Source organism: Pelodiscus sinensis, chromosome 19, assembly GCF_049634645.1.
Source record: "Pelodiscus sinensis isolate JC-2024 chromosome 19, ASM4963464v1, whole genome shotgun sequence".
Taxonomy (NCBI): domain Eukaryota; kingdom Metazoa; phylum Chordata; order Testudines; family Trionychidae; genus Pelodiscus; species Pelodiscus sinensis.
The window spans coordinates 20,973,175-21,075,958 of record NC_134729.1 but is presented as its reverse complement, the minus strand read 5'-3'; the positions used below and the strand labels follow the sequence as shown (position 1 = coordinate 21,075,958).

Here is a 102,784-nt window from a genome sequence, read left to right as displayed (position 1 = left end):
GAGGGTGGGGGTGAAGGACTGAGGGGGCGGGAAGGGGGCTGTGGAGGAGGGTGGCGGTGAAGGGCTGAGGCGGCGGGAAGGGGGCTGTGGAGGAGGGTGGGGGTGAAGGACTGAGGGGGCGGGAAGGGGGCTGTGGAGGAGGGTGGGGGTGAAGGACTGAGGGGGCGGGAAGGGGGCTGTGGAGGAGGGTGGCGGTGAAGGGCTGAGGCGGCGGGAAGGGGGCTGTGGAGGAGGGTGGGGGTGAAGGACTGAGGGGGCGGGAAGGGGGCTGTGAAGGAGGGTGGGGGTGAAGGACTGAGGGGGCGGGAAGGGGGCTGTGGAGGAGGGTGTCGGTGATGGACTGAGGCGACGGGAAGGGGGCTGTGGAGCAGGGTGTCGGTGATGGACTGAGGCGGCGGGAAGGGGGCAGTTGAGGGGGGTGGCGGTGAAGGACTGAGGGGGCTGGAAGGGGGTAGTTGAGGAGGGTGGCGGTGATGGACTGAGGGGGTGGGAAGGGGGCTGTGGAGGAGGGTGGCGGTGATGGACTGAGGGGGTGGGAAGGGGGCTGTGGAGGAGGGTGGCGGTGAAGGACTGAGGGGGCTGGAAGGGGGCAGTTGAGGGGGGTGGCGGTGATGGACTGAGGCGGCGGGAAGGGGGCAGTTGAGGGGGGTGGCGGTGATGGACTGAGGTGGCGGGAAGGGGGCAGTTGAGGGGGGTGGCGGTGAAGGGCTGAGGCGGCGGGAAGGGGGCAGTTGAGGGGGGTGGCGGTGAAGGGCTGAGGCGGCGGGAAGGGGGCTGTGGAGGAGGGTGGCGGTGAAGGACTGAGGGGGGTGGGGGGTGGGAACGAGGCAGTAAGGGCTGACAGGTCTGGAGCCGGGTGCTCACACCCCTGAGCCACCGCCCCCAACCTCCCGACGCGGGGGGAAGGGACAATGCTTTGTTGTCACAGGTGGGTTTTATGAAATGTGGCGCGTGCAGTTGTGCGCATGCCCCGTGAGGCTCCTGCAGCGCTGACTCCGCTCCCCTCACCCAAGAGGCTCTGCTAGTCCTGCAACGGGCGGAGCGGGTGGGTTTGGCGCAGGCGCACTGTTTGTCTAACCGCGAGCGGCGGAACGAAGCCTTTGCTTTTAGCGCATGCGTACTAAACCCTGTGAGGCGGAAGGGAGTTAAAAAAAAAAAAAGAAACGTTCTTCGGAGCATGCGCAGTCTCTCCCGCTTGACGGCGGGAGAGCCCCTCCCTTGCGGGACACTGCGCGCATGCGCCGCCGCGCTGTGTCTGTTGTAAATCGGAGGCCGGCCGGCCGCGCGATGCACTGTGGGAGTGATTGAGGAAGTAAAATGGCGGATTTAGCGAACGAAGGTAGGGGGGGATGTGGCCGTTATCGCGGTTGTGCGGAGGCGGGGTTTGGGCCGCGGGCCGAAGCAGGCCTGGCATTCGCCTCAGGAAGAGCTCCACGGGCCCCGTAGGGGAGTTGCTCCTCCCTGCCGCCTGCCTCAGTGCCGGCCACCGCAGGGGAACGGACTGGACAAAGGGAGAGGCTGGGCCTAAGTGGGGCCGTCTTGTTTCCCCGCCCCCCAGTCCGGGGGGAGCCGACCGACACCCGCCCTGCAGCGAGCACCTTGGGGGGCATCGGCGTGAGCATGGGGGTGACGGAAGTGGGGCTGGGCGTGGGCCCGGGCCTGTCGGTGCAGGCTGTGCGGGCCAGGCGCTAAGAGAGAGGCGTGTGTTATTTATTACTGCCCAGCGTCAGGAGCAAAGCTACTCCTTTCCTGCTGCAGCCTTCAGCGTGGGACAGAACCGCATCCCTTTGTAAAAACAGGGAGGAGTCCTGTGACACCTTAAAGACTAACAGATTTATTTGGGTATAAGCACTTGTGGTCAAGGGCCCCCTTCCTCAAGCTGCATGTCTTTGCCCAGAAAAGCTTATGCCTGAGCAAACCGGTTCATCTTTAAATTATCACAGGGCTCCTTGTTTTTTGTGGATACAGACTAACACAGCTACTCCTCTGATTCCTGTCAAATCCTTTTCTAGTGAGCCTATCTAGCTTGGCAGGTACATACCCTGTGTGTGTTCCGAATGTGAACAGAGCATCCCTCTATGTTCCCATTAGTCACCTTATTTTGTTCATGGTGAAAAACTGTGAGGCAATGGTGGCAAAGGAAGAGACCTGTGGGAGCTGCCTCTTGTTTAATTATCACTTGAACCCCAAAATGTGAAAAGCAAGCTCAGTATTTCTCTTTCCTGTTTGGGGCTAGGTGCCTCCTTATATGTCACCCCTTTTTATGCAGTGTTCAGGTAGCATGTCCCTTCTTGGCATGCCTATTTAAGGGAGCTGTAAAATTCCCATTGTTAATGCTGTGTATTTATGTCTAGCAGTTGGCTAAGAATATGCCTTGCAAGATTAGAGAAAATTTAGGTATCTTTTGTATAGCCATAATTTTGTGAGGGCAGGGAAATTGGTTTTATTAATTCTTCCTTGGGAGCTTTAAGAGAGAATGGCATACCATGTAGAGGTCCTAGGCTTTATCTACACTGGCACTTACCCAAATGACACAAGTTTTCCAATAAATGTGGAAAACCTTGCCCCCTAACACCCAAACAAAAATGTGGAAAACCTTGCCTTCCACCACCCAAACAAAAAACAATTAATTGATGAAAAGTGTCTGCTTGCATAGTGCTTTGTTCAGTGGGACCTTTGCTTGTTGGAGGTGGTTTTACTTTGTCACTGGAAAACATCTCTCCCAGCAGTAAAGAGTGGCCACTCAGTGCACCTTATAACTATGCAGATTCAGCACTGCTATAAGGTGTGTTGTGTAGACATAGTTTTAATGTGTATCTCCCAAGTGGAAGATAGACAGAAAACTTTCATAACATGAAAGAGTTGGGGCTCTTGTACATTTGAAAAGCAGAATCGCAGCAGAAGCAGCGCTAGTAGAGAATGCTTCAGTCCCTGCTTGCACCATTGCCAGTGTGCTTTTATCTCCCCTGTCCCCCTCAGAGATGGTGCTGGGGGAAACTGGCTTTCACGCTGGCTTCCCCCCAACATCATCTCCTGCTTCCCCCCCTTGCTGCCTGCCTCTGATAGAGGCTGCAACAAAGTCATTCTCTTATCCTGTCACATTCTCCTTGCATCCTTTCATTGGCTTCCTCTTCTCTGTTGCCTCAAACAAAATTTACTTATGTTTACCTTCAAGGCCCTTCATGGTGTGTTCCCACCACACCAGTCATCTCACATTGACTGACATGTAGATTTACACTTTTGATTAGCCATGATGCCAGCCTCCATCACACACTCATTAAAAGATTAAAATAAGACCTTTGTGCCTTCTTCCATACTTTTCCTCATGCTCAGAGGAACTCCTTGTAAATATGCGCTAAGTTATCCCATTAATCTCATTCAGAATTCTCTTTGAGATTCTCCTTTCAGTGTACAAAACTTTTGACATCTTTTAGGCCGCTGAGAGGCCTGAGGCAACTGCCTATCGTGTCCAATTTTGCCTTGCAGTTTCCTTGCACCCCTCTGTCTATATCTATTTTGGCTTATCTTATACTTAGGTTGTAAGTTCTTTAGGGGTAGGGTCTGTTGTTTTGTTTTGTATTTATTCAGTGCCTAATATAATGGGGTTTTCTTCCATGACTATTGCTTCTAGGTACTACCATAATGTCTCTTTTTTGAGATAACTGGATTAGTCCTCATCAACACTTATTTTCATGAATTCTCCTCTAACAAACTTTCCAGATTGATTTGTATGAAGATGCTTGTGATAGGAAGCAGTATAGCTTTCCATGGTACTTTATAACTACGTCCCTTTATTTTAAATTTAAATTGAGTTTTACTAAACTCTCCTGCATTTTATAAAAACTATTAATTTTTTCCAATTTTCACCCTGCTTTTGTATTCTTGGAAATAAATTGCATGAATATATCTATTATGATAATATGCAGGGCTTGACAAATCTGTGTATCTACTCGCCCATGGCGAGTAGATTACAGTGGTCGCCCCGTTCACTGGTGGTGCGCGCATGTGCAGTGCAGGTCTGGCGCATGTGCGGGGCTGGTGAGTGGATTTTGCTGTGGTTTGTCGAGCCCTGATAATACGTTAGTTATAACTACTCGAGAGAGATCTTGGAGTCATTGTGCATAGTTCTCTGAAAACTTCCACTCAATGTGCAGTGGCAGTCAAAAAAGCAAACACAATGTTAAGAATAATTAAAAAAGGAATAAAGAATGAGCCAGATAATATCTTATTGCCTCTGTATAAAACCATGGTACGCCCACATCTTGAATACTGTGTACAGATGTGGTTGCCTCATCTCAAAAAGGATATATTGGCATTGGAAAATGTTCAGAAAAAGGCAACAGAAATGATTAGGGGTTTGGAACGGGTCACATGAAGAGAGAGAGGATGGCAAATAGGATGTTAGGAATTATTAAGGAAGGGATAGAAAATAAGACACAGAATATCTTACTGCCCCTGTATAAAACTATGGTACGCCCACATCTTGAATACTGTGTACAGATGTAGTCATCTCATCTCAAAAAAGATATTTTGGCCTTAGAAAGGGTTCAAAAAATGGCAACTAAAATGATTAGGGGTTGGAACGGGTCCCATATGAAGAAAGGTTAAAGAGACTGGGACTTTTCAGTTTAGAAAAGAGGCGACTAAGGGGGGATATGATAGAGGTATATCAAATCATGAGTGGTGTGGAGAGGGTGAATAAAGAAAAGTTATAAGTTCCCATAATAGAAGAACTAGAGGACACCAAATGAAATTAATGGGTAGCAGGTTTAAAACTAATAAAAGAAAGTTCTTCTTCACACAGCGTGTAGTCAATCTGTGGAACTCCTTGCCAGAGGAGGCTATGAAGGCTAGGACTATAATAGAGTTTAAAGAGAAGCTAGATAATTTCATGGAGGTTAGATCCATAAAAGGCTATTAGCCAGGGGATAGAAATGGTGTTCCTGGCCTCTGTTTGTCAGAGGCTGGAGAAGGATGGCAGGAGACAAATCGCTTGATCATTGTCTTTGGTCCGCCCCCTCTGGGGCACCTGGTGCTGGCCACTGTCAGCAGACAGGCTACTGGGCTAGATGGACCTTTGGTCTGACCCAGTACGGCCATTCTTATGAGATTAAAGAGACTGGGACTTCTCAGCTTAGAAAAGAGGAGACTAAGCGGGTGGGGGAGATATGATAGAGGTCTATAAAATCATGACTGTTGTGCACAAAAGTGAATAAGGAAAAATTATTTGTTCCCATAATAGAAGAACTAGAGGTTACCAAATGAAATTAATAGGTAGCAGGTTTAAAACAAACAAAAGAAAGTTTTTCTTCATGCAGCATGTGATGAACCTGTGGAACTCCTTGCCAGAGGATGTTGTGAAGACCAGGAATTTAACAGGGTTCTAAAAAGACCTAGATGAATTAATGGAAGTTAGGTCTTTAAATGGCTATTGGCTAGGATGGGTAGCAATGGTGTCCCTAGCCTCTGTTTGTCAAAGACTGGAAATGGATGACAGGAGAGGGACCACATGATGATTCTCTGTTCACTCCCTCTGGGGCATCTGGCATTGGCCACTGATGGCAGACAGGGTACGGGGCTAGATGGATCTTTGGTCTGACCTTGTATGGCCATTCTTATGTATGTCTGTATGTAAATGCAAAGCTATTTGAAGTAACAGTATGTATTAACCTAGAACAGGAGTAGACAAAATATGGCCTCTGGGTCAGATCTGGCCTGCCAAACCACCAGATACAGCCTGTGGCCCAGCAGGAGTACCAAGCAGGCTTCTTGCCTTTCCTGCTCTGCACATGGCTCAGAGCTGCTGGCTGTAGGAGCCATATGTTTTCTGCATGCGGGGAATTGGGAAAGGCGGTCTCCCCAACACAATATTGCAGCTCCATTGGTTGGAAATCAGCCAGTGAAAGCTCCCTGGACTGTGCGTGAGGCATTCTTTGTGCACAGAGAACATGTAATACCCACAGCTGGCTGCTTTAAGCAATGTGTGGAGTGTGTACGGCAAGGAGCCGGCCTGAGAGTCCTGCTGGGCTGCTGGCCAGGAGCTGCCTAGGTAAGCACCTCCTGGCCAGAACCTGTTTCTGGCACCCCAGCCCCTCCCTGTCCTCAACCCTCTGCTCCACCTCATGTACTTCTGCCCCAGATCAGTCCAAAGCTTTTTCACCCCTATTCCTGCATCCATCACCTCTCCCAGACTCTGCACTCCAATCCTTTGCCCCAGGTCAGGATCCTCTCCTGCACCCATTCCCCCTCATGGATCCTGTCCACCACTCCCCTGCTCCATGTCACAATCCCATCATAGACCCTGCAACCCTCCTACTCTCCCCTTCTAGGTCAGAATCCTTTCCTGCACTCATACCCCCATTGGACTCTGTACTCCAATTGCCTGCCCAAGTTACAACCCCCTCCCTCACCCAGATTCCTTCCCAGTTCTCTCACCCTCTCCTGCACCCCTAATCCTCTATCCTAAGCTCCTTTCTATCGCAGATCCTGCAACTCCTCCATGAATATCATGGAAGAGTGCACCCACTGAGCACTTACCACATTCTTGTAGTGCCCCCTTTATCAAAAATTATTGCCCACCTCCAGCCTAGCGGATGCTTATAATAAACAAGCGCACACACAGGCCCTGAAGTGTGTGCACCTCTGACTGTATCAATGAATCTTATGTTTATATTGGGGGGAGGAGCAGATGGCTCCTCAGGAGTCGGCGCATGCAGGAAGGTAGCTCCACAGGAGCCAGCTGCCTGCACATACCAGCTTCTGCGGAGCCTCCTGTAACCCATGCTGCTGCCTCTGTGTCAGTATGGGGTGAGGCAGGATCAGGTGAGAGCCTGTGCTCAACTAGCAGCTTCTGTGTCCCCCCCCCCCCCCAAGCTGCTGCCTCTGATACAGGGCCAAGGACTCCCCATGAGGCTGCTGCCTCTGATGCATATGTATTTGCATGTGTGCATGTAACTGTAAAGGTTAACAGATGAGCCCAAGCCTATTGGTTAACCGTTGGCTCATTTACATTCTGACATCCTTTAGAGCAGGGGTGGGCAATAATTTTTGATGGAAGGCCACTCCAAGATTTTGGAAAGTAGTCAAGGGCCTCACTCTTCCATTATATTAATGGAGGGGGTGCAGGTTCTGGGATGGAGGTTAGGTGCAGAAGGGAATTTGGGTGCAGGAGGCAGTTTTGACCTGAGGCACTGGACTGGGGTATAAGGTAATGGATTGTGACCTAGGGCAGGGAATTGGGGTACAGGAGGGCGTTCAAGGGTTTGGGTTGTGAGGGGATTATGATCTGGGGCAGAGGATTGGGATGCTGGATCTGGGAGGAGGTATGGGAGCAGAGGATTTGAGTAGGTGGAATAGGGAGGTAGGAATGGGAGGGGGCAGAGGGTTGGGAGGGGAGGGGATGCTAGAGTGCCAGAGGCAGGGTGTGGCCAGGAGACTTACCAGCCAGCAGCCAGTTCTTGAATCAGCCTCCCTGCCTACTTCACCCCCACACAGGCTGCAGTCATGTACTCTGTAAATAACTGAGCCCCTTGTGCTTCCTGTCTGCCTGTTGTTGAAAGAGGCAGCTCCCGTTGGCCAGTTTCTGGCCAGAAGCCAGCCAATGGGATAGTGTTGGGGGCAGGAGCAGCTCCTAAAGCTTTCCCCGCTCCTCTCCAGGCACAGTTTTTAAAGTGAAACCGCCTCGCAGCTGTGTTTCTTCCTTCAGTGTCCGCATGCCAGATCCCGTGGCTTGCCAGGCCAAATTTGGCCCGCAGGCAATATTTTGTCCAGGCCTTCTTTACAGGAGCAGAATGTTAAGGAATTGAAATATGCATCTGTTAAAACAACCCACCCTCCAAATACTCAATTGTTCTATTATTGAGACACTTAAGACTAGTTTTGCAGGCCCTGTAAACAACATTTAGTTCTTCCAATGTTGGTTTTGCACCAGTTAGCTATCAAATAATGAAGTGAGATACTGAATTCTAGAGTCTTATAAAGATACAAAATCTGTATCCACATCTGCATCTACATCCACAAAAATGAATCTTTGATATTTGTGGGTTTGCAGGGATCTACTGAATTCTTCTGTTTTTGGAGATACTTTAGCCCTCATATAAACCACCTGTTCAGAGGTCACTGGGCTTACAAGATGGAGATTTTTGAAGACTGTTAACATTGTAATTTTTGAGGTGCTTATTTCCCAGCTACTGTCAGCTAAAAATAGGACTTTTGTTTTCAGTCATACTTGTTAACAACTTCTTCATTTGATGCATCTCTGGCTTGGGCTGAAAGTGTTTTCTGCTTGTTTGTTTTTTTAAGTATAGCAAAAACTAGTTGTGTTTTAAAATAAGCTTTGTATCTGTCAGTGATAAAAGGGCACAGAAGTTGACATCAAAAAGCCAGTTTATACTGTAAGCTTTTACATCTTGGATCCTTGGGTATGATTTGAAATATTATTTTATTTGGAGAAAAAAAGGGGGTTGTGGGAGATCTACACTGTTTCCCTATATTCTCATTGAACATTTTGATCTGAAGTGACTGGCTAATTCATTTGCAGAGAACAAGTAATTTTTTTTCAATCTATGTCTCTACAGTTTTTTAAACAGAATCATCTATGTTAACTCTGGTTCAATTCAAGACACAGGAAATAAATTTTGTAAAGAAGAAACAACTAAATTATTTCCAAGCTTTTGTGAAAGCAATTCACATGGTGAATTTGGAATAACTGTTGATTTACCAAAGTGTTCAGGTAGTCGGGTAGTGTTTGTTGCCTTCTGTATAGCGGCTTTATAAATTGTGTACACAAGTTTATTTAAAAATAAGATGTTCTGATTATTTTAAGTGTAGTATGGTTGGTTCGGGTATGTTCTCCTGAATCAACTGAATTGACTAGCTGAAACCTTTTTTCTTAATTCTTCTCAGCCAGCTATCCAGTAACCTGTTTAGCTGCCAGAGATACCATTTATACCAGGGATGTTAAAATGCATGTATTTGTATCAACATATACTCACTGAAAGTTTCAGCTGATACATGTTTACATGGGGGAGAGGAAGCCAGAAGCCAGTTTTCATGGTGAGCTGGATTTTAAGATGGCTCTCCACACACACTGGCTCCCACTCCTCCCACCCTCCCACTGGCTGCCTCTGATACAGAGGCTGCAGTGGAGGAGGGGGACTGAAGCTGCATGTAACGAAGAGGGTTAATCGATGAACCCAGACTGATTGGTTAACCGTGTATGCAGCTGCATGTTCACATTCCTGATTTGTACTTGTATAAACTAATAATTTTCGTCTATGTATGTTGTAATCAAAGAAGAGTAGAGAATATACATATGGTGCCTTCTGCATCCCTGGGAGCAATTAACCATGTAACCAATAGAATTTGTGTTGGTTACACGGATAGTCTTGTTAAAATGTACATCTCTGATCAGAATTGTAAAGTTGACTACACAGTTTCTGTTTACACTAGGAAATTTAACCTATTGTGATACAGATGAACTGTTGCTAAAAAGGATTTAACTGCAAGTCTAGAGTGGGCCAAATCATGCTAATCACAGGTGCAGAAAATTTAATTCTGTTTTGCTCAGAGCAATGTTCAGACAATAGTGATTGTGTGTCTGAATTAGGGTTGTAAAATGCTATTTACTTGGTTCACCTGTTAACCAATTAAGCAGGGCACACAGCAGGGAGGGAGTCACTGCTCTAGCTCTACTGGTTAACCATAACCAGTAAGCCTCACCCTTATTGGTTGGCTTTGAAGGCTTTTTAGGCCTTCAAGTAGGAATGATGGTGTAGATTTTTTGAGAGCAGACATATTGGGAGCTATGCCAATCAGTACTAAATCTGTCTCATCAATGATGTGCAGCCTAGACCAGTGAGTGGGCCACTCTTTATCTCATTTGGCTGCAAAATTGTCCTGACCAAGACAGTCTCCTAGGATAGGGTAGTTTTACGAACTACACTTGCATAACCAGAATTTGTAGGGTGTGTGAATTGGATGCAGTGGAGCATAGTCAATGTTGTGTGCAGTCAGCATGCACTTAACTTCATGTGACTTTGCTTTACTTTTTTGTCATTTTAGTTAATACTAGAAGGAAAAAAGCTAGTCAAATATGGCAGTCCCACACATGAGCAGTGATAAACATAAAATCTTGACGAGTGACATGCGGACCTGTGGCTGCAGGTTGCTTGCCACTGTCTCTCATTCTTCCAAAGTGTTGCAAAGGAGTTTTAGTCTGGATCCCAGTGCTACCCAAAACCGTAAAGAGGTTCTTGATTTCAAGACTTTGAAGAATTCAAACCTCGAGAAGGAATTGAAGTGTTTCAGTAGGCTTGACCCTTCTTTAGAGTAATTTATTCCACGGTCAGACAAGACCATTGTGATCATCCAGTCTGATCTCTACCTGTAATAACACAGACCATAGAAATTTCCCAAAATAACGCCTACAACATATTTTTAGAAAAACATGCAGTCTTGAATTTAAAAATTCAGTGATGGAGAATCCACCAAACCTTTAGAACATCATTCCATTGGTTAATTACCATCACTGTTAAAAAGGTATAATTTATTTCCTGGTTGAATTTGTCTAGCTGCAACTTCCAGCCATTGTATCATGTTAGACTATTCTACAGTGAAGAACCCACTGTTAACTGTTTGTTCATCAGGTAGGGTATTTTACAGACTGTAATCAAGTCATCCCTTAGTCTTCATGGGATAATAGGGAAGGTCAAGAATAAATAATCCTTTTTTATGATGGAAAGAGGTAAAAAGTAGGATCCCCCAAGGTTCTATACTGGGATCTGTGCTGTTCAATGTATCAATACATCTGAAAAAGGGTAAACAGTGAAATGGAAAAGTTTTCAGATGATACAAAATCATTTAAGGTAGTTAAGTCTGAAGCTGACTGAAGAATTCCATGAGGATCTTTCAAAACTGGGTGACTGGGCAACAAAATAGCAAATAAAAATGATCGTTGAGAAATACAAAGTATGCTAATTTGAATAGCAGGTTTAAAGTGGACAAGAAGAAATACTTTGAAAACAATACATAGGTAAAAATCTCTCTATTTCTGAGATTCCCTTGTTTATGCATTCAAGGGTTGAATTAGCCCTTGGACCTTAGCATCACTCTGGAAACTCAAGCTGAGCCTTGGACTATCAGATCGCAACCAACACTTGGGTGTAATTTAATTAGCCATTAGAATGGCCTGAGCTACAAAATGGTAACTGTAAGAACATTTGAGAGAGAGAGAGAGAGAGAGATAGATCTAAAATCCCATTTAATGAGTTAATCGGTTAAATGTTAAGTTTCACTGATTAAATGAGGTGGGCGGAGGGGGACTGGACTGTTCAGCCTGGGGGTGGGTGTGTGTGAGTGAGAGAGAGAGAGAGAGAGAAAATGCGTATGTTGTATTTTCAGCAAATGTGGTGTATTGCCCACTCCCCTGAAAAAGATCTTACATGCTTCTTATAAGGATAACACTACAGACTGGTCAGCCTCACCTCAGTACCTGGAAAAATCATGTAGCAAGTCCTCATGGAATTTATTTTGAAATGATTGGAGGAGAGAAAGGTAATCAGGAACAGTCAATATGGATTCACCAAGAGCAAGTCATGCCTGTCCAGTCTGATTTATGATGAGATAACTGGCTCTGTGGATATGGGGAAAGTGGTGGACGTAATGTACCTTGACTTGAACAAAGCTTTTTATATGTTTTTGCCAGAAAATTAAGGAAATATAGATTAGATGATTGGACTATAAAGCTGCAGCCCCTGGAAAGGACGGGGCTGGGGACTAGCCTCCCCCCAGAGTCTTCTTGGGCTGGAGCGCTCATGGCTTCTAGACCCGCTGCTACCACATAGCCTGGCAGCCACCCAGGGTCGCTGTGGCTATTTAAAAGGCACATGGCTCTGGCCTCTGCCAGGGTAGCGCCACAACTGTGAGTTATGAGCTATTTAGGATCCTGCAGTCTGAGCCATTGCCTGGAAATTTGGCGGCAGGATATAAATAGAAAATGGCCAGATGCAGTCCGTAGGCCAGATCTAAGTGTTAGGCGGGCCGGATCTAGCCCCCGGGCTGCATTTTGCCCAGCTCTGACTTAGTAGGAGAGGCTGAGGGAACTGAGCTCATTTAATCTGCAGAAGAGAAGAATGAGGGGAGACTTGATAGCAACCTTCAGCTCCCTGAAGGGAGATGTCATGGGTTCAGTCACAGAGATCCCCTTGAGAATATTGCCTGATTGGGCTGAAGAGCCCCCTGAGTACATTTAGCTGCCCTCTGAAGTGCCCTACCACCCTGCCCTGCTGAGCCAGAGCCTTTGATCTGCTCCAGCAATGGCACAGAGTTGGAGTCACAGCCCAGAAACATAGACACTGAGATGCACTCAGCTCTGGGAAAGCTCAGTCAAAGGACTTAAAATAGCCCCCAGGTGCACAGCCCCATGGGATCAAACCATAAATCTGTTTCTATATGCATAAAGTTTAAGCAGAGCAAGCTCAGTAGTTCGCCCTCTTTATCAGTGAAAGAGTCACAGCTGTTTCCTTGGTGGCAATAGCTATGCATAAGTTATTTACACTGGGTTTATTAATAAATAAAAGTGGTTTTTATTAAGTATAAAAAGTAAGATTTAACTGTTGGCAAGTGATGATAGATCCAAGTAAGTTACTAAGCAAAACAAAGCACATCAGCTAAGTCTAATACACTTGAGAAACTTGTTACATTCAATTTCTTACCCTAACATTAGTTCTAATTTTGTTTTCTCACAAGCTAGGTAGCCTCCCAGCTTAGGCCTGATCCTTCCTCCTGTTCAGTCTTTGATGTTTCTTGGAAAGGGCAGAGCCAGGACATTTCCATGCTCCCCTGCCCACAGACCCTGATTGGGATGGGGAAGTCTGTGAAGTTGTTGTTCCAGCCTTTCCTAGAGAGAGCTGCCAGCTGTTCCCTCTAGGCACCCACCTTCTGGCAGAGGATACTTCTCACACTCCCCTTGCCTTCAGGTCAATCAGGGCCTGGCAGTGGGGGAGTGCATGAAGTCTTTCACTCCCTACCCCCTGCCCTGCAAGGGGTGCATGGTTCTTAGTGAACCACCAGCTGTTTAGCTGGTGCTTCACTCTAAGCCCTGTGCGCCCCTGGTAGGAGAGGAGGCCCTGATTGACCTGGGGACAAGGGAGCACGAGGGTGTCCACAAGCTGGATCAACTCACTTGGTGGGTCAGATCCAGACTGTGGAGGCTCTCTTGCCCACCCTTGAGCTAGGTTATTGCCAGTGGCTGAAGATGGAAGAACAAGGAGCAATGATCCCTACTTGAAGTGGATGGTGGTCGAGCTTGGATATTAGGAAAAACTATTTCACTTGAAGGGTAGTGAAGCACTATAATTGGTTATCTAGGGAAGGGGTGGAATCTCCATCCTTAGAGGTTTTTAAGGCCCGGTCTGGCAAAGCCCTGGCTGGGATAATTTAGTTGGGACTGGTCCTGCTTGGAGCAGGGGGTTGGACTAGATGACCTCCTGAGGTCTCTTCCAACCATAATATTCTATGATTCTTTGAAAAGGCGGAGCTTTTAAATAACTAGATGAGGTTCATTTGTACTGGGGACAGGGGCAGTGTGCAAAGCCTCTCCTCCCCCTCCTCCTGGGCTCACAGCATTTAGAGAGCTGGTCTGAGCCACATGCGTGGGTGGGGACAGGCAAAGAACCTGCCTGAGGCTCCTGCGGGCCAGATCTGGTGGCTGCATCCTACACATAGGCCATATTTTGTCCCCCTGTTCAATACACTGGATCAACCTTGTCCATGTGCTTGTTGACCCTCTCAAAGAATTCTAGTAGATTAGTGAAGCATTACTTTCCCTTTACAAATTATGTGGTTTTTTTCCTCAACATATCATGTTCATTTATGTCTGATCATTCTGTTCTTGAGTACATTTTCAACCAGTTTGCTGGAACTGAAGTTAGGTTTACATAAGACTGGCCAGAGTGGGTCAGACCAAAGGTTCATCTAGCCCAGTATCCTGTCTGCTGACAGTGGCCAATACCAGATGCCCCAGAGGGAGGGAATACAACAGGTAACCATCACATGATGCCTCTCCTGTCATCCATTTCCAGACAAACAGAGGCTAGGGACACCATTCCTACCCATCCTGGCTGATAGCCAGGGCTCAACAAATAATGCAATCTACTCGCCTGTGGTGAGTAGATTGCAACCCGGAAGAGCCGGGTTCCAGCGATCTGCGCATGCGCAGATCGCTGGACAGTGCGGCTGGCGAGCGAGGCTCGCCGCAGTTCAGCGAGCCCTGCTGATAGCCATTGATGGACTTAAACTCCGTGAATCTGTCTAGCTTTTTCCGGCCAGTAATTGCCAGGAGTACTTCCAGAGCTGTTTTAAAACACCAGCATAGCATTAGTTATCCTCCAGTCACCTAGTACAGAGGCTAATGTAAAAGCAATAGGCTGCCTACCATTGTAGATGTGCAATTTCATATTTGAATTCTTTTCAGAATTCTTGGGTGAATGCCATCTGGTCTTAGTCACTTATTACTGTTTAATTTATCAGTTTGTTCCAAAACCATCTCTATTGATACTTAAATTTACCACTTAAAAAGAATGGCTGAGGTGTGAGGCAGTCCCACATCCTCTGAAGTAAAGACCTATGAAAGAAATTCATTTAGCATCTCTATAGCTACTTTCAGTGCTCCTTTAGCATCTCCGTCATCAAGAGGCTCCACTGATTGTCAGGCTTCCTACTTCTGATATATTTAAATGCTTTTTTGCTATTATTTTTTGTATCTCTTGCCAGTTCTGGTTCTCCAAATTATTTTTTGGTCTGCCTAATGCTTTTATTCTTGTCTTGCCATGGTAAGATTTTCTATTTTCCTCAGTGGAATCTGATTTTCAGTTTTTAAAGGATGTAATCCCACCTTAGTTATAACAAGTGTAACTAATACTTGAAATAGGAAAGATATGGCAATTTCCTGCAATATCCTTGGAAAAAAATCTTACAGAATTAATACATATTTGGAGTCCATTTTGTTAAATGGGAGGTGTGAACTTCAAAAGACTACATGAACAGTGGACCATGGAGTTTATGGATGGTTTAGACAAATAGCATAAAATGGTTTGCCACCCTAGGGAATATCTGTAGATAGGTGAGAGCAAATTTTCCAACTCTGGTTATGTGAAAGCCCATCTTTTTGTAGTTGCATCCTGAGGAGGGAAGTATTTTCTCTTGATAATCTGTTTCTGGAATCTTAAGATCAAAGGCCCAAGCTGTAAAAGGAAACATAAACCTATGCATAGGTGAGCTTATTCTGAACTAAGGCTGTTTTGTTTACTAACTTGTAACCACAGAAAACTGTTTGTTGAAGTCTGGAGGTGATCTCTGATAAACTTATTAGCATGTGTTTAGGTTCTGTTCTTGTCTTTAACATGTTTTCACAATAATGCTTCCCACCTTAATAATAAATGTGTTTGCTTATAAAGAGCTATGTGGTAACTCATAACTGCTGGCAATTATATTATTCCTAGCCTTCAGAAAGAAATCAAAGCACAGTTGTTGGCTGTTTTGGCAGTTGACTTGCTGGGAATATCAGTGTAGAAAGGGAACTGTGTAACCTGGAAAAAGCTCAGTCATGAACAGTCATGAACAAAAGGAATGCAGGCTTCTATCCAAGATAGGTTACAACTGAGGAGTCTGGAGCTTGTTGCTGTGCTCATGAGGGACCATATACAGGTGCAGTTGCTCTGACTTGTCATATGAACTCTTTCAGAATTCATTCTTTTTCTGTGAAAAGCATCACAGAACAAAAGTGTGTGATATTTAATGCTGTTAGAAAAAACAATTTCTTTTTTTGCAGAAAAGCCTGCCATTGCTCCACCTGTCTTTGTGTTTCAGAAGGATAAAGCACAGAAGGTAAGGAGCTATCATTGTGTATGTACTCATTGTACGGCATACTGTCATCCTGATTCATATTTTAGTGGCAGCAATAATTGGTATAAGGTGTAACTCTTCTTAAAGTTTAGGATAGATAGGTTGTTGTCATTAGGATTTCAAGGAAAAAATTCATTCAAGGAAAAAATGTGGGAAGACAGATTGTAGATTAGTGGGAGGGAAACAGAAAAGACAGACGGTGTGGGAAATTTAGAGCAATCTCAAAGCTGTATTCTAAGCAGAGATGGATGGAGAAAAAGGGACAGACCTTATTACAAATAGAAATTTGAGCAAGAAAAGAGAATAACAAAATGAAAAGGAAAGCTAAAAGGAAAAAAATGGTTCACATTAGTGCCTTTTAATTTTACGTTACATACAGCTACTGATTGATTCCTTGATTAATTGCTTATCCTTAAATTTAAGTTTGGTGAAATTGAAAAATAATGCTCTTGGCTGGGTAACTCAGTAACTTCAGAGCATTTTGTATTTTAAATGCACTTTAAAGTCCTTTTATTTGGCGATACCCAGTTTTTTGTATAAATTCCAATAGGTAGTATCTATGATGCATTAAGCAGGGTTAAAACAGAAAAGCTTTCGTTGTTCTAGTTAGTTGTTACTCAAATATTTTATCAAAACGTGGAGCCAACTATCACATTACTGTTTTGAATCAAGGAAAACTTACCAAATTATATGGGAAATGTTAAGTTTCAGTCCTTTTCCAACCATAAATGACGCTCCTGATGGAAATGTAAGCAGATACACCATTGAAAATTACTCCTAAAAGTGCTTCATTCAGTCAGGGTTGAAGCATGTTGACACAGGGTTTGGTGGGAGAAGTTTGCATTTCTCTGTTGCCAGTACTGTATTTGTTCTGTAATTAGAGAGAGACCTTTTGTCACCGGGATTGACAGCTTGGTTCTGTTTAAAGTAGTTCCATTTTATCCAGAGTTCTGGGATTGTATTTTAAAGTCTTCAACTCTACTGTTATATTTCAATATTCATGTTTTCCAATCAAATTAATGTTAATTATTTCCCAATTTAGTTATAGCTATCTAACTTCTCATTTTATGTATAATCTGTAAAAGCTCCTAGATTATTAAGACATGAATAGTGATCCATGTCTTAATATGTAACTTTCCTTAAATTGTGGTAAAATCACAGATTTGACCTTTGCCACAGTTCTTTCCTGCTCAAGGAACATGAGTTAAGGATTAACTCTATTACTTAGGGACAACTAAATTAGTTATGTGTAGCCAAAGTATAGGTGATTCAAGTTGCATGCCAGTAATTTCTTCAAATTATAGGTAGATCAATTTTATCTACCTTCTATTCATTATTATTTTTAGAAGTGTCTGTCAGTTTTCTGATACCTCCAGAAGTTTGAATGGTTTTGGGAGGGAGGATTGGTGATGGTGACTTCTCCCATTTTATTTTCCATCTGTAAAATAATTACAGCTACTTAATGGCATAGTAAATGCTAGTGAATAGATTAACATATGCAAAAACTTGGACTTACTGATTTATACAAGTTATTAAATATTAGTGTAGGCTTTATATATCTCAAATGTTAAATGGCCAAAATATATGTAAGTTAAATTTAAAACAGCCATGAAAGTCTCCAGACTTTGTTGGAATCTAAGAGCCAAATCCCAAAACTCATAAAGGCAGCATTTTAGCTGACATGATTGCGATTTTAGTTAGAACACCATTGTCATTGAGTGTCAGACGACAGCATTTGCCATGAACTTAGTTTGCTTCCCTATGAATTGCCGTGGTTAAATGGATTTCCTGATTTCATGCCAAACCCTGCAATTCGTAATTGATTACTCGGATAAGTTTGATGGGAATTTTTCCTGTGTGCATGTCTTTGGGGAGAGGCCTGAACAATGTGGCCTTATTTTTAAGTGTACTGGAAAAATGTATAAAAGCAGTTGGCAGAACACGTGGTTTTAGAATATAAATTATTATTTTCCTTGAGCAAAATGTGTAGTTTAAACATCTGTTAGCCTTGCAGTCCTGGTCAAGTTGACCTTCGTCAAGCACTATACAAAGTGCTTCATTTCTTCAGTTACTTGAGCAGGCTGTCCAGCAAATATCAGTGGGAGAAGAGGAAAAAGGTAGCCAATGAAGGTATGCCCCTCATGTGACAGTCTAACGCGTCTGGGCCATCACTGTTCATTAATAGATACTTAGAATTGTGGAGAAGTCAGGTACTACAGTTTACTGCAGAAAATAAAACTTGACTTTTCAAGGTCTCTTGTTGTAGCTGGACTCTGTACCTTCAGCTGTCTTTTCTCTCCATCAATGTTCCCTCTAATCTTTTTCATCCATGTAGAGAATAAATGTTTTATGTGCACCGAGGCATGTACAAATGTACGCCACTAGTAGAAACCAAAAAACCTAGTTGTGGACATTCTGCTAATCAGCTGGGCAGCACTGGAATCTCTCCTGAGTGGCTGGCTGCAAAAGTGCAAAGTTTGCAGGGAACGCTGCTCTCCATTGCTAACACATAGGTGGACTTGGCAGGGTTTCCTTTAAATAGTAAATGTTGGTAATGTGGATTTCAGCTTACAGGCTGAAATTGACGAAAAAATATTGCTCAGTAATAGTGGGAGTGCTGCCTTCCCTTCCAGACTCCCTTTGCATCTATAGAGATGGGATGTTGCTGACCCTGCAGCAGTGCAGAGAACCCTCATGGACCTGCCCCCCCTCAGCTGTGACAGTAGGCTGCACTCATCAATCAGAGCAAGGGAGCCTAGCACCCCAGAGCTAGGGGCTCATCTTTGTCCTTACATTCCTGGTCGGGGAATTGCATTCTGTCTTGTCTCCATAAGTCATGTTTCCTCATGCATCCTTGCACCCACAGAGCTTGGGTGGCACAGGCACACAGCTGTATTGGGGAATACTTCCTGCTTCACCCTTGTGGCCCTGCTCGCTCACTTAGTAGCCAGGAGTATGGGAGCCATCTCTGGGCAGGAACTGTTCAGCAGCATCCCACAAATGGGGGCTTGCCCTCCCAGCTGGTGGGGACACTCCGCTCTCTTAATTTTCAGCAACTGTAAAAACTTAGAAATAAAAACAATTCCTAAGTGAAGATCAGTATTAATCATTCCTGATTGTAGGAACCACTATTTCCAGTAATGCTCACTTGGGGCTTGTTCTTTTGAGGTGCCCTAAAACCCATGGTTCCCAGTGAAGATAATAGGTACTGAATGCGGAAAACCAGTTATTATTGTAACTGAGTAGCCGCTACATTTTTTAGCAGTTATACACTGGCTTCCTGGGAGTGGAGGCCATCAGACAGTGTGCTCCCAGCTGCTGGCCCCACTACTGGGGAGCCAGCTGCCACTCTGAATTGCAAACTCTCATACAGTCAGCAGTGCAGAGCAGCAGCTGGCTCCCCAGGAGCTGATGTATGCTGGGAGTCAGCTCTGTGGGTGTACTGGCTCCAGCCTACTGCCCCATATTGTAATGTAAAAAATGTATTTAAAAATCTACTAGCTAGAGGAGTTGCTGTATTAAAGGCAGACAAGCAATTTAGAAAAGAATGGTGCATTAGAGAAGCGACAACGGGGTGGGGGATCAAAGTACAGCCGCATTGTCAGAAGGTAGTTCCCTTTTCCTGGAAGTGTAAGAGTACTGGGATTTCTAGCAGCCCATTTTCCTGGGACTCTACTTGTGGGATCCATTTGTTCATGATGATTTCTGTCCACATGGCAACTATAAGGAGAATGCATCTGTGCTCTTTTGTGCATATGCTTTTTCTCCCTCACCTATCTGTAGAACCTCTTGATTTTTGGGGCAAGGCTGTGAGATCTACAGCTCTACTGCTTTCCAACTGCCTGGCAGTTACAAGGAAATAAGTTTTTGCGTCTTCCTGTCTGCTAGCTGGTGTGCGTGGTTTTTGGATGAGGTGAGAATAATGGAGGCCCTCCTTCTCTCCATCTATCAGTGAGCCTTTGCTTTTGGGGGTCTTCTTTCCAGTGACTTTCTTCAGCTGCTCCATGTTTTCCCAAGAAGAAGCAGTATGAAATGAAATATTAAACTGATCACAAATGTCATTTCAATTTCACTCTTTTAATGTTTGGAAAAGTTATTAATAGTCTTGGCAGAATTTGTATATTTTTAAATAATTTTTACTGAATATTTTAAAGCATTTTTTATCAATTTGAAATTTCAGTTAACTGAAATTATGGAGGCATCAGGCAATGGAAAGGTCAGGCAATTGAATGACAATACATGTTAAGAGTCAAAATTAAAGCTCTATAACCATTAGAACACAAATTGTATATTTTTTGACATGTAACATTGATGAGAGTCAATATCCTTAAGCTCAAATAGCAGTTTTCATTCTTTGTCTATCTGTAAACTTCAATTATTATCAATGGAGATATTTTCTTTTCCATGTATATGGCAAAATCATCTGCTGACACTCATTGATAAAAATCTCATCTTTCCCAGCCTAGTTAGGAATCTCAGGAGCTACTTGCATACTCAGAAGCACAACATTGCAAAAGTTTCTATAAATTCATAAATGTTATGGTCAGAAAGAACCATTGCGATTATCTGTATAACATATGGCATATTGGACTGTCACTAGTAATGCTTGCATCAAGTCCCATAACTTTTGACTCAACTAGAGCATATTTTTAGGAAGACAATCACTCTTCATTTAGGGATTTTAAGTGATAGAAAATCCACCACATACTTAAGCAAGTTGTTCCAATGGCTGATTGCTTTCATTTGTTAAAATTTTCCTCATTTGTAGTTTGAATTGGTCTAGCTTCAGATTCCAGCCACTGAATCTTGTTATGCCTCTTTGAGCTAGATTAAAGAGGCCCTGTGATAATTGAAGTCTTTTCACCATGTAGTACTTACTGCCACGATCGAGTCACTCTTAACCTTTTCTAGAATGAACTAAATAGAACTTCTTTTGTCTTGAACAGTAAGGCAAGTTTTTCAGACATCAAATCATTCTTATAACTCTCTTCCTAACCCTTATCGCTTTTCTTCATTATTTTTTAAATAGTGGACACCAGAACTGGATACAGTAATCCAATAATGGCTTCATTATAGTGATAACATCACCTCCTTGCTCAATATTTTCTAGCCTAAACATCCCAAGATCACGTTGACTCTTAGCTATCACATTGTGCTGGAAAATTATGTTCAGTTGGTATCCATCATGATCCCAAAATTATTTTTGACTGATTTCTAGGAGAGCCCCTTATTCTGTAAATGTTCTCTATGTTCTGTTTCTGTTATATGCTACTAAATAATAGAGTAAAACTCAAAAGACCCAGTTGGAGTGGGGATCCTTTATGATGGATGCTACACAAACACAGAAAGAGGCAATTCCTGCCCTGATGGCTTGCAGATGAAAGACACAAACAAAAAAGAACAGTGGCTGTAAACGCATCCAGGGAAATAAATATATCCTAGCAATATTACATGGAGTGTAATTTTTTAAAGAAAATAAAGTTATTGGGTTTAGGGGTAGGGAATAGGAAAAGGGAAAAAAAGGGAAAAAGGAGAATCACGTGTCACTTGCCAAACCATGATTAACAAGATACCTATTGTAGGTATCATTGCAGTGGTGAACCCTAAGGAGGGATTTGAAAGAGGATAAATAATGGCTGTTAGAATTTTAGTAGAGAGTTTTCCCCATGCATGAGAAAAAAGAGGTGTTTAACGGAGAAGCTTACTGATAGGTAGTAAAGGCTGGGAATGCTAGCCCAAAAAAGGGCCTGGGCATGTTGCAGGAAGAGGCTACTCTGGCTGCCTGGAGCAGCTCTTGCTTGTGAGCAGAAATGGAAGGCTGGAGCAGCCCCTGCCTATAGTGAGGCTGCCGCTCCAGTCCACCCCCATTTAATTGGTTAATCATCACATTTAACCAGTTAACAAATGGGGTTTCATATCCCTAATTAATACTAGTTACAATATTAGCTTTTTTACAGTTCTCTACAATTTTTCCAGTATTACAAGGTCTATTAAATATCTGGAGTTGCGGATTTAAAAATATATATTACTGTTGTAGAAGCTATGCAACTTGGTCATTTGAAGTGTTATAACAGTGTTGGTTCTGTGATATTAGCGAGAGAAAGTGGGCGAGGTAATATCTTTTCTTGGATCAACTTCTTTTCATGAGAGAGACAAGCTCTCTAGCTACACAGAGCTTCTCTTCAGGTTTTTGTCACTTTTCCATTGTTTATTTGATGGAATACAAAATACTTAATATGACATGTATGTGTAACCCTTCATGTAATACAATATTTATCACTCTTGCCTTTTCTTCATTGTTGACAATTCTGAAATTTCTGTCTAGTAATGGACTTATATAGATGTTAGGACTCCTGTTTGTTTCTGATATTTTAAAAAACAAAATCACACCTGCTCCTTCATGATACTACTGGCCAGGGATTTTTCACTGATACCTTTAATCTTCCCTTTTATTAATTACATTTTTGTTACTATTAATCTGCTGATGTTAACCTTTATATTGCAAAGGCCACAATTAGGTTAAGCCAAGTTATACTAGGAGTGGAACAGAAGTAATAAATGGGTGTCTGTGCCTCAAAGAGCTTATGTTTTGTTTTTTAGACTGTAAGTTTGATAGGACAAGTGGTCTGCATTGGGGGATGCAGGAGAGACACTGTAATAATTAAGATGTCTGCAATTCTTAGCCAGTTAGTAGCCGTGATCACAACTTGTCACCTGCCTGTCCTTTACCAGGTTGTAGTTTTATGTGTGCATTCCTGTAGAGATGAGTTTTGAGGATGAATCTGAAAGAGGAAAGGTGATAGCTTTACAGATTTTGATTGGGAACTTCTCTGGAAGGTGGCCTGATTAGAAAGCATTAAAGTGCTTGTTGAAGAAATAGGTTATGGTGATTGGCATCATCATTAGAACAGAAAAACTGGAATTCAGCCTGATGAGAGGAAAATTGTGGAGAACTTTGAAAGTAAGGATGAGGAATTTTGTGTGTGATGCTGTTGAAGTGGTGGAGCCTTTGGAGAGACGTCAAGAGTGGACATTGATATAGGTGGAGACCAAGAGTTGGGAAGATGATTGTAGTGGCAGCACTTGAAATAGATTTTCAGATTGCAGTACTGGAGGTAGCAGAGGAAAAAGTTCAGATCTTGGAGATTTTCAGGAAGAAATGGTAAGATTTAAACATGAAATTGATGTGGGGATGTCAACAACTGGTCAGTAAGAATAACCCCGCTGTGGCTCTGCAGTTCCCCACCTTATCAACTAGTCGATGGAAATTCCATCAATTAGTCAATTAGCTGATTAAACACCATTTAACATTCCTACCTGCTTGTATGCGTCACTGGAGAGGTGCAAATCAAAGATGAAACCAAAATTATGGCCTAAATTGACAAGTAAAATGATGCTTCTGATAGGCTGGATCAGAGAAGTCACCTGGTGTGCTGATCATGCCACTGAGCCTGCCTATCTGCCCTCTGGGGTACCCTGTCACCCTGTCCTGCTGGGCCAGAAACTCTGGTCTCTCCCAGCCAAGACACAGAGTTAGGGTAACAGTCCTTAAAGAGAGCAACACAGACACTGAACTAGCTGAGCTCTGGAAAGGCTTAGCTGTAGGGCCTTGATAGCATCCAGGAACACAACCGTCAAAAGTGACCAAACCCCCAAATCCATCTTACTCTGTATAAAAGTCTTACACAGAGAAAGCTTGTAAGTCTCACTCTCTTTATTGATACAAAAAACAGGACTATGTAGCACTTTAAAGACTAACAAGATGGTTTATTAGGTGATGAGCTTTTGTGGGCCAGACCCACTTCCTCAGATCAAATAGTGGAAGAAAATTGTCACAACCATATATACCAAAGGATACAATTAAAAAAATGAACACATATGAAAAGGACAAATCAAATTTCAGAACAGAAGGAGGATGGGGGGGAGGAGGTAAATGTCTGTGAGCTAATGATATTAGAGGTGATAATTGGGGAAGCTATCTTTGTAACGGGTAAGATAATTAATGTCTTTGTTTAAACTTAGGCGTAAAGTATCGAATTTAGGCATGAATGGCAGTTCAGAGGATTCTCTTTCAAGTGTGGTCTGAAAAGGTCTTTGAAATAGGATTCAAATGGTTGTGACAATTTTCCACTATTTGATCTGAGGAAGTGGGTCTGGCCCACGAAAGCTCATTGCCTAATAAAACATCTTGTTAGTCTTTAAAGTGCTACATAGTCCTGTTTTTAGTCTGGTGTAGCTGAAACAAAAACAGCTATATTTCTATCTCTTTATTGATGAGAGATATGCACAGCTATGGTTCCCCCCTCAGGTAACAATTATTTACACTTGGCTTGATGATAAAAAGTCTTTTTCTTAAGTATAAAAGGTAGGATTTCAGTGATTGCAAGTTAAAACAGAAGAGATCAAAGCAACTTACTAAGCCAAAATAAACAAAACATGCCAATTAAGCCTAATACACTTAAGGCCAGGTCTACACTAGACTGGAAGGTCAGCTTAAGGTATGCAACTCCAGCTCCGTAGAATACGTAGCTAGAGTTGGTTTACCTTAAGCCGAGCTTGACACTGTCTCCACTGCGAGAGGGCAACAGGAGCAAATGCTTCTGTCAGCTTTCCTTACTCCTCGAAACAGTGAGGAGTACAGATGCCTGTTGGAGCTGCTCTCAGCATTCAATTTACAGGTCTATATTAGACCTGCTAAATTCAACACCAAAATGTCTGTCTCTAGCTCAGCAAGTGAAGACATGCACTAAGAAATTTGTGACATGCAAATTCTTACCCTAACGGTGGTTCTAATAATCTTTTTCACAAGCCAGGCAGGCTTCTGGCTTGGGCCCGCTCCTCTCCCCATTCAGTCTTAGATGCTTCCAGGAAGTATCTTGGGTGGTACGTGGGGATCTACTGATGTCCTGCCACCCCCTATTGTTTGTTTTTCTCACCTTTACATCCCCTTTGCTCAACCCTGGAATTCTTTGTGTTCAGTTCAAAATTTTCTCATCTTGTGTGGAAAAATAAAAGATCCAAAGTGGGATCCAGCAGCAGGTGGCTGGACCATGTGTTTTATAGCACCAACCACCGTTTGGGCTTACAGGAAAAACAAAGCCATTTACAGATGGTTGGCTTGAGTACCGAGCCATGATGTTTCCAGAGTATCACTAATGGCCCTCATTAGAACGTCTAGATTTATAAACAGATTCACACTTCGTATTTCTAACTTCTCATACAAGAATGATACATGCACAGAAATAGAATATGCACATTCAACAGATGGTAACTTTTAAAATGTTACATGGTGTATTTTGCTCAAAGTATCTTCAAGTTATGCTTATTCATATTCATAAGCCAATTTTCTTAAAATATTTGGGGCATGACTGATGAAGTCCACCATGACTGATAAAGGTAGTCGTGGAGGGCTTTGAGGGAAAAGTCAGGGGCTCAGTGCTGGCGGTTTCATGTAAGTGCTAGACACCACGAGAAGACTTAGTTTAGATGGAGGGAAATTCGTGCAAAAGTGTTTGCCAATTTTATTTGGCCATGGAACCCCTAGGGTTGCCTTAAAAAAAGAAAAAGCCTTCGTCGAACAACAACAAAAAAAGACACCCCCCCCCGGCACCTCAATTCCCGATGCTTTATGGAACAGGGAGATGAGGAAGTGCCAGCTCTTTGCGGAACCCTGAGCACTAATTAGGAAACACTGGTGTAAAGGTATCAGTCAATGCCATGTATGTGGATGAGGTCACCCAGAGATAGGGTATATAGAGCAAGACTGGGCTGTAGCCTGCAGGCTGGATCCGGCTTGCCTAACACTTTGATCTGGCCAGCATACTGCATCTGGCACTTTCTATTTATATTTTGCTGCCCGTGCCGCTAAATTTCCAGATGGTGGCTCAGGCAGCAGGAACCTGTTTAAATGGTTCACAGCTCTGAGTTGTGACACTACCTTGGCAGGGGCTGGATCTGCCAGTCTTTTACATAGCCACAGCAACCCCAGGTGGCTGCCAGGCAATGTGGTAGTAGTGGGGCATGGAGCCCATAAACCCTTTGCTGTGGCTTTAATTCAAAGCCTCTGGCCCCAGGCGACAATTGGGGGAGGCTAGTCCCTGGGCTCTGCCCTTCTGCCCCACCCCTTCTGGAGCCGACCCGTGACCACATACCAAAAATCATTATGGCCCCCCTACAAAAATAATTGCCCACCCCTGGAATAGAGATACAATAGGAGAGGGAAGCTGAGACATTGCTATCAGCTTCCCTGTTCTCCACTTGTTGTTTGCATTTTTAATGTTAATTTTTGAAGTCTAAGGGCTAAACAAGCCCTACAGAGGGAGAGGGGTAGGGCAGCAAAATGCTGAAATTTTGGTGAGTAAATAAAATGCTCCTTCATTTAGTTTTTCCTAGTTTCTTTATTTTAAATTGGTGTTTGGGTTTGGTAGTTTTTGTGTATTTAAAATAAAGCTATAGGGTTTTGGGTTTTTTTAGATTCCAAAACATTTTACCTTTTAGATGAGAGTATGATCATTAACAATCCATTTCACTTTTCACAAAAATAGAGATGTAATTCAGATATTTACATTGTGGATGCCTAAAATAAACGAGTACAGTGGCATTGTGGAGACTACAAAAATATATAGTATAATGACCTTTCAGATATAACATTCTTGATGTAATATAATGTTCCTCTGTGCTGTTAAACAGTTTTTGTGTTTCATATGGAAGGATGCTGCATTATGGTGGTGGATGAAATAATCATGTATTTATGTAACATCTGATGTTTGTGAAGAGAGTTAAGGAGCTATTTAAATATAACATGGTAGTGGAAGTAGTTTCTTCTTAGATACACTTGGACAAGAATAAGGGTTCATCAACTTCTTCTCTTTTACTGACTACTTTGTAAGAGAGATCCACCCATGGATACATCCACTCTAAAAATCTCAAATCTTTGCGTTGCTTGGGAAATTCTGTTCTACAGATGGGGAGCTGACACACAGGAAAATCAAGTGATTTGACCAAGATCATTCAGGGAATCTTTGGCAGGGGTAGGAACTGAAGCCAGATTTTCTAACTATAAGATCATTTCTCTTGTATTAACATGTATTTCTCTTGTATTAGCATAATGTAATACAGTGGTCTCCAACCTTTTTACACTCAAGATCACTTTTTAAGTCTCAGAACAGGCGAAGATCTACTGCCCCGCCCCTTCCTTGAAGCCCCACCTACATTACATGAGGAAATCTAATGTAAATGTACTGCGCAGGTGCGCAGTTCAGAGAGGGCTCAAGAGCTACTCTTAGAGCCCCTGAGATCTACCGGTAGATCGCGATCTACTGGTTGGTGACCACGGATGTAATATATGTAGAAGAAGAGACTGTCACTGCTTTTCAGAGAGAATGCATTGACACACAAACACAAGTATTTGGTTTGCAAGTACTGATAAATGACATTTAAAAACCAACAAATGCTACTCTTAATTTGCATGGCCTGCAACAGTGGAATAATCCATTATTTCCAGCAATTGTCTGTTTGCTAATTATTTGTCTGGGATGTTCCTACTAGGTAGGTAGAAGCTGTCAATCAAGGCTCAAGAGAAGGAGAAACTAAACCTAATAATCCTGTGGCTAGGGATGTGGCTTGCAGAAAAGATTTTGGTGGGGGCACTTGAAGTTTTGGCTGCCTTTTGTAAGTGTATGTGGTCTATCTGATGCTTATTTGAAGGGGGACGAATTTAGTACAGGTTCTTACCTGCTTTATGCCGTCTTTCATTGGAGCAACTTCTTCTGAAGATCATGAAAATGGTGAAGTTAAGAGAGGATTAGTACATCCTGTCACTTGGACAACTGCTCCATCATGTTGCAGCCTTGCATTGAAGGGACATTGTCTTTTTTGCTCCCAGTCCCCTGCAGAGCAAAAAGGTTTGTCGGATTCAGGCGAGGACTCACAGGGAGAGGCTGAGTCCCCCCACGGTGGTATGGGTCACACAGAATCAGCTGGTGAGCGCGACTTTGAGCTTCCTGCTCCCGCTGTTGCCTCAGTCAGTACTACTCTGATTCCTGCTTCTGAAGTCCAGCTTGCTCCTATTCAACAAGAACTGGCAGGGGTAAGTGCGAACCTACCAAGTACTTCTGCTGCTGATGGGATTTAATTTTTTTTTAATTCTGTCCATTCCCCTAAAGTGGTTAAGTGATGCTGTAAACTCTCATTGTTAATAATTTTCCCGGATCCTGTATTACTCCTCCTAAGCCAATAGTTCAGTTGGTAGGAAAAGAAGATTTTTGGTAATGAGGAGAGTTTTGAAAGACTTGTCCTTTATGTAAACTCTCTTCAAAGGGTAAAAAGAGATGCAGTGCTTCCAGGAACAAGAATTCTCCCAAGCCAGAGGAGAAGTGGGGGAGGAGGGGAAGGGAGTTCACAAGAATCAAAGTAAGATCATCCAAGGAATCTTTCAAAAAAGAAGGGGATTTTTTTGACTCTAGTTTATAATCCTCCAATACAACAAAGCAAGAAGAGCTATAGAGCTCTTGTTCCCCTGGATTCAAACAGGTGCGTGCCATTCTTCTGTTTTACCTTCTAAATTACATTATCTAGAAGAGAATTTCTTAATGCTGGCAGAAGAGTTAACAATGTGTGAAACTGCAGACTAGAAAAAAAAATCTGTGTAAATTCAGTTCTCAAAAGTACATAAAGTTGTGGGTTTGTTGGCTAAAGACCATGATCCTTACAGAGGAGGAGAGAATATTTTCAGAAAGATCAAATGTACAGACTGGTGCTTCCAGGCATTGAGTGAAAGCTATTATAGTGTCATGCTTTGAGACCAAAAAAACAGTACATCAGTCTGGACAAAACTGTAAGGAGCTTAATAAGAGAGATTCAATCTAAAGCCTTTTAATGAGCTTTTTAGAAGGGCTATTTGTTCCACTACAGTTGCTGAAGATTATTGGCTGAGACAATGAAAGCTGATACCCAAATGAAATTGTTAGCATTTTCTAAGTTGGCCAGGAAAAAATTGTTTGGACACTCCTTCAAGAAAGTAAAGCCTAAAAAAAGAAAATGGCATTATCTGTCAAACTTGCTTGAATTTTAAAAATAACTTAAATTCTAACAGTCTTATTGTCAGGCCAGTTAACCCAGAGTTTAAATAGATTCTGTACATGCATAAACTGTAGTGGGAGTCAGCAAGTGGAAGAGATCATAAAGGAGCTGGGTTTCCAAGCAGACTCTGACACCTAATAATCCTTTGTGATTATCCTCATAGCTTTAAAAGAACCCTCAGGAGAATGGGAGCACTTTTATAGGAGGAAAATGAGATTCAGCAATGGCCAATTATTAGAAACTACTACCATGAGTAATCAAATTCTCCCAGGATTCCTCTTGATTCCTAGAACAAGATACAATGCAGAATTCATAGCTTTTTTCCTGTGCATCTTCTGAGTGCTGATATCACTGTGAATTCCTGGTTCCATCATAGGCTTTCAGAACATGATTCATCATTCATGTCCCCAACAAGGCTGGTAAAGTAATGCTAATTCTAGAACTGGAGGAATTGTAAGTGATGTTGATCTGGCAGTGCACCTAGCACTGTTACCACCTGTACAGACAAACATGGGCTAGATTCCCTGTTTGTCAAAATGACCCTTGGTACTATGGAGATGGAGGGCTCTGAGAGCTGCTTACAGTTCTTTGATTGTCAGCTAGTTGTCTGGTCTAGATAAGTATGCAGCAGGGTCTTCTCTAAGTGCACCAGCTTGCCAGAGTCATGCATGCTTGGGTCTCTCCTCCTTCCTACTTGCTGCACTTGAGGCTGGTTACAGTAATGTATGTAAACAAATACTGAATGTAAGTACACAGTGGACAAAGAAGAAATGACTGAGTGTGCCTTGAAGAGAATCAGCTGTCTCTTCAGGCCATGCATTTTTTACAGAAGAAAGACACTTAGATGAATTGACTGAGCAGAAGGATGATACAGGACTTAATGGCATCTGCATAGCAGGGATGTGAATGGTTAACTGGTAAGCATCACTGGGCAATGCTACTGGTTATGGTTAACCGGGGGTGGAGGTGTGTTTGTGCGTGTGCACTTCAACCTGGCCGCTTACCGGTTATGGTTAACTGGGGGAGAGAGCTCCAGCCCGGCTGCCCCCTGTTTAAGCTGTTAACTGGTTAAACGACTGATTAAATGGGATTTTTCGTTCCTACTGCATAGGGAAATATTAATGAATACCATTTTGTTTGACATACCACAAATGATCTCTGAAATGAACTAATTGGTGTTCTCCATTGGGGAAGTAATTGAAGTGCTTTGTGTAGATGCTATTTTATGATGGGAGATGGTATCTCCTTTCTTCTAATTTCAAAGATGGGCATGAAGAGACTTTTGAGCCACCATGGTGGTTCTTTGCTGGCTTGAGAAGTCCTCAGTATTGTTTTGATGTTTGTATGTTACTATAAATATTCATTGCAGTTTGCAAAGTGCAGAATAGGATGCAGCCCCCAAAAGCATAGTCTCTAGGGTCTTAAAACAAACCCTTTTGCCCACTTCTCACTGCTGAATGAGAAGAATTTCAGGTTACTGTGTATAATGGGTGGCAGAATTCTTATGCTTATGAAGATAACATTACAGATGTTAAATGTATATTAATTAGTGATGTAAAAAGTCGTTTAAAACAGTAACCGTGTAACCACTGAAAATCTTAGCAGTTATATGGTTACACATGCTGTGGGCTCTTCAGTATAAAACTTATTTAAGCTTTATACTGCAGAGCCTTCAGAGAAGCCTCCCTGGGAGCTGGGAAGGCAGTGGCTGCCGGCTTTGCTCTGGTAGCTGCCTCTCCGGCAGCCAGGTGAGTTTAACCAATAACATTAAGCTTCAGCTTATTGGTTAATCGGTTAAACTCTAACATCCCTAATATTCATGTTGTGATGTCGTCTTGAGTCTGTAAATATGTGACAGCTCAGTGCCCCTGCTGGTACTTTTGTTTACCAATCAGTAGCAAAGCAAAATTAAGATTCTAGGGAGCTTCAGTACTGCTGTTCAGAACAATGTGGAACTGTCAAACTTGTCAGTGTGGTGCTTCTGTTTGGGAGAATATTTGGAAGGTTGTGGGAGAGGCTAAAGTAGTAGCGAGAGTAGGAGGAGAGGAAATTTTCGCTCCTTGCAGAGGGTTTCAAAGATGAAAAGGGCTTTTAGGTGTTCTGTCTGTGTCCTTTGAAGTACCAGGACCTGGAAAACTATATCTTGATCCCCTTGTGGTCTGCAATTCTGTAGGTGTAATATTTGGTGTGGGATTCACCCTTTGCCACAGAATTATTCTTAAGTATTCTAAACTTCAAAAGGCTCATGAAACTGTGTAAACCAGTGAAGTGCTTTTTCTGAGTTTTTAGGTAGCCTAAGACAACAGAGAGCTGTGAATTTTGCTAGTTATATCACTAGAGTGAAAGATCTACAAACTAAAGGTTGCAATTGAAATGTCAGTACTGATAACTGTATCACATAATGGTAGCCAAACATCCAGCTAATTCCACGTGCCCTCACACTGCTTCCCATGCCTCCAAAAGTGGCAGCTGTCTCTATCCCACTTGCTAAACACTACAGCTTCTCCTTACAGTTCTGCAGCATTGCTGTCTTGTCAGTATAGAAATATGAGAGATTGGAAACTTGAATGTGTGGAGAATGTAAAATAGAATTTAACATCAAAATAAACAACATTTGGATACTGTTGCATAGACTATTTTTTCATAATTAATTTTAAAATGCTTATTCTTTAACTAGCTGGAGTTACCTGGCGTTGCTCGGGAAACTGGAGGTACAAAATGTAGAAAAACAGTAGTCCATTATCTTTTTTTGAATGGTAGAAAAGTTGCACTGATTTCTATAGGGATTAAAATATAGGTCCGCATCATCCCCGGGTGGAGGGGAGGCTACACGCAGAAGGGGTGCCCCAGCTCACGCATGGGGCTTCAGGTGCCGTAGGGGTCAGGGCAGGTGCCCGAGCCGTTGTGCACGTGGGGTGTCGGGGCACTGTGTGCCGGGGCAGAGGGAGGTGGGAAACAGGGTTGCTTATGTAACCTTGTGGGCGGGAGGGGATGAGTCCCGGACAGCGCTGGGGGCCACAGGTGGCAGGCACGGGACCTCGTGTGGGCAGGGCAGTCCCTGTAGTGCAGTGAGTTACTTTTTGATTTTTACAGCTTGAGCTCAGGCCCGATCGGGTCCCAAAGTACCTTTAAAACCTACTCCTGGATGAAAGGTTATCCCATGCAAAGATTGGTTGTGGTAGCTCTTATATATAGTGTCCAAATTATTAGCGCACAAATTTACAAACATTCTCCTTTATATATTAGATTTAAATGAAGCTGAGACATAATTGAGTTTCATCTTGCCCTAGAGTACATGGATTATATACAAATACCTGGCTAGTCAAGTGAGGTTCCTGAGTACCTTGACCTCCTCAATTGTATCATGCTGTATTTGACAAAAGTAGGAAATGGCTTCTCAACTGTATTCTGAAAATTGGATTAGCTTTAAGTACGATTTCTGGGGGAGAGAGAATCTGATCTTAGAATGATTCAAAGTCTGGAAAACTCACTTAGTGGTGACTTAAGAAGCTTGACGTTCATTTTAGTCAAGAGCAGTTTAAAAGGTATCTTGATTGATGTGCATGGGGAAAATATTTCTGATGTAAGAGGGCTCTTTAAATCTAGCAGAGAAAAATGCATCATGATATCCAGTTGTTAGAAGCTGAAAGTAGACACATTTACACTAGAAATAAGATGTTAATTACCATCATTATTGAAAATGTATCATGAAAACAACTTACCCAGGGACCTGGTGGCCTCTCCATCATTTAGTCTTTTTAAGACTGGATGTCTTCCATACAAGGGAAGTTTTGGACATTTGATAGTTTATGCTGTGCAGGAGATCAGGTTACAGGATTGTAATCATTCCTTCTGGACTTATTCTGTGGAAGACTCTGATTCCCAAGTTGTAGAAATTCAGTGGGTCTAAGTATTGGCACATGTAGAGCTGAAGTGTTAGTAATTATGATGTTATTACATGGAAACAGTTCCCTTTAAATAAACATTACGTTAATGTTGCAAAGTCAAGCGCACACAAGCTGAGAGATGCCAGAATTAAAGTGGCCTGAACGATCTTAATTTGTCCTTTTTTGCATATTCATTTTGATAGTATATCATCATGAAATTAAAGACTATCTAATTTTCCTCCCTGATCTCTCTGACCTGACTGGTTGCAGAGTCTCCTCCATAGGCTTCTGAACAGTCTTTCCTCCTCTCCTTGATCAAGTCTTGCCCACTTTTCCCCATGACCCCTTGTCAGATGTCTCCCCTTTCCCTCAAACTTGTTTCCTTAGGGGCCTCCCCCTGCCAATTTGCCTCAGCAGGTCCTAGACCTAGTCTCCTTGCAAAGCCAGTCCCAGTTTCTTCCACCTGCTAGCATTCAGTTCCAGTCCCCATCCTTGCAGGCTCTGTGTTCCAGTCTGTTTCCCCAGTCCTCCTCTGTAATGCCTTAGTCCAGTTGTTATCCCTTCTGCAGTCAAATCATATGTCTTCCATTTCCCTACTGACTGGTTCTTTGCTTTTAGTTCTGGTCCCCATTCCATAGCAGTCATTACAGGGAAAGTCCAGCTTCTTCACCCCTGTTGCCCAGGGCTGGAGGATACTCAGGTACTTTGTGGGGATGGAGTATGTATTATCCAGTCAGCATTCAGAGCTGTGGAAGGCTCAGACATTCACAGTGAGGAAAGATACTCTGGTGATTTTAGCTGTTAGGCTCTGGCCAGTCTCCATTGAGCATGTGCAAGCTGGAATTTTTGAAGAAAATTGGGTGAATTTTCATGAGAGTGGCAAAAGCCACATTGCTGACACACAGATCAACAATTTCAAGTTCTTGTTCCAAAGCATGAGGGCCCTAGCTTTTTCCAGAGAAAGGGCGACCAGGAACTTGACAGTGGAAAGTCACTTTTCTCTTGTCTTAGAAATGGCTGTTTTGGTTGAAACTTAGTAGAACAATTCAGCCTGCGGTATCACTGAAAATTTCATCCCAAATAGTTATAGGCAAGTCTTATAATAGGAAGTATCATGCAACTTTGGTAGGCAGTGCCATCAGCCCTGACGGTAATAGTTAAATGATTTCAAACTGCTTAAGAAGGTTCTTTGTGAGGATCATTTCATCCACCACTAAAATGCAATAATTGTTCAACAGTGCACACCAATACTGCTCAACTGTTTGTTAGGGACAAGAAGGGAGTATGCTTCCTGCAGCTAGAACTTTAAAGGGAATTTTCAAGTAGACTGAATTTAATTACCCAATTTTAATTTTTTTAATGCTTACTCTATTTTCTCAACTTTCTTTTATTCTTAATGATATCTTAATTGTTGGAGTTAATGGAAATTGCTGATATTTAACAAATAGTTTTGCTAACATAAAATACAGCTTGAAAGTTTTTTCAGTCTGGAATTATTGGTGATTGGTGCTTTCCTGTCTGAGCCCTGATTGACAGCTTTGAACTATCTTTGGATTCTGGTGCGGGGGAGAAACCCAGACATTCTTTTTAGCGGGCATGCTAAGTAGGAAAAAAAAATAGGGCATGAGATATTTCCTTATTCTGTTGCTTGTAACCACTGTCTTTTTTAAATTACATTGACAGCATCAGCAGCCTCTAGCAAATTTGGCATAAATACTTTTTTTCTTCCCTTAATATGCAAAGCTTTTGGTTTAAGATATGTAGAACTTAATCTGAGCTAGTGGATATATAGCTCTTTCCTTTGTATATGTCTGATGAGTACGGCTCTACCATATTCACTGTCCATTTTGATCAGTTTCATGGCCATGGTCCATTTTGGTCAGTTTCAAGTTTTCAGATGGGTACACCTGAAATTTCAGTGTTGTGACTGTGGGGGTTCCCCCCCAAAAGATACTTGGAGGTGGGTGTGATTCACACTCCCCTCCCCCGAGCACCCATGCAAAGGAAAGCTAAGTCCTTTCCCTCCCCAGTCCATTGGGGGTTTTCAGCTAGGGTCCACCAGTTGTTGTGCTCCCAGAAGCACGGGAGAGATCAGATTTCATGGGGAATGGCTAATTTGTTGGCCCGTAATGTGTTTTCACAGTTGTGAAATTGGTAGGGTCCTACTGATGAAGAGTCCTAGTACTGATGTGCTTCACCCTCAGAATGTAGCAGTTCATTTTTTTGTTAATGCTTGCTTGCAAAAACCTACGTAACTCACAAACAGCAAGGACTGCAATGAGTAATATGGTCATTCAAGGCGACAAAACATTTGGACTGCGCCACATTGTGTTTTTTTGATCTCTCATGTTCAAACAGCTATTCAAACTACAATATATCTATATCATTCTCATTGGAACAATATGTTAGTAAGGAAATTTTCCTGGGACCTTGGAAGTTTGTGGAAGAATTCCCATTAATTAAGAGACATTTTGTCAACCTGCTTATATGTTGGTTTGTGATGGCATGATTATAAAACCTGTGTTAAACATTCTCTTCTTTTGTTGTATTAAAGATTCCCACAAATGGGACATTTTTAAATCATTGGTGATAAAGGAAAAATAGAAAAAGTGTCACATGCACATACACTAAAAGAGCATTTCCTAATTTCTTTCATATAAGATTCGTGTTGGAAGAGACTTTAGGAGGTCATCTAAACCAAACCCTCCTCATCTCCAGCTTGAAGTAGGACCATCCACCTTTATCATCCCAGCCAGGGCTTTGTTATGTTGGAGCCTTAAAATGCCATAAGAACGGAGATTTTGTGACCACACTATAGAACCCATTCCAGTGCTTCACCACCATCCTAGTGAAGCAGTATTTCCTAATATCCAACCTAGACCTTTTCTACAGCAATTTGAGACCACTGCTCCTTTTTCTGTCATCTGCCACCACTGAAAATAGCCTAACTCCATCCTCTCTGGAACCCTTCCTTCAGGTATTTGAAGGCTGCTATCAAATACTCTACTCCCAAACTTCTCTTTCTGCAAACTAAATAAGACAAGTTCCATCAGCCTCTCCTGATAAGTCCCATGCTCCAGCCTCCTAATAATTTTTATTACCCAATAATGACTTCTCTTGATCTACTGGCAGTACTCCTACTAATGCAGCTGAATGTGCTGTTAAGTTCTTGGCAACAAGGATGCACTGTTGACGACTCTCCAGCTTCACTTGACCTTGCTGAGCCTCATTACATTTCTTTTGGCCCAGTCCTCCAATTTGTCTAGATCACTCTGACCCTGGGGGAGTGTGGAGGAGTCTGCATGGCCTTTTCTGGCTTGACATGAGTTCTGGCTAAGAAGCAGGGCCCTGCTAAGTCTGGTGCTAGCAAGCATGCAGGCGGGCCTCAGTCTGAAGCAAGTATGTGGAAATATAACCTTTTGCCCTTGGTCATTGGTTAAAGCAGGGCTACTCAACTTTGGAAGTCCCAGGGCCACAATGATACTCACAGCACATGCTGAGGGCCGCAACTTAAGTGTGGTTGCATATACATGCAAATATATATATAATATGCAAATAGCTTCTTTCACACTGATGGGTATGAATACAAAGATTAAGGCAAGACACAACACACAGGCTCCATTTAAGTCAGTTCTGCTGATGTTAATAAAATGCAACATCAACCTGATTTCCACCCATATGACAAGTACTTTAAATGAGCAATGAGAGTCCAGGAATTTAACTATTAATATGCATATCAACAGAAGACCTTTATATTAACTACATTTTTGTTTTGGCTCCCAACAAAGCAAACAAACTGGCTTCAGGCTGCATGCAACCCACGGGCTGCGTGTTGAGTAGCCCTGGGGTAAAGGCTTGACCTTAAAGTGCTGAAACTGCTAAGTTCGTGCCCTTGGTCATTTGGTGAGGTTACTAATAAGTTCCTTAAAGTGCTGAGATCACTTACGTGTATACCATTAAAAACAAACATGATCAGATTTTCCAGAATTATTATGATGTGACTTATAGGAATAGAGTGCGACACAATGGGCCACCCTGTATTTTACGTAAGTGCTGTACGGGGATTGTTGGGGATCAAGGATGAACTGTAAGTAAATTAGGCTTGAATATTGTAATATAACTAGTTTTGCACTAGCTGCTGCTTTGCATTATAGGTATCTTAGGCTAGCGCTTTAAAAATGTATAGTACATAAAACTATATTGCATAGTAATAAGTTAGCCTATAATGAATCATAGGTGAAGCCTGTACTATGATTTGTGCTGTTCATCTGTCTTGCACTGCTTATGGGAATTGTTTTGACCCTCTTACTTGCAAAGTTATTTGGTTATTGTATTTGCTTGAATTTCAATAAAATAGGAAAGTGGTTAAGTTCAAATCTCTCTTACTGGTCTGTCCTGCGCCTCTGAATCTAAAAACATAGTGAAAGAACCATCACACGACAATCATCCCAGCCAGGGCTTTGTTAGGTTGGAGCTTTAAAATCCTACATGAATGGAGATTCTGTGACCACCCTAAGTAACCTGTTCCAGTGCTTCACCACCCTCCTAGTGAAGCAGTTTTTCCTAATATCCAACCTAGACCTTTTCTACAGCAACTTGAGACCACTGCTCCTTGTTCTGTCATCTGCCACCATTGAAAATAGCCTAGCTCCATCCTCTTTGGAACCCCTCCTTCAGGTATTTGAAGGCTGCTATCAAATACTCTACTCCCAATCTTCTCTTTCTGCAAACTAAATAAGACTAGTTCCATCAGCTTCTCTTCGTAAGTCCCATACTCCAGCTTCCTAATAATTTTCATTACCCAATAATGACTTCTCTTGATCTACTGGCAGTACTCCTACAAATGCAGCTGGATATGCTGTTAAATTCTTGGCAAGGATGCACCGTTGACTCCTATCCAGCTTCTTGTCCACAGTAATCCTCCAGTCCTTTTCTTCAAAACTGCTGCTTAGCCAGCCTGTCCATAGCCTGTTCATGGGATTCTCCTGTCGTAAGTTCAGGGCTCTGCACTTGACCTTGCTGAGCCTCATTACATTTCTTTTGGCCCAATCCTCCAATTTGTCTAGATCACTCTGACCCTGTCCCTACCTTACAATTTATTGTCATCCACAAATGTGCTGAGGCTACAGTCCTACCCATCGTTCAGGTCATTAACGAAAATGTTGCACAAAATTGGCTCCAGGATCGACCCTGGGGCACTCCACTTAATACCAGCTGCCAACTAGACATTGAGCAGTTGACCACTACCTGGTGAGCCATACAATCTAGCCAGCTTTCTGTCCACCTTATAGTTCATTCATCCAATCCGTACTACTTTAACGTGCTGGCAAGAGTATTATTATAGACCATATTAAATGCCTTGCTAAAGTCAAGGTATGTCATACCCATCCACTTTCCCCATATCTGCGCAGAGATCGCTATCTCCTTATAGAAGGTGATCAGGTTGGTCAGGTATGACTTACCCTTGGTGAATTGATGTTGACCTTTCCCAATTACCTTCCTTTCCTCCAGGACAAATCCTTCATCTTGGCAGGGGATTAGGTTAGATGACCTTTGCAGTCCCTTTTAACACTATGATCCTTCAGCTTATCTAATTTTTTTAAACTGTTACACTTTTGACCACCAAAACATCCACTTGCTCTGTGTGTGTGTGTGTGTGTGTGTGTGTGTGTGTGTGTGTGAGACAGTTTGAAGAGGCAATGTGTAATGAAATACTTCCTTATTTTGTTATAAATCTGGTGTCTATTAATTTCATTTATGTGAGTTCTGGTTCTTGTCTGATGTAATTTGTCCCACTCCTTTTAATCTCTCTTCATATGGAAGCTGTTCCTTTCCCTGTCCCATTTTTTTATCCTAATCTGTACTTTTTTTTCCTAATTCTAATTTTTGCTTTCGAGTAGGGATATAAAAACTCCTAAAAAAAAAAAATAGTTACTGTGTAACCAATTAAAATTAAATTGGTTGCACAGTTAAACGAGCCCTGTGGCCTCTGGTCAGCCCCGCAAGCCTTTGACCAGAACCAATAAGCATCAGCTGATCAGTTTTGAGATGGGCCAAACAGAACTGCATAAAGTATTCAAAATGTGCATGACGGGTTGGGTCACCGGGCCCCCTTAGGACTTATTTGATGTGCTGAATTACTACTGAGCCCACTTCTTGCCCTCATGAGTGCTCCTCAACTCTGTCCTGCTGAGGCAGACCCACAGGCCTCCTCCAGCAGTAACACAAAGACAGGGTTACAGCCCTCTACAGTATAATACAGAGACGGTTCAATGAGCTCAGCTCTGGGAAGGCTCAGGTAAAGGGACTTGCCTAATCACCCAAATGCACAGCAACAATGGGACCTGAACAATGTTCCCTCTAATTTTTTCCATACATGCATGGAATAAATTTTATGTGAGCCAATGATGTGCAAATGTGCACCAACAATAGAAATTAGGGATGTAAAATCCCAGTTAATCAGTTAAGTGGTTAAACATTAGGTTGACCTAATGTTTAAATGAATAACCAAATAAAGTAGGATCTGGGCTGGGGACCGCTCCAGCCTGGCTGTAGCAGCCTGCAGCCTGTTGGGCTCCCTCTCCCAGCTCCTGTGGCAGGCAGGGTGCTGTTTCAGCCCCCACTGGTTACTGGTTAACTGGAACCAGTAAGGATCACCTGTTTAGGGTGATGCTTACTGATTAACCTTTCACATTCCTAAAAATACGTTAGGGTGTGGATGCTCTTCTAATCAGCTGGGTAGCATTTGAATCTCTTGTGGGCAGCTGCCCAAGGAGATGCATATCTGCTTGCTGCTCCACCCCCTCAGATAACAGTTACTTACAAATGGTTTGTTAATGAACAAAAATAATTTTATTAAGTATAAAAGGTAGGATTAAGTGGCCATAAGAGATGGCAGACAGAACAAAGTAGGTTACTAAACAAAACAGAACGTTCAAGTTAAACTTAATACCCTAAGAAACCATAATATTTCACTTTCAGTGAAATTTTAATAAGCTGCTTTCACATACTAGAAAGCCTCCCTGACAATCAAGATTACCTCACTTCCCACACTTTAATAGGTTTTGCATAAGGCAGGAATCCTTTGTGTTCAGTTTAAAACTTTTTTTCTCACTTTCAGTGGAAAAGTATCACATCCAAGATGGGTCCCAGCATCAGGTGACATGGCCACATACCTTGGTAGGACCAACCACAGTCCCTCCTCACAGACTTACAGGAAAAAAGTCTATTTACAGATCATTAAGTTTCTTGAGTACTTCTAATCACCCTCATATAGCATAATTACATTAGTAACTTAAGTTTATACTAGGGATGTAATAGTATAGTGGATTAACTGATAAGCAAAATCTTATAGGTTAACACTATAGACTACATGAATTTCCCTTCCCCCACCCTTGCCAGTACCTTTTTTAGCAGGCTTGTCAGCAGCCCAGCTCAGTTCTGACTCTCACCGGGTCCAGAACCTACTTCTGCTGCAGCTCTGTATTTAATGTGTATTAGGAGCCGGGGAGGCAGGCAGGCAGCCCAGCTCAGTTCCAGCTCATGCTAGGTCTGGGAGCTCTGACCTATCTTAAACAGAGGCAGCTGCCACCCCACACTGCTGGCTCCCCTTGTGGACCAGCTCCTGCCTGACACTCTGCACTGCTACTTCTGATACAGTGGCTGCCGGCCCCACCCCCAGGGAATATAAAATAGTCAACTAACCAGTAAGAATTCATGAGGTTTCTCAATTATTCCATTAACTTATATTTAACATCCCTAGTTTATACTGCATGTTCCTAGCTTTGATCTACAAAGATGATACATTTATAAAAATGAGAAAATCATATTCAGTAGATGACTTTTCCAGTGATGTCTTACGTAAGGTATGTTGCATAAAGCATATTCCAGTTATATCATTCCTATTCATGAGCATATTTTCATAAAGCATATGGTATGGCCCTTCACAGTGTGGGTTCACTATGGATTTATACAGTGTCATTGTGATATTTTCAGTCTTTATCCTTTGCTAATAGTTCCTAACCTAGGAGTTTGTTTGCTTTTATGACTGCTGATGCTTATTGGACAGATGTTTTCAGGAAATTATTGGATTTTTTTCCATCCATGTGGGGAATAATTTTATGTTCACTGTGGTATGTATGAATGTGCACCACCAATAGAAATACAAAGTTTAGTTGTGGGTGCTTTGCTAAATAGCTGGACAGCATGTGAATTTTTCCTGAGCAGCTGCACAAGTGCACAGCTTATGTAGAACCCTGTCTATGATGTCGCTACGATATTTTTGGAGTGGGGAAACAATTTAGAGCCTATCATTCTGCATGTATAGTTGGAATCATGTTTTTCCATCATGCGTTACTTTGCATTTATCAAAAGTAAATTTCATCAGCCACTGTGTTGCCTATTCAGCCAGTTACGTGGAACCCTTTGTGTAACTTTACAATCAGATTTGGATGTAATTATCTTGCAAACTTATGGATATGTGGAAGAGCAGTAGTCACAGTACATGTACTCAGAGATTCCACTATTAGCTCTCTCCATCATGAAAAATGAGTTTATTCCTGTGCTGTTTCCCATTGTTTAATTAGTTACTGACCTACAAGAGCGCTTTCCCTCTTATCCCATGACTGCTTAGATTACTTAAGTGCCTTTGGTGAAGGACCTCGTCAAAGATTTTCTGGAAGTACAAGGCACACTGTGTCCACTGGATCACCCTTTTCCATGATCCTGTTGAAGAAAATTGTTGATGCCTATGACCCAACATAATTTGCTGAGGATGAGAGCTTTGGGGTATAGGAGGGGGCTCCAGCTTTGGGGATGTCAGGGCTGTGGCAGGAAGAGCTTACCTTGAGTGGCTGCAGGTCAGCAGTGTAACAGGGGTGCTAAGGCAGCTTCCTGCCTCTCCTGGCATTGCAGACCATGCTGTGCCCCAGAAACAGCCAGCAGCAGGATCCCAGCCAGTGGGAGTGTGGAGCTAGTGCTCAGGGCAGGGGCAGTGCACTGTGTGCTCTCCCACTCACACCTAGGAGCCATGGCTGTTGCCGGCTGCTTCTGGGGCACAGTGCTGTCTGTGGTGCCAGGACAGGCAGGTAGCCTGGTCACCTGATCACCCTGCAGTAATGAGACCCTGTGCCTGACAATCCACGACCCAGTGCTGGGTCGCGACCCATAGTTTGAAAACCATTGCTCTCGGCATCTGGGACAGAGGCTCATTTAAGTAGTAGATTACTTACCACAGTTAGTAGTTTTGCAACTTCATATTTGAGTTCTTTCAGAACTCTTGGTCTTGCTGACTTACTGTTTCAGATTTTTTTCTCTCCAAAATCTTCTCTTTTGACACCTCAAATTGGAATAGTTGTTCAGATTTGTTTTCTAAAAACAAAGTTCCATAATAGAGCCAGTCTTTCTCATTTCTTTGTAGTGAAGACTGATGTAAATAATTCTTTCAGCTTCTCCCCAACAGTCTTGTTGACTTTGAGTGCTCCTTGAGCACCTGGATCTTTGAATGGCCCCACTGATTGTTGGTAGGTTTCCTGCTTCTGGTGTACTTAAGAAGTATGTCCCTCTCTCCCCCACCGCCCCAGCTGAGATTGGTGTTAGGCAAAAAAGAAAACCAATCTAATTACATTTTTTTCAATTGACTTGCTAGAGTTGATTCCTTTTTATTTTTCTCAGTAGGATCTGACCCCCAATTTTTAAAAGAAGTCATCTCGTTTCTATCTCCCTCTAACGCTAATGTTTAGTGATTATCTTCTTACTAGTGGTAGAAATGTAGACGTGTTAGTCTGGTGCAGCTGAAACAAAAAACAGGACTGTGTAGCACTTTAAAGATTAACAAGATGGTTTAATAGGTGACGAGCTTTCGTGGGCCAGTCCCACTTCCTCAGATCAAATAGTGGAAGAGAATCCTGAGCATCCAGAAATATAATTTATGCAGTCATGTGCCGAAAGTGTCCATCCGCTATGTACATTGGACAAATGTCTCAGACACTTTGCCAAAGGATCAATGCCCACAAAACAGATATCAGACAGGATCACAAAGAAAAAACAGTTTCTTGCCATTTCAACCAGAAAGGATATTGTCTCAACGACTTGATTACCTGCATCCTGCTTCAAAGACCTTTTAAGACTTCACTTCAAAGAGAATCCTCTGAACTGTCATTCATGCTTAAATTCAAATTTGAATAAAGACGCTAATTATCTTACCCATTACAAAGATAGCTTCCCCAATTATCACCTCTAATATCATTAGCTCACAGACATTTACCTCCTCCCCTTCCCCTCCCCCATCCTCCTTCTGTTCTGAAATTTGATTTGTCCTTTTCATATGTGTTCATTTTTTTAATTGTATCCTTTGGCATATATGGTTGTGACAATTTTCTTCCACTATTTGATCTGAGGAAGTGGATCTGGCCCACAAAAGCTCATCACCTATTAAAGCATCTTGTTAGTCTTTAAAGTGCTACACAGTTCTGTTTTTTGTTTTATCTTCTTACTATGTTTTTAAAATTGGAGTATATCTATACTTTGAGCTTCTGTTTATGGGATTTAAAAAAAAAATTCCATGCAGTTGTCATGCATTGCACTCTCGTGATTGTTCCTTTTGATTTCCATTAAACTAGTTTCCTCAGCTGTGTGTTATCTCTTGGGCCAGATTGAGTGTGCTACTTGTGGCTAAATCAAGAATTTCATCTTCCTTTATAGGTTCTACACCTACCTACTCCAAAAGCCATTCATGGAATTGCAGAGTCATCTTTTATTCCCTCAATGGGAAAACAGCTTATTTTCAATCATGATTGATAATATCAGCTTGTAATCATTGCTTTGATCATGTATCTTGTGATACCTTGGTTCATAAAATTAAATATCATAAGGCTCATTAAATATGGAACTGTGTATATTCAGAAATAATCAGCTAGCATTCTTTCCTGATATTTAAAAAATAAAGAATTTTCAAAGTATACCTGAAAAAGACAGCTATTAAAAAGATAATATCTAGTATTTGTCAATATCGTAGTTTTCAAAAAAAAGTGGGTTTTTTTTTAATTAAATGTAAAGGACACTTGCCTTTTGGAAGTAATCCTAGGTTCTTATACAATTTTCAGTTTTGATCTGCTGTGATAACAGTGTAATGCTACATCTTCTAAAACACTTAAAACATAAATTACTTTCTATTGAGTGATCTGTTCATTTGTATTTAAGGAACCAGCATATTTAGCTTAATTAATTTTTTTAAATAAAAAGAGAACATACATGATTTATTTAAATGATGGTATTTTTCAAAAACAAGGAGCAAGAGCAAAGTGCACAGCTCGTCTGCTCCCGAGCCAGAGTGAGAATGCAGCAAACTGTGAACTTTCCACTTGCTCCCTGTTAAACAGGAGCAGCCAGCAATGTCCCCATATGAATCTGGGGTTAGGGAGAGCTTCAGCCCCTCCCTCAAAGGGTGCCTAGGGGGTGAGCAGTCCTGGAGCAGTCCCTGGATGGGAGGGAGCAGGGGCATGCTCCTAGCCAGCTCCTTTCACTTTCCTGTTGATTGTGTCTCTGCTGCATGGTAAGAATGTAATAGTATAATCGATTAACCGATAAGCAAAAGCTATAGATTAATGCTATAGACTGCACGCATTTCCCTCTTCCTGGCTTGTGACGGATCTGGTATCTACCCCTACTGTGGCTCTGCATTTAAAGAGTATTAGGAGCTGGGCAGGCAGGCAGGCAGCCCGCCCAGCTCAGTTTTGGCTCATGCTGGGTCCGGGACCCACCCTCATTTCAGCTCTGCATTTCAACTGTATTGAGAGGAGGGCGGGCAGGCAGCCCTACTCAGTTCTGGCTTGTGCTGTGTCCAGGAGCTCAGAGCTGCCCTAGACAGGGACTGTTGGCACCCTGCACTGCTGCCTCTTTCTCAAAAGCAGCAGCACATGGTGAAAGGCAGCCGGTCCGCAAGGGGAGTTGGTTTGTAAACTGGTTCCCCTTGCAGAGCAGTTCCCACCTGGCATCTCGCGTTGCTGCCTCTGATACAGTGGCTGCCAGCCCTATCACCGGGGACTATAGAATAGTTGACTAACTGATAAAATTTCACGACGTTACTCGACTATTCAATTAACTGATATTTAATATCCGTACTGTATGGATTTATTTGAAGCAATCCCATTCCAAGCAAATCCCATTTTACTGGCACAACCAAATCCTTACATTGCTTTAAGTTATGATAAGAGGAAGCTGTATACTGAATTTGAACTCTTTCCATTTAGGAGGAATTTTTTAACAGACAATCAAACAAACTGTCTCAAATATATAGTATATGTATATACTTTCTCAAATATATAGTACAGAGATTTAGAATAAACTCTTAGAAGTTTACACACTTACTGTGAAGTTAGAATTTTGGGGGTTTTAAAAACCAAAAACGTATTTTAACTTCCTGAACTAGTCACGCACATTCATCTGTTGTGGGATTTCAAAATATAGGAATATTAGAATTGCTTTAGTCAAAATTCTCATATTTTATATTAGGTGGGAAACGTGGGAATGTACTTTCAGATACTATTAGTTACAAAAGATGCACACAAAAAATCCATCTCCATCTTAATTACTAAGCATTTGTCCTTTTTTGTTTTCATCATGTTGTGTGAAAATCTGATGTCCAGTATGTTTGAACATAATTTACTCTGTTTTTGCAGTTTAAATACCCACCCTATAATAGCAGAAAGTCTCCAAACCAGCAACTGAAGCATATAGGATTATCTAAAGAGTGAGAGATTTTTCTATCAGTCTGTGATATAAAATCTTAATTTATCTTATGATTGCAGAGGTCAGCAGATGGATCAAGTCCAGAAGATGGAGAAGGTAAGGAAGGAAGTGTTTTAATTATTTTAGATCAGTAGCTGCTGCCTAATCAGAATTTTGTCTGTTTTATCTCTCTTCAACCTTTATCTCTACAGAATCTGACGACCGAGAGGATGGGAATTACTGTCCTCCTGTAAAACGTGAAAGAACTTCATCTTTAACACAGTTCCCTCCTTCGCAGACAGGTAAAATGTATTCTAATTCTTTTATGTCAAGAAAATAAGGGAGATGGTGCCTGGGCTTCTATTTAATTCTTGTGTCCTGCCATCATCTTCCATGCTACAGACAGACTACCTAGGCTGGAAAATGAGCAGACCCTCTTTTGTTTAAATTGTTCTGCATTGTCTCTGCCTTCACTCGTGAGCCTGTTCTCATCCACATCACCTGCCACCACTGAACCAAGACAGTGAGGAACGTGGGTTTTAACCAGTAGACAAATCAGGGATATTAAACAAATGTCTTTACCCATAGATTCATATATTAAGTCTAAGAAAGTAATTGTGATTGTGATGATTTGAAACCGTTGGGATGTCACCTGATGAACTGAGATACCACTTAGCTTGCCTTTTCTGTCAGCCTGGGCACTCTTTACCCTGACTTCCTGACCCAGGCTCTTCAGTCTCCTCCAGCACATAAGTGCATAGGGTTACACACGAATGCAGAGTGATACAGATACTGAGATCAGTTCTGGGAAGGCTCAGCTTAATAGACTTGTCTCAACATCCAGGTTCGCATTTCCATTGGAGTACAGATGCAAAATTATACGTAATCTATCTCCTCCCTCAATGTGGAGGAAGGTATGGATTTTAAGTGGTTGAAGAGGTAGCAAGCCGCAAAGCTGATTATTAAGAAAATAATACAAAGCACCCAACTGAGCTAAATTTTCTAAAGAAGTTGGTTACAAATACTAATTCCTCACTCTAGATGTTGTTTTATGTAGATTCCTTCACAAGCCATGTATCTTTCTAGCCTAGGTCAGTACCCCCTTCCCTTCCAGTCCTGTTTTTTTCCAGGTATTTTCAAATATCTCTTTGGGTTGAGAGATGGAGGGCAAGCAAACTGAAGGCCTTCATTTGTCCCCCTCCCTAATATAGAAATCGGGAATCATTTGTCTGAATTCCTCACTAGTCAGTGGAAAAGTTCAGGCGTCTAAGATGCAAGTTAGTGTCAGGTGTCTAGGTCACCTGGTTCTATAGTATTGCAGCATCCATGAATCCGTGGCAGGTTCCTAGAAAGCCAAGCCTTTTCACAGTCCATTATCCTCGCTGATGGGCCATCAGACCTATCTGGCTTTTCCCATTGTGGTAACTGAACTGTTAGCAGTGGGTGTTACCCGAAGTAGCATAGTTGAAATATAGATACGCAATCAATATTCCTAATTTCAGATACAAAAATAATGCATGTATATAATAGGATAATCAAATTCAGTCTATCATAACCTTTCTAATGATACCGTACATGAATTACTTTGCATAAAGCATACCTTATGCCATATTCATATCATAAACATATTTTCATAAAGAATAAGAAGTGTAATGTCACAGTGATCATCTAGTCTGATCTCTTAGATAACACAGAATTTCACTCAGTAACTTCTGCATCAAACCCACAGCTTCTGGTTCAGTTAGACAGAATCACATGCAATTTTGGCATGTGGTCAAGGGCACTTCTGTAGAAGGGGTGTGCAGTCTAGGATGGAGTTTGGGTGCAGAAGGGAATTTGAGATAAGATCCTGGGGTGCAGGGTAAGAGGTCTGAGAGAGGTAGTTTCGGTGAAGGAGCTGGAGTGCACGGTCCAGTAGGGGGTATGGATGCAGGAGAGGATTTTGGCCTGGGGGAGGGGGCTCTAGGAGGTGGTGCAAGGTCTTTTAGGGAGTTGTGACCTGGGTGAAAGGGATTTAGGTGGGGACCTGAAGCAGGGGAATGGGATGTAGGGGTCAGAGAAGGTGCAGGAGAGAATTCTGACCTGTGGGCGGGGTCGGGGGGGGGGCAGGGTCTGGGATGCATTTGTGACCTGAGAGAAGGGGGAAGTATAGAGGGTTTGGGTGGTGGCCTGGGGCAGGTAGTCAGAGGAAGAGAGAGGGTTGAGTGCTAGAGGCAGGCTCTGGCTGGGAGGCGCTTACCTGCAGAAACCTGAGGCAGACTGTCTACTGCAGGCTGCTTGCTGCTTCGTGTGGCTCTGCTCCAGGCAGCAGGAGGAGGGAGGAAGGGAGGGAGAAGGCTTCCCACACTGCCCCTGCTCCCAGCAAAAATTCTCAGCTCCTATTGGCTGGAAATGGAGAAAATGACCAATGGGAGCCGAGATATTTTTCTGGGCGGCAGGAGCAGCATGAGAAGTTTCCCTCCTCCCTCCCCAACCATTCAGAGTGGAGAGCAGTTGGCTTTTTTAAAGTGTGATCTGTTCTCTGTCTAAGGGTTCTGATGAGGCAGCCGTGGGTCAGATTCAGTGGCTTGGTGGGCCAGATCCAGCCAGCTGGCAGCCTCTTGCCCACCCCGATCTTATTTCTAGTCTCAGTTTGTCTAGCTTAAGCTTCCGACCATTGGATCTTGTTATATCTTTGCCTGTTACACATAGTACAAACTATGTCTATTGAAACCTTCTCCACGTAGGTGTTTATAGACTTATCAAGCCACCCCTTAACTAGTCTTTGACAAAATAAATAGTGACCTTTTTATTTTTCACTGTAAAGTAAGCTTCCGGGCCTTGGATTGTTAGTTCTATCACTGTGGATAACATCACAACTCAGGCCTGTAATTGGGGCATCATTTTTGACTCAACCTTGTCTCTTGAGCCACACTTCCAGATAGTGTCCAAGTTCTGATTCTGCTACCTAGCTAAAGTTTCCAAGATTCAGCCTTTTCTTTCTGTCCAGGGTGAAGGCTCTTGTTCAGGCATTTTCATCTGCCTTGACCTCTAAAACCAGCCACATCATTCTAGTCAAGTCCATTCAAAATATTGCTGCTGGGTGAACCTTCTTGGTACATCACCTCTCTGTGCCCTATATGGCCGTCTCCTCCTCCACCACTTCAAATAGCATCTTTGCTTTTTAGTACTCTTCACCATTTAGTCCCACTCTTTCCTTCAGCTCTTACTGTCTTATCAAGCTATTGACTTTGCCATCACTGGCATGATGAAGGTGATCTTAACTTGGCTGACTACTCTTCCCTCCAGCACTTATCAGTTCTTTCTTACAGTGTTCCTGTACATGGTGTGTAGGGATAGGGAGGAACTTCCCAACACAAATGGTAAAGCTGCCAAATGTTCCCTCTACTTGCTCCTACATTTCTACTTTTGTGATGCTTCCAAATCACTGTCAATAGATAGATTAAAAGGTGAGGTGAGACTTCCAGTTTTTTGCTAATTTGTTGTTGTTCCACCCACTTCATATTGTCCACTGTCATGTTCTATCTGATGTTTAGCCTATACATTGTCTGTTTTCTGTCTGTATAGTACTTGCATGATGGGGCCCTGATCCTTGATTTGGTTGCTAGGTGCTGCCATAATAAACAGTTGTGTTTCAGGTTTCCTGAAAGCCTTGGTGATAACTATTTAGTTTCATAGATAGCATGGCTAAGAGAGACCATTAGACAACCTAGTCTGATCTCTATATTGCAGGCCATTAATTTCCCACAGTTGCACCTATTCTTAACCCTAAAATTTCAGTTAGTATAAAATATTCAGGACTCAGATTAAAAGTGAAGAGAACAAAAGAGACTAAGATTTCCACCAGTGCCTGAGGCCCCTAAAATAGCTAGATGATGATGGGCAGATGATCCCAGAAGGTGAGCTATACCCCATGCTGTAAAGGAAGGCAAAACCCTCCAAAGTCCATATAAATTTGAACTTTGGATACATTTTTCTCTAACCCCAAACCTGACCACCAGTTTCTCAGGGACCAACCTGACCCTGAGAAAAGCATGCTACCTTAAAGCACTGATCCATCCCATTCAGCATCTACTTTCCATCAGTGTTCCCTCAGTGTGAAGAGCCCTCGCCCCTGTAGCACTGAGCCCTCTCAGCCCCGCTATATTGGTGCACAAGGCTCTGGGATGGGGCTGGAAATGAGGGGTTTGGAGTATGGGAGGGGGCTTAGGGCTGGGGTGGAGGGTTGGGGTGCAGGGGTGAAGGCTTTGGCTAGGAATGTGGGATCTGGGATGGGGCTAGAGATGAGGGGTTTTGCATACAGGCTCCCCTGAGAGCAAGGGCTCCTCCCAGTGTTGCCTCGCTGGAGCAGTTAAGAGGCGCCTCTCTGCCAACTGGGTTGGGCTGAGGGAGGCGTGCCTCTCCTCCAGCCACAGCTGCTCCATGCATGGCAGCCATGAGCTCTTGTGCCAGTCTTATTAAGCAGTCATGTGGCCGTGCAGCTTAGAGGGAATTTAGCTCTCCACTTGTGGATAGTCTCCAATGTTTCAAAGAGAAGTAAGTGTGGTGGGAGACAGAAGAATTATTTTGCTGACTCAGATTTGAAGTCCCATGGAGGTAAGATTAGGTTCAATCTTGCTGTTATTTGAGCACCTTTCTGCTGATGCCCTTCATTACAATACCTGATACATGGAAGTGCATTTGAGGATGGGAGATTGACATGCCCCCCATGAGGGCAGAGGAGTGGACTGGATGATCTCTCAAGGTCCCTTCCAGTTCTAGTGTTCTATGATTCTATGATCCACAGTTGTGCCTGGGGACATGAAACATCAATTCACAAAGTCATGCCTGGCCTGCAATTTGCTTATTGGATATTAATGTTGACTAGTCAATATCCCCGCCCCACCCCTCCTCCCTGGTGCCACCTCTGTGGTAATTCAAAGTGGCATTCCTGGAGCCTAGGGTCAGCTGGGATTCTCAGCTGACTCTGGGCTCCCTGCAGCATTTCCCTGGAACCTGGGATCAGCTGGGAAGTCTTATCGACTATCGACTAGTCAGTTAACTGCATTTTAACATCCTTAACTCAGCTACGTGATTCCAGCAGCCGCATGCTAATCCTAATAGGGATTTAGACCCAATCTGTTTTTTACAGAGCCGAGGTCTTGCTTTCAGTCGCATCAAAAAGCCTGCTCCCAGGTGACAGGGTCCAAGACTTGAAATATCGCATGGCTGGTGAGGTAGAGTGGGAAGATTTAGCTGATGATAGCATGCTTTGTGAATCTGCTTTGAGTGTCTAATAAGCTTAGGACTTATATGGGCAGTTATTCTCTGGGAAGTATTGATTTCATAGCTTTCAGGAGGCAAACATGAGGACTTCATGAGGACCAATCTGGTGTCAATTGCTTGTTAAGATAAGGTGGTTCATTTAAATATTCATGAATGCTTCCCTTAAGCATTGTGTACACTGGGAAGTTTACTGTACAACTATATCAGTATAATTCTAGCACTAGTTTTGTTGGTATAACACAACCTCCTGTGTGCACACACTGTTTGTGGATGTGGAGTGCTTTTATTTGTTTTAGCTTAAATTACTTCCAAAGAGACAAAGCTAAGTTTTGACTTTGAGACAGTTGACTCTTTTGGGTGTGTGTGGTTTTTAAGCAATTGTCCTTATGGTGCTCCCTTCCAGCTCTGTGCACGCCTATGTATTTTTGATCAGACATTTTTGGCGTCGATACCTGTGTCATCTGTCCTTGTATTGTGATCAAAATGCAGGCTGTGGACAGACTTCACCTGACAGACTTCCCTCCCCCCCTTCCCAGAAGGGGGGGTGGGGTTGGGGGTTAGCCTCCTTCAGCCATCCCTTCAATACCACTGGGAGTGGCTATATGGGGCTTCGGTGATGCTTTTAAGGGTCCAGGGATTTTTGTGGGAAGTGGGTAGGATTGATATTTTCAAAACCCCAGGCTTCAAACCCTGCCAGACCTGTTGTAAGTCTTTTCCTCTCAGCAACAGACATTCCAGCTGCCTCTGCTATCTCTGAGAGTCTTGTATTCCATATTGACACTGGCTTTTAAGAGCAGATCTAGGAAGCTGAAAGAAGCAGGCTCAAGTTACTCCTTGTGGAATAATCCTTGAGACCTGCTACCACTTCAGGGTCCGAGTACCCTCTTTTTATTGCCCACCCCCTGGAACATTGGCCTCAGGGTTCCCTATTAACTTCTGTGTCTCCAGTTCCAACAAGCAGAGACCTGGAGACAGCTTCAGAGATACCCTGACACCTTAAAAAACATTGAAAACCATTTCTATAGGCTCTGGGCATAAGAAACATATAGATTGCCCAGCCTTACCATCCCTGGTATTTTTGGCTGAATTGCAGCCTGCCACTCAGTGCCCTGCTTTGCCAGGACTAACCAGATTCCTCCTGTAAGAGGACTTTCAAGTGTCTGAAAAACTTGATTCCCCTCTACTAAGAGGCACCAGGAGGGATCATTTGCTGGTAATCTTGTACCCTCTCATGACTGACTTCTGGGAATGGTGCCTCTAGCCCTTGCCTCACACATGTTAGAAACGTGGTGATCCCTCCTGGGACTTGGAGATCTCTGTGTAAATTTCCGCTACCTTTTCCATTTGATACTGCCTATCTCCTGCCCCTGTTGAGATGACTTTGTCTGATTAAGACATCTCTTAGGATAAAGATGATGAAAGCACGGTGATCAGGCTGGGTTCCAGGATGCGGTGGGAATGGCAGCCAAGATGATGAAGTGCCTTCCATCCCTTTCTGACACTCAGTGTCAGGGTAGCCAGCTTTCCTTCTCCGTTCCCTGCAAAGTTTTTCTTTTTGAGGACCCCGAAATGGAACTTGCACTTTTCACATGTGTGCTCAGAGTTGGCCCAATTATCACAACTGCACCCATAGAAACAAAGGAGAATAGGTTACTTACATTTATGGTAATTAGAGTTCTTTGAGGTGTGTATTCTTATGGTTGACCTGCCCTCCTTACCCTCTTCTTCAGAGTCCTTGCTTCTGGCTGGATTTTGTGGTTTGAGAAGAAAAGTGGAGTGGCATCATTTTCATCTTCCCCTATGTGTCCTCAGATCAAAGCATTAGAATGTATAGGGTACAGTAGGTGGAGGCCAAAAACCTGTGATTTAAAGTACATGGGTGCACATACATCTGGAATGGAGCACCCACAGGGATAAACATTTCTAAGAACTCCAGTTATTGTAGAAGTATGTAATCTCTCCTTTCATAGATGTCTAATTGCATCTCTCCATGGCATGAGCCTTTATGTGTGGTACTGGAGGACTCTTCTTAGTCCTAGGGCCCACTTGTTGCTTGAACCGTGGTAGAAAATCTTTTGACCATGATCAAGTCTGTGCTGCCTCAGGCACGAAGATAACTATCAGCATGCTTTTGTGTGTGATCTTCAAGCTACATCAGCTTGGCCTCAATTTCTAGGATGCATTCCCTATCAGACTGTCAGTACAATGATGGTTGCCATTCATTTGAGAGGAATTATTTTCTTCCATCATCTGTTTTTGTTCCTTTCAAAATGTCCTAGATTGGAGAAGCTTGACACTAACAATGCCCTGTGGGGATAATCTTAAGGATTGCTTTTCAATTGGTGTATCTGTATGCATTTTTTACATAGACGTGATTAAGAGATCTCTTGATCCACCTACTTGCCAAGGCTTTGTCTAGATTAGAATAAAAGGTATGATGCTAAAGTGTTTTTGCTACAATGTGCTAACAATTTTGAAAAGCAGTCTAGATAAGGCATGCTGCATTTTACAGTTTGGTAGAGTTAAAGCCTAAAAAAGAGCCTAAACATCAACTTGAACAGTATAACATGTGTTCAAGTATTCACTGCCTTTCAGAAGTGTTGGTTCAAACACACGCCTTCCAATTCTAGTCTAGGTAGGACTCAACAGAGAAAATCCTGTATGTGGCATATCTTCTATTCTTTGGCATTTCCTAATTTTTGAGTGCTTGATTTGTAATATTTTCCAGTTTGAAATTCACATGTTGATGTATTAATAGTTTTTAAGGTTGGAAGTGACTATTATGATCAATCAACTGTGACCTCCCAGAACACAGACCACAAAATGTCTAAGTAATTTTTGTTTGAAATAGGACCATATCTTTAGAAAAAAACTCCCATCTTGACTTAAAAGTTACACCATCAGTAAATTGTTCACGTGGCTAATTATTTCCATTAAGTATAAACCTTCTTTCCAGTTGAAATTTGCATAGCTTTCAATTCCTGCCATTGGCTCTTGTTAGATCTTCTTTTTTAGACCTCTTTTTAGACCTCTTGTTAGATCTCTGCTAGATCGAAGAGCCCATTATTTGTTCCCCATGTAGGTACTTGTAGTTTGAAATCAAGTCTCCTCTTTGCCTTCTCCTTATTAAACCAAATAGATTGAGGTCCCGGAGTCTTATCACTGTAAAATCTTTTCATCATTCTTGTGACTCTTCTCTGAACCTCCTCCAATTTATTAACATCCTTCTTAAATTGTGGACCACAGAACTGGATATGGTATTCCAGCAGAAATCACACTAGAGCAAATAGAGAGGTAAAATAACCTCTCTGCTTCTGCTTGAGATTCCCATTTATACATCCAAGGACTGCATTAGCCATTTTGGCCACAGTGTTGGACTGGGAGCTCCTGTTCAGCTGGTTATCTACCATGACCCCCAAATCTTTTTCAGAGTCACTGCTTCCCAGGATTGAGGCCCTCATCTTGTGAGTATGGTCTACATTCTTTGTTCCTTGGTGTATACATTGAAATATAGCTGTATTAAAACACATATTAATTGCTTGTGCCCAGTAGCCCAAGTGATCCAGATCACACTCAATCAGTTACCTGTCCTCTTCATTGTTTACCATACACCCAATCTTTGTGTCATCTGCAAACTGTATCAGTGATGATTTTGTATTTTCTGCCAGGTCTTTTTTCTTTTTATTTGATAAAAATATTAAACAGTGTAGGCCCAAGAACTGATCAGGACCCCACTAGAAATGCACCCTCTTAAGCCAATTTCTTAATGTTTAATGTGTGCCCTGTTAGTTTTATGTTGTTCTAGTTTTTTTTTAATCAAAATGTCATGCAGTATGAAGTCAAATGCCTTTATAGAAATCTAACTATATACATCATCACTATTGCCTTTATCAACCAAATCTTTTAACAGTATGAAGAATATTGTTAGGCTCTGTTTTCCATTAAATTTCCGTTGATTGGCATGAATTATGTGTTACCTTGTTTATTTTTTTTATTTGAGTTCCATATCAGCTGACCCATTATTATATTGAAGGGAGGGACTTTCAATGAGGGATACTCTCTTGTGCCTGTGTGACTTTTTTCTTAGTAACTTTTTTCTTGACTACAGTAACAAAGAACAATGTCTTTATGCCGTCAAGCTTCTGTGAACCTTCTGCAGGAAATTCTGATTCAGAACCAGGTGAGCTTTCTAATCTCTTTGCCTTTTTCAGCAAGCTGTTATGGTTTGTGCTGGTGATCCAGAGCAAGCTAGTTAACATTTTAAAATTATGCCCTTAGCTGAAAGAACGTAAATTAGCTGCTAAAGCTCATGTCCACTCATGAGTAGATTGTTCTTTTTAGTCATTCGAGGTGGCTTGTCTTTTAGGCCTTGCAATTTGCAGATATAAACTGATTGTTTAGGTACAGTTCCCACTTTGCAATCTATCTGAACTTCAGGTGAAGTGGAATGTAATTTTCCCAGTGCATCATTGTTTTGCACAATGAAAGGTGGTATGATCCAGGTTTTATAACTGTTCCTTACTAGCATAATAGCCTCTTGTCATGTTGGGTGTGTATGGTCACAAATCTAATCCACAAATCACATAAACATTTCATTATTGAAAAGAAAATTTAATGTAGCTGTATCATGTGACTTTTAAAAATGTCTTTAGGAGTTGGTTTTAATTTTACTTCTTTCTTTTCAATTTATCAGACTGTTCCCACAGCCCCATTTCTTTCCTCTCTTTGGAACATGGAACTTTGCCCACTCCTGCAGTAATTTACAGCATATGCTGTCTTTAGCACTTCCCCAGCTGTAGAGTAGAAGCCTGTACACATGCACTAAACAGTCTTTGTGGTCCAGTGCCATTCCATTTAACTCCCAATGAAGACTCTCAGACAAACACTACATTAAGATAGAGTTAAGATTTTGATTACAGATCAGTAATTTTGACTAAAGATTGTATTTGTTCCTAAATTAAGATCTATAAATTCAGGTAATTGACTTACTCTTATACAGTAAAACCTGTGTTATCCGGCATGCTCAGGGATTAGGGTATTCCGGTTATCTAAAAATTCTGGTTATCTGAGGGTTTCCATCAACCTAGGAAAAACCAATGGACAATAGTAAAACTCAATTTTTTAATATTGATAGTTTTGTAAGACCAACTGCCTCACACTACATTTCTATTTTGAGTTAAAGATGATTAGTACTTAAATAAAAAATTGTTAAGCCAGTCATGGTAAACCAAGCCAGGCCTTTGCGCCTGAAGATGTGACAGGACAATGCCAGTTAACAAAGTTTTCTGGTTAAGAAAGTGCCGGATAACAAAGGTTTCACTGTATTTGCAAGAAAACATTTTAATGTAAATTCTTAACTTTGTCCTTTAATAACACCATTCAGTAACCATTCAATTATAAATTAAAATTAACATAAAATTATACATTTTTAAGTATTCAGGGTCCTAGATTAGATATAAATGATGTTAAATTAGATTTTGTCTTTCATCTTCATGGTGTCCCTACAGGACAGTCTTTAGATGTAGTCTCTACAGAAGATTTCAGTGAATTTTAACTATTAAGTAATTTGAAGAGATACAGTAGTATTACATCTGTTACTGAAACCATTTGAGATGAGAAAAAAGACCTTAGGTGCTAATTTTCTTAAAGAACCCATTTTCAAATAATTAATTTTGATTTCACAAATTTACTTACAAATTTCTTAGTAAACTTATTCTGTATTCACAGTAAATTGTAAAGAGAATCGTATTCTTCATTAGTAACAGAGAAGTTGAATCCCTGTTTTAAGTACAAAATTGAATCTTAATTCAGCTCCCAAATCTGCCCATATTAATAATGGGCAGAATGAAATTTCTGAGTGCTGGTACCCAACGCAAAAGCATAGGGTGATTTCTATAGCCTCCATAATACCTGCTACCTCCTTAGCCTTATTGCTATTTTACTGTTTCTGTTGTACACAATTTGTCATACACAATTTGCAGAATGGTGAAGTACAAAATCACAACAAATTGATCATTGGAAAAAATCTATGTTTCCTTTCCCCAGCCATCTTTTTGCACTTCTTCCCCTCAAAACGCATGCATTTTTATACTCCTCCATTTGAGAAGAACAATTTCTCTTTCAGTTAATCTTTTAACAATTCTCTTTGTGGTGACCAGCAAGGGCTGTTGCCATCTCCGTAGTCAGGTACTTGTGGGTCTGGAATCCAGGCCTATGGTGTTATCTAGTTGGAGCTTTATGCACTGTGCCTCACCACAGATGTTTCTCCTGCTGACTAGCAGCAGACTGCTAATTCAACATCAGTGGATATAAAGCTTTCTGTTCCTCCCATCACTTGTTTGAGCAGTGAGTCACAAGATCTGTTGCTTCCTATAGCTCTATGGACAAGTCCCTACCTCTTTGCTTGGCTCCTACTCCTAGTTTCTGGCTCCTGCTACTTTGCCTTGCTCCTTGTTGTTTTTACCATGCCTAGTTCTCCACCCTTGCCACCATGCTTTGATCCTAGTTCTTGTTTCCTTACGCTAGCCCATGCTGTTGACTACTTCTTTGACCCTAGGTGTTACTACTTATTCCATTTCTGATTCAATTCTTGGCATGGCTCTAAATCTGACTGTTGGCGTGGCTTTGAACTCTGGTTCTGACTTTGGCCTGAGTATATCATTGGTTCTGACCAGTGGTTCAGGTTGTTCTTTTACAGACTCTGACAGCTTGCTCAAATCCTTTTGGTCTCCTCACTGCTGGATGCTTGGACTAAGTATGGAATCCTCTTGGGTGCTTGCTCCACTGTGCGCTAGGGGCCTGTGAGTCTGCAGGACCAAACTCTGTTATATCCAGCATGGATTGGGATTGAGCCTGCTTTGAGCAGGGAGTTCAACTAGATGACCTCCTGAGTTCTCTTCCAAACCTAATCTTCTATAGTCAACAGCTGCCGATGGGGATCAATATACATTCTATTGGGAGCCTATCAGCCCCGATAGCATTTCTGAATGTTCCCATTGGAGAAATCTGTAGGACTGTCACCTGGGCCTCACCCCCACACGTTTACACAGCATTACGTGTTACAACAAACACATCTTTTGATACCCTGTTTGGTCATTTGGTATTTTCATCTGTTGCAACTTCAACTCCAAAGCCACCTCCTTCCGTCAGAGGGCAACACCTCTGAAGTCACCTAAATAGGAACATCCGCAGAAACACCACTCAAAAAGGAGAAAGTTACTCTCCTTGTGCAGAAACAGAGGGTCTTTGAGGTGTGTGTCCTTATAGGTGGTCCACTATTCTCCATCCTCCTCTCTGCTTTTTTCTGTCAGATTGCAGTACAGGGATTGAGTGGGCGTTGATTGGCCAGTGCTAGTTAATCCTCTGAAGTGCCACAAGACAGGGACTTTGCATACGGGGCTCGACCAGACATTGCTACTATAAATTTCCGACTATGAGCGCAGGTGTGCATTGACACCTACAGTGGCCCAGTTACAGGGACACACATCTTGAAGACCCCTCGTTAATGCATGTGGTAATTGATTTAAGTAATCCCCCAATATAACTCTTAATCTATTGTGCAGTGTTCTAGGTCAGTGAAGATGAGAACAATTAATTTATGCCCTAAAATATGAAACTTGATTGCCTTTATTTGAATGTAGATACCTCTTGATGCCATAATTTATAAATAGAAAACTATGTGTTTTGTAGAATCTGATTCGACATATATATTTCCTTCCATCCCATAGCAGCAATTGCCTTCATAGTATTGCAAATTTGTTAGTCTTTTCTGCTTGTAATACTCATTGGTTTACTTTGTTGTTCATTTTCTAGTTCAATTTTTCAGCCTTTCAGAAGGATCTTTTTCCTCGTGTAATAGTGTTTTAGCAAATTGTATATCACCAAAGTGGGGCTGCAGAAACCAAAGACTGTTCACAGCAAAATGTCCTATACAGGCTACTTCTACAAGTTTAATTGCTTCTGGGCTGGGAACATGACTAAGAGTAGGTCTTCTGTAACAGGAAAGCATGTCGCATTTGAATATATTATAAGTGGGGATGTATGTTTCTGTTCGCTGTGAAAATGAGTAAACTTTGTGCTATATTGGGAGAAAATGGGCTCTGAGCAGTGCTTTCTTGGACCACACAACAAATGAAGACTGGTCTACACCAGAAAACTAGATTGGTTTAACTATGGGAAAAATCCACAGCTCCTGAGCAACGTAATTAAGGTGACTTAAGTCCTCATATATGCTGCATTAGGTCAATGAAAAATTATTTGATAGTACAATTATTATTTTACTTAATCAGATTTTTCATTGTGTGGTATCTTCCTGAAAACAATAAAATGTTAAATTTATATCTGGCAACAACTCCTAGTTTGTCCCTTTTCATTTAATTTTTACTGTCCAAGCAAAGATTGTGTGTGTTGTTGAGGAAAACAAAATATCATTCCCCAATTTGAAGAAAATTCCATTTCGCAGCATTTTTTTATATTAGGCATTTCTGCTGCTGGTTGATATTTCATTTAGAAAAGTGTGAGCTCTCTTTGGCTTGTGTGTGAAAGTACCTTCTCCATTTTCCACTCAGAGTGCTCAGTTCTTTGCATTCTGCTCAGTCCCATATTTTGGCTACATGCCTCTAGGAATCTAAATTCTTACATTTTGTATTGTACTTCTAGAGGAAAAGAGCAGTGGATTCCGTCTGAAACCACCAACACTTATCCATGGCCAGGCACCCAGTGCAGGTAGGTTTCTGAGGCCGAGGAAAAGCAAATTAAATAAGGACCTTGTCTTAGTCAGGGATTTCTTTGAACTACTCTTCCAAATTGGAAGGATTCTAGTTTTTGTTTAAAAAAAATTGTTTTGTATATGTAAATATGTGATGGGAGAAACAGTGCTGTTACAATTGATGTAGGAGTGTAAAGAAATAAAATAGTTTCTTTCTCTGTTAGTGGAAGCCACGATCTGTAACTTAAACTGTTTTGTTCTCAGTACAAACAGGAATTTGTAAAATATTACTAAAGCTTGCTGTTTTCTCGTGATTTGTTTTGCTCGCTTCTAGTGCTCAAAAGCCAATTTGTGCAAATCAGAATGTGGATATGTTTGCAGGCATGGAGGTAATCAAGATATCTAGCAGTTTCCTTACTCTCTATCCAAATTCAGTACATCTTTTTGGATACGTTGGAAAGTGATACACTTTCAGTTCAAGTGAGATATTAATGCTAAAGGTGACAATTTTTTCATAACATTTTAATGGGCCCAAGTGTTCCCTTTTTTGTCTTCAGAGGAGAAACCCTAACTAATCAGGGGTTTCCATAGACTTCTGGATTTGATCCAGTTGGATGATGGAAGGAGGTTCCTAATTTTTTATTTTACGGTCCAAAAGTGAATGGAAGAATTGTAGCTTATTGTGGTGTTATACCGTATTTGAAAAACTTTACTTTGACTCCCAGAACCAGTCAGGTTTAAATAGAACAGTGTGCTATATTAGAGTTTTCAGTAAGTTTCAGTTTACAGAGAGTGAAAAGTATTTCACCCTCCACAACTTATAAGAATTCGAAGGGAAAGATGAGACCTAGGGTGTGGAGCTAGGCACTGCTTTTAAATACAGTTGGGAATGCAGGTTCTCTGCACTCGGCTTTTAATTGAATTTTCCGGCTTTTATTCTGCCTTCAGTATTCTTTTAATGTAGCTTTTAGTGGCAAATGCAAACTGTTTAAAGACTAGGAACAAAACAGTGATCTTAATCCTTTCTAAATTACTTTTTTTTGGTGGGGGGCGCCGCCGAAACAGGAAATGTCTTTCCAGGGAACAAATACAATATAATTTTAGCTTTGTGTCACTTCAGTCTTAGGGTGCCTCAGAAACATTTAAGGGGAAGATAGTCTAGATGTTGAATTTTGCAGCTAATGTACTTTTGAGGGTCCTAGAGAAGTTTGCTTTCGTTTTTAGGTCTCCCAAGCCAGAAACCTAAGGAACAGCAACGAAGTGTGCTTCGACCTGCAGTTTTGCAAGCACCACAGCCCAAGGCTTTTTCACAAATGGGTAATTCACGTTCCTCTCTTGCTCTATAATATGCTATGCACTTTGACCATGTACCCATAATGATGTTGGGAAAGAAAACCAAAATGGTAACAGGCCTGAAACTCTGACTGGAACTCTGAACCTGGAAATCGTTAGGGTGACATACAACTGTCACATAAGAAACAATTCACAGTGAGTCATTCAGTGTTTGTGTAGTAAATGTATCTTGGCATTTGAATCTGAAGTATCATCTCAGGCATATGAATCTGATTTTTGTCTCATAGCCACTAGAGATGTGAAGGTTTAACCGGTTAATCGGTAAGCCTCACCCTTAACAGTTATCGGTTAAGGTTAACTAGTGGAGCTGGAGTACCTCCCCTCCTGCTGTGGGCAGGAGACTGCGCCAACCTCTCTCAGGCACCACCATGGGCAGTGGATGCTCCAGCACAGCCTCTTCCAGTGGTGGGTCCAGCCACTTCGCAAGCAGGGGCTGCTCCAGCTAGAGTAGCCATGTGGCTGGGAAGACAGGGGGAGTGTTCCAGCCCAGTGACAGGCAAGGGGGGGCTGCTTCAGCCAGCTGGACTGGCCCCCCTCCTGCTCTTGCCCTTTAATTGGTTAACTGGTTTAAGATCCATTTAAGATCCGATTAAACAGGATCTTACATACCTAATAGCGACAGACCCTGGAGTATGCTGATGTAACACATAATTGACATAAAATTTTTGAGTCATAAGCTTGCTTCATAAGTTCATTATGAAACTGATCGTATAAAATGCTAAGGAAGATTATAGGCTGATTAAAATATGAAAATGTTTAGTGTGAAAATTTTATAAATACATTTTATAATGGTACCAAATTTTTTTTATTTATTTTTATATATAGATATATATATATATATATATAGATATATATATATAATCTTTTTAGAGGTTCCAGTGGCTTGGAAATTTTCCAACTGCAATTTTCCATATTAATTTGGAAAGCTGAATATCCTTTTGAATGGCTTTCTAAATCTTCAGCATATAACATTCTCATTACAGTTCCGAACAGTGGGACCAATGGTGTAAACATCCCACCAGACTCTATGGTGGAAGTCACATCAGAATCAGTAAATAACACAACACTGAAAAATTCTGACACTCAAGACCAGGTGAGTTTGACAGTGATTTAGATGGTCAGCAGTATATGTGCCTGCTCTGCGGTGATGGTCTGCTTCTTGCAGCCTCTCTCTGATTGACTTCCTACTGCCAGGCCTCCCCAGGCCACTTTCTCAACCAGTTTGTGGCAAATGCCCCATCACAAGATCCTTAGCTGCATCTGACTCAGATGGAGGGGCTAAGTATTTCTGAGCCAAATCAGAGGACTTTGCTACCAAAAACTCAATTGACTTGGAACAGGAGGTCGATGTCGAGGTTTAAGCTTTTACCACTGTTGTCTTTTGGGATCTGTAAGTACTCTGAGCCCATTTTGGTCTCTTAACTTTTCCTTCAGATCCCTTCACTGATTCTGATCCCAGATGCATGGAAGATAAAGCCTCTTTGTAGTATGAGGGCCCAAAGTCTATTTTCCCTCTCCTTACAATCTCAATGAGTGAAAATGCTAAAATTAACACAATGCAAAGGAGAATGTCTTTTCCCATGGCATTTAAGGTGTGTGACGTGTATCAGAACCAGGAAAATTGAGTCAGATGAGGGAAGTCTCAAATGTAGTTCCACAGGAATATGTTCTGGGTCTGGTGTTTTTAATGACCTCAGTGTAGGTCTTGCAGATAAGACAAAACTAGATGGAAGTTGCCAGCACTTTGAAGGATAGATCTAAATCCAGAGGCATTTTGATCCATTGGAAAATTCAGGAACGAGGTGTACAGCTACTTCGGATTAGGAAGCCTAATCCGAACTAGCTAGTTCGTGCCACGTGTAGTCGCGCGGCACGCAGTTCGAACTAGCCGGCATTTAAAAATGGCGCCAGCCGGCATCATGCAAATGAAGCCCGGGAAATTCAAATCCCGGGCTTCATTTGCAACTCCGAATGACTACATTACCCCCCTAGTTTGAACTAGGGGGGTAGTGTAGACATACCCTAAGTTAGCTGACCAGAGCTAGTGCAGCATGCAGAGAGAACACACACAGTGTACAACTGACTGTGGGTGAGGGCAGTGCACAGAGGCCCCCCTCCATGGGATGCGTGCCATGCAGACAAACACAAGCTGGCCCCTGCAGCCGGCTACTTTGAGCAGCATGTGGGGCACGGTAGGCAAGGAGTCTGTTCCAGGGTCTCATTCAGCCATGGGACATTGGCAGCCCAGAGGATTGTGATGGGCCAGACCTGATCAGGGCTGTGGGTTTAGACAGCTGGGTAGCTGATGCCAAACTCTGAAACTCCCTTTTCAAAGGGGCATAGTAATAAAATCAGATTTTATTACTAGATGGTGCTTGGTCCTACTGTGAAGTCCCTTCTAGTTCTAGTATTCTATGATTCTGTGAAATCTTTCAACTGAGTTGTAAGTCCAGCAATCATCATCAGAGCTGAGAGATGGAGTGGAGTGAAAGGGAACATGAGGACACTCATAAAATGAAAAGGAATGTGTCAGTGTAGAGAGGAGGGGTGCTTGACAAGGCATCTTGCCTGTGCTGCATTGGAGGTCAACCCTGAATCGGCTCATTCTGCAGCTTGATTAGAAGCTTGAGCATCTCTGTCTGCTCATCCACTCAGTTGCATCCCTAGCAAATGTTTGGTTCTTTTTTCTCTCCTGGAGAACCTCCCTAACGTAACTTTTTTGCTGCATCTTGACCTCTTTCTTATCTGCCAGAGGCATTCTGCTGGAGTGCATGCGGTGAACCTCAAGGTCTCCGTTGCTGTGAACAATACACAAAAGGGGGATTTGTTTAATTCTAGCGCAGCAATCAAATATTTAATTGCAGTACCTTTTGCCACATATCACTGACCATTGTCAGGCACGTATTTTGCAAGCACCCAAAGCATGGTGAGTGCTGGGTTTGGGGGGCTGGGATTGTGCACAGAGACAAAAGAATGTAATCATTGCAGGGCATGTGGAGCAGCTTTGCAGGGAACTCATTCTAAAACTATCCTACACTTTCCCACAGGTGAGTATCATTCTAGCAGGCATCTCACTGCTGAGGGTAAGCCGGGCAACCAGGGTGCACCTCTTATGTGCCTTTGGCTTTCACCCTGCTCCATATGGAGCTCATCTATGTGTCTCTTTGGTCCCAGGACGTGTCATTTGCAGAATGGCTAAGTGCCCTACAATGGGGAAGGCACAAAGCTGCAGTGCCATGGAACCTGCAACAGAGGGTTAACAAGTACCTCCAGGAAGCTTCCCAGAATATTTATCTGGAGGATTCCACTGAGATCTCAGTATGCATCAGCATTCTGCTTGGTCATACCGATTAGCTGTGCACGGCAATGTCAGCTCTCACAAATACAGCCAGTCGTCCATTTTTCTATTCTCTGTATCCACGTCGGCACTCCACAGCCACTTACCCTACATCTTGTCTCCTGCTTCCTGCTCCCCAGAGAGCACCTTCTGAGACTGACTGCACGTCAGGTGTGGACAACAGGGCAGACAGCCAGAAACTATGGGGCAACCCTTCTCGGAACGCCACATCCTTGTCTAGCTCAACCTCTTCATCAATTACTTTATCCTCCAGGTTAGATCCTCTTTCTGCTGCCTCTCTGTCCACCAAAGTATTCATGGGGCTCTTGGTGATGGAGGTGGAATGACTACCGAAGATAGCATCCAGCTCCTTATAGAAACAGCAGGTCTTTCATGCAGCACTGGAGTTATTGTTTGCCTCCCTCGCCTTATAAGCCTGCCTCAGCTGCTTTATTTTTGCTCTGTGCTGCAAAGTGTGCCAATCATAGCCTTTTTTGCACAAGCCTTGAGAAATTTCCTCATACTTTTCCCAGTTCCTATGGTTCACTAACAGCTGGGACTGAATAGACTTTTCCCCATACACTGATCAGATCCAACAGCTCTGGTGGTCCAAGCAGGAGAGTTTTTGGTCCCATAGCCAGCCATGATCACCTGGGAAGATGCCTTGAGATCTCTCCATGCTGAGCCAGTAAGCAGGAAATGGAATTTAAAATTCCCAGGACTTGCAAAGGGGAGGGGCAGATTGATTACCTTAGCTGCAGAGTAGCAAAACTAAAAACCCTTGGAGGAGAGGTGATCAGGAATAGTTGGCACGGATTCACCAAGGGCAAGTCATGCCTGGCCAACTTAATTGCCTTCTATGATGAAATAACTGGCTCTGTGGATATGGGCAAAGTGATGCATATGAAATACCTTAATGTAACATGATTTTTGATAAGATCTCCCACAGTATTCTTGCCAGCAAACTAAATAACTTATTTGATGAATGGACTATAATGTGGCTAGAAAGCTCACTAGATCAGTGGTCCCCAACGCGGTACCCGCGGGCGCCATGGCGCCCGCCGGGGCATTTGTAGGCGCCCGTCGACAACCCGGGCTGGCCCCGCCCCCCCGGTGCGCGGCGCACTGGAAGCGCAGGCCCCAGGCGCGCGGCGCTTGGGCGGCCCCAGCCCCGGGGCACATGTGGGCGCGCGGCGCCGGTGCCGGTCCCAGGCACGCAGCTCGGGCGGCGGCGCCAGCCCCAGGCCCACGGCACAAGGAGCTCGGGCGGCCCTGGCGTGCCCCAGGACACGCGGCCCCCGGGCGCCCGGCGCGTGAGTGGCCCCGCCCCCGGGCGCCCGGGAGCCCATAAAGGTTGGGGACCACTGCACTAGATGGTTGGCTCAAAGGGTAGTATTCAATGGCTCAATGTCTAGTTGGCAACTGGTATTGAGCAGAATGCCCCATGGGTCGGTCCTGGGGCCGGTTTTGTGCAGTATCTTCATTAATGATCTGGATGATGGGATGGATTACATGCTCAGAAAATTCACAGATGACATTAAACTGGGGGGAGAGGTAGATATGCTGGAGGGTATGTTCTAGACACATTGGAGGAGTGGGACAAAAGAAATCGGATGCTCAACAAGAAGAAGAGCAGAGTCCTGCACTTCTCAGGCACTGCTACAGGCTACGGACCAACTGGCTTATGTAGCAGTTCTGCAGAAAAGGACCTGGGGATTACAGTAGATGAGAAGCTGGGTATAAGTCAACAGTGTGCTCTTATCACCCAGAAGGCTTATGGCATATTGAGCTATGTTAGAAGGAGTATTTCCAGCAGACTGAGCAGAGTTATTTGCCTCTATTTGTCATTAGTGAGGCCACATCTGGAATATTGTGTCTAGTTTTGGTTTCCCTACTACAGAAAGGATGTGTACAAATTGGAGAGCTCCAACAGAGGGCAACAAATTATTAGGGGGCTGGGGCATATGACTTATGAGGAGAGGCTGAGGGAACTGGGCTCATTTAGTCTGCAGAAGAAAAGTGTGTGTGGAGGGGAGGAGGGGGGGCATTTGAGAGCATCCTTAAAGTACTTGAAGGGGGATCTAAAGAGGATGTAGCCAGGCTATTCTCAGTAGCAGCAGATGACAGAACAAGGAGCAATAATCTTAAGTTGCAGTATAGGAGTTTTAGGTTGGATATTAGAAGACACTACTTCACTAGAAAATGTGCTGAAGCACTGGAATGGGTTAGCTAGGGAGGTGATGGAACCTCTGTTCTTGGAGGTTTTTAAGGCCTGGCTTGACAAAGTTCAGGCTGGAATGATTTAGTTATGGGTGGTCGTGCTTTGAGCAGGCAGTTGAACTAGAGGATCTCTTGAAACCCTCATCTTCTATGATTCTCTGATATGTTCCTAATTCATAGCATTAATGAAAATTATTGGAAATGAAAAAGCTTGTTTTTTAAAAAAAATTTCAGCAAATTGATTTTAATTTTTCTAAACCTAATTTTTCTCCTTTTTTGTCTTTAGGTAATAGAATGCCAGAAAAATGAGTCTAATACTTCAGAGGATGAAAATGGAGAGAAATCAGAGCACAATGCACAGCAAGCATTTGTATTTGGTCAAAACTTAAGAGACAGAGTTAAGGTATGTAGTTAATCAGAAAAACAAAGATTATGTGACTGTGGAACTTCAATGAAAGTAGCTACATCAGGTGAAAACATCCAGAATAAAAAGCTGGTGGTTCTTCAAGTGATGTCCCTGTGGATGCTCCATAGTTGGTGTCAGGCTCGTCCTGGCACCACAGATAGGACACTTCAAGAGCAGTGATTGGGTGGGCTGCGCGTGTGTGAGCAGTGAGCAGCGCTCCCGCCTTTGAAGTAGCATGTGCAGCCTGCTTCTCCTCAGTTCCTTCTTCAGCATCCTTGGCCGTAGATGGAGCTCAGTTTTCTCCTCCTCAGCGTGCTCTGTCGGACAAAGCAGAACCACACCTTACTAGCTTAGATAGTCCTGAGGCACTCAGGACTTACCTTCCTTTTACACAGAAGAAGAAGAAAAAAAAAGCTGCCGCCGCCAGCATTTACTGTGGCACAGCAGCAAACTGGTGACCCACAAGCAGTCTCAGCTGCTTGTACAGCTACATATAACTTCTCGGAGGCATGCCAGATTCTCCTATGGAGAAAAGATACAGCAAATGCCGAGAATGCCCACAGCGAATGTATACGTTGTTTGGGGGACACACGTACCTCAGAACCAGAGCTCGCGAAAAAAGGGAGCTCACTGTGCTCTTGAAGTCTATGGATAGAGCCCTGGACCCCCATAATTATCAAGGGCTAGAGCACAACTTCTCAGGGCAAACATCCAAGCCCTTCTCCTTAGAGAACACATTCAGAAACTAGACCCTCACCAGCCTGTTCTCTCCCCTCAAGAATTAGCAAATGAGATGAGCCAGGCACTTCAGGCATGGCAAACTCTCAAGCCTCCTCTATAACGGGCTCAAAGATGCACTTGAAACAGCCCTCAAAATAGCTACCACAAAAAGGGCACCTAGCAAGGGCCCTGTGGTGCCAAAGGCACCACTAGCATTAAGGGAATCTGGGTCACCGCAGGCACACTCAAGATCCCTAACACATTGCCAACCTACGGCACAACATTCACCTATGGCACAGAAAATCAATAGGGCTAGCTCCAGGCGCCCCCTAGTACTCCACACTAACTCGAGTTCCCCTGGGGTCACGGCTACACCCATGCCAGCAGCTCAAGTGCTGACCAGCGCGGCAGTGGGTCACAAGCCTGCATCCCATCACTGTTCCTCAGGTCGCGAAACACAAGTGCTACCAGGACATGACGGGGTCTAGGACCCTGTCCCCTCCTGAGCCTTCACCACACCACCGTTCACAATCCCCACAATGAACAAGGGGCTCACCATGGTCACTGTCCATATCGTAATTCAGTGCCTACCATGGGGATACAGGGAGCATATTTCCTCGCAACACTCTTCCCCAGAAAGGGCACATGCACCTTATGGGGCATACAGACCACCACTTTACCAGCATCCTCCGTGGCACACTGATTGGCATTACTATGACACTCATCGCAGCTGATGGTCCCCCATCATTAGTGGGCACCACGACACACCTCCACTGCACCGCCTATACCTGCACAAAGGTCACTACCCTCCATGCACTCAAATGCATCACTTTCCCCATCTGAGGGCTCAGATCTAGTGGAAGGACAGACTGAGGATGACCCAACCGTCCACCGATCTGATACAGCACCGAATGATAATTCATCCTCCGCTCCCGATGAAGCGGATATTCCAAATGACCCAACACCCACTGATGATATCAAGCAATTCCAGGACCTGTTTAAAAAGGTGGCTATTAGTCAGGAGGTAGTTTTATCAGAGGTCCAAGAGAAACAACACAAACTCCTAGAGAATCTACATCCTTCTGCAAAGTCCAAAATTGCACTGCCTTTAGATGAAGCAATCCTTCAGGCAGCTGATGAAGTCTGGCAAACGCCTGCCATGGCCCCTCCAACCAATAAAAAGGTTGATAGGAAGTATTTCATGCCATCTAAAGGTATGGACTTTCTCTACTTGCACCCAACCAAACTCCTTAGTGGTTGATGCTGACAATCAAAGGTCCAAGAACCCACATCACAAAACACATACACAGGACAAGGACCACAATGCCTGACTGTGTTTGGAGAAAAGCGTACTCTTCATCAACCTTCCAGCTATGCATCGCTAACTATACAGCATTGCCTGCAAATCATGATTTTGACAATTACACAAAATTAAGAGAACTCATGCACTATCTTGCAGAGGATAAAAGACCTATCCTCAAGGCAATCATTAAGGAGGGTCACACTATATCCCATACAGTGCTGCAAATGACCCTGGATGCCGCAGACACTGTGGCTAGGTCCACCGCGACATCTGGGGTGATGAGACGTTCATCTTGGCTGCAAGCAGCAGGAGTACCATAGGACCTCCAGGCTAAAGTAGAGGACCTGCCATTCAACAAAGCAAAATTGTTCACTGTAGGTACCAATTAAGCACTTACATTCCAGCAAAGATTTGAATACTACCCTTTGCACATTGGGGATGTATGCTCCCCCTTACCAAAGAAAGCACTACACAGCCTATCAAAGGCACAGGGACATAACCTTCACTAGACAACAATAATACTGTCCCTTTGAGCAAAACCGCTTCAGACCTCGAAACCAACGAAAGAGAGCCCCAACCACTCTCCTGTGACCAAGGCCTTGGGGCAGCAAGTTTGAAAATTTGGTCAAGGGTCTGCCTGACCTCCCCCCAATTACAGTACCAGGTGAGCACAATATATTTCATCACCGTTTGCCCCCCTTCTATGATCAGTGGGCAGCAATCACTACAGACCTGTGGATCCTAGAAATTGTCAGCCGTAGTTATTCTATCCCCTTCACTGCAATTCCTCCAACCTCCCCACCCTCTTCCCTCCCTCTTCAGGGACTCCTCTCACGAGACTCTGCTCCGTCAGGAGGTTTCACACCTTCTCAAAATCAGAGCCACAGAATGGGTCCCTGAAAAATACAAAGGGAGGGGGCTTTATTCAAATTACTTTCTCACTGAAAAGACCTTCCAAGCCCATCTAGAAGGAAAACACATATTGGTCATGATGGATGATATAACAGTGATGGTTTATGTAGACAAACAAGGTAGCGCATGCTCCTCTCCCCTGTGCCAGGAAGCCCTCAAGTTGTGGGACTTGTGCATAATACACTCAGTACACCATAGAGGTAGCTTACTTTCCGGGATCCCAGAACAAGTTGGTAGACCATATGAGCAGGTCTTTCTATAACCACGAATAGTCCATTCACCTGGACAGCATGAATAGCACCTTTTAACAGTTGGGAATTGTTCACATAGTCTTGTTTACACCAAGACACAACACTGAGTGTCTGCAGATCTTCTACTTCATGAATCAGAGCCTGGACTCCATCACAGACGCATTCTTCCTTACATCTGTTCTAGTAGTGGGCAACCTGGAGCCCGTGGCGCCCTTCCCCCATTTTCTTTCCCTACTCGTTTTGTGCACTGGGGCATTGGAGCCCTGCACTTCCTCCCCCTCCCTCTCAGCACTTCCAGAGCACCATGAATCTTTAGATTCACGCTTCATCCCCGCTCCTCCTCTTCCCTTCCAGAGCTTGAATACCACAAATCAGCAGTTCACAGCTGTTCAAGTTCTGGGAGTGAGGGGCAGGAGTGGGGATGGAGCACAAATGAGCGGATTCATGGCTCCGAAGGTGCTGGGATGGGAAAGGGAAGAGTAGGGAGCTCTAGTGCCTCAGTGCATGAGAGCTGTGGGGAAAGGGAGCAGAGAGGGGGTGTGGACCATAAGTGGAACACCAGTAGGCTGCAGGTTGCCCACCACTGTAGCCCACTGAGATGGAGGGCCACTCATGCGGCCCAATCACTATTTTCAGTTGCCCATCACTGATGTATTTTATGTGTTTCCACCCATTCCATTTGTCCACAAAGTTCTCCTGAAGGTCAGAAGGGAAGGGTCCTCTTTGATATTGATAGCACCAGCCTGGCCCCATTGGCTCTAGTATACCACATTTTAAAGTACTAGGTAGGTTAGACTCTCAAGCCCATGGGATCTGCATGGGATCTAAATCTGGTGCTATCAAGATTAATGGAGCCCCCATTTGAGTTCCTAGCAACATGTTTATTACTTTACCTTTCCTGGAAAATAGTGTTACTGGTGGCTATAACTTCAGCCTAGGGGGTATCTGACCATAAGGCCCGGACATCTGAGCCTCCGCGTGCAATCTTCTGTAAGGACAAGATCCAGCTTCAGCCTTACCAGCTTTCTTTCCAAATGTGTCTCTCAATTCCACTCAAATCCAGAACATTTTCCTTTCAGTCTTCTATCCAAAGCTGCATGCTAGGAGCTGAGAGCAAAAGCTCCATTCCCTCAATGTCAGATGTGTGCTTTATATCGAAAGGACAAAACTGCCATCTTTTCATGGCAGTAGACAGAATGAAGGGAATCTCATCCTGGATCACATCTTATATCCAAGCATGCTACAAATTGCCAGATACCTGCCCCTGCACTTGACAGCACTCTTCACAAAGGTGCAGGCATTCTCGGAAGCTTTCCTGGTGCAGTTCTCAGTCCAGGGTATCTGTAGAACTACAACATGATCTTCAGTCTATGCTTTTTCAGAACAGTATGTGATTGTATAGCAAGCTCTGGACAGTGCCACATTTGGTAGAGCGGTTCTACAATCTGTGATGCAGTGAACTCTAATCCTTCCTCCTAGGAACTGCTTGGGAGTCCCCCAAATTTGAATCAGCACAATCAAGCACTTGAAGAAGAAAAAATGGTTACCCACCTTTTTTTAAACTATTGTTCTTCGAATTGTGCTGCTCATATCCATTCCAAGATCCACCTGCCTACCCCTCTGCCAGAGTCCGCTAGCAAGGAGCTGAAGAAGCAGTAGGTCAGCAGGGCCCTATATATGGCACCATGAAGATGCAACTATGAGGAGGCACTGCAGACCCCACCGATGGATACCGCTAGCGGAACACCTTCTAGCCACTGCAACTATGCTTACACTTATGCACACGCACACCCCTACCTGGAATCAGTATGAGCAACCCATCTTGAAGAAGAAACTGTTAACTGCCTTTAGTAACTGTTCTATCTCCTGGATAATGGGACAGAATTAAGCATAAGCATTTCATATTAGCTTCCTATTTCAGCTTTCAAAACTATCAGGAGTTCATTTTGTTTGAATATATATGCAAAGCTTCTTTTTCTAAAGCAGCCACCTAAAATGCATTTGAAAAACAAAAGTGATAACCATGTGCTTAAGCGTTGATGTATATATGCAAATTCAGGATTTGTGTACACAGTAAAGTTGATCACTTTGCAAAAAATGTTTTTTGTGGTACTACATTTTGAAGTCCATTCCTGTAAAAAACAAAAAATACCCATTACTGTTATACATATAAAGTCTGGGGAATTGAGTGCTGTGTGATGTTTCTTCTGAACTGCTGGATTGGAAATGATATGCTCCCTTTTCCACCAAGCCTCCAGACATCCCTGCATACCAAATCCCTGCAGTACAGGTCCCAAGGGCATTGCACAGACAAGAAGAGAGGAGCGAGGGCAAAGCAGGCTTCTGCCTAAACACAGGCTAATTGAATTAGATTAACAGGTGTTATCAATACCCCAAGAGACGAGTTTTATGCAGACACATAGGGTGGGTGAAGCCAGTGGGACCATATGGCTCCTATATAACGTGATAGGAGGTAGATTGGCCAGAACCACAGAGGGAATTCCACAGCCCAAAGAGAACATAAACTTGATCAGAAAGGAGAAAAGAGTTTGGAGTATAGACCAGTACAATTTTCAAAGCAGATACAGAGCTGCTTGAAGATGTCCTTGGTTCTTTGGGATATATGAATTCAATACAGAGACACTGCTTGCAACAAGGAATTTGTGTCATGGGGAATACACTTTGGTCTTAATTGTTAAGAGTGTATATATGAGCATATTGTTATGAGTATGTATGTGCATGTTTTTTGAGAAAATAAGGTCTGATCTTGATTTAGCTATTGTTAATTGTGTATAAATGTCAATCTCTTTTGTAGTTGGGAGATGAAAGTGATGAATCCGCTGATGTACAGAATGCTGGGCTTCCCAGCTCTGAAGCACCATCAGCAACAAACTACTTTTTGCAGTACATCAGTTCCAAGTAAGTCTGCAAGTAAATTCAGAACAGATTACTTTATTGTATTACATGCTGAGCATTAGTAGTAGTTTTGCTTTCTACCAGAGGCAGGGTTCTGTTTGAATTGGGTTGGTACTCAGCACTTTTTTGAGGCTGCTACCTTGTTCTTCAGATTTGTAGCTTTTTGGTTTTTAAAAAAATAGTCTATTGTTGTTATGATTACATAGGATAGCTTTAGAAGATGAGGAGTGTGACAAATACAGCCTGCCTGAGTTGGCAGGGAGCTTGAAATGAATGTGACACTAAATATTGCCAAGATACTCCTCCACTGAGGGATCATCCATACTCAGAAAGCTGTTCAGGCTGCAAGGATCTGATTGCCCAATGACAGCTAACAACTAGACCACTTTCATCCCTTGAGTTTAGCTGTTAATTCCAAAACAATGTGTGACCTAAGACTTAGGTGGGTGGTTGATAAGGAGCCCGAGTTAATTGGTAGGTTTTTTTTTTTTAATAAATGAAGAAGGAATTAGAAGGAAGGAATTACACAAATTCAGGTTAGAGAAAAATGTGCATCTTATTTCCAACTATTAATTGAACAACTTGGAGGTTGTGGATTCTCCATCACACAAACACAATAATGTTGCAGTTACCTTTCTCTCACAATCTCTTTTTGGGTCAGGACCCCTGCATTTATAACAATGTGAAATTTCAGATTTAAATATTTGAAATCATGAAACTTATGATTTTTAAAATCTAGTATCATTAAATTGACCAGAATGGACTGTGAATTCAGTGGTGCATTAAGCACCTTGTTAGACCTTTTGATATTGGATAAACTCTTAGGATACATTTCGTGGTGATTAGATTTCTTAGAGTACAGTTTAAACATTTCAGAGGCTAGTACTCAGAGAAAATCTCCAATTATCAGAAAATATTTTTTCTAGGATGTAGAGTTTGTCATAAATCAGTTATTGCTGCATTGCTCACTGCATTGTTACATCCTAAATCCATGGTCACCAACCAGTAGATCGCGAACTACCGGTAGATCTCAGGGGCTCTAAGAGTAGCTCTTGAGCCCTCTCTGAACTGCGCGCCTGCGCAGTACATTTACATTAGATTTCCTCATTTGAGGAGCAGCTACTCACCGAGCAACAACACAGGTGAGTATCTGCGAGGAATGGTGGGAGCTGGGAGGTCAGGAGGGCTGAAACACCCCAGCCAGCTGACTGTGGCTTTCAGCTGAAAGAGTCTGCCCTGCACTCCAGCTGATCAGCGGCTTCCCCTCTGCGCCTGCCCATGTGGAGCTTGATGGCACCCTGGCTGAGCACCATGGCCAGCTGGCTGGGCAGCCGCTTTTCTTCGCTCCAGCCCGGCTGCCCTGCGGTCAATCCGGAGGGAGCGCGGGTTGGAGGCTTCCCTCTGTGGCTGGTGTAGGGATCTCCCTGCCCCCAACCTTGTTCCCTCTCCTCTGCCCCAAACTTGTCCCCCGCTCTCCTGGCCCCCTGTTCCTTCTCCCTTGCCCTCCTTCTGCAGAAACCAGTTCCTTCTGGTACCCTGTCTCCTACTACAGAAACCTGTCCCCCCCAGCACCCTGTCCTGGCACCCTACCCCCTCTCCCCTGCCACCACTGGCACCCTGTTCTCTACCCCAGAACCCACTAGCACCCCTCCCCAGTACTGTGTCCCCTGCTCCCAAATGACTTTTCTATGGGTCAGTGACCCCTGACTCAAGGCAGGTTTCCTGCCATTCTCATAAATAAAGACAATGCAGAATCTTTTTGTGTTTAACATAGTATTTTATTTAAAAATGAAGCCTGGCCAACAAACCCCCAACTGGGGCCAAGCCCCCATCTGGCCACAACCACTCCTGCATTCCCCCTTTCCCAGACCCTGGATCTGAGCCTATCAAACACTGGAACCCCCTGCCCTCAGCCCCTCACATACCCCAACCCAAATTCCTGCACCCTCACATCCGCAAGCCTGTGGCTTGCTTAGTATCCCAACACTGCCCAGCCTGGAGCCTCCTCCCCGAGCCAGTGTCCCCTTCTCCACCTCTTCCTGCATCCAGATTTCCTCCCAGAGCTTGCACCTCTCACCCCTTCCCACACCCAAATCCCTCATTCCCACCCCAGAGCCTACACATCCTGTCTCAACACAGCAAGGGTCCAGCTAGACTGCAGGAGTTTTTCAGGATTCTGGAGATATCCCAGAAAAACTCTTCTGCATCCAGGGTTGCGTTTGTTCTTCCGCTTTTTTAGTGGAAGAGCAAACAGGCTCTTTTGGTCACCCCTATATTCCTCTTTCCACAAGGAATAAGGTGGCTTCCAAAAGAAGGGGGTTTTTTTCTGACATTTGGTCCAGTCTAGACAGGCCAAATGTTGGAAAAACCTCTTCCTACAGAAGATTTTTTTTTTTAAAGCAGCAGTATAAGGATTGGGGATAGCAAGTGATGGAGAGGAGGAGAATAGAGAGGACGGAGCTTCAAGGAAGGGGTGGGGCTTCAAGGAAGGGGCGGGGCAGTAGATCTTGGCTTGGTCTGTCATTTAAAATGTGATCTTGGGTGTAAAAAGGTTGGAGACCACTGTCCTAATTAATCAAATATACTCTTTTTACATCGTTTAATTTAACAAAAAAATGAAGTTCAGACCAATTATAATTCTTCTGTTGAAATTTTAGTGATTATGGAAACGTCTGTTTGTAGTAAATTAATGAGTGCATTTCTCTCCAGTTTAGAGAACTCAACAAACAATGCAGATGCTTCCAGCAACAAATTTGTATTTGGACAGAACATGAGTGAAAGAGTCTTGGTGAGTGGTGTTTGTTTTTTAAGTATAATGTTTTTTGAGTATTGTCCAAGTGGTATGATATGCATGTCTGGTCATCAGTGTCTTTTGGGGCTACCCATGGAACTTGAGTGTCTTAGTGGCTCCCACCTGAGGATATACAGGTGCCAAATCCCAGGTGCCACTTGATTCCTTACCGCTCACGGCAGCAAGCCAAAGCATCACTATTTGTCCCACTCGCTATAACAAGCTCCTCTCCTGACACATTCTCCCCTGTGAATCACTCTTGTCAGTCTAAATTAGTGAACTTTCTTGTCATTAATAGTTCAGGGTAGCTGTCTGCCACCTTGGCAGTTTTCTCTGTCTTGCATTTGACTGAACAGTTGGCCCAAAGCTAGCTGTTTTCCAACTTCTTAATGAGGCAGAAGCTTTGGGTTTTAACCCCCTAGAGTGGCCTTGTGTTAATCACTGATGACCACATAAGTTACCTGATCTCTGAAGAAGTCACAACTTTGACAGATGAGATATCCATTTCCAGCAGAATCCAAAAATCCAGGGCTGCCACATCAATCTGTTCTTATGTTCTTAGTGCTGTCCATGAAGGTGACTTGAGATTCAGATTACCAGGAATCCAAATTGTGATGAGTGATCTTTAACTAAGGTACCCAGATCCCTCAGTGCTCTGGTGATCTGGGACTCTGTACCCATGTTCCTTACCACCAATAACAGTGCAAGGGACTTGATCTGCTTTGTGCCACTCACAGTCCCCCACTTTGACTACAGCAAAGCTTGCCTCTCCCAGAGCTGTTCCGGTGCCAAAGAGACATCTGGCACCAGCACACTCCCTCAGAGCTGAGGAGGGAGAACATGAATCATCTAAGTCTCCCTTCCAAGGGATTCTGGGTCCTATCCATGTAGCATGCTTCTGTCTGGTGGGAGAAGCCTAGCTATTTTGATGCCAAAGACACTGTAAGATTCAATACCCTCAGCTTCAATGCCAACGCCACAGAATTACCAGCTGCTGGTATTAGCATGGGCAGCATTGATAGGAAGGAGTTCACTCTTTCCTTACCAGGGCTGTACATCTTTATCCTGTCATGCTGGCACTCCTAATCAGAAGTAGTGCTACAATTTGTACTAAGGAAATATGGGTATGTCTACACTACCCCGCTAGTTCGAACTAGCGGGGTAATGTATGCATACCGCACTTGCTAATGAAGCCCGGGATTTGAATTTCCCGGGCTTCATTAGCATAAGCGGGGAGCCGCCATTTTTAAATCCCCGCTGCTTCGAACCCCGTGTAGCGCGGCTACACGGGGCTCGAACTAGGTAGTTCGGACTAGGGTCCTATTCCGAACTACCGTTACTCCTCGTGAAACGAGGAGTACCGGTAGTTCGGAATAGGCACCCTAGTCCGAACTACCTAGTTCGAGCCCCGTGTAGCCGCGCTACACGGGGTTCGAAGCAGCGGGGATTTAAAAATGGCGGCTCCCCGCTTATGCTAATGAAGCCCGGGAAATTCAAATCCCGGGCTTCATTAGCAAGTGCGGTATGCATACATTACCCTCCTAGTTCGAACTAGGAGGGTAGTGTAGACATACCCTAAGTGTTCCAGGGGGCACCAGATACTGGTACTTTTATAAGATTACCAAAGATGGAAGACTGTCTCAAGAATCACATTAGTATTTTTGTTTTTGCAAATCCAAAAGTTCGTCTAGCCTGCCTCTTTTTCCCTACAGAGCCCACCAAAATCAAATGAAGCTGGTACAGAAAGTAGCAAGGAAAATGCTGCTACGGAATCTGGCTCTGAATCTTCTTCACAGGAAGCCACTCCAGAGAAAGGTGAATAGTGGATTTTTGGTTTTAGAATTGTTTTTAAGAAAAACCGTATTCTGTCACTACTGCTTGTATTGTGCCTAATCCTTTCCTGCAGTTGTTGTTTTATTACCATATCAAAGTATAAAACCACCCCATTTCCCTTACTGTCCCTTCTAGCCAGCATTTTATTAAAAAGTGGAGGGGGAGGCTCCTTGGTCCTTTGAAGGTCAGGAGGGAGAGGCGATTAACAGGCTGGATGGCTCTAGCATTCTAGAGGTATCAATGTCAAGCAACTTTTGTTCACTGCATGTGGATCAGGCATGTGAAAGGGGTAGGAATTTAGAGGACATATAGTCAGTCTTATTTTGATTGAAGACTGGTGGCAAGGGATTATTTTTGTCCTATACTTGGATGAAACCTAACTAAACCAAATATCTAAATCCAGAACAATTTACTGAAACTAGGGGTTTTCTCTAACCCTGTGAAGGAGTAGGTTTTTAATGAGAAAAACAGGTCATGTGGAAGCTATGGGAATTAGTTGCCAGTGAGCTGCTAGAGACTATAAAATAAAGGGCTGCATTTTCAAATGTAGGCATGGCTGCGTTACCTGTAGCAATGCAGATACTAATATTACACCTACAAAGGTTTTACACAATCCTCCTCTTGGAGAGACTCTCATAATCTGTGGACTGGATTTTCATTTACCAGTATTTAAGAAAAGAAGACGAACCATTCCTTAAGACACAGCTACTTTCTTCATACTTCATTTCTATAGCCTGATAAAAGCATAATTGGTAGAATGATAGTTGCACAAGACAGTTACAGTCTAGAGGAAAAACTTATTAACTGGTAGCTTATTCAAGTAAATGACAGACTTTGTGTAGGTGCACATGGGCATACATTTGTACAATGTGGATTTATGTGACTAGTATCCAAAGTAAACTTGAAAATGTTGTTCAGCTAATAATATTTCAGAATCACTGGCAGAGTCTGCAGCAGCTTATACTAAAGCAACAGCAAAGAAGTGTTTACTGGAGAAGGTAGAGGTGATCACTGGGGAAGAAGCAGAAAGCAATGTGCTACAGGTAAGAAATTGTTCACACAGTATAATGAGCTTCACTCTTGTTGGGATTCTTATGGTCCAGCTATATTCATTCCAGGATAGGAGTGGGAGAGAGGGGTTGGTGGTCCTGATGCTTTTCAACAGGTTATGAAAGTACACAAGGTAGGCGCCTTGATTCCACAAGTGTGCATATGCAGAGGCTAGTTACAGGTAGGTAACATTCATTTTTTAGTCTAGTGAACAATTTTCATATACTAGCCATAACTATTGATGCCTTAGATTCCACAAGGCACCTCCTTTGACTTGATGTTGCCACCCTGCATGATTGAGAGGGATGGCCACTTGAGCTCAGATGTTAGAAAATGTGGTCTGAAACTGCTGTCATACAGAATTTCTCCACTCTCTGCTGAAGTTCTGTTCCATGCCAAGAGGACTTTTCTATTAATTTTCTTGAAATCACAAAACCATGTCCTAAAGACGCTATCCAGTGTGGTAAACTGCCACCATACCTCTTGTTTCTAGCAGGATCCATTGCAAATATCTGTCATGGGGGAAAAAAATCAATGGTCATGAGGCTCTAATCACCCTATGACTGCCAACAGAGAGACCACTTTTCTTCCCTTCAGTATAGCCATTAACACAGGGAGACATTGGACCATTGAAAGGATATTTGGTCCATGCTGATATCCACCCTTCCCAGTGAATAAGATTTGTGAGTAGCTGGTGCTTTTCCTGAATGTGTAGAATTAGACAAATTCATATTAAAAATAAATGCCAAATTTTAACAGAATTATCAAGCATTGAAACAATTAAGTAGGGCTGTGGTAGATTTTCTGTCACTTGAAGTCTTTCATATTAGATGCTTTTTTTAAAAAGATCTGTTCCAGCTGTATGGGCTTGATGCAGAAACCATTGAGTGAAATCTGTGTTATGCAGGAGATCAGACTGGATGATCATAATAGCCTCTTCTGGCTTTAAATTGTAAATCTTCCCTTCCTTCAAACAAATAATAGCTTGAACAACTATGAACAAACCTAGCCTGGATGCGTCAGGTCTGGCTCATTACCATCCAATATTATGCCTTACTTTCCTCAGCCAACTTTTCATAAAAGTTAGCCAAAAAGCACTTCCAAGCTTTTTTGGGGGAGTGAGCCACAATGCAAGACTCCCCTGACTGAAGATAAATACTTACAGTTAGTCAAGTCATTCCACAATTGATGTTTGTTTCTATATTCCTTTCATAATGTCCACTTTCTTTCTTATCCAGGCTGGTGAGGAGACTACATCCCATACCAACCTGACCTTGATAATGCATGTCTTTTGGCTGAATTTTAGCAGTAACATCTGAGCATGGAATACTTTAGCAGTGCTGGTTGCTGTGATCAGATCAAGCCTGTTCTCTGCTCACTAAGATGGTTCCTAATAGAGTATCAGATTAATGGTTTCTGTTAGCTTCAAGGTTTTGTGTATGTGAAGGTTTTGTGATTAGGACTATAGTCAACAGCTGATCTAGGACAGTAGACCTTTTACTGAATGGGTACAGCTCGTCTATGAGAAATCTGAAAAAACTCTTGTTTCTCTATCTGAGAGGGTGCAGTGATTCTCCTTAAGGATTTAAGAATAACCACAAATTACACCATGCTTCTGTTCTAAGAGCAAGGTGATTTTGTTCTTCAACTTGCCTTTCCTAATGAAAAGTCCATGGCACATAATATATTTTGAGGGCTTTAGTTGCCAGAGACAGTAAGACTTTAGTTTCCATGTTATCAATTCAGCACATTTTAGTAGCAATGTAATTTCACTTTAGTGAATATTTGAAATCTAACCAAATGCAGATTGGGAGATTTTGATTCTGTAATCATGATGTATTCTATAATTATAGTCAACAATTAAAGAACTTTAGCAAGAAGGCATCTCTTTTTGTTGCAGATACAATGCAAGTTATTTGTGTTTGATAAGAACTCTCAGTCTTGGGTGGAAAGAGGTAGGGGACTTCTGAGACTCAACGATATGGCATCAACAGATGATGGAACGTTACAATCTCGGCTGGGTAAGATGAGCTGTGGGAAGGGAAGTTTTGGGATGACATACAGTATAGCTACCACAAAATGCTTCCTTGGTAGTTGGCGACATCCACTTAGGGTTACTGTGTCTAATTATAGCAGTTGGCTATAATTTGAAGTTCATGTCAGTTTCCCAGAATGGTCTTTCTCTCAAGCTTTAATGTGTAGATTAGATCTTGTCTGAAAATATTAGTTCATCAAACATGAAACTTCTCTGGAAAGCAATTGGATAGGATGTAACCCTCCAAATGTACCTGTTGGTGAGCTCCATCCTGCAGTATGCTGTCCAACCAAAGACCCCAGATATCTGGGGGTCCATGTCTCTTTGGCAACCTGCCATGCAGTCTGCCTCCAGAGAACTCCCAAGCGCCCAGAGTCTGTAGCTGTGGGGCAGCCCTGTCACATCTGGGTTTCCAGATTCCTGCTGTCAAGATTAGGAACCAGAAAGCTCTGGAGACTCTCAGGGTTTCTGGGCTTCCTGCTTCAGAAACCTAAACTGGAAGCTTAGGAGTCCTGGGATTGGCTCCTGGGGTCTGTATCTCTAGAGCAGAGCAGCCATTTGGACTACCCTAGTGCTTAAGACTCCTGAGCCAGCTGGCTTCCTGAAGTCCCAACAAGGCCAGGAATACTTGGGGTCCCTAGCCCTGGGCAGCCTGCATGGCAGGACTGCCCCAGAGGTGCACATTCTAGGAGCCCTGGCAGCTGCTGAGTGAAATTAAGACTGTGTTTCATTCAGCTGGACAATGTGTGTCACTTCTTTCTCTCAGCAGCAGAATTTGATCCAATTAAAAGATACTGCCTTACTGCCCTTGTCTCTCTGTTATCTAGGGACTGACATGGCTACAACACAGTATACAATTTCACTCACTGTAAACTGGTTCCAGAAAGCAAATTGCATTTCTGAAATGTTGTGTGTTTGTCTTTCTGAAACAAATACTTTTGGGAATTTCCAGTTTGCTGTGTGTCAGAAATCCTAAGTTTTGGACAGATCTAGCATAGAGGATTTGGTGCAGTGATCACCAAGCTATTGGTTATTCCTTTGCAGATAACACATTCCTAGGTTTTGTCTACACTACCAAGTTTTGTCAACTTAAATTTGTCAGTACCCAAAAGTTGATATAAAAATGGGAAGATTGTTCACATTAGCCCCCTTCTGGTGACAGATCATATCCACATTGGAGGCACCATCATTGACACTGTGAGCAATGCACTGTGGGTATGTATCCCACAGTGCAGAGTGGCACCTTCTGTCACTAGGTATTGTGGGGTGGCAGAGCGGATTGCTGCACATCTTGGAACGGTGCTAAATATTCCATCATGCAGTGCTTTCTATCTTAGCCCCTCTGTTGGCTTGCAGCTTTCTTTTGCACTATTTTTTTTCCAACAGCCATTCTTTGATATGCATCCTAGGATCTGTACTTAGAAAGGGTGGATCCCACGTTTCTCTCCTGTGCTCTATTAAGTGTTGTGAACACATCACATATAGCAGCGCAGTTAATCATTATATTACTGACAGAGGAAGGCACATAGGTGCCCAACGTTCAGTGTGTTATGGGCAGAAGTAACTTTACATTGCTTTTGGCATTCACAGAGCAGCTGCATAGGGTAGACCATTGCTTTTGGGCTAGAGAAACCAGCACTGAATGGCGGGATTGCACCATCATGTACATGTGGGATGAAGAGCAGTGGCTACAGAATTTTCAGATGTGGAAAAGCCACTTTCCTAGACCTGCGTGCTGAGCTGGCCCCAGACGTGGTGCAGGGACACCAGAATGAGAGCTGCCCTCTCAGAAACGTGTGGCAATCGCTTTCTGGAAGCTGGCATCTCCAAACTGCTACTGGTCATCACAAATCAATCTGGAGTGGAGAAGTTGACCATTGGGGTGCTATGTTTAATGCAAGTTTTCAGGGCATTAAGTCACATCCTTGTACAAAGGACTGGGACTCTGGGAAGTGTGTGTGAAATAGTGGGCAGCTTTGCAAAGATGGTTTCCCTAATTGTGGAGGGAAAATAGAGGTTATACACATTCCAGTTTTAGTACCAGATCACCTTACAACAGAGTACATCAATAGGAAGTATACATCTCCCTTATGTTGTTCATGGATCACTGTGGGTGTTTCCCTGAAGGGATGGTCTGGAAAGGTGCATGCTGCATGCATATTCAGGAACACCAGCTTGTACAGGAAGCTACAAGTGGGGACTTTCTTTCCAGACCACAAGATTACAGTGGAGGATATAGAAATCCCGATAGTGATCCTGGGTGACCTGGTTTACCCCTTAGAGCCCTGGCTCATGAAACCTTACATGGGGCACCTGGACAGCAATAAGGAGCATTTCTACAACAGGCTGAGTAGGTGAAAAATGACAGTTCAATGTGCATTGGTAGATTAAAGGCATGCTGGCGCTGCTTGTATTGCAAGGTAGACCTTAATGAGAGTAATATTCCCATGGTCATAGCCACATGGTGCACTTTGCATAATATCTGTGAATCTAAGGATGACATGTTTGCTCTGGGGTAGAGCGCTGAGCCAGACCATTTGGCTGCTGAGTTTCAGCAGCCAGACACTAAGGCTATCAGAGGAACCAAGATGGTGACAATTGAAATCAGGGAGTCTTTGGGAAACACTTGGCCAATGAGAGCAGTTATATATGTCTGTATAATTATAGCAGACATCTCACTGCTAAGGGTAAGCAGGGAAACCAGGATACATCTGCTGCATGCTTGAAACGTCTGTCCTGCTCTATATGCAGCTCACCTATGATCCACTTCGGTCCCTGCACAGGTAATTGTAGATAGTACGGAACAGTGCTCTGAAGTAGAGTAAGGAACAAAGCTGCACTACCAGAGAACCTGTAGAGGCTTAGTAGAGGATTAATGAGTACCTCCAGGAAACTTTCCTGGATATTTCTCTGGAGGAGTCCGGTGAGATCTTGGTACGCATCAATACCCTGTTCCGCCATGCTACTTAGAGGAAATGTCCAGCTTAGAGAAATAGAGCCAGCATCCCACTTTCCTATATCCTTAACGTACCTCTGCACTGCACAAGCCACAGCCACTTACCCTGCATCTCATCTCCTTCCTCCTGCTCCCCAGAGAGCAAGTGCTGCATCTAGCTAGGCCCTTCAGGAGTGGAGAACAGTTCCTGGCTGCCTGCCGTGAGTTCCACATCCTCATCTAACTCCACCTCTTCACCGATAATGTTGTCCTCTTTCCACTGCCTTCATATCTTTCGAAGTATCCATGCAGCTTCTGGAGATGGGGACACCACAAAGAATAGCATCCAGATCTTCGATGCAGTACTAAAGTGGCAGTTTGCCTCCCTCACCTTATGGTACATCTGCCTTAGCTCATTTATCTTTGATTGGGATACACTAGAGTGCAGATTGCAGCCCTTTTTGCACAAGCCTCAAAAAGTGTTCCCATAAGTATCCCAATTCTTAAGAGTCAAGCACAGCTGGGACTTCAGACTCCTCTCCCTCTGTCCTGATCAGATCCAACAGCTCTGTGGTGGTCTAAGTGGGAGAGCGTTTGGTGTGGTAGCCAGCCACGGCCACCTGGGAAGACATGATGAGACCTCTCCACACCAAGCCAGCAAGCAGGAAATGGAATTTACAATTCCCAGGATTTGTGAGTGGGAGGGGCAGATTATTGTTCTACCTGGCTGCAGGGCAGCAGCGTTCAAACTAGGGATGTGAACAGTTAACCCTTTATGCGGTAGGCATAATTCTTAATGGGCTGTGAGAGGGTGTCGGAAGCAGCAGCAGGGCCAGGAGGGCTGCCAGATCTCCCTTCATCCTTCCTCCATGAGCCTGCAGACTCACAGCCTGCAAGCATGCACAGGCTGGGAGCCATCAGTCCTCTCCTCACCCGTACCCCACTTGAGACTGCCAACTCCCAACCCATGTGGACTGGGAGCCGGCAGCTCTGTGGGCCTGGAACAGCCTGGCTGGAACAGGCCCTTCCCAAGGTTCAGAGGCCATTCCAGCCCTTCTGTGGTGGGTGCGGGGGCCGCTCCAGCCCAGCAGACTGAAATGGTCCCCCTGCTTGTCCCAGTTTAATCTGTTATCCAGTTAAACTTAACTTTTAACGGGTTAACTAAACAAACAGGATTTTACATCCCTAGTTCAAACTGCTCACCAGAGCAGTCAGGATGGGCATCATGGAACACTTACTGGAGGCCAAATAAAGTGATTAAAGCAGATGTGGTGTGTACACTGGCTTTTTGTCATGAACAAAGGGAAGGGAAATGGCAAGTCTCTCATGGGGTAGAACATTTTGTTACTGAAACTGGACATTTTTGGCGACAAAACTTGGTAGTACAGACAAAGACCTAGATGCATAAAGAGCGGTTATTGTTGTTGAATGTTTGTTCTTTAAAATATATGGACCTTCTTCATAGCAGAGCCCAGAAATTAGATTGGCTTGATTCCTCTAACTGCAGCTGAACTTCTCCTGCACTTAAAGCAGGGTGAGTTCTAGCAATTTGCTGCCACTAATGCCAGGATAAACACAGCTCCCTCCATTACAATGAGGGGGCAGTTAGAACTTCAGGGGCATTGATGGTGCAGAATTGGGTTGAACACACCTAGCACAATGCCGAAGTGGCAGATTTTGTTAGGGATGGGTCAGGTTGGGTCCCCGAACCTATTGCCAGTGATGAGAGACTGAGAGAATTATGACTATCTAGAGATGTGGAATGGTGTCATCAAATATTTGGCAGCATGTGTAGTATTTGTGTTTTTCTCAGCTCTGTGCAGATAGTTGGCACGGCAAACCTCAGTCGAACTGCCCATGAGAGAGATTACCTTAACTTTTGTCCTGATTTTAAGAGGTTTTAAATTTACCCTGTTTACATTCTAGAAAGGCACAAGGCATTGCTAGATAATTTTTACTGCATTAACAACATTCTTTGGCAGTGAATAAAATATAAATATTTTATAAATTCCTCACCATGTCTTATGCATTGATGAACACACAATCTTTAAAGATTAGTCAATATATGCTAGGAATATGCTTTCTGGAAGCTGGCGGTTTCCATCTTTAGTCTGTGATATATAAATAGAGACTTTGAGGCTGAGGCTGATCCCCTCTCTGGCCCTTATACATTCCTTCTGCAATGTAATGAAGCTACAGGATGCACCTCTGTAAACCGGAACTCTCTAGTCTGGCAACATCCGTGTTTTGGCATGACCACATATGTTCCAGGATTAGAGTGTCCTGTCATGTTGCAGGGGGTGGGAGAGACAGGAGCTTGGTGCACTGTGGGAGATGTCGGGCTGGGAGCCAGGTGTGTAGCTGTGGAGGGGGAGAGTGAGAGGGAAGCCTGGTGCATGTGGTTCAGCTGGGCTGTGGGGGGAGAGGGTCAGAGCTGGGAAGGCCAGCACGCAGCCCCATTGGGCTGGGAGGGAGTTGGGGGAGGAGGAATAGGAAGCCCAGTGCATGACCCAGCTGGGCTGCCAGGAAGCCCGGGGGAGTGGCAGGGCAGGGGGGCCCAGAAATCACCTCCCTTGGTCCCGCAAATTCCCTCATCCTGAACCAGTTAGGTCCCAAGGAGGTCCAACCTGTACCTGGGTCTGATTCTTCTAGTTATGCTTTCTCAACATGCAAGTTGTATGTAAACAGGATTCTCCTTCTAAAAAATATGTATTCTGAAAGTGACAAAAGAGTTTTTTCTGCTATGTCCAGGTGTCCAATGTCTGCTGTTAACTTGCTTTGTACGTTGGTTCTAGTAATGCGGACTCAGGGGAGTCTCAGGTTAATCCTGAACACTAAGCTCTGGGCTCAGATGCAGATTGACAAAGCCAGTGAAAAAAGTATCCGTATCACAGCCATGGATACAGAGGACCAGGGAGTCAAAGTTTTTCTGATATCGGTGAGTGATTTTATTTACCCTCATTTTCCTGCCAAAAAGAGTTGTTTTTCTTTGACTAGCGTTCATATGCTTGTGACACTTAAGGTCTGCATGCACACCATGCACTTTCAATCAGATTTTGGTTAACCATGTACATTCATCCCACACATGCACCTTTATGTTTCTTGTGTCCTGCACGGGTGGGCAAACAACCCTCAGTTCCTTCTCGACTGCCTCTGCCTGCGATGGAGCATGAGCATGTCCACATTGAGCATGCCTTGCTAATTTTTTTCTTATATTTGTTAGTTTGGTCTAGTTTCTTGGTTAGATTAGCTTAATTTAATAGTTGACTGTGATGGTTTATCTCCCCCGGTAGCAAGGTACTACCTGATAATTTTGGGGTTCCACTGAGCCCAATCCTGTTCCACCTCTCTGGGTTCACTTATAGTGCCCTGCTGAGCCAGATCCTTAAGCCGCCTCCAGCACACACACAGATAAGAAAAGATATAGACACTGAGATTAGTTGTGGGGGAGGGGAATTCAACTCAGGAATTGCCCTGCTCTCCAGTGTACACCCCCTCTGGAGCGTACACCCACAATTGTAAAGTCTAGCACAGCACAGAAATCTCAGGAAATCCACCCCCTCACAGCTTTTTCCTTTCCCCTTCCTCCAGCTTATGAATTCCACAAACAATGGCTGGCTTTAGCATGAAGATGTGCTGGGCCTCATACAAAGGGCCCTTTCTCTGTCTCAGGTCTCTGACTCAATGTCAAGAAATCCATGATGATCCCTATACAGAAAATACAGTTGTTGGATTTGTTGGTAGCCAGAACCTACATTATCATGGACAGATTGATAACATTGTCAGATCTTGTCAGGGCTAGTCAAAAGAGTCCGTAAAACTCATGAAGAAACTGCCTCCAGCTCCTAGATCACATGACGGCACTGTTGTAACAGATTGTGCAAAGTGTTGTCTTTATTGCTTCCAGGGTAACTCAGAGCAGTCTACTCACCAAACAGACAGAACTTAGACAAAGAGGTTTCGATTCATGCACTGGGTTAAAAATTCCCTAGGCTGGTGGAAAGGTTATCAGAACATTGAAGCAGGTGTTGCCTTCCTCTGACCAACCTAAATGGTCACTGTAACAATGGACACATCTCTGTTGGGATGGGGAGCACATCTTAACACTCAGACAATCCAGGGCAAATGGTCACCTCAAGAAACCAGTATGCACATCAATTAGTTGGAACTCAAGGTGCTCATGTTTGCCTTCACTTTCTGCCTCTTCTCAGGGCCATGACTGACAATGCGGCCTGCATGTTTTCTGTCAACTGTCTTCAGGAGCAAAATTCCCCTCTCTGAGTGCTGAAGTAATAAAGTTGCCGAACTGATACATAATCCATCAAATATATATTTTGGCAATGTACCTATATCATATTCAATATACCAGGCTGATACTTTTAAAAGACACTTTTCCTAAGACTACAAATAGGAGTTGGACTCTCTTACATTCCATGGCTTATTTCAAACGTGAAGATTTCCAGAAGCAGGCCTCTTCACCACCTCCATGAACAGCTTTGTATATTCTGTTCACGATGAGGTCTAGGCCGCAGTTCCCTGAGAGATGCTTTCTTCCTGCATTAGATGAAGGGTCTGTTTTCTGTGTTTTACTGCTGACACCTCTGGTACTGAAGCTGATGAACAAAATCATTCTTGGAGATACTCCATGCATCTGACAAAATGGTTTTTACCCACGAAAGCTTATTCCCAAATAAATCTGTTAGTCCTTAAGGTGCCATGGGACTCCTTGTTTTTGCAGCTACAGACTAACATGGCTACCCCTTTGAAAATTATTCTTACCTGTTTTACCTGTCCCCTCGAGCAATCATGCTTCCAATCATCTCTTGAGACTCCAGTCAATTACTTCATCCTGGCCTAAAAGTTCCCTGCTTCAAGATACTGGGGTGAACATCACAGTGTTCATCCGCTGTCACCATTTATTTGATTGGGGCTAGTTGCAGGGACTGTTTGACTTTTTTTTTTTTAAATAACTGTGACTGTTTCACTGTGTGGTTGTTTGTCTGAAAATTGTGAATTGGGAGTGTTTTGTTCCAGATAGGCCTGGAGTAGTTGATTGGAGGGAGAGGTTTGACCTGGGCCCTCTGCTTTGAGCCAGCAGCCAGTTTCGAACCAAGTGAACAGAGGACAGGCAAACTGGGAGTTTTCCTGGAAGTTCACCTGGGGGGAGTTCCCACAGAGTTTTTTTGCCTTTCAGGCTTCTGTGAGCAGTAAATACAGCATCTGAAGAGGTTCTTAGAAAGAAGACAGTATGGATAGTGAGCAATCAGCTGTTGTGATCTGCAAAGGATATGCTATGTTTGTCTTTCTCCCAGAGGATAGAAGCAACTTTATATGAAGTACAGACTGATCTCCATACTGGAAGAGAAGATTAAAGGACTAGAGACCTAAGTATCCAACCATGTATTGCATCAGAAAAAATGAAGACTTTCTGGATAGAAGTCAGTATTTGATACAGCAGGCACTGCATGCTGAAGAATCAGAGAGGGCAGTTGCAGAACGAGAGGAAAAAAATTGGCAGCATGTGCCCTCCAGAAAAAAGGAGAACTCATGTACACCTGATGCAGATAGAGGTAAGAAACCATATTCAGGCTCGCTATACAAATACTGCAGCAGAGAATGGTTTGGAAGACACATCTACGGGAAGGCATCAGAAGGAGAGCACATCGACTGGAAGGCGTGGGATGTACTGTCCTAGGGGTGGGGGTTCCACAACCACCATTCCCAAAAAGAGAAAATGGTAGGTGGTGGTGGTCTGGGACTGCCTTCTAAGGGAGCCAGCCATTTTCCATTCAGACCGGGAAACTTGAGAAGTATGCTGCATTGGCAATGCTGTTCTTTTCAGTACTGGACCCAATTCTGAAGCTCTCTTGTCCCTAGGAGAACACTTCTTCGGAGTCACCTGAAAGTGGAGCACGCATAGGGACACCACTCAAAGAAGAAGTTGCTCACACTATGAAATAACTGTAGTTTTTTGAGATGTTTCCATATGGGTGCTCCACTACCCTCCATCCCCTCTGCTTTTGTGTTCTCTCGGAGAGACTTTGCATGAGAGAAGGAACTGAGGGGAGATTGCCTAGGCAACCCCTGTTTACCCTCAGTGCTCAGCACAAGAATGCATTGGATGAATGCACAGATGCTGCGAATGAAAATCTCTGCTGGAAGGCACTTGGGGTGCTCACACACTTGAAGCGAAGCACCTAGTTAATGCAGAAGTGAGTAACCTCCGTTTTTTTAAATTGCTATCATCTCTCCTTCCATAAAAAGATCACTGACAGCCCCTTTTCATTGCCAAAGGAATTATTTATTTATGGGAGAGAAGAAAGGAAGCAAAAGCATACTTGTTTGACAAGTCCTGTGTGTTGTAAAGTTGCTTTGCTAAGCAGAATTGTCCAACCAGTAGCCCTTGGAATTCCAATGGGGGGTTGCTGATCTTGCTGTAAATGCATGGTCAAACCCCATATTTCAGAAAGTACTTTTGAAAGAACCAAGGTATCTGGCTTATTAGTGAAACAAGGGGGTGAGTAGATTTCTAAAAACAGCTATTTATAGGCATTCATGTTGGTATATCCACAAGAGCTCTGAAGAAAGAAGCAAGTGACTTAATTTCTAGCAAGTACTGATCTATGCCAGAAGTAATACTTCAGAACATAGGGGGGAAGGAGGAGATTCAAAGATGGCTGACAAGAATGATTAGAGGCCTGTGTTCCTTCTAAGCAGCATGGTCATACAGCTGCCCAGAAGTGAGCCAAGTGCTGCACATTTGATTAGCAGAGCTGCGCACATCTGGCTATGTATATACAGGTGCCCTCCCCCTTCTTCTCTGCTGCCATGTAGCTCCTGCCCTCTGCCTAGGAGCCCCTGGCTGGCTGCTCCTGGGATCTTTCTGCTTGCTGTACAGAGGAGGGGGTCAGAGGGAGAGAGGGTAGTGATATCAGTGTGTCCCCCGCCAACCCTATGTGCACGTGCCCCATCTCTGCAGAGCAGGAGAGCTGCTGGCAGCTGCTGCAGTCTGAACAACAAGCTTTCTGGTGAGTGCCTTAAAGAAACAATGCACAGTCTCTCATAGACTTTCCCAGCAACCAGTGCGCACACAGTCAGTCTGTCTCTCTCGCACTTAATCACATACACACTCTGTGTGTGTGTGTGTGTGTGTGTGTGTGTGTGTGTGTGTGTGTGTGTGTGTGTCACTCATATACACACACACTCACTGTGTCCCTCGCATGTACGCATATACGCACTGTCTCACGCATATGCATACTGTCTCACGCATACTGTCCACATTTGTCACACTCCCCTTCCAACACAGACTTTGTGGTGGTCATTTTACATCTTGATACTTCTCTGTAATTTTAGTCTTTCAAAGAGCTGATACTTTAATTTTTATTTATCTCTTATACTTAAATTTTAATTCTTTGAGTTCTAAAATGCCTAACCTATCCTGACTGGAATAATTATCCCCTTGATAACATTTTAAAAATATATATTCTATCTAGCCTTTTTGTTTCTATTGATGGTGCACATCCACACGTTACTTAAGTATTGGTGCACATAAAAAATGAATTCTACATATAGATGGAGAAAATTTGAGGGAACATTAAAGGGCCTAGAAGAACTCTCCTCAGAAGAGAAATTAAAAAGATTGGGTTTATAACCTTAGATGAGACAGGTAAAAAGGAGACATGATAAAAGTATGCAAAATGATGTTTGGAATAGAAAAGGTAGATTGGGTTCTATGTCATAAAACAGGAACATCCAATTAACTGAAAACTAATAAATTCAAAATAGATACAAGGAAATATTTTTATATTCATTGTGATAATGAGGTCCACGGGCTGTCATGGAAGCCATCAGATTAGCAGTAGTTAGGAATGGATTGGGCTTAATTATTTAATGATTGTCACTCTGTGTCTCCTTGAAGCCTAGAATGTCTGAGTCAGGGTGAAGTGATAGAAACAGCTCCAGATTGAAACACTCAGGACACCTTGAGGGTCAGTCATCACTGAGATTTGCCGTTTTTTACTGTCCAGTGTTTTGAGTTCACAAATTAGCCATAAGTAGCAGCCTGGCATGTGTCTAAGGAGTGCCAGAAGTCTTGGCCATTGTGATTCCAGAGCTAACTCGTGCAGTCCCTACCTTATTCTTCAGCTAACTTGCATTGCTTGTGTAAAGGGAGACAGCAAGGGTGGTAGATTACTTGACCCGGTTATAGTAGTGCGTTAGAACAACTCATACAACAACACAAACAGCATACACAGTAACCTTAAACAAACATCGTCCTTCATGGCAGAAAAAAATCCTCCTTAATCACCTACACAAAGCAACACATCTCAGGTAGGAATGGATATAAGCAACTAGTCGACTATCTGATAAGCAGAAGCTTATCAAATAGTTGACACACTAGTCAACTAGTCCCCCCCCCCCCCCATCAGAAAGAGGCAGCAAGGAGGGAGGGGTATAGAGGAGAGTGTGCTGGGGGGAGCCAGATTAAAAGCCAGTTCCCCCCAGCTCTAGCTCCATGGGAGGGGGCAGGGTCGCAGCAGCGGCGTTCCACCTTTGAAATGTTCAAGATTCCCTGCTGGGGCTCTTGTACATTTCAAAGTGGGATCACAGCGTGAAGCTTGGGCCCTGCTTTGACACTTGTACATTTCAAAGGCAGAACGCTGCGTGGTGCTTGCTACATTTCAAAGGTGGAACAGCTGGGCGGGGTCTTGCTACATTTCAAAGAGGAAACTCCCTTTTCGACTAATCGAATAGTCGATGAAAATTCCATTGACTATTCAATTAGTCAATTAATCTAATTTTAACATCCCTAATCTCAGCGCAACACAACGCAGACACATGTTAACACGGTCAGCATGGACAATAACCTCAGCTGTCACTCTGAAGCCAAGAATGTCTGAGTCAATGTGAAGCAATGAAAAAAAACTACAAGTATGGTTAAGAGCACTTTTTGTTTAGAATATTGCCAGATTCAATTATTGCTGGAATTCATGGTCTGTTTTCATCCAGTTTTTAAAATTCCATCCACTTTCCACTTTTTTTATACACATGATTTCATTAATTATACCCTTGCAACAGCCTAGCTTTCAGCTGCTGGTATGAATATTATCCACTGAATAATTAAGTTTTGAAAAGGCTACAACTCCCCTTAGAGTGTTCTAGAAAGTCAGACGCCATATACTGGGCTTCATGAACCACAAGTCTGGCAATTCACAGTTATTAAATGTGTTTTGTTAGAAAGTTAGGGGGTGTTATAGGTACATGATAAAATAATCACAAGTCATTTTACTAATAAATCTGTGTACAGGATGTATGAATGACAATCCAGATAGATTGTTTGAGGGGACTTTGAATGTTGAAGACTTCCCTCTGTAAAGAAAGTAGAAGCTTAAATTTAGCCCCCCCATCCCCTCCAAAAAAAAAAAAAAAAAAGCCTGTGCATTTGGCATGCAGCTGGGTGATTCTGAGTCTTCCCCTCTGTGCCTTTTCTTTTGTTGTTGGTTCCTCTTCAATATCTTCTTGAGATGAAGGAGGTTGCATGTGGTTTCTTCTAAAGTCAACCAACATTCCCTTCAGTCAGCCATAGGAAGTGGTTGGAGAGCATCACTGAGTGTATTCTTCCCTTCAGAAACTAAACGTGCCCAGCCCTTGTCCACCAATGCTGTGATTCCATTGCTACTAACTCTCTGATTTGGTCTGAAAACAGCCAGCTGGATACCAGACCTACTGATTCTGAAATCTACAGTGTGAAATTCTAAAGCAGTGAAGGATGTTTTGGTGGGAATGTTTTGCTCTAACTTAAAATCTTACTTTTTTGACATTTTAAAAATCCATAGGCAAGTTCTAAAGATACAGGACAGCTATATGCTGCATTGCACCATCGGATCTTGGCTCTACGGTGTAGAGTGGAACAAGAGCAAGAAACAAAGATCACAGCCCCCGAGCCAGGGGTAACACAATCAAATGAAGAAGATAGTGATGATGATGATGATGACGTCATTGTTCCTACAGGATCTGCTGGGAGTGGTAAGCAAGAAAATGCTAAACTTTCTAGTTTCCTGTACTGTTCTCCCTTTGTACTTTTACAATGCAAACTGTTCGAGTCTTCCATTAATGCATAACTCTTACTTACATTCATGAGTGTTTGTAGTATAGGGTCCATTACGTGGACTTAGCTGTAGTCACAGCCAACTCGTCCAGTCACCTAATAGAAATTTCCTTATATTTGTCACATTCCTCTAAATGGTTGTTGAAAAGTTCCCCGCATGGCTTAGCATGGAGGGCCCTTAGTGGCGCTGTGGCCTTAATTACAGGATATTAATTAGTTCATCATTGTCAATTCTCATTAGTACAAGAATGGCCACACTGGGTCAGACCAAAGGTCCATCTAGCCCAGTATCCTGTCTTCCAACAGTGGCCAATGTCAGGTGCCCCAGAGGGTGTGAACAGAGCAGGTAATCATCAAATGATCCCTCTCCTGTCATCCATTTCCCAACAAACAGAGGCTAGGGATGCCAATCCTACCCATCCTAGTTAATAGCCATTGATGAACCCAGCCTCTGTGAATTTATCTAGTTCTTTCTTGAACCCTGTTAAAGTCCTAGCTTTTACAACAACCTCTGGCAAGGATTTCCACAGGTTCACTGTGGATGTTTTCAGAGAACTGTCCACAATGACTCCAAGATCTCTCTCTTGAGTAGTTGTAGCTAAATTAGTCCCCCTCATATTGTATGTCTAGTTGGGATTATTTTTTCCAATGTGCATTACTTTACATTTATCAACATTAAATTTCATTTGCCATTTTGTTGTCCAATCACTTAGTTTGGTGAGATCTTTTTTAAGCTTTTGACAGTCTACTTTGGCTTTAACTATCTTGAGCAGTTTAGTGTCATCTGCAAATTTTGCCACCTCACTGTTTACCCCTTTCTCCAGATCATTTATAAATAGGTTGAATAGGATTGGTCCCAGTATGGATCCTTGGGACCATTCTCCATTCTGAAAATTTAACATTTATTCCTACCATTTGTTTCCTGTCTTGTTAACCAGTTATCAATCCAGAAGAGGACTTTCTCTCTTATCCCGTGACAACTTACTTTACTTAAGAGCCTTTAGTGAGGGGCTTTGTCAAAGGCTTTCTGGAAATCTAAGTACACTATACCCACTGGATCCCCCCTTGCCCATATATTTCTTTATTCCCTCAAAGAACTCTAGGGCTACGTCTACACTGGCCCCTTTTTCAGAAGGGGCATGCTAATTTTGAAAGTGGGAATAGGGAAATCCGCGGGGGATTTAAATATCCCCCGCGGATTTAAATAAACATGTCCGCCGCTTTTTTCCCGGCTTGGGGAAAAGCCGGAAAAAAAGCATCTAGACTGGCCCGATCCTCCGGAATAAAGCCCTATTCCGGAGGATCTCTTATTCCTACTTTGATGTGGTCTAGATGATACTTAGTACAGTCATGAATTCAGGGGATGGGATTAGATGACCCCTATGATTCTATGAAAATGATGACAAGCTCCCATTGTTTCCAGGCTGCCTTTAGGGAAGATGTTGGCCCTTTAGTCATGATATGAGGCATAGTCAGGGATCAGGAGAATATAGAAAAGTGGGTAATAGGACTGTGTGGGCAGCCAGGAGTGCAGATGTATTAGGAAATAGTAAGGAGTCAGAGGAGTAGGGAACAGGGAAACAGGAGGGAGACTGAAAGTTGGGAGCAAAGGAAGGAGGAGTCATTTCAAGACTTGTGGATGGGAACCAGCTATCTTCTGTCTTCCTATAGCTAGAAACCTCCCATTCTTTTGCTGCTGCCAGTTCTACAACCTGTCTCATGGTAAAAAAAATAGCAAGCATGATTTGCAGCAGTGACTGAGTTTGGAGCAGCACCTCAGTTCTGGCAGAATGAAAGGCTCAGTAGTTTAGATGTCTATACAGAAATGTAACGAGTATGGGGAATAAAAAGAAAAGAATTGGCAGTTAAATTATGAATTCGCATCACAGAGACTTGGTGAGATAAATCTCTTGACAGACCTGTTGCTATACTGGGGGAATAGTATCTTCTGTGAATGAACAGTGGGATAGCTTCTTCAGGAAAGATAGTGGAAAAAAGGGTGGAGGTGGATTGCCTTATACATCAAGGACATATATACTTATTCTGAGATCCAAACGGAGATGAGACACACACAGTTGAAAGTCTGAATAAAGAAAAAATAGGGGGAGAATAGGGATGACATCACAGTAGGGCTCTTTTGTAGACCACCAAATGTGGAAGAAGATGTGAATAAGACCTTACTAAAACAAATAACAGAAATGGTAGTAATGGGGGACTTTACTTTTTCAACAGGTTTCTGGGTAGTTAATTCACTAAATGCAAAATGTCCAATAATTCTTGGAATGTATTGGAGACAGCATTTTGTTTCAGAAAGTGGAGGGAGGTAACTTGGTGAACAGCCATTTTAGACTTGATTCTGAGGAATTGGTTGTGAATATGAAAGTGGAAGGCAGTTTGGGTGAAAGTGATCACGAAATGATAGATTGCGTGATCCTAAGGAAAGAATGAGAACAACAGAATAAGGACAATGGACTTACAAAAACCGCAGTCTTTAACAATCTCAGAGAACTGGTAAGGTAAGGAAGAAAGCCTTAGATATAAAGGAGTTCAGAAGAGCTGTCAGGGTACGTCTACACTAGTCCCCTAGATCGATCTAGAGAGGCCAATGAGGGCAACCGGAATTTCAAATCAAGCCCAGGATTTAAATATCCCGCCCTTGATTTGCATGTTCCCGGCCGGTCACCATTTTAGAAATTCACTAGCTCATTCACTAGCTCAAAGTAACTGCCCACATCTACACGCGGCAGTAAACGGGATTCCGATTTAAAGGCCCTAATTCCAACTAGCTGGTAAACGTCATTGCAGGAGGAATACCAGCTAATTCCATGTAGGAAAATACATCATAAAAGTTAATGCACACGTAAAAGACATTAGCAGTAAGAAGACATTCTTTAAATACATGAACAAGAGAAATGCAAAGGAAAGTAAAGGTGGTCATCTTAGCAGGGAAGGAGAGCTAATAGCTGATGACATCAGGAAGGCTGAGGTGTTTAATGCCTATTTTGCGTCATTCTTCACGAAAAGGGTTAATTATGGCTAGATACTGAACACAACTAATACTAATAACATGGCAGAAGGAAGGCAAGCTGAAATGAGGAAAGAATTAGTTAATGCAACTAATTTATTTAAATATTCTTTGACATCAGCAGTGACTGAAATTCATCTTAGGGTACTTAAGGAATTGGCTGAAATAATCTCTGAACCATTAGCAGTTACCTTCAAGAGCTAGTGGAGGACAGGTGATGTCCCAGAGAACTGGACAAGGGTAAATGTAGTGCCTGTGTTCAAAAGAGGGAGCAAAGAGGACCTGGTCAGCCTAACTTTGGTACCTGGGAAGTTACTGTAAGAAATTATTAAATAATTAATTTGGAATTATAAGTAGGGGCCTTACCAAATTCATGGCCATGAAAAATGTCATGGGCTGTGAAATCTGATCTCCCATGGTGAAATCAGATCTATTGTATGGGTCCTGACCCAAAAGGGAGTTGCAGGGGATTGCGATATTGCCTTCCTTACTTTTGCAGGCGGCAGCTCTCCAGATGTCCAGCTCTGAAGGCAGTGCCACCGCCAGCAGCAGCATAGACATTAGGGCAGCAGTACCGCATCCCTCCCCCCCCATCTCCTGTTTGAGTCAGTATCCCTACATTACAACACTATCAAACTTCAGATTTAAATGGCTGAAATCATGAAATATGTGATTTTTTTTTTTTTTTTAAATCCTGTGACCATGAAATTGACCTAAATGGACCATGAATTTGATAGGGCCCTAAATATAAGGAATAACCTGCATGGAGAGGTCAAGAACAAATCGTTCCAAACCAACCTAATTTCCTTCTTTGACAGAGTCACTGGCCTAGTGGATGGGGATAAGCAGCAGACATGATATATCTCAATTTTAATAAGGTTTTTGATTAAGTCTCACATGACATTTTCCTAAGCACACTAAGAAAATATAGCTCCTAAAGTCCCTTCAAACCCTGCATTTCTATGATAATATAGAAGGGGGGTGATGATGGTTCTGGGTGGCCAGACAAGAACAGGTGGGAGATGTGTAATGGGGGTGGAGGTTGGATTTGGGAATGAAGGAATGAGAGAAGCAGAGATTTTTGGGCTCTTGTCTCTTGCCTTGAAATCCTAAGACTGAAATTCCTCCATGGGCTTCTAAGAACTGGGAACTCTAGAGCAGTGTTTTTCAACCTTTTTGATACTAGAGACTGGCTTGCTGCCTTCCTAAACTATGTCGGGGATCTCTCGGACTGGTTCCAGTCCACAGACCAGTTGTTGAGAAACACTGTTCTAGCTTATAGGTGGGAGAGGGAGGCATAGAGCAGTGGGAAAATCCAGCTGTAGCCTGCATTCCATAGTTTGCATCAGAAAATAGCACAGTAAGTTTTAGAGATAAATATTTCTTGTAACCATGATCTTTTTCTTTGTTTCAGCTCCTAATGATGAAGGAGATGGGCAGAATATTGGCAGCACATAGCAACTGTGAGCCCATCTGCTTGCAAGGCTGCTGCAAACCCCATCTTGCAGGCACCTCTGTGGATACCCCAGACCAGCGATTGTTCCAGACAGTATGGAAGGCTCCAGGACTTAGGAACTGTGCATCCCTGTTCTGTTGATTTGGTTTTTTTGGTCTGGATCAGTAGATTCCACAAAAAAAAGCAGACTTGGAAACTGCCTGAATGTGGTTTGGGACATGAAAGCTCATCATATTGATGAGCAGAAAAATAACATTTCCCCTTTTTCCTTGTAATTGGAATGGCACATTATGACTTGTCACAGCTTTTCATTGGGACCTTTCGACTGTTTTTTCAGTAGCTCATGTTTTGCAGGCCTCTGAGATTGAACTTTCCAGCACGGTTCCAACTTGAATTCTTTCTTAACCCCTGCTTCTCCCTTTTCAGTTCCTGCTGCCCGCAGAGAAGCTGTGCTCTTCTCTGGTCGTGCCCTCGCTGATTACCCTCTGGCTTTGTTCTCTTTGGATTGCAGAGAGGGCAGCTTGCCTTTTTTACCTTAATCCCAGTGTAATTAGTGGACATCATTGTCCTTTGTCTGGTGGGTCTCTACACAGAGGTTAAACACAAAAAAAGTGGCTTGACAGGAAAGCCTTGTACTGAGTTAATAAGAGACTTTAAAGTTCACTGGACCTTTTGTTAATCCTTTTCTTCTTCCCTCCCACTTCCAATATTATTATTTGGGGGTTTCTATTGTGCTGATACTTTTTTATTTTAGTTATGAATAAGATGCTCTCGTGTGTTGAGAAAGTGAATCTATTGTTTTGTACTGTTCTTTTCTGTTACTATTTAAGGGAGAGCTAAGCCACTATAAATAATAGGTGTTACATACAGTTTTTCTTAGTAAACTTACATTCTTGTGGCTGTGATTAAAGCGTAGGGTGGCACACAGGTCACCCCCCCCCCCCCCCCCCCCCGAGCAGCTGAAACACTGCTGTCTGCATTTGGAAGAATAAGATGGGCTCATTTGGTGAGTTGAGCAAGCCATTACAAAAAATCTATACACGAAACCGATGTTTTCATTACAAGTATGTCTACAGTGCAGTTAGGCACTTGCCCTGACAATGCCAGCTGACCGCGGCTCCCAGGCTGGAACAGGAGAGCTGGGTCATTGCAGTGTATAGACATTTGGCATCAGGCTGCAGCCCAAGCCTGGAAGTCTGCAGTGGAGTAACATAGCCTCCCAGCCCAAATCTTGGGAACCAGAGTCAATGGGCAGTGGCCAGCTGCAGGTTTTCATTTGCTCTGTAAACATGACTTGAATTTCAGTTCAGCAAAGTACTTAAGCATTGTGCCTAACTAAGCACATTAGTAACCACACCATTACTGGGATTACTGCTATGCTTAACATTAGCACATCTGCTTAAGCACTTGCTGGACTGACAGCTTTAATTAGCAAATCACTTTCTAACCCTGCCCCTTTCTTGCCTCCTTAGGTTTTGCAATATGAAGAATTATTGCTAGCTTTGATTAACTTGTGCTGAAGAATGATGAATCCTGTTTTGCCAAATAAAGGCAAAAAAAGTGTTTGTCTTTCTATGTCATTCTGAAGGGTTTCTTGTGTAGCCACAGTTCATTTTGTTTTTGTCACTTTCTAATTTTTTGGCCTCGTGTCAAACTCACTGTATTTCAGTAACCAATTGATACAATAATCTCATTCCTGTCCAGTGAAGATGAAATACATAGCCAGCTAAGAACCATGTGTAGCCCACTTTCCTATAAATATCCCCATTTTATTTTATTTTCTCTTATTTCATACTCTTTGTACATTTTTAAAAAATTTAGACTGGGGAGAACTAAAACTCATCTTCAAAAAATGAGGAAGAAATATTTAGTGCAGGAACCCTTGAAGATGGAAACCCAAGAGTTCTTGTAGCACAAAGGCAGCTGGAGAAACCATTCAAATTGAGCAGCCATTCTAGCTTTGAGTCCGAAGTGTATTTACCTTTGTTCTCTTTGTATTTTTCTTATTGTCAATAGCTGACTGTTGCCAGGGGTTTTAGTTGTTTGTTTTCCTGACTTAGCCCATTTGAGGAACTCCTGGTGTTATCCTTTCTGAGGGTGGAAAGGGCTCATGATTAGCAGTGCCACAGCATTTGTGACCTCTCTGGATTGTCTGCTCATGCAGTCTGTTGGTATTGTTATTTCTCCATAGAGGGAGTTGTATCTTTTGCCATGCACAAGCTGATTGACGCGCCTTTTTCGTGTTCCTCACTAGTAGAAATCTGGCAGATTTTTAACTCTGTGCAAGTGTTTATCTGCCCCACACGTTTTTGGGAATTCTTTGTTTCGCATTAAGTGATCTGCATTTCTTTTGGACCTATTTCACACGGATAGTCAAATTAACTTAAAATACCCCCCTTAAAATAAATGTTCAGAGTAAAGCTGGTATCCAACATAAAGATTATTACAGAAGTTAATGAAGTGTCTCTGTTGTAGGGCCTAACTGTGGAATACTAGATGTTATTTCCTGCTCCCAAACGCCACTCGTTTAGGAGGTGAGTGTGTAGGAGCTCACTTTTGGGCATTTTACAATAGTGTTACATTGACAAGTGCATTAACATACAGAAGAACGGAATAAGCATGCTTGTTTTCATGGGATGCAGTAGTATTAAACAGTTACCTACAGAGTTTTCTTAAAATCTAGCAGCTGTCGACTGGTAAAACTTGGGTTTCAGCTGCCTTGCATATATGTTTATAGCATAATAACAATAAAATATTTCATCCTAGTCCAAAATATTATGATCTATAAGCCAGTCACAGAATTGGCCAGAATTTAATTTCAAGCCCTGTCCAGAAAAGATATAGTTAGGTGAGATCTAAACGTTATTACACTTTCTGCTTTAAGCCTTAGTAAACTAGTGACAAGTAAAACCAGATAATGCCCATGTGTTTTCAAAGATTTATGTAAGATTGTCATATCAATTGTATTTGGAATTACATTAAAACTTTTAACAAAAACAAACAAACCGAAACCTTCCAAGCCCTGTGTTGTGTTCTGTCTAGCAACGGGTGTTGGGAAGAAGGAAATGGTTTTATTACTGCAAAAGGCTTTTTGTTTTTTATGTCCCTGTTGCCATAATCTTTAGCTTTATTATTGTGTGTGTTTGTGATCGTGCTTTATCAGCATTTACTGAAATGAGCTGCTTGGGGTTGACAGTCATGAGTAAGCTGACCATAAATTTTCCAAACCACAGTGTGTGTGTTTTTCCAGACAAAAAATACTTTAAAAATGGAGTTAAGTTTGAGAATACATATCTATAATATGGGGGAGAATGTTACTGGGATTTTGTAATTATGGCCCAATCAAGTCTTGTAAAAACAGGAAATTCAGACTTAAAGTTACACTTACAAGCCAAACATGTCATGGTATGGGAATGCATGGTTAGGGTATCTGAACAACCTTAGCTCTGCCCTGTAGTGGCACCATTCAATAATGCTACACTTTGATTAATACATAGTAGTTTATGATACCAGAGTAGATTAAAATAATGTTTAGATATATTGGATTTTTCTCCAGTCCCTTTTCAGTCCCTTAACATGCTTGAATTTCTTTTTAGTTTAACTTTGCTTTCAACTCCATCGGACCATAAGTCTTAGTCTAGGATTTTTAAAATTTTTAATTAAAATTTTCACACATGCATTGCAAATAAGAAACCAGAAGAGAATGTTACCATGTGATATTTTAATTATTTGAAAACATGTAATACTAGCCTTAAATATTTTTTCATTTTAAATTTAGCAACTAGATACACTAGTATGTTGAGTAGCACAAAGCAGTCAGGATGTACTGGCCAGTTCAGATGGGCTTGTTAGGGATGTGGTGGGATGTGATATTGTAAACGTGTAAATGGTTATATACAGCCCCCCACACCCATGCCCTCAGTGCTGCTGCCTCTGATACAGGCAGAGCCGGTACGCATGGGGAGCTGTCTTTTAAGCTGCCTCTCCCTCCTCCCCTCCACCGCCATGTGTAAACACGTAACTGCTGAAAATTTCAGAGGTTTTATTGACTAAAATAAACACATTTTAACATCCCTAGGATTTGTAGCAACTTTGCATTCCCCAAAGCAGCATGAAGTGGACAGTGTATACAGTACTCTGATTTTCCCGTATTACTTAACCTCTAGATATGGTGCAACAGGTAGGTTGGATGTTTTTAAAGAAGCATTTAGTATTAATAGGCTTTTATGCCATTATTTTTTATAACTGAAAGCTTATTTACTATTTAAAGTGTTAGAATTTACTAATAATAATCTTCATAGACTTCCATGAAGATTTGTTCTCTTGCTAAATGATTTATTGCTAAGGAAAATGAAGCCAACCTGCCTTCAGGGAGATGGTAATCCATCTTGCTGACAGTTGCAATAATGGAAGAGGATGATGGCAGTACACATCTTTGAGCTTATGGATTTCTATATAACACTCACCCTGTATTTAAGTTTGTAATGTACAGAGGGAACGCTGCCTGTATATAGGCCCAAGGTACAAAAGCGGGATTAGCAGTGACATAACATCACATGAAAACA

The 102,784-nt window shown here is 42.9% G+C and overlaps 1 protein-coding gene across 8 annotated transcripts; it reads left to right on the top strand.

Moving 5' to 3' along the window:
• Positions 1-1,014: 1,014 nt before the first annotated feature.
• On the top strand, positions 1,015-98,418 carry RANBP3 (RAN binding protein 3). 8 transcript variants are annotated; one of them, XM_075902971.1, is made up of 18 exons: positions 1,016-1,339; positions 15,830-15,885; positions 27,788-27,991; positions 45,677-45,713; positions 45,809-45,898; positions 54,970-55,041; positions 59,520-59,585; positions 60,793-60,885; positions 61,905-62,014; positions 66,765-66,881; positions 72,886-72,989; positions 75,696-75,774; positions 77,490-77,592; positions 78,544-78,653; positions 80,561-80,681; positions 86,426-86,568; positions 93,467-93,656; positions 98,178-98,418. In XM_075902971.1, exons 1-18 carry the CDS (start codon positions 1,318-1,320, stop codon positions 98,219-98,221), a joined length of 1,761 nt encoding a protein of 586 aa, XP_075759086.1. In that variant the 5' UTR covers positions 1,016-1,317; the 3' UTR covers positions 98,222-98,418. The 8 variants fall into 8 exon arrangements, with proteins under 8 accessions (XP_075759091.1, XP_075759087.1, XP_075759092.1 ...); XM_075902970.1 differs by having other exon boundaries at positions 1,017-1,339; positions 78,529-78,653; XM_075902976.1 differs by lacking the exon at positions 54,970-55,041 and having other exon boundaries at positions 1,015-1,339.
• Positions 98,419-102,784: the final 4,366 nt, after the last annotated feature.

Coding starts and splice junctions, on each gene's coding strand:
- RANBP3 (XM_075902970.1), top strand. CDS start 1,318: ATGGCGGATTTAGCGAACGAAG. Junction 55,042..59,519: donor AAATTCTGATTCAGAACCAG/GTGAGCTTTCTA, acceptor TTGTACTTCTAG/AGGAAAAGAGCAGTGGATTC. Junction 62,015..66,764: donor ATTCTGACACTCAAGACCAG/GTGAGTTTGACA, acceptor TTTTGTCTTTAG/GTAATAGAATGCCAGAAAAA.